Source organism: Myotis yumanensis, unplaced genomic scaffold (genome assembly GCF_028538775.1).
Source record: "Myotis yumanensis isolate MYYU_CA2020_CCGP unplaced genomic scaffold, mMyoYum1.0.hap1 SCAF_8, whole genome shotgun sequence".
In the NCBI taxonomy this organism is placed as follows: Eukaryota; Metazoa; Chordata; class Mammalia; order Chiroptera; family Vespertilionidae; genus Myotis; species Myotis yumanensis.
Genome location: NW_027223759.1, coordinates 25,888,535 through 26,032,713, shown reverse-complemented (window position 1 = coordinate 26,032,713; position 144,179 = coordinate 25,888,535). Strand labels below are relative to the sequence as shown.

The window sequence follows — 144,179 nt, the reverse complement described above, 5'->3', positions numbered from 1 at the left end:
TGTGAACCATTCGAACTGTAAACAACTACAATATGTCTTTGCATTTTCCTTGAAAGTAAAATCATGAAACAAAGAACAAAACTGCTTGTACCTATATAAGCAGAATCACTCTGTTTTTAAAGTTTTTGACTACATGTTATGGAAACATTTTCTTCTGAACACTGTAAATTAAAGCATTTTTTTTTCCAATAAGCATGGGTAAATACATTCACATCTTTATAAAACTAAAAATAGAAACTTTTAAATTGAATTTACTGGGATGACATTGGTTTGCAAAAACATACAGGTTTCAAGTGTACAGCTCAATAAGACATCATCTTTACACTGCATTGTGCACCCATCGCCCCAAGCAAAGTCTCTTTTCATCCTCATACCTCTCCCCTTTGCCCACCTCCACCTACTCCCCACCCCTCTGCTTAGGTCATTTATATTGTTTGACTAGATTTTTATTGTTTCAGCTTTTTCGTGGTCATTAAGGACTCAGCCTAGATTATAGAATGTTTAGAGAAATGCTATTTTCTCGTTTTAAATTAATATTTTAAGAATAATTTGTAATTAGAAAGTTGTATGCAATGTTTCAAACTTAAACATAGGCTCTTGGTTCTTGAGCCTGCTGGACTTCATAGTAGACCTACACTATTGGCTCTCCTGGACTCCAGCTTGCTGACCAGACCTTGGAACTTGTCAACCTCCATAATCACATAAGTCAGTTCCTTATTTTTTAGGTGATATATATATATATATATATATATATATATATATATATCCATCCATCCTTTTGGTGCTATTTAAAAAAACATAACTCTGACTAATACATACCAGATTCAAAGAAATATGATCCTAGAAAAGCTAAGAAACCCAAATCATGCTTTTTCCCAACTCTTAGAAGTGGCCTCTTCTGACAGAAAAGTGTACCAGGGCCAGGAAAATGATTTAGACACATACTCTAACACTTTTACTAGAAACATTACTGAGAAATCTACCCATACTAGTTTATTTTTATTTGTTTCACATATTCTTAGATGAACCTCAGATTTGTCGTATAAAATGACAGCTAGTGTTCCCTTCATCGGTGTACATGGAAAGATATGTATTGCATATAAAGGTTCGCTTATAAATAAACAGATTTGCTAGACCGTGAAAAGAGGCTGATTTTTTTAACATTTATCCTTCTAGCCATGGCAGATAACTGCAATCACAAGGGACAATACATGCATTTTTGCAGGTGACTTGTGGATGAACGTACCAGCCAAACAGCAGTTGGGGTAGATGTGTCAGGACTGAAAATTATCTTAGCTCAATTCAGTTGTAATTGACAAAGGACAATAAAATCTCAGAATTTATAGACCTTCCTAGCATTGGCGTGGGGGAACATAAGGGTATTATCAAAAGGAGTTTGTCTTATCACTCATGAGGAAAGTCAAAGACATATGAAAATATCTGGCACTTTTTTAAGGGGCGGGGATTAAAAACTGAACCTAAGCTTTCAGGTAAAAAAAGAACGATTTGGTGCTAAAAGGGATAAAGAGATCAAGGAAACATTTGCAGATAGTGAATACAAATGCAAATAAGTATACAGTGAAAATTTTAACATAGCAATACTTTCCTATGTGTGGCTTCATTTGACACGGACATGCCCATGAGGATATAGTCATGATCCTGTTTTACAAATAAGAAATGTGAGGGTTGGAGTTTCAGTCATTTTAGAATCCTAGACTCCAATTCTGGGCAACACACCACCTATCATTCACGTTTCAATTATTCGGTTTTTCCAGACCAGTCTTCTTTTTGGATTCATTACCTTCTATGCAGTTCCAAGACAATACTAATTGAGTTTTTCCCAATAGAAGTGCATTATTATGTAATGCAGCGGATAGACTTTTTTTCCTCCTTGTCCCTCTGAGATATCCATGGTCTATGAAAGATCCTTCTGGAGCCCAGTAGCTCAGGATGAGGGCTCTGTGAGATGAGGAAAGGAAAAAAGAGCCATCCCCACTTCTTTTTACAATCACTGCCTCATGTACCTTTGGCTGAAGCCACCTTGCACAGGACTGCTTGAAGAGCTAAGCCAAAGCTTACAAGCAAAATGAAAGATAGGCAGAACCATTTGGTAGAAAGGGCATTTTCCAAAAAAAATTGAATCTGCGGGCCTTAAAGTGAGACCCACACTCCACACAACCCCTAGCTCTCCTACACTTGGATCCCCAGACAACGGAGCTGCCTCTGTGGCCCCTGCAGACACTACATCTGTATCTCCTGCATCAGGTCTTTACTGCCAGGTCTCTGTACCTAATAGGGAGTGAAGGGAGATGGAAGTGGGAATAATCCAGGTGCCTTCATCTAGATTCTCAGATTTCTTAAGCCTCCCTATGGCTAAGATTTCATGTCTCACTTTTGTAGGCAGCAGTATTAGCCCCATGAGGAAGCATCTCGAGCTCTCAGAGGGTGTGTTGCATGGGTCTCCCTTGCTTCCTATCTCCTCTCTCTCCCCTTAACCCCTTCCCCTCTAATATCCCATTTTCATCTTTCCCAGGACCAGTCAGCCCTCTGTAATGAATTAACCAAGAAAATGTCACAGTCCCAGGCACCGAGTAACTGTGGTCATACTAATGAGAGTTAATATGAAAGAGTGTATACTGTGTTTCCAGCACTATGAGCTAAGTGCTTTAGTATTTTATACGATGCTCAAGGAACTTATTAAGCCAGTTTTACATAGGAAGAAGCTGAAGCTCCAGGCAGAGAATGGCATTCCCAGTACCACCAGGCTACGGGATTCCAATCCAGATCGCCTATCCTGGGCTGTCGAGCATACTAACTCTTCTGTTTTCTCTCCCAGCTGTCCAGCATATTCTGCTCTAAAGAGGAGAGAGCTGGTCTCTGCCTCAAGAAATGGACGCAAACAATTTACCAGACATAAGAGTTCAAAAATATGATTATAAAGATGCTCAAGAAACTTAGAGAGAACTTCAAGGTATAAGTCTGCCTAAGGGAGGGGAAGGACTGGGGCCTGGGGTGGAAGAGAGGGAAGTGGAAGTCTTGCTTCCAGGCTGCAACAGCCCCCACTTACTCTCTGCTACACCTTCTCTGCCGAGAGGCAAAACCAAATCCAACCACCAACACAAAGACTCATTTTCTTCTGAAACTTGGTCTGAGGTCCAGGAGAGATTCATATTCCTTCCATTAACATAACTTTGACTTTTTTTCTTCCAAATTCATATCTTGGTCTTTATTAGGCCAAAAAGCATTCATCCTGACTTTTCCCCAGATCACATCATGAAGCACCCATGTGAACCAGACAGTAAATAATACAAAGCCCATATCACCTTCCGCAAGAGAAGTGGGGAAGGGAAGGGAGAAGAAAGCAGGGAAGGACTCAATGTTTCCTTTCATAGCTTACATTTTGATTAAACTTTGATACTCTTTTAATATTATGTCTTAAAAACTTGACATAAAACTAGAAAAAAAAGATACCAAGAAATTGAATCCTGCAATTAATCCTAGGGATCCAAGAACACCCACAGGTCTCAAACCTGGCTTTATTCCTGTGCATCCAACAGGCTGGCTTTTTTTTTTTTTTTTCGTAAATATTTTTATTGATTTCAGAAAGGAAGGGAGAGGGAGAGAGAGATAAGAAACATCAACGATGAGAGAGAATCATTGATCAGCTGCCTCCTGCACACCCCCAACTGGGGATAGAGCCCGCAACCCAGGCATGTGCCCTTGACCGGAATCGAACCTGAGACCCTTTGGTCCGCAGCCCAACACTCTATCCACTGAGCCAAAACAGCTAGGGCCAGGCTGCCTTTTCTAATGGAGGAAGGGACTCTGTAGGTCACCAGAGAGAGGCCCACTAAGTGACCTGAGCCTCCTGTGACCTGAAAGTTATCCATGTGATGGTCATCACGGAGGCCTATAAAAGTTAAATCAATGACTAAGAAAAAATAAATAGGACATACATGAATTCGTACATTTGTAATGTATTCAGGGTTAAAATCCATTCAGAGCTAATTGCTAAGCAAATTAACAGAGTAACTGAATTGCCCAGAAATTGTTATTTAGTATGGGTAATGTAATGCGATGTGTTAAATACAAACTATGTTGACCCTAGAGGAGCTTTTATTTAAGAAGGGGGAGAAATCATGCCTAGAGACTTCATTTTTTAAGCCCTTCACCATCTGTTTGGGTGAAAGACTGTATAAATACCGGTAATCACCATTATCACTAATTGTCTGTCACTAGAAATCTTTTTCAGTTCACCATTAGCATTACATTTGAAGCAAGAAGCAGGCTTATTAAATCCTAGAATAGATTTTTATTCTCTATAGAGACATATGGTTTACAAAAATTTTTGATATTCTAATGTGGACTCTGAGTCCAAAATGTAGGATTCAAGTTAACTGTTGCTTTATGCATGGAACTAACTACCTGTCCAGCTCTCAGACTCAGAGGCTGCATAATCTGCGCTCAGTTTGGTTCTGGACTAGTTAGGTTCTAGTTGGTTATGAGGGAGACTCTGGTAACAGAGGAGTAACAGGTAAGTGCTAGAGAAGCCTGGCCCTGGTCTGGTTTGTTAGACCTTGCAATTCTAAGATTTGGTGATTCCAGTCCCTGAAAGAGAAAGGTAATATAGATTTACTGGATAGTGAATAAAAATTCATTTATCCTGCTCCATTCACACAAATGCTTAACCCAATTTCCAGCCCATAAAACTTAATAAATGTTAGTTTTTATTATGGTTGTTGTTTATAGTTGTAGTGGAACAGCTCTTGGATGCTTGGCTTGATTTTTTTAATTAAATGTTTTCTAGTGATCTACTTTATTCTTAAAAGTGGCAATATCAGGCCCTAGCTGGTTTGGCTCAGTGGATAGAGCGTCGGCCTGTGGACTGAAGGGTCCCAGGTTCAATTCTGGGCAAGGGCACATGCCTGGGTTGCGGGCTTGATCTCCAGTGGGGGGCATGCAGGAGGCAGCTGATCAATGATTCTCTCTCATTATTGATGTTTCTCTCTCTCTCTCCCTTCCACTCTGAAATCAATAAAAACATACTTTAAAAAAAAGTGGAGATATCAGGTAGTCTATCTTTTCTACTAGCTTGCAAAGTAAAGTCATATTTCAGTTGCTTTATATCTGAATGTTCCATTTCATGGTTTGACTTCTCTCGATAGACGCTAACCTATTACTAGACTCTGGAGCCTGGGAGCCAAAAATTATTTTCTAGAAAAACAGGACAGCTTTCTTCCACGATGTGTCCAGAGGGATGACAGACACCTTAGAAAGTTTAAATGCCTTAGTCTACTGCTTAATAGCCTTGACAATCTCAGTCTACTGCTTAACACCCCTGACAATCTGATATAATCTACTCACACATTAAAGCTGTCATAGATAATGTTTTTAGAGATGAGTCTTACCAAACTTCCTGAGAACTGGCACGGCGCGCCGCACCCCACTAGGGCTGCTAAAGGGATGGGTGTGGGTGACTTGTTTTTATCATGTATTCCCATTCCAGTTCATAGCTGAATGAATCATGACAGGTGCATAGTTGAGCAAAACTGGAACAATAAGATATTTTTCCCCTGGAAATCTGGAATTAACACACCGAGTCAACATTGAAAGCTATGTAAAAGCTCATCATAGGGTTTATTCTTGAGCTAGTACCATGTCAACCCAAAGCCATATTTGCACAATACAAAGTTATAAAGCATCAGAGACCAAGAGTAAGCAAAGAAAGTCAGTTTGTTTTATTTTTTTTTAAATATATTTTATTGATTTTTTACAGAGAGGAAGGGAGAGAGATAGAGAGTTAGAAACATCGATGAGAGAGAAACACCGATCAGCTGCCTCCTGCACATCTCCTACTGGGGATGTGCCCGCAACCCAGGTACATGCCCTTGACCGGAATTGAACCTGGGACCTTTCAGTCCGCAGGCCGACCCTCTATCCACTGAGCCAAACCGGTTTCGGCAAGTCAGTTTGTTTTAAACAGAAGAGAGCATGCTTGCAAAATTATGCAGAGAAGAATTATACAGCCATTGAAAGAAAAGCAACTGTGGTCCTTGGCAGCTCCCCAGTTTGCAGCTCCATTCCCAGCTGTAACTCATGTATATGAGAGCTCTATATCCTAAAAATAAACCTCCTTTTCAATTGGAATTAATTTGAGTGGGTTTCTGTCCCATACAGCCATTGAGTTTGTCTTTTTTTAAAAATACCCCCTTTGAGATGACAACTCTTCCATGATACTTTTCTGAATCACCCCAGCTGGAACAATTCTTGCCTTGCAATGCTACCTTGTCAAGAACTGCCTATTCTCGCCGAAACCGGTTTGGCTCAGTGGATAGAGCGTCGGCCTGCGGACTGAAGGGTCCCAGGTTCGATTCCGGTCAAGGGCATGTACCTGGGTTGCAGGCACGTCCCCAGTAGGAGATGTGCAGGAGGCAGCTGGTCGATGTTTCTCTCTCATCGATGTTTCTAACTCTCTATCTCTCTCCCTTCCTCTCTGCAAAAAATCAATAAAATATATTTAAAAAAAAAAAAAAAAAAGAACTGCCTATTCTCACTGCTGTCTAGTCACTGCACCCCTCCTAGAGGCTTAACCCCACTCCCTGAGCCTTGGATAGATTGTACTTTATCATTTGAGAAAATGGAGAAGCCCTAGTTTAATCACCTAGCGCTGCTCTGATAGGAGTTAAAACAGTCAGACTGTAGCTTGTTTCAGTGACCAAACTAGTTTTGATCATTTGGTATATGAGATCTTCCTAAATGGATTCTACCTTGCCCTGACCAGTTGTTTTCTGAAAGTCCAGTTCTAAGACAGGGGCTCTGCCAGACCTCCCTAACCTTAGGAACCTTTTGGTATTAGATCAGTGGTTCTCAACTGGGGACAATGTTGCTCCAGGGCACATTTGTCAAAGTCTGTTATCACAACCAGACAGGGGGAGTGGTGCTGCTGGCATCACTGGGTAAAGAACGGAGATGTTGCTCGAAAATGGGAATCATGCTGAAGTTGAGAAACCATGCTTTAAAGTACCAGGTAAGTGACATCAAACCAGTTACTTAACAACTCTGTGCCTCAGAATTTCCCTTCACAAAAGTACAGATATGCTTCTTGTCGGGTCATCTCAGTGCTTAATGCAGTGCCTTTAGAGCCTTTTAGTACTTTGTCATACTTATGTTCATACAGTGAAAAAAAAACTTATTAAATAATTGTGCCATTACCTAACTATTTCTCCTTTATTAGGTGTGTACTTCAAAGCTGGAAAAAATCTTGGCAGTGATGAATTCCATATTTGCTCATCAACTCTCTCAGGATTCTAAAGGCTTTGGTCCTATTCTCTTGATTTTTAAAAATAAGATGTTTCAATAAAAATTTTTATGGTGATAAAATACACACAATGTAAAATTTACCATCTCAACCACTTTTAAGTGTACAGTTTTTTTGGTATTAAGTGCATTCATATTATTGTGCAACTATCACCACCATCCATCTCCAAAACTCTTTTCATCTTGAAAAGTTAAAACTCTGTACCCATGAAATAATAACTCCCCATTTCCTCTTTCCTCTCACCCCTGACAATCACCATCTTACTTCTTGTCTTTATGAATTTGTCTCCTCTAGGTACTCATGTAAGTGGAACCATGGAGTATTTGTCTTTTTGTGTCTAGCTTATTATACCTAGTACTAGAGGCCCAGTGCATGAAATTTGTGCACGGGTAGGGCCCCTAGACCTGGCCAGCGATCAGGGCCCATCGGACCCTTCCTTGTCCCGGCTGCTGGCTGCTGGCTGCTGGCTGGAGCCTTCCTTCATTCTGTGCCACCCCCCTGGTGGTCAGCGCATATCAGAGTGAGCGGTCGAACTACCAGTCTGTTGAACTCCCTAGGAAACAATTTGCATATTAGCCTTTTACTATATAGGATAATATCCTCAAGGTTCACCCCTGTCGTAGCATGTATCCTCATCTTTTCAGGTGCTTATTGGTCAACTTGCATACCTTCTTTGGATAAATGACTATCCAAGTCCTTTGCCCATTTTTGAATTGGGTTTTTTGGTTTCTTGTTGTTGAGTTTTAGGAATTTTTACTGATTTTTATAGAGAGAGAAAAAGGGAGGGGGAGAAAGAGAGAGGGAGAAACATTAGTGTGAGAGAGAAACATCAATTGGGGATCAAACCCACAACTTAGGTTTGTGTCCTGATTGGGAATAAAACCTGCAACCTTTCGGTACATGGGACAATGCTTCAACCAACTGAGCCACCAGGCCAGGGCAGAATGACCTACCTTTTTAAGTCTGAATGATATTATACTGTATGTGTATATTCCATTTTGTTTACCCATTCAGCTGTTAGTAGACACTTGGATTGCTTCCACATTTTAGCTATTGTGATAATGCTGCTGAGAACATGGTTGTACAAATATCTCTTCAAGCTCCTGTATCAATTCTTTTGGGAATATACCCAGAAGTGGAATTGCAAGATCATACAGAAATTCTATTTTTAATTTTTTGAAGGAATTGCCATATTGTTGTCCATAGTGCTACACCAGTACACCAGTACACCAGTACAGCAATTTATATTCCCACCATCAGTGCCCAAGGGTTCCAATCTCTCCATGTCCTCACCAACATGATGGTTCTTTTTTGTAATAGCAATTCTAATGGGTGTGAGATAGTGTCTCATTTTAGTTTTGATTTGCATGTACCTGATGATTAGGGATGTTGAGCATCTTTTCATGTGCTTATTGGTCACTTGCATATCTTCTTTGGAGAAATGACTATCCCATCCTTTTCTGAATTGGGTTGTGTGGGTTTTTTGTCGTTGTGTTTTCTGAATGTTCTATGTACTTTGTATATTATTACCTTATCAGATATATGGTTTTCAATTATTTTCCCTCATTCTATTGATTGCCTTTTCACTGTTAAAAGTGTCTTTTGATGTACAAAAGTTTTTATTTTCATGATGTCTAATTTGCCTATTTTTTTATTGCTTGGTATCATATCCAAAAAATAATTGTCAAATCCAATGTTGTGAAGCTTTAGTCTATGTTTTCTTCTAAGAGTTTTTAGTTTTCCATATTTTCCTCTTGATTTGTTCTTAGAACTTTATTTTCCCATATAAAGTTTGCAGCCTAAACATGTCCTGGATAATATACACACAGGTGTATCACTCATCTGCAAAACCCAAAAGTAATTAGCTATTGTGCCTGTGCTTGTGTGTGTGTGCATGTGTGTGTGTGTACTCCCAGGTGCTCACATGTATGTGTCAGATTATCACTTGATGCAAGAAATTGAAAATTCATAGAATAGCAATAGATGAAAATATTGGATATTAAATAGGGTAGACTTATGGCTAAACAAATACATGCAAAAATGTATAGCTGTTCAAACAAAAGCAGGGGTTTGTTATTATAATTTTTTGCTTCTGTAACAATCAAAACAAATATTTCCAATTGATAACAGGCTCTCCTTGAAGTGATGATTCAAAGACCCATGCTGCTTCCTCCTTGTGCCATGTTTAACAGACTGTCCACTTCCACTGCATCAAGCTGATGTAAAGGGACAGGGAGTGGACAAGCCACACCAGCTTCTTAACCATCTTGGTTTAGAAGTGACATGCATAATGTCTACTCCCAAGCCTTTGGCAATACTTATTCACCTGGCCTTCCCTAGATGCAATGTAGCTGGGAAGGGAAGTCCCTGACAGCAAAGCTGCTTTCCAGTGACTGCTCCATCCCTGCACTGTTCAGTGTGGTAGCCACTAGTCACTGAGCCATTGGAATGTGATTCATCCAAATTAGGTTGTGCCATCAGAGGAAAATGTCCACCAGACTTCAATGATTTAACATGAAAATAACAATGTAAGTATATCATTAATAATCTTTATATTGATTTAAATGGCAATATTGTGGATATATTGAGTTAAATAAAATGTATTATTAATGTTGATTTCGCCTGTTTATACCGTGGCTACTAAAAAAGAATTCAAATTATATATGTGGCTTGCATTTTTTGGGGGGGCGGGGGATGGCACTGCTATGAAAATCACCCTTTTAGAGGGGGAAGGACACATATACCCTTTGTAATACTTATTATAATATTTTTTTAAAAAAGAAAAAAAAAAGAAAATCACCCTTTTATGTACACAGATTATCTCATAGAATCAAGATAAGGAATACATCTGGGCTACCATGGAATCAGAAGAAGGAATCAGAAACTCTCTGGAATCAAGATGTGTATTCTCACTTTTGCTTCCTCTTTCACTCTCTCTGGAGCTACATGATCACTGGTCTCTGTTTCTATACCTACTGGCTTTATTCTTCTTTCTCTGTCTCTGTGTATCTCTCTCTCCATCTTATTCATCCTGCTACAATCAGCTGTGGTCAGAAAAGTAGGGTCAAAAGCCTTGCTGTCCATTCACTAGAAGCAGAGGGAACAGCTTCTTAAGAAGAGGACACGGGAAGGTCAAACAAATTGACTGACATGTTAGTTCAGCATATAAAATGTGTAAATGTTATATGGGCTTGGCAGCTGTCAACATTCCCCAATTTTTACACTTAATAGACTATATTTGCTTTGAGGCCTTTTGTAAGAACTCTGTGTTGAATAGGTGACAAATTTAATCTGAGGGTATTACTATTTAACTCATGTCATCACTAAAGAAAACATGTAACTAATCTTTCTTGCTGAGGTTTGTACAAGTGCCCAGAAACAGTCAACTCCACTGGCATGACTTGAATTTCCAACAGTGCATCTTGGGCTCAATGCTTATTTATAAAACACCAGATTAAGGCCAAAAGACTGGGCTAATCAAATCATATGCAAAAATAATATGAGGTTTCAGAGCTAAAAAATTGGGAGCTATATCCCCCAAATACAACTCTTCTGTAGGGCTGGAACTTTTACATTTTAGTGCCATTCTCTGGAGTTTAAGAAATGTCGTAAACTTCTGTTAGTATGTGTGTGTGGGTGTGGGTGTATACTACATATTATATCATGTATATACCATCTATATATATAAAAGGCTAATATGCAAAGTGTCCCTGAGGGAGTTTGATCAGGAGACTGGGAGTTCTCTCTCTCACTATGATGTGTGCTGACCACCAGGGGCGGCGCAGAATGAAGGAAGGCCCCAGCCGGCAGCCAGCAGCTGGGGAAGGGAGGCCCTGGGGAAGGGAGGCCCCTGCCAGCAGCTGGAAGGCCACGATCAGCCCTGATCACCGGCCAGGCCTAGGGACCCTACCTATGCACGAATTTCATGCACCAGGCCTCTAGTATATTATAAATGGAATACATACATATACTCCGTATAGTATATGTATATACTATATATACACTATACATTATATATATACTATATGTTATTTGTAATACATATTTTGATGAATTAGCATAAAATCTATATAAAAGCCAAGCGACCAGAACTACCAGAATGACCGGAACGACCAGAAGCTATGATGCACACTGAGGCTGGCCAATCAACCCGATGGGGGCAGGGCCAGCTGGCCAATCTCCCACAGCCCCTCTTCCCAGCTGGCCGGCCTCGATCGGGGTGGGCCTGCTGGACCCCACCTGTGCACGAATTCGTACACCAGGCCTCTAGTAAGAATATAAATATGTAAATATTTTGATAACTTTTATATTGATTATATATTTAAATTGCAATAATGTGGGTATGTTTGGTCATATATCATATGTATGTGTGTGTGTGTATATATATCTCCTAGAGAGATTACCAGAGGCTTTTATATTTTCTTAGGAAGCATTTATATGTCAGATATTATCCTAAATTCATTATCACCATAAAAAAATTTAATCAGGAATGGATTTTTCAGATTATCTTTCACCTGACCCCCCCCCCAAAAAAAGAAAAAAAAGAAATGGAGCCCATAAAGAATATAATAGAGGGTAATAACTTCTGTTGAAAGATAAAATGTGGTTAGCTTCAAGTATGTCCAGGAAAGATGAACTGCAGTAGGCTCTTCAGAGGAGCACTGCACAGCCAGGTATGGTTGAGGACCCTGGGCATCAGAGAGGGAAGAGAAGAGAAAAGATGGTGCAAGAAGAGGGGCAGTGGTGTCACCAAATACACATTTGCCTGCTTTATCTTTCTGATGGAACTTGAGCTTTGATAATGATACTCTTTTTGCTAATCCAATTTCACAGCCCTGCTTTGAAGCTATGGACTTCAAAATTAGCAGGAGTCTCCCAAGTCTCTGAGGTTCCTTTGGACTCATCTCAGTATGTGGATGACCTTCCAGAAATGAGCTAACATTTCCTATGTCATTTTTAGGAAGCTGAGCAAGGCTGGCTGTAAGCTGAGCTGTTGGGGATGGATTCTTTGCCTTTCTCGCTCCTGCAAAGTCTGCTCAGATCCAGTGGGCACGTAGGTCTGCCAGGTGTTGGCCTCCACTCTGTCAGCACGCTGAGCTGGGCCTACCATCTCCCACTGAAATTATGACCTACCTCAGGAGAAGCCTAGCCATTTCCTGAGGGTAATTCTTTTACCTTTTCACTGAGTAGAAATGGGGTGATCATGCTTCTGACAGCTGTAATCTCCTCTCAGCTTGGAATCTAGACAAATGCCAGTGGGGACATTTGCCAGGGAGTGGGATGAAGTAATGCAAACATCTTAAGTATCTTCCACAACTTGTGGGTGGCTTTGAGGTCTATGCATACATCTTGATGAATCAATGGCCTTGTTATTTCTATAACAAATAATACATTCTTAACTCATGCTCTTTCTAGTGCATGTTCCTGAAATTATGCATACATCTTACACATGTTCATCACATTTCACTAGAACTAGATTTTTAACTCTATGAAGACAGGAACCACTTCTTCCTTATTGTCTTGTTTTACTTTGTATCCTTGGAGCTGAACAGTTATTGAATGATTGGACAAATGAGCAAATAATTTATTTACTCTCTTGGTTTTATGGTCCATCTTTGCTGTCGTCATTCTTTTATGGAAGAATAAGATCCATTTGGCTCAATGAGACCCAGATTCCATGTTTTCATTCTGAAATTCTACTTGAACATATTCTCCATTTTTCCTTAGAAAGCTTATACAATAAATATTTCAAGTGGTGCAAAAGCAAATCCTTAGCTTTCATTAGAAACTCTGGTTCTGCATTATAATCATAGATTTATAATGTTTAACTCAGATGTTTTTTAAAATAACATTAAAATATGTTCAATATTATTAATGAAAGTCAAACAGTTTGAAGTCAATGAGAAAGATTGTTATTAATAGATTAAAAAATGATCTGCTTTATTTAATAGGAGACAGCTATAGCAAGGAACCACTTACTAAAAATTATTTGCTAATAAGCAATTGGGCAAGAACACCTAGGAAACTTAGTTGTGGGGCACAAATAACCCTTCCCTCTAAAGCACCAACTCCTTTTTCCTACTTGCTATGTGAAAATAAATAATAATGGAGGTCACATAGAAATAAAATAGTATCAGCACCAAACTCTATGATGAGAAAAACCACTTTCACCTACATTATTACTTCATTTTATTCTAGAGCAATCTTCTCAGAAATAGAACCTACATTATAATCTGTTTTATTAATAAGAGAGTAACTTAAGACCCAGATGGTTGAAGTGTAGTTGAGGGAGAGTATCTCTGATAAAACTAGAGGGGTGGGGCTCACTAATTACGATGGACTGCTTACTTTACTGTGAAATCTGGAAACAGAATTTTGTATAGTGAGTCTTAGGCTACAGACTTGCAGTTGTAGCTAAAACTGTATTTTATGTCTGATTCCTACACATCCCTCAGATTTAAATTCAACTGTCTCTTCCTCTAGGAAGCCCTCTCTCTATGCACTAGGCCTGGTCAGGTCTCCCTAGTATATGCTCTCACAGCACCTGGTAGCTGTCAGACATGGCACTTGTCACAGTTGTCTCTTGCAAGCTTTTTTGGGAATGGCGTTATTTCATTACTATCTTGTCTGCTTGGTCAGAAAGCATGCTGATATCATGGTATTCCTGGAGCTTAGCACACAGTAAGCATTCAAAAAATACCATAGCATTAATGAGCAGAACAACACACAAATGTTGAATTTTTTAAAATGGAATTTAAAATCAAAGAAGGCATTCAAAAAAAAAGGTAAAAATAACAATTATTTTCCTTTTTACAGAGGATTTGGATTGATGTTTAGATTTCATAGGAACTTAGAAAAAATGTTTAAATTAAAATAAATGTAGCAGAGATTGACTTCAATTGGTTATTACCAAATCACATTATTTTTATAATTACATATAAGCACTAAAAGACTATTTAAAATACTTCTTAGCATCCATAAACCAGTAGTACTATTTGGACTTACTTTTTGAAAACTTGGTTTATTTTATGCTTTCTTTATAAAAGCATGTTAAGTGCTGAATTTCACTATTTTTTTCCTTCCTAGTAGCATGAGTATCCTATGTTTAAGATAAAAACATTTGATTCACTTTATTTATAGCAATATATTTTATTAAATTGAAGCTGAGAAAGAAAATGGTAAGGAAATATGAAGAAATAAAATAATGTCATTGTACATATGGATTAAATTTATAGGCAACTTGATCCTACTTTTTACTTTAAAAAGTTTTATAGGGCAGTAAGACATTCAAAAAATATTTTTTTACATTGACTAATAAAGAAAAGAGAGTTTACAGATTTTTTCAACTCTCCTTGATCCACAATAAAATTAAATACCATTTAATAGAATCTAAACGTAAGCTATGTAAATGTGGAAAAAGTAGCTAAGTGTAAATTTGTCTTATTAAAACTGTCAAAGTTTTAATATGGAATATTTTGGTTACCTTTCTTTCATTAAAATATGTGTTAAAAAATATAATTTTCTTATGTTTTTTCATATTCACATTTATACACATATATGTTGCATTAAGATATCTTAAGATTTAAATACATAAAAGGTGAACTAAATAAACAGCTACAAAAATAAAAAAAGACTTGGGGAGAAAATTCTTGAGACAATTTCATTAATATGAAGACTCAGGAAATATGCAAAAGTGAACAAAATCTTTAAATAAGAGATTCAGAGCAAGCCAAGAGTACTGTCTGGGAAGAATAAAAAGGAATGGAGGACAGGGAAGGTACTAGAGTAGGAAATAGGCAAATCCATACACCTCTAAAAGTTTCCATAAATATGAGTCTCTTCCCTGGCAAGCTGTAATTTTCTACTCATGTTGCTTAGCTTAATAGTAGAATTTTACCTTAGTCAAGGTTTAAACAGGCTTACTGAAATTCTTGAGTGTTTGTTTTGGTGAATTCCATAGTTACCATGATGCTGATTCCCAGGAGTCTGACATAAATGATACATAATGCTAGAAAATTAAGTTTAAAATACACTTTTATATTCTCATTCCCATAATAGAATAGAAAATTGAGTCTAATGCTGCTGTGTTACTGACACTTCAATAAGATTTAATTAGTTTCTCTGACAAAGCAGTAAATCTTTAAATTAAAGAGTTCAGAAGTGCTTAGCCCCATAAATCCTCTAAGGAAACTTAAATAGGAATAATAAGGTTTAAACACATCTTTCTTGATGCTTCCCATGAGGCAGCCAATGTTGGCCCTTGATAAATGGCAAGCATGAATATATCATTTCAGGCATTTAGTAAAATAAAATTTCATGGTGTTAAGGAATTAGAAGTCAACCCCCCGAATATCAAAAAGTCATAAAGACAAAATATCAATCAATCAGTAAATGTCATGTTCTTCTGTAACAAAAGCCAAAATTTACTAAGTGCTTAGGAAATGCTATGGTTTCTTTTAAGTGCTTTATGTAGATTGATTTTTTCTTTAATCCTTCTATCAACCCCATATGGTTGATGCTATTATTATTCCCATTTTACAGATGAGGGAAAAAGGGGCATAAATAGGTTGAGTGACTTCCTAAGAATATACAGCTAGAGGATGTCTAAAGCAAAGGCTGTGGGTGTGCCAACTTTATTCCCTTGGTCCTTATCAATGTAGTGCACACCTCACTTCCAACTGCCAGGGCTCACTGCCAGCCAAGTTTGTGATATATTCAGGACAGGCCAGAGCTAGAACCCTGACCACCTCTCAGAATCCCTCAATCAGGGATGGATGGGATTTGATGTGAAATACCCCAGGTACCTTATCCCTCAGATGGGATAACTCAGAGTGTTCTATATGGGCTACTAAGAGTTCCCAAGCTAGGACTAAACTTTTATTACTCACAGTCATAACTTACTTGAAAATTCATCATTTATTGGTTGCCTTTCCTTCCCTTTCTCATTTCCTCAATTCTTATCAGTGATTTTTGGAATCACCTCCCAAATAAACTGTTTTCACTCATATCCTTATCACAGAGTCTGTGTCTATGGGAACCTAAACTAAAAAGAGCCCTACACAGGATTAGAACCCAGACAATTTTGTTACAGAGTCTCAATGTTTAGTTACTACAATGTACTGCCCATTCTCCTCAAAAGCTGGCATGCATTTTGTAAAAATTGTCTCAAGACATGATAGAAGGAAGAATCTTTATATCCATTTTACACCCAACTTCTTCTCAAGAACTATGAAAGAGGTCTGAGATTTTACTCTCCTTGCCAGCAAGCAAATTAGCCTGCCACAGTTTGATGAAGGTGGGTAGAAGATAAGATTTCTGGGTCAGAGACAAGAGACTCTATTACACGCAGCAATAGACGTAGCTAAATAATCATCATTTGCACCAGTTTTCCAAGGCCCATTTCCTACAGGGCAACTCTGATGAGCCCATACAGATAACTGCACACACAGTGGACTGTGTTATGGGAGAGCAACCCTGAGGGTAGGGAACCCAAAGCTTTTATACTGGACAGTAAGCATGCCTGATCTTTGTGCCAGAGAGAGACACTATCTCTGTCTTTCATAGATGTTATCTATACAAAATTTTTTAAATAGTCTGTAATAAAAGTAATCAGTGCCTCACTTGAAAGGTGTGCAGAGATGCAAGAAACCCATGGAGAATTGTTTTTTGTGTTCTGAAATCAAGAAAGATGGTCATAGTCTCATTACACAATGGAAACATGGTTATGCCTTACAGAAAATAGTAAAAACAAATGACAAAATTTTAAAGACTGTTTATTGTATTGTTCTTAGTTTTTGTCTTTCTGTTTTCAAAGCGTCAATGCATTTTCCTTTGATGCCCACAGTAGTCCTGTCAGGGAAGTATATCATAGCTGATGAAAAAATAACTCAGAAAATAAGTGGGTGGAGCCAAAAGTTAAACCCAGGACTTCCAACTCCAAAGCTGCAAAACATTTGACTAATAGCCTTAGAGTAGATGACAACTGCATACAACTTAAAATTGAAAAGAGTTAGTGGATCTCTTCATTTCTTCAATGCTGCCACATTCCCATGTTAGAATAAGAAATGAGTTGGGGTGAAAGGAGAGATACAGTGGAAGAAAAGACACAAATATGTCCTTTTTAACTTTTTAATGCTCAACTTCCCTTTGTTCATGCTTTTCAAAGGTGGTTAGCATTGTGTAAATCAGTCATTGTTAAAATAAATTTTAAAAGTCTCAGAAAAGTCATGGGTTTGTAATTGAGCTGTGAAAAAGAATTCCAGAATTATCAGAATTATAGCATTTTCACTCAAATAGATGCAATAATATTTATTTCAGAATTTCATGCATTTTTCCCCACCAGGGAAATGTGCACATTTCCAGTGCATTCAAAAGCTCAACCTAATGTTACATGTTTGGATATACTGTTTATAGCATCAGGGTGCCATCATTTATGACATATATTACACCTGAAAAAAGTATATAGATCAAGTATAAATATCAAATTACTGTAAAGTGCATCATGGAAATTTTATACTTAAAGGAATCCTATAGTGAATCCATTTTGTAAAAACAACAACAACAACACTGTACTTAGAGAGACATCATGATTAGTGGTAAAAGCCTTGGACAAATAGTAGGAATTCTGGGATTCTAGTACTACTGATCCTTCTGTCATTTGTAATAAGGGGTGGGGAAATTGAACAAGATAATCGTAAATGTCTGTAATTCAGAGTTCCCTTTCCTAGAGTGCAGTGATTAAGTACGTTGGTTGTAGGTTCAGACAGAGGTGGTTTGACTCTCAGCTGTGCCACTTAGTGCAGCCTCCCCCTCCCACAAGTTATGTAACCTTCTTATCCATTTTCCTAGCCTATAAAATTAGGATAGTAATACATACTTCAACTAATACTTGTGAGCATTAAATTAGATGATGCTTATTAAGTATTTTGTACAGTCCCTGGCACATACATACTCAGCATTCAATAAATTTTAATCAATATCATCGTTAATTCTACATTTTCATGTATCAAGTTCACTTACTGTAAGACTTGCTATAATACTTGTACATCCTAGACTCTCCTTTTAAAGGAAGTCTCACTATCAGTAACTTAATCCATGCATTCATGGTTTGTCTAACATTTTATTGAAACATTTCAAACCTATTATTAAGTTGAAAGAACTATGCAGTGAATATCTATAGACTCACCACCTAGATCCTATAACTAACATTTCACTAGATTTGTGTTAGCACATATCTACTCATTTCTATATCCATCCAACAAGGTTTCCTTATCAATGGTTGAGCTAAAACTTAACATACAACAAAATTATGGTCTATTTTTATATTTGGGGGTGATTTAAATATTCCAAATTGACTCTTTTGTGGTGACTTGAATATTCAAAATCAAGTCACCAATTATATTTGCTGTAACCTCATAATGCATTGACATGCCTTTAAAATCCTGGTGTCAAAGGGCAATTCTACTTTATAGGTCAGCTAAAACATATCAGGTTTTTGATTGGTGGTTGTTTTATTTGGGCAGATGGAATTCAATCCTGGTGTCATACATACAAATCCATTTGTATATCCAAACTCACAAAATAATAAACTGTAACGAAAAGACGTTCCATCACACACAAAAGTTGTTACTAGGTGTGGTGATAGATGAAGTGAACAAAGCTGAGTTGTGGAACAGACATGTAGTAAATGTTAAATCCAGGGTAACCGTTCTTTCCTTTGCAAAACTGTAGCCAAGTAAGAATACTCAGAAGCTGTACTTTAGATGTTTTCTTCCTTTTGAGAAGTTAGTGAATGTACAAATAAGGTAATAAATTAAGAGTAGATCTGACCTTAAATATTAACTTCTATTTTGAAGGGAATTTTCCTTGTTACACCAGCTCTTTCAGTCTTTGGGGGTCTCCTTTCCTCCTGAACAACAAAGACTGGAGCTAAATGTCTGTAATTCAAGAGTTTGAAATTTTCCATAATGATGGATAAACATTTTTGCATCAATCAATTATGAACATTTCTGAGCTAAGCATCCCAATATAAGTGTCCACCTACCCACTCACTCCATTAATGAGGGTCTAAAATGAACCCAAGGTCATACTTCATTCTGGGGAGACATCTTGGTTAATTTCCATTGTAACTTGGAGAGGAAACAGCCAGGAAGTGAAGAAGCAAATCCCAAACACTGCCCCCCACCGCCCACCCCCCACCCCCCTTCCTCAGCAGCTAGGCCAGGAGAGGAGGAGCTCCCAGAGGGCCACATCAGCCTTGCCTGTGAATCTCAAGTTCATGGCTTCTTCCCCACATACTGGCTCAAGTAGGATACGTTTGAATCTCTTGGTCACATTATTTTCTATGTGATTTACATAGCTATGTTTATCTTGTTGGAAATCAAACAAAATGATAAAGAAGTTGCTCTTCCCTTTTTGAAGATCCTGCCCACCTGGGAAATTTGCTTGTTTCCTGGTACACTATGATGTAATAATGACCATCAAGGTGTTGGTGGCTTAATGTATTCTTCTTCTCACAACATTTAACTTCAGAAAGGATTTTAGACAGAGCCTGATGCTTTATTCAATAGTGAAACTGCTGGTTTGGGGTCTCAGAGTGGAATACTAGGAGGTTCAGAGAGACAATGCAGGGCCTCTCACACCATGATCCATATCTATCTATCTTGACCACCTAAGCAAATAGCTAGTTTGGTCCCTCTGTGTTTTGGGGCATTTGGTTTGCTTGTTTTGCTTTTAGAGTGGAGAGGTTGGCGAGAAAAAGGGGCCTCTTAATCACCTGTCAAACTGTTCTATGTGGGCAACCAACCACCTTGTTCTCATTTGCCTGTGGCTACTCATGTCTATAGATCAACATCAAAGCAGGGTGCAGAGAAAAAGGTTTCTCCAGTGCCTCTAAAAGTGTGTGCAGGTGTCTGTGTAAATATGCAAGCCCATGGTACCCTTTGGAAACAAGCTGTACCTTTCTGTGTGTCCCTGGATTTGCTGTGCTTCTATTTGATCTCCTATTCTGTGTTCCAGAGCTATCCTTTCAATGTAGTTGGTGCCTGAGATCATGCCCCATTCATTAGCCAAACACCCTCTTATTACATAACACACACACACGCATACACACACATGCACACACACACACATACAGATACACATTTCCCTTCATTCTCCCTCAAACTCTTTAATCCTCATATAAAATCTCTTCAGAGACAAATGTGCTCTGTATTAGTAGGTGGTGGTAGTTGACTCCCAAGATCTATTCTACCTGGATTAGTATAAACAATGCCCACTCCCCCTTGCCACTGAGTGGGTCAATAGAGACATGTAATCTAGTCTTGGCCAATGAGCCATGAGAGAGTCTCCTAGGACTATTTCAGGGGATAGTTTCCTAGCTCATAACACAGATCCACAAGAAAGAAACAGTGTGTCTCTCTTATTCCTCTTGTCTAGACTTTGTTGTGTCTGTAAGTGATGCCTAGAATGACGGTAGCCACCTTTCCACCAGCCAAGGCCATGGCCAAAAGAGTTGCCACAAAGCTGGGCGAGAAACCTGATGTTGCACACTGGAACCCATACTAACCCTAGACTTCTTGTTATGTGAGATAATATATTTAATTATTGCTCCTCCCAGTTTGAGTTGGGTTTGCTGTTACTTGCAGCAAAAAGTAATTTAGCTGATTCAGATGCATTATATTTACAAAAACCTTAATTGTTAAGTCATTCGATTTCACATATTTCTTTTTTTTAAATATATTTTTATTGATTCAGAGAGGAAGGGAGAGGAAGAGATAGAAACAGCAATGATGAGAGAGAATCATTGATTGGACACCCCCTACTGGGGACCAAGCCCACAACCAGACATATGCCCTTGACCAGAATTGAACCCGGGACCCTTCAGTCTGCAGGCCTACACTTTATCCACTGAGCCAAACCATCTAGGGCCAATTTCATGTATTTCTTGAGTTGCTCATATACTTGCCTGCCTTGATACAACCATATGAAAGTTGCTAATATCCTTTGAGTTCAAATTACATGCAAGCATTGATATAGAGGAGAGTCTGCTGCCTTGTTTTAAAAAGTGATGTTGCTTATATTCAATTAATTTGTACTTCTTCCCTATCCCTACCCGTGGTCACTTGTTATCATGTATCACTGGTTAATGTTAGGTGGCCATGTAAATTCACCAAAAACTAATGGTGAATGAGTTGATCAAACCAGACCCATATGGTTCATTTCTTTTGCTTCTAAAAGTCTGAACAAAATTATGGGAAGAACTGCCTTCTTATCAGTAGATACAAAAAATACTTCAGGTTATATAGCAGCATACGCTTAATCAAAATTGTAGGGATACATTTAATTTGCCATGCATTTAACATTGACAGTGAGACTCCTCATTTTTCTGTTATTGTAATGATGTTAGGTCCAGCTTTACTGTTTTCTTGTGCTGGACAAAAGTCACATGGTGGTGGGAAAGGAATGCAGGAGCACAAATGAGGAATTGGACCATATGTAATGTCCATATCCCCAGTTTATAAATTGTGTTTTGGAAAGAAAAAATACAGTATAAAATAATCAAGAGAAGTAACTGTTGGAATACAGTGCTTTGTGTGTTTATTTTTATTTTCTAAATATTTTTATTGATTTCAGAGAGGAAGAGAAAGATAGAAACATCAATGATGAAAGAGAATCATTGTTTGGCTGCCTCCTGCATGCCTCACACTGGGGAATCAAGCTGCAACTTAGGCATATGCCTTGACCAGGAATCGAACCGTGACCTCAGGTTGACGCTCAACAAATGAGCCATGCCAGCCAAGTTATGTGTCTATTTTTACAAGTCCATTGTTTAGCCTTAAAATAAGCATAATAGATTTAAGATGTTAATCCTAGAATTGTGGTAAAAGTGAATCTTAATCAACATACGAAGAGGGTGTCCTAATGATTTAAACCTTGGGGAAGATTTTGACCTGGTTTGAAAGACCAAGCAGAGTTCCCATCATTGTTACCTTTTGTCAGTTGTTTTTAGGAGCTTCGTTGCTCCTGGGTCTCCCTGGGAGGACAGGTCATTTGGGATCTTCCCCTATTGATGAGAGACAGCTAGTGAACAGGTCCAGAGAAGCAAAAGTTGCAAGGAAGATAAAAGATGCTTGGTAGGTGATGTGATTGAGAGGATGGAAGTATAGATACCAGATATAGATGACAGGGAGGCCACCACATAAAGGGTGATGGGACCAGGCATTGAGAAATAGATTGAGCAAATAGAATGATGTGGGGCTGCATGAATAAAAGTAAAAAATGGTATTAGAAATTAATCATAAAATAGTTGTTAATATTCCTAAAGTTTAAACTACATGCCAGGTGTGCTACATACCTTCCCTACATTGTTTCATTTAATTCTCACGCTGGCCTTGTGATGTTGGCAATATTATTAACCTAATTTTATCCATGAGAGTAAGGGGGGCTCACTTGACACATTACGGAACTCAGATAGGATCCAGGTTGTCTCATTTCAAAGTTAGCACCTTTAATCACGTGCTATATTGTTTCATAGTTTAAAATATTAGTGTACTGGTAAAGCACAGCTAGTTTATGATGGTTTTAATGCAAAGGAAAAAAATAAGGCCAAAGGGCCCTACATACTACCCAGAGGAATCCAATCCCATAGCTTCATAGCTTTGAGGGCAGTTGACATTTTTGATCAAGGAAACAGGTGCTCTACCCTTCAGGTATGGACAGCACTTGTCATACATGCCTTGGGCATCAGCCTCCATTTACCTCCAAAGCAGGGCACCTTCCTACAGTGCAAAGATTCTCTAACAATATGAGGGGGTTTTTAGAAAATATTGTATATCTTGCCTTTATCAGTCAAAAGACTTGTTTGCAAGCACTCTCCATAGATATTCCTTGTTTGCCTTTCTAGATCTAGTTTCCATCTTTCACTCTGCTCTGGGTCTTGGAAGGCTGACCTTGATGCGCTCCATCAATGGGCTCTTTTGTCTCTTGGTTTCCAGTTAGCTGGAAACTGTCCAACAACTGTCCCTGTGTCCATTGGGAGGCACCAACCAGAACAGAACCCTGAGGGTAGGAGGAGAGTGAAGCCAAGGTAAATTGGCCCCTGGTTGCCTCCATACTTAGCCATTAGCTTGGGTCCTCGCCTAAAACCCCAGCTTGTCAGAGAGCACTCTCCCAAAGCTACAGAAAGAATTCTCTATCCAGGTTCTGGTGGCCACTTCTCCTCTTGGCCCTTCTAGTTTAGAAGTGCTGCAAGGCTCCCTGCTATAGCTAGTCCTGAGATCCTTCCTTATTCCTGATCACACTCCCTAACTCTGCCCACTCTTCTGTAAATAGTCCCTGCACTAAAGTCGCCTCCAATTCCCAGTTTGACTGAGCCATCTGTTTCCTGTCAGGACCCTGACTGACATATGGCGGAAACAAACTTTGACTATTTTAAGCAAAAATGGAATTTGGGGAGGGCATGTTTGGAGTCACAGAAATGAGGGGAGGTGGGAGGACCAGGATTGGAGAACAAGCAGGAATCAAAGGACCACTGGAGAGTTGAAGAGCAGGAATGACAGCTATAGTCATTCAGTGGGAAGAGGCTAGACCCCCCACGGGCATTGCCTGCATGCTCACCAACTGTCCCTGTGTCCTTCAGTCACCTATTCGAGAGTTTCTAGGGGAGGATGCAATTGTCTGATTCTACATTATACATCCCCAAGCTGATCTGTAGAGTGGAGGGGAAAGATCAGGCTCCTTTGGCTATTGCGATAGGAAGTAGACACCACTGTCCACCAACACCAACGCATGGGAAAATCCTTTAAAATAAGAAATCAGGCTGTTAATAGGAGCACCCCTCCTCAAGGACAAATGTTGCTGTAATAATTAATGAAAGAATGTGAAGCTGCCTTCACAATCAAAGCATCTAATGCAACTTTTCTCAAAAGATGAAGGTTCATATAGAGATAGGCACTTCTCAACAAGGATTTCAGTAGCAGAGAGGTATCACGTTTAAAGATCTTAGAAATGAAAATTCTTTAAAAGGTTTTTTAACTGGGTTAGATATAAAGTTGGTTTCATCCCAACAAGGTGTCCATGTTGTCCCTTTCTTAAATCTGCATATCTAATGGGTCTTCTGCCCAATAACCAGCCACTCAAGACCTAGATTTTCAAACCAGTAACTACAAATAAAAATAAACTTATGTCTAGAAATCATTTATTATATTAATTTGGGGTTAGAAATTGCCCCCCCAGGTAATTTTTTTATTTGTTAGCCTCTTAAAGGTTATTTTGAATCTCTACCAGTAATCCTTTGCTTTGCTCAGATTTTTATTTTTGCTAGTTCAAGATACACTAAGAATACAGTTTTACAGTGAACTGAAGACAAATAGCTTGTTGAAGAAGTTTAAAGATAATGCTATTTTATTACATTTGTTGACTGTTGTATTTATAATTTACACAATTACTAAATCTATCATAAAATTTAGACTATTTACTGTTATAGGTCTTTGGAACCATGCTTTATCTCAACTCCAAAATTAACTTTCTTTTAAAGACAGAGCTGATAACTTATGTCAGCATGCACTTTCCTCGTCATGAATGAAAGCAACACATATTCGTAATTGTTCCCTGGAGATTTCTTGATACAGTTACTGTTATCAATAAAAGGAAATTCCTTTTCTTCAAAATAAAATTACATGGATGCAAAGCATACAGTTTTCAATTGAGGAGTTATGTTCTGTTAAATTAGGTTAGTTGGTTATATATATATTTTTTTTATTTCTAAAATATCAATTTATTGGAAAAATGGGGAATAAACAGAACACTGTCCAGGCCATAAAGAAAGTTTCCAGAGCTGACAGTGAGATGATTTTATTTAGCATGACAATGTGATGATAAATTGAGATGGGTTTTTATAACACACATTTAAAGATTTTTCTTTAATTTAAGATGTAACTTGTCTCATATGTTCTTATGTCTTATATGCTTCTTGTCTTGATGATATATGTAAGGAAAATAGTAAGTAGAAAAGGGGGATGGAGAAGACATACTTCAGTTTTCATACATGTAACTGTCTGTGGTTATGTTTCAATGGGATACTCTGCTAACACGTCATCTTATAAAGTGCATACAAAAGCTACTGCTCTAAATATGTACAAACCTAATGGCCTACAATACTTTTTAGTTGCCTGGTGGAGACAAGTAAGAATGCAGAAAATCTAGCCCTTTCATGGAAGTGGTAATATTATAAATCTTTCCTTCAAATTTGAAAAACATACATCTTTCCCTACCAAAGGTTTTGTCTATGCAAAACCATTGAAGAGGTCTTTGTAAGTGAATTGGTAGGAGTCAGTTGTTTTAATAACCAATATCAGCACAATCAAATCAGCAAGCAGATCTGATACAGTCATTAAAGTGGCTTGGTATCCTGGATACCTAGAAACTCATGGCCAAGAAGAGGCTATTCCTTTTCATTGGCTTCTCACAGTGCATAATGTCAAGTTCTACACTGAGATGTAGAACAGGGGCTGGCCCACTCGGGCTCCCAGCTTTGACTGTACAGCTCCATATGAATAAGTGGAAATAGGCCCACTGTTCTCCTGTGCCAGGACACTGTCTGCGTAAGTAGGAATACCAACCTGCAGGCATACAACATCTAGTGAGTTCTAATTCCAGCCCTGCTTTCTCTGCTAGATCAGGTGGCAGTTGGCAGAAAAACTAATATCCTGAAAGTTAATTTGCTAGTTGCAAGTCAGGGATATCATGGGGCATAGGAGAACAGTCTGCTACTGCTTCAGAGAGTTTCACATACAGTTTGAGGATGCTGGTTTCCTAGGAAGAAAAATAAATGCCTGATTTCCAGATTGCAGTGTTTAGGCAGCTGTTGTCAAATCCAACTTGGGCCTATGGTTTCCAAATTTCAAGGGGTGAAAAGAACTTTATGTTCTGTGATGGAAGGCCTCATCTGTCTTATTCATCTTGGTGCCTAATACATAGCAGCTATTAAATAAATACTTCTTGAATAAATGAAGAAATAAACGAACAAATAAATGAGCAGTAGATTTCTTAATGGCAATGGCAGACGATTTCATTTTAAAGAGTTTTTCTGGGTCTTTGTAGTTAAAAAACTACCGGAAGACATAGTTGATAGTGATTCTTTTAAATGCAGTCAAATTGTGCTTAAACAAAACCAACATATGAAAATCTGTGTGCACAAAACAAATAAATTAAAAGGTGATTATATGCATCACAATTACATGGAAATATGCCTTAATGTAGAGGTTTACTAAATGTTGGCCCCTGATGGTTCAAAGTGAAATGAGAAATATCAGCTTTGTACTATTCTGCATAGGCTAAATTTAAGAAACTGTACTTTATTCAAAAATTGACATCCCCCAATTTATGTGGTTAAAATACTATATATATATATATATATATATATATATATATGCAAATCAACTGACCTGCCAAACAGCAGAACGACCATCTGGACAACCTTCCGGACGACCACTCTATGACATGCACTGGTGCCAGGCCAACCAAGGTGGGTGTGATGCAATTGGTCGGGAGGCCCCGCCATCACCCCATGATTGCCCCATAAAGGAGGCCCAGGCCACCCTCTGTGGGGCGATCGATGCGGGGGCTCCACGATCGATCACCCCAAAGAGGGAGGCCCAGGCCACGGGCCAGAGGGTTGATCAATTCGGGGGGGCCTCCACGATCGCCCAAGGAGGGAGGCCCAGGCCACCCTCTGCCTGGCAATGGATCGCTGCCGGAAGCCGGTCCATCCTTGCTGCTTGACACAGTCGCTGCAGGGAAGAAACATCTGCACAGCATATGTTTCAAGGGACCTGGCGTATATGGCATACTGTTCTTAATATGTTTGCTCCCCTTCTTGGCGCTATGTGTTTTAACCAAGGTCACCTCTCCGAGAAAGGTTGTTTCCCCAGGTAGGGATTTTTCCCTGAAGTTAGGGAGGGAATAAAACCCCTTAACTAAATGCCAGGCTGGTAGTTAATCACTTTAACTATGAACAATCACGCTTAAGCTACATAATCTTTACTCCCTGGAATGGAGATAAGAAACGCCCTAACCTTTGGAATAGAAATTGATAGGATTAAAATCAACTGGTATAAATACAGATGTAACACGACAATAAAACACAGAACCTGGCTACAGAACCTGGCGGGAGAACCTTACTTTGCTGATCAACTGAACGCAGCCTCCGTGTCCTTCATTCTTCGCCGAATCCGTCCACACCTTTGGGAACCCCTGGACCTGCTGGGGCTGGACCTCAACAGATCGCGGAGCCCCGGTTGGGTGGGCAGGCCTCCCTCTGCGGGGCGATTGATCTGGGGGCCCTGCGATCAATCGCCCCACAGAGGGAGGCCCAGGTCACCAGCCAGCGGTGCTGTGGCGGGTGTGTGGGACTGGCCAGTGATCACTCCACAGAATGAGGCCCAGGCCAGCTAAGTGATCACATCCCACGCCTGTCGCCCTCAGAGAGAGGCAACAGGTGTGGAGGGTGTAGGAGGGCAGCATCTCACAGATGATAAGCAGTGGCAGTGGCGGGGGTGGGGCCATCTGCCGGCAGCCAGGGGAATGAAAGCCCCAATAGGCCCTGATCGCCAGCCAGGCCTAGGGGCCCTACCCAAGGATTCCCAGATTGCGAGAGGGCACAGGCCGGGCTGAGGGACACTGCCCCCACCCGTGCACGAATTTAGTGCACCAGGCCTCTAGTACACACACACACACACACACACACACACACACACACACAATATAAACCTATTTTATGCTAGTTATTCCTTTTTAAAAATATATATCTTTTATTTATTTTTTACAGAGAGGAAGGGAGAGGGATAGAGAGTTAGAAACATCGATGAGAGAGAAACATTGATCAGCTGCCTCCTGCACACCCCCTACTGGGGATGTGCCCACAACCAAGGTACATGCCCTTGACCTGAATTGAACCTGGGACCCTTCAGTCTGCAGGCTGACGCTCTATCCACTGAGCCAAACCGGTTAGGGCTAGTTATTCCTTTTTAACGCCCTTACTTGCCAAAATAAAGTTGGAGAAATCTATATTGGTTCCCCAGGTTTTTAAAAATGCTTTATTGTTTTGTGAAATCCAAGTGTTGAAGACTGGCACAGTTTAAAATAAAATTCATTTTATAAAAGCATACAAGTATTTTTTTTAGAAACTTACATATTGAATAAAGGAAGACAGTATAATCTTGACTTTAATTATCCATGATAATAATAGCCAACACATAAGCCAGCCTGTGTAGCTCATTTGATTGAGCATTGTCACATGCACCAGGAGGTTGTGGGTTCGATTCCTGGTCACGTTGCCCGAGTTATGGGCTCAATCCCCAGTAAGGGGCATGCAGGAGGCAGTCAATTGATGTTTCTCTCTCACCCTTCTCCCTTCCTCTCTCTGAAATCAATAAAATCATATTTTTAAAAAATAGCCAACAGGTGTTGAGTGGCTATTCTGTGTTGAGCACTGCTCTCTGGCTTTTTGAAATGTATGAAATCATTTAAATTTCATAGCAGCCCAAGAAGAAAGCTTTATTATCCCCATTTTACAGATGAAGCACTCCAGGCACAAACAATCAAGTCCTTGCCCCAAAAGACACATAATAAAGCAGTAGAGCTAGGAATCAAACTCATGGCTCCACAACATATATTCTTATATTAAAGAAACTGGGCCATTTGACAGTACAATCAATAAAAAACATTGGTTTATATAGTCCAATGATCATACAAATGAATGTTCAACCACCATGCAGATTATAAACTCTTAACCAAGACTCATATTATCTTATATTTAAATCAGAGCCCCTCCCAATCTTACCTTATCAATCTAGTTCGTGATGACCTATTTTTAGCTTCAGTGTTTACACAGGCATAGCTTCAAGCAACATCCTCATTTCTTAAGCTCATGTTTTGATTAGCTAATAACGAAAAACAAAACAAGAAAATACATTTTCAAATGGGGCATTTCAACCAAGTAAGGGATGAAAGCATACGTTCAAATTTAGTCATCAAGATTAAGTTGATTTAGGGCAAATTCAACTTTATAGTAAACAAATAGAAAAGTACATTTCAGTTTACCTATTTAAAATATATATATATATATATATATATATATATATATATACACATACCCCAGCTTCCAAATGCTAATTCTAAGTATTAAAAGCCCAGATCCCAAATATTGATACCCATTCCAACGGTAGGCTCTTACTTAAAATGAAAAGATCACACACTTTAGTGGGAACTCCTATTTGTTTGCAGCATCAGAAATCCAAATATAATATCATTTGGGCTCAAGAGGCAAATTAGACAGTAAAATTCAAGACTGTTGAATCAAACTAGACCTTTTGACTACAATTGCGGGGGGCGGGGGGGGGGAATCCAAATTTGCAGCAAATTGAATCAAAGACAATAATTTTGTCTTTTCAAAACTTTCAATACTCTTGGTAGTGGTAAAAATGATTGTTAGGTTAAATATAGGTTTCTGTCATCCTATCTCCTATTCAACACCATTTACCAAAATATTGCACTACATTAAAGGAGCTGACATTTTATGGTAAGAAAAATAAATTTTAAGACTAAGAAGTCCTGGTTCTCTCAGAGAATATCAGGGATTCAGGAGGCCCTGGAGCTTCTGCAGTTTAAGGAAATTTTGTGGATTAGTCTCTCCACCCCTCAGTCCTGGAGTTGGGGTGTGCACATCCAATCTGAATATCTTGTTAAGCATACAGGACCCTAACTTCTGACCCTTCAGGTGACTCCTGCACAAACTCTTAACTTTCTGGCTTCTGCTCAAGAACCCATCCCTAGTCCACATGCCCTAGAAAAACATAGGAACCAGTTCTAGGACGTAGCTATCCACCTTGCACCCACGCTCCTCCCAGAGACTATCCTCCCGCCCTAACCCGGGCCACAGCCCCCGCCCTAAGCCAGCCCAGCAGGACCCAGCCCACTACGGTCAACTGAGGCTCTCCAAACTTCCTCCGCCCACTAGGTCCACGTGACCAGGAGCCCTCCACGCTCCACCAATCAGCAACTACCTCCGCCCAGAACCGGGCTCCGACGCTCCCCTATCGAAAAAACAACTTACTCCTCTCGCACTCAGCCCCGCCCCTTTCCCACCTCCTCGCCCCGCTGGTCCCGCCCACTTCCCCAACCCCCGGCTCCCCTCCTCCCGTGGCCCCCCGCCCCCGGGCTTCGCCCCGCCTCGCCCGGGATCGCGCGCGCTAGCCCTCTTCTCGCGAGATCTGAGCGTCCCTCCGCGGCGGCCGTCCGCCTCCTTCTGTCCTCCCACCTCCCTCCCCCCAATCTCTCCACTCTCCGGCTCTCCTCCCTCCCTCCTCCCCCCTCCACCCTCTGGGCCGGATCTCGTCTCGCTGAGGCGGAGGAGGAGAAGGAGGAGGACGTTCGGCTTGCGCAGTGAGATGTTTGTCCGTCGCCGCCGCCGCCGCCATCGCGGAGGAGCGCGATAAAGGGAGCTGAGCCGGGCGTGAGGGGGACCCCGCGGAGCAGCCGCGTCAGCGCAGCCCCCCAGCTGAGCCCCAGCCGCCGGAGCCCGAGTCGCCGCCGCCCCCGCCGCGGCCGCCCAGGGGCCGGCCAGCTCCCCAGCCCAGCCCGGGGGCCGCGCCGCCGCCCCCAGCGTCGCCCCTCGCCTGCCCGCCCGCCTTAAATGTGACACCGGCGCCTCGGAGTGCGACCCACAGCCGCCGCCGGGGAGGGGACGAGCACCATGTCGAATCTGAGCAAAGGCACGGGCAGCCGGAAGGACACCAAGATGCGGATCCGGGCCTTTCCGGTGAGTCTCTACTGGGCACCCGGGACCCCTGGGCCGGGGGCCGGGCCGAGAGCCGCACGCGAGGCCCGGGCTGAACTCCCCCCAACAGGCCGCAGGCCCGGCCTCCCCTCCCCCACGCCGCCGGCCGCGGGGCGCGAGCCTTCCCGGCAACGGGGCTGCGCGGGGCCCCGGCACTGGCACTGCCGCCCTCCCGGGCCGTTCCCCGCGCCCGGCGCCCGGTCCGGCGACGCGCCCCCACCCGTAGCGGCGCCTCCAGCCGCCCCGCGGGCGTCGGCTGTGGTCGGGGCCCCTTTGCCGGTCCCAGCACCTCCCCACATCATTGGGGTGTAGGCCCAACAGCTAGTTCTCCTCTCCCCGCTCGGTTCCCGGGACCCACACACCCACGGGGATGGGGACTGTCCAAGTCCTCCTTGTACGGGGCCTGTGTGTAACTTTTCACGTGTGGTTTCACAAAACAACCGGCAGTCTCAGTGACGGCCAGCCAAATCTTGAGGAGGATGAAGGGGACTGTCCGCTCTCTCCCCCTCCTCAGGAAGCGTTATGCCATCAAACTATCCTCAACGCAGTGACAGTGGTTCCACGGAATGCTCAATAGAAACATAGTAGTAATATCAGATGTATTTGTAGCATCTTCGATCCACAGGCTTTCAAAGCACTTGACAAACTCTCTTGTGCAGAAATTGCCCCCCCCCCCCCCCCCCCCCCCCCACACACACACACACACAGGAGGGTCAGGAGAAGCGAGCGGGAACAAATTGGGCAGTTGGTTCTGTATTTCTCAGACCTGGAAGCCCCAAAAGAATGAATAACCATCACCCTGGGTTGCTTTACTCTATAGGTGTTAGTGACTGCAAATGTATTCTGTTTAGAAACTTTTTAGTATTACTTTGAATCTTAGGCTTGCGGTGTTGAGTATACAGTGTTTAACTTTGGATGTCATATCTGATTCCGAGAGTCGGTGGCAAGCCTTTAAACTGGACTGGCGTAAGAGAAACTGGACACACTTGCTCATGTCGCTACAGTAACACCTCTCTGTCAAGAAAGACTAGTAATTGCTCTTTCTCAAAGACTAGAGAACGATCTTGCTTTTCCTTTCATAGAATCATAGACACATAATCCTGTGAGGAGGAAAAGGGAGGAGGTGTGTACTCACTTGTTAAAGCATGATTTTTCTAAAGTGTAGTTTGCAGTGAGGAAAGACTTTATTAATAATATAGTTGTCGGATTTAAGTAAGAAATTCGCCCAAGGAACTTGACCTTTCTGAATTCTTAAAATTTGAAACAATATACCTGATGCAGACTATGAAAGTGTAATAACATAAACAGTGATGTCGATGTGTAGAGACTTCCTGCTTTATGTAAACAAGGTGGGATATACGCAGGAGAATTAAATGTTTTGAAGGGATTTTGTAATTTTGAAGTTTTTTTCTAAGTAAATGTGAGAAACTACAAAGTAAGAAATGCCGACAAAAGAGCACTAATGAAGTTCACTAGCATGTTTTCCCATGCAAGGGAACAGTGTTATGAATTTGTGGGTAATGTTAGTTTTCCTGCTGAATCAGTTCTGACCTTTTTAGCAGAATTTAGAATTATTTAGTTTTTTAAATAAGTTTATGCAACAAGTTTTCTAGGAAAAGTTTGCTATTCTTGGAGTGTGAGTTCTATTTCAGATTATTACTAAAATGTGGAATAGCTCACATTTGACATCTACTTATGCTAATGTTCTGATTAGCTGGTTCTACCTTTATCTATGTATTTTCAACTCAGTATCTTAGCTTGTTCCTACCTGTTCTCCCATTCCTTCGTTCATTCAACAAGTACTGAGTACCATGTGCCAGGCACTGTTTTAGGGAATAATTTTAAGTAGCATATGGTTATGAGCTAATTTGGACCCTTTCTGTCTCAGCTTGTTGCCCTCTAAGTTTTTCTAAAATCCTTTAATGAAGTTTGTGACTAGTGTTTGATATTCAGTAGTTAATATCTGCTAATTTTTAAAAGTATATTTTATTATTTTATAATTAGTAACATCATACATAGTTGCCAGTGAAAAGAGCAATTATAGTTTTTTGATATATAAATTTTTAAGTCATAGGTCCTTGAGCCTTCAATAAGGAGAGAGATATGCCTCAGTGGTATGGTATTTCACATTGGTAAATGAGTATTTAGAGACCTTCAAATTTTTTCTTTTATTTCAGATTAGTGATCTTTTGCTTAACTGTAGTCTGCATAAATTGGTAGTCAGAAGTAGAAAATACATAGTGTTCCATAAAGAAAAAATATTGCTTATGTGTGTACATATGTACATACAAATACTGTATTTTACCATTTGGATATATAGTTACTATAATTTAAGGGAAATTATAGTTTAACCAAAGGTCTGAAGTGCTCATTTCAGATTCCATTTTATAAAATTGATGTGCAAAACATATAAAAATGTTTGGGGATTGTTTTGTTTGTATTGCAGAATAGAGTGATAAGTGAACTTACATTTTATAGTCATGTAAGCCTATTCCAGACACAATCCCATCAGTAGAATCAGCTATTATTAGTGTTGTGAGTGCATATTTTTAAGTGTATTTTCATCATTGTTCACAAGAATAGAAGTTACACCATACCAGTTTTAGGCACAATTTACATTTTAAGTAGACCTTTGCATAAGATTTCAAGAGAAATTGGTTCTTTTTAAGGTGGAAAACAATAAGCAACTTTCTGTCTTTATACATTGTTGATGGAGGAAAAGTTCCAGTTTTTAAGCTTTTCTGCAGTGTACAAAGTACATACATCATTTAACATCTTTCTGGTTTTTGGGTACCCAAAGTAACAGCAAGGGCCACAAAACTATTTTAAGGAAGGAGGCTATAAGTTGCCAAACTCCTGAAAACGAAGTGGATTTGGACCAGAGAATGCTGCCCCAAGGAGTTTCTACTCTTCTTCCCTTGATGTTGCCATGTGTCTCAACCCTGAGCTTTTGTTCCACTATGTAGGATTAGTTACTGTCAGATGAACCTTTTGTCCTTATCTCTGAAAAGCCATTCCTCACCATCTGTACTGTCCAGGGTTTTGTCCACATGAGCTTGGAAAGATTGATTGGATTGAAGGGGATATATTTGAATGGAAGTGCTAGCCTCTCTTCTGATTTGCCTTAATTGGCTTAGCCTTCAGAGTTAAGACACATTTTGAAAGTGATTGCCTTTAGAATATGATCTGGAAATGGGTTCAGTTACTAGTTTATAAAGCATGCTAATCATGATAAAGAATCTCTAATTGTGATGTCCACTCCATAATTCTAGATGAGATTACCAGAGCTCTACCTGTGTGTCGGACAGGGAATGATGTGGAGGTTACCATTAGATGGAACCCATAAAGTGACTGACATTAGTAAGAGATTAAGTTTTAAAATTATTTTTTATGTATTTAAGGTCACAAGAACTTAACGACTAATGGGTACTGTTAATGTTTTTGTTTTTCCAGCTACATATTTGCCAGATTTGGGGAAACAGCTTTGATCTTGATAATAGGTTTCTCTTCTTTAGGGAAAGTAATTGTTGCTTGTAACTACCAGGACATACATACAGGAAAGCTGAATAATAGTCTTGCAAGTTACACAGGGTAGGGAATTAATTGTATGTTTGTTTTTCATTCTTTAGTATCTTCTTATAGAGAAATCCTGGAGTAAGGTGTAGGATATTTATTAAAGTGTTGCTTATACTTAGACTGATTCTTCCTTTTTAGTTGTTTTAGGACAGCCCGCTATGTTGTAGCTGTTAGAAGTTGAAAAATAAAAGCATAAAATAGGTACCTATAACATGTTTATTTTGCATTATCTTCCTAGATGGCAGTTCAGAGGAACCTGGAAAATCATTAGTACCAATATTAAATTTGAAACTATTTTTGGTAGTATAGAATGTAATGTGAGAATTTGGTCTTTTAAATAACACATAAATCACAAGGTTGATTCATTCAAACAAAATAGAGAAAGCTTTATTTGTTTGCACATCATTTATTCATTAAATTGAAAAACAGCATTTCTCTAATTTAAGAAGACTATATAATTAGGACTAGAAAAAATAGTATGCCTTTCCTTTGTATTATAAATTGGGAGACCTTAGAGGTAATTTTTGCTGTTATTTTCATTCAGGATCATCTTGATATTTACAATTTTGTTAGATTTTTATAAAGGTTTCGGGACAATTTATAGTTTTAAATATTGCAACTTCGAGAATAATTCTTGTTTATCCATTGTAAAGTCAACAGAAAAGTAAAGGTGTTATTAGTAAGAATAAGTCACTGGGATGAAATATGAGTTACAGTTAGTGTCTATCAGTATATTGTGAAAACTGTTCAATCATCTGTCAAAGCAAAGAATTCTTTTTAGTAGCTTTTCTAATTATAAAAGATGTATATTCATAATAGAAAACCTAATAAATATCTAAATTTATAAATAAGGATATAAAAATTACCTGTAACCCTACCACTTGGAAATAAACAGGACAGTAATATTTTGATGTGTTTTCTTTTAATCTGGCATACACGTGTGAGCACACAGTAAAAGTGAGGTACAATATCATTTTATATACTGCCTTTAAAAAATATAGTATCTTACTGTACATATAGTTTCATGTTAAATATATTGAACACATAATTTTTGATGGCTGTGTAATACTCTATAGTACCTTCATTTGCTTAATCATTTCTTTTGCCAAGTATTTTGATTAATTCTAGTGAACCCACATTTTCTCTATTATAAATAATGCAGTTCTGACAGCACAAAAATATTTGAGTTCATTTATAATTATTGAAGTACTGGGCTAACCATCATTGATACCTATTACCAAATTGGTAGTTATAATGGCTAACATTTTGTGAATGTTATCATGTGCCATGCACTGTTCTCTGTGCTTTGCATATATAAGCTCATTTAAAATGCACAACTCTATAGAATACTACTATTCTCATTTGTTATGTTTATGAGGGCTTGAGAGGTTAAGTAATTTGCTTAAAGTCCCTATACTGGTAAGTGGCAGAACTGGGATTCTAACCCAGCCGGTTTGACTCTAAAGTGAGGCTCTTAAGAATTAATTATACCTCTCAAGGTTGTGTCATTTTAACTTCTCTGTATTAGTGTCTTAGTCAACATATATCTTTAATGTCATAGGTTAAAAAAAAAATAGTACTTTAATTTGCATTTCATCAACTACTTGTAAGAATAAAACTGTGGATAGTTTGTAGGGAATTTTCACTTAGTTTTACATTAGAATAGTCAACATATGTATTAGGAATATGCCTAAAAAGTAAAGAGACTGAGCATATGAGTGAGGGCTCTGGGCTGCCAGGGTTTGAATGTCAGCTTCACTTCTTCCTAGCTGTGTTATTTTTAACAAGTTATTTAACCACTTCTAGCCTTCTGTAACATGCAAATACTAGTAGTACCTACCTTACAGGGTTGTTGTGAGTAAAGAAAATAAAGCATTAGAACAGCACCTATTGCTATATCAACATGTAGCCATGATTAGGCCACAATGTAAATACTAAAATTGATAATATTTTTGCAAGTGATTATATGGGGATACTATACACTTATTTTAGTGATGCTGTCATTTTTTGGTACAGTTTCTAGAGCTTACATTTTGAAAAACCTACAGAGTCGATTTGTGAATGACACTAAGAAAATTAGTCTCAAAGGATATAGGTTTGGTACCACTGGGACACTTCAAAAGAATGAATGCTACGGGCCCTTGAGGGATAGATTCAAAAGAGAAGTTCCAATAATGAGTCTCAGATAATTATTGGAGTTGGAGTAAGTATGTAACTTTATTGAAGGAGTAAACATTCATTTAGTATGTATATCCTAATATGTACATTAACTTTTAATCTAAAAATACACTTTTTCTTATTTCCTTCCCATTTTCTTCCCTTTCTCCACCCTTTTTTGGTTTCATTTATGAACCAGGTTGTGATCCCTGCCCAAAGCTTGTATCAGACACCCTTTTGAACCACAGAGCACTTAGCATAGTGTTCGAAACACTGTAGGTGGTTATTGAATGATTGATTAAATGAGAAACTAGTCATTTAAACCAAACTATAGTAATTGGTTAATTTGGTAAGTCGATGGAAGTAGTACTCTGAAATGTTTGAACTCTGCAACTGTAAGTGAAGTCTTAAGATATAAGTAAGTCTTTAATGATCCTATGGCACTTTCCTCAAACAGGTAGTCAGCCTAATCTCCTGAAATGATAATGACTTGAAAGTAAAGGTAGTATGATGCACTGACAATAACCTTGGATTAAGTGTGAGAAGAAGACTCTCTCTGGTCCAGTTTTTTCTGTTTACTAGCTCCCTCCACCTTGACTTCTTCCTCCCAATCTGTCCACCTGTACATTCTGATCCACTACTTCACTCCTCTATATCTTCAGCCCGTTCTTAGGATTCTTAGCCTTTTCCTCTGAGATCTGGCTTTGCCCTGAGGTTACGGGTTTACCTTCTTGAATTGAGGTGTCTGTTTTTTTATAATTCTTGAATCACTGGGTCTGGGTGCCATTTATTGCCACTTCCATCATCCTCTTTTGTGGCTCAGGCCCTTGTTAACTATTCTTTTGAGTGCTTCTTATGACCATGTCCTGACTTCTTACCTGTGCTCACCCAGTCATTGAAGACTTTAATACCTTCTTCACAGACATGCTCTAGTTTAAATCTTAACTTGATCCAGTGCATGTGGGCATAGTCATTCATTTATAAAATACATTTATTGTGTGGTCCCACTAGGAGTCAGGCACTAGGTATAAAATAATAATCAAACAGACCTGGCCTTTTCTGTATTTGTGATCTGCACCCTGTCTTATTGCTTGTCATTCTACTTTAGAAATCTTAAACTCCAATGTTGCATACTATCCTAGCTCCTCCATTTATTAGATGTAGAACTTGAGCAAATCACCAAACCTCTGCTAGTTTCTTCTTCTGTTAAAAGGCAAAACAATAGTACCTACCTTGCAAGGTTGTTGTAAGAATAGAGTGAATTCATGTAAAGCTCTTACAGTAGTGCCTGACACATAGTAAGCATTATAAAAAAAATGCATGCTATGATTATTATTCAGTTATTCTACATGCTTGCTTCCTTCTCACATTAATGTCCTCTTGGACCTCAGGAAGATTCCTTTCGTTCTCCCAAGCTGTGGTGATACCTGTTACTAGTTGCCCTTTCTGTCCTGCTACTCCTCAGAGCAAGGCCAGGAATATCAGCAAAAAGCATCTTGGATCATTCCACCTGTTTGCTTTTACTGCTTATAGTTTTTAGGCTATTTTGCACTCCTGGGGAAAATTGCAAGACCCATTGGTTCGATTCCCAGTCAGGCCATATGCCCAGGTTGCAGGCTCAATCCCCAGTATAGTGGGTGTGCAGGGGGGCAGCCGAACAATGATTCTCTGTCATCATTGATGTTTCTCTCTCTCTCTCCCCCTCTCCCTTCTTCTCTGAAATCAGTAGAAATATATTTTTTAAAAATTCTCTTAACTCTCTTCTTCAAAAAATTTAACTACTGCTTCACTGTGAAAACTAATGTTAACTTGTGTTAAGTTCTTTCAACTTTCTTCCCTTTCAGTTATATTCTTTATCCTGTCTCTTGACTCATTCTCAACTCCTCTCAGATCTCAGAGAAGGAAGATGTTTCTTTTCTTGCTTTCCCAATCCTGGTGACTACCATACTATCTTCTTCATAGCCAAGAGCCTTCAAATACTCTGTGTGTCATTTATTGGAACACAATTTTCTTTGTCATTGCAGCACAATGGTATCCCAGCAATGCCAGTTTGTTTTCTCATCTTTAAGATGGGTACTGTAGCAATCTTTCTCACAGATTAATTGTGAGGATTAGAATAATGCCAGAAAGTGCTTTCTAATGGTGGCATCACTAAGACATTTAAAATAATTTTTCTAATCATAAAGTCAGAATTTTCAACTAAAAGTAATGTGTTTCATGTGGGACAGTTAATTTCAAACTCTTATGTGGTCTCTAGGATCCAGGGAGAGTGAAGTATCTTCAGAAATCTCCCTCTCTGGTAATTTAGAGCATTTACTATGTTGCCATAAGTATAAATTGTTTAACTATTGCTTTAAAATAACCAGTCATTAATCCAGACTTTTTAAAATTGAGGAGAGTCCTACTTGCCTAAATTGACAAAGTTAATAGGAAATTAAGAACAGAGCCTCTAATCCCCTAATCCAGAGCTTTTACTATTAGAAAGCATTACTTCTTTTTCTTAAGTTAGTTTTAAAGTTGAAAATGTAATTGAGTAAAATTTATTAATTTGACTTCCATTCATTTAGTACTTGGAATCATTGAGAAAGGAATGTTGCCAAATTTACTCTTTAAATAAAGTTGTACTGCTAAGCAAAAGAATAAAGACTTCAAAGGGATATCTTTACCTACTTTAAGAAAATACAATAAATATTCTTTAGAGATACAGTACTTCTCTAAAAGCAAGCCATCCTTGCTAAGAGGAATACTTTACCATACTGATTGTAAGTCATTCTTACCTAAAGCGGCCCTTAACTGAGCAACACCTAGCCCAGTGATGGCGAACCTTTTGAGCTCGGCGTGTCAGCATTTTGAAAAACCCTAACTTAACTCTGGTGCCGTGTCACATATAGAAATTTTTTGATATTTGCAACCATAGTAAAACAAGGATTTATATTTTCGATATTTATTTTTTATATTTAAATGCCATTTAACAAAGAAAAATCAACCAAAAAAATGAGTTTGCGTGTCACCTCTGACACACATGTCATAGGTTCGCCATCACTGAGTCCTAGCCTCTTCTATTTGCCCTGTCCTCTTGAAAGTAATCATGAAAAATTCTTTTTCCTTTCCAATTTATTAATAGTATGAGAAGTTTCTTTATAAGATTAGTAACTACAATTTGTTGAATGTCTACCTTGTATTAGGCTCTGTTTTAAGTGCTTTGAACTATAATTACCTCAAATCCTCACAACAATCTTTAGATGTTATTACTTCTGTTTTAAATTTATCTGGGGCTCAGAGACACAGTGAAATACATTTACATCTATGAAAGGGCAGAGCTGTGATTCGGATCCCAGGCATGTCTGACTCAAAAATTCATGTTCTTTCCACTACACCATACTGCCTAATTATATTCTGTTAAGAATTTGCTAGATTCTGAAAAAAAATTTTTTTTCTTAATAGGAATGTATTAGAAAAATAATTCTAAGGTTTTCATTTAAATTACTACCCAGGGGCAGATTTGGGGTGTCCTGCAGCTTATACAATTCACTATTCGTTATGAAAATAAATCAAAATTAAGTTCTGGCCATTGGAAGTTTTTGTTTGTTTGTTTTGTTTTTGTTTTTGCAAGTCTAGGCCTCACTAGATTCAAGGTAAATGCATTACTCATAAGAGTTAATGTTATAAAAACTGAATCAATAAAAGTATATGTTTAGTAAAATTTGAGTACATAAATTGCTTAAATGGGCCCTAGTGTGTATTGACTTTAGTCAAGGTAATAACCTATCAGAAAGACACATTACTTGTCATATTTATCAGTTAACACTTTTCTTTTGGGCTGATAGCACACATTTCTTAACTTACTCTTTTCAGTTAATAGGAATTTATCTTGGTAAGTATATGTTCAGAATAAAAGTGATTTTTTAAAATTATTAATGTGTAAATATTTTAATATAATCTTTAATTTAGTCTTTGAGAATATACTAAGAAGTTGATTGAGCAGTAAAATGAATTTTGAAGCATACAGATCAGCTATTTTAAAATATTTCACTTTTCCTCATAGTATATGCAAATGAGACAGAAAGAGGTATATTTTTGGATGAACTCTAATCACTAGTCAAATAAAGTGACTTATTTGCTGCTATTTGTATTCATATTTTAGTTTTCAAAAGCTATAAGGCACTTTAGAGAAAATCTGTTCTAATCTCATTTATTAGATGACGAAACAAGGACCAGAGAGAATGTTATGAAAGAACCATGACTTAGAAACCTGATTTCTAATTGAGAGCTTTTATTTTCTAGACCAAACAAAAATAAGTATTTGGCTGTAATGACTTACTATTAACACTAGAGGCCTAGTGCACGAGATTCGTCCACTGGAATGGAGGGGTCCCTCAGCCCAGCCTGTGCCCTCTCGCAGTCTGGGACCCCTTGGGGGATGTCTGCCTGCCGGCTTAGGCCCTATCACCCCGGGAATCGGGCCTAAGCTGGCCGGCAGACATCCCTTTTGCAGTCTAGGGCTCTCACATTCCGGGACCCTTTGCTCCTTACCGGCTTCCTGCAGCAGAGGCAGGAGAGGCTCCCACCACCGCTTCTGCACTCTCCAACCGTGAGCCCAGCTTCTGGCTGAGCGGTGCTTCCCCTGTGGAAACACACTGACCATCAGGGGGCAACTCCTGCTTTAGTGTCTGCCCCCTGGTGGTCAGTGCAATTCATAGCAACCGGGTTGTTCTGCCGTTCAGTCAGTTTGCATATTATTAGGGTTTTATTATATAGGATTAGCATATTCAATTATAAAATGATCTATACTAATAAAAGGGTAATTAGACTGGGAGACCTTCTGGACGTCCTTCTGGACAAAGCCATGGTGGTGGGGCCGAGGCAGAGGTGGTTAGGGGCGATCAGGCCAGGAGGGGAGGGCAGTTGGGGGTGATCAGGCCAGCAGGGGGGGCAGTTGGGGGTGAGCAGGCCGGTGGGGGTGGCCAGTTGAGGGGGAGCAGGCCAGCAGGAGGGGCAGTTGAGGGTGAACAGGCTGGCAAGGGGGGGCAGTTGGGGGCGAGAAGGCTGGCAGGCAGAGTGGTTAGGGGCAATCAGGCAGGCAGGCAGGTGAGCAGTTAGGAGCCAGCATTCCCGGATTGTGAGAGGGATGTCCGGTTTAGGCCCAATTGGGCCTAACCATGGGATTGGGCCTAAACCGGCAGTCGGACATCCCCCGAGGGGTCCCAGATTGCAGAGCGTACAGGCCAGGCTGAGGGACACACCCCCCCCCCCCCATGAATTTCGTGCACCGGGCCACTAGTTTCTTAATATTGAGCACCCAGGTGATTTGAGTTGACATGGTTTAAGGGAAACTTACACTTAGCCCAGAACACTTGGATTTCTTCATTGTTCTAACTCAGGGGTCCTCAAACTTTTTAAACAGGGGGCCAGTTCACTGTCCCTCAGACCGTTGGAGGGCCGGACTATAGTTTAAAAAAAAACTATGGCCGAACCGGTTTGGCTCAGTGGATAGAGCGCCGGCCTGCGGACTGAAGGGTCCCGGGTTCGATTCCGGTCAAGGGCATGTACCTTGGTTGCGGATGCATCCCCGGTGGGGGGCGTGCAGGAGGCAGCTGATGGATCTTTCTCTCTCATCAATGTTTCTAACTCTCTATCCCTCTCCCTTCCTCTCTGTGAAAAACCAATAAAATATATTTTTAAAAAAAACAAACAAAAAAAAACTATGAACAAATTCCTATGCACACTGCACATATCTTATTTTGAAGTAAAAAAACAAAACGGGAACAAATACAATATTTGTATTTGCATGTGGCCCAAGGGCCGTAGTTTGAGGACCCCTGTTCTAACTAGCTGTGTGATCTTGGATAAGCCTCTTAGCCACAGTTCCCTCAATTATAAAATGAAGAGATTTTAACTTGGGGTTTAAGCTCATTCCAACTCTAAAAATTTTAGCAAAGGCATTGTATATATACACTAGAGGCCCAGTGCACGAATTTGTGCACAGGTGGGGTCTGGCCAGGCCTGTTGGGAGGAGGAGATGGCAGGAGGTTGGCCAGGCCGGCTGGGGGGAGGAGCCGCAGGCGATTGGCTGGCTGGCCCCACCCCCGATTGGGGTTGGGGGACTGATCTGTGGAGGGACCTGGCAGGGGCTGCAAGGAGGTTGGCTGGCCAGCCCCGCCCCCTATTTGGGTGCAGGGTGCAATCAGGGGCGGGGCTGGCCGGGGGAGGGGCTGTGGGCCGATTGTGGTGGGACTGGCTGGGGGCGAGGGTGGGGTGGGGTTTGGCCAGTGGCCCTGCCCTTAATCAGGGTGGGAGAGTCTGATCAGGGGTGGGTTAGCCGGGCGCACTGGCCGTGGGAGGTTAGCTGGCTGGTCCCACCCCCTGATCAGCCAGTTTGCTGGCCACAGTGGGCGTCATAGCGACCAGTCATTAGGGTCATTACGGCGTTATGGTCTCTGGCTTTTTATATATAGAGAAGATAAATCTATGAAATGATGCTGGTATGGTCCATGGCCTAAAACATTTGCTGTGATGTTGCAAAAGTCATCTACCTTTGCAGCCTTAGAATTTCCTGAAGGAATAAGAATGGTGTATTTCAGTGATGATGGTTAAATCTTAATATGAAGCAGTGGGAAAGTTAGCTATGTTCTACATCTTTCTGTGTGAGTTGGTAGTTTTAGAGAAATTTTGAGCAGATTTGATAGCAGATTTTAGTAATAATTTTATATGATAGGCTTTTTGCTGTGATACCACATTTGGTTACAAGTTTAGGTTCATTCAATTAAAAGACAAAACTAATTGTGGCACTTTATACTATTTCACAGGTTTTTATCTCTTCCTATGGGTTGTATGTAGCTGATTCCAGTGTATACTAATTTGTTATTGCCTTACATTTTATAGAGCTTTTACACATTATCATAGTTTTAGAAAAACTAATTTACCCATAAAAAAAAAGCAACTTAGGGGCCCTATCAGGGTCCCTCAGTTGGTTACAGTGTCTTTACAATAAGCCAAGGTGGGGGGTTCAATTTCCAGTCAGAGCACATACAAGAAACAACCACTGAATTCATAAATAAGGGTAACATAAATCAATGTTTCTCTTTCTGTCTCCCTTCCTCTCTCTAAAATCAAACAATAAATTTAAAAAAAAAAACAGTGACTAAAGCTAAAGAGAAGCCAGTATTGTCACTTCTGATTAAAATCAATAATTTTAAATTATAGATAGAAATATGGAACTCAGACATGCGTTTAGATATAAAGTATTTTTCCCTGTAATGTTACTGCTTCTTTCAAATTTCATCCCAAACATGAGTCCTGCTTTTCTATTCTGTTTTCCAGATCAATGTTTAAAGAGCAATTTTATAAACAGGATCCTTAGTAGTGTTTCATATTTAATAGTATATGGGAAAATGCAGCAAATGTTTTTATCACTTTAAAGTGTTGATCTTACAGATGTAGTAACTTTTATTGTCTTAATATAGAGGATCTCTAATTAAAATGTTTGAAGAGTTTTAATCAAGGTGAATATGATTTATTCTCTGGGTAAAATGTATTTCAGGGTGCCAAGTAACAATTCTAACACCAATATAGGATAGTGACATACTGCTTGTCTCATTGAAAATACTTAGGAGTGCATCTTACTTATTGTGGTCATCATGAGACTTAAATGTTACACATACATTTTTTCATAAATGTAAAAGTCATTCACAGAGAGACATTTGAACTCTTAAATCAGGTGTGATTTAAATGGATTTTAATAGGTTAATCTGGAAACTTGATTTGTGTCTTTGGAAAAGAATGTCCAAAATTTTCAAATTGATTTTTGAACAGCTTACTCATGTGAGATCTGAAATGTAGATTGTAATTGAACTTTCTGTTGGTGATTTAGCTTTCTCATCACATTACTGTTCTATAATTTAATGATATTGGAGGCCAACTGAGTGTAGATGAGACTTAGTTTATGATTTCACAGAATTGTACCAGGCTACGGTGCTTTACCAATTGACAATATTTTTCTCTCTTTCCTTGACAACAGTTATTACTTTTGGCAGCCCAGTTCCACTCCCCTCAGGTCTCTACTGGAATCAAAGAGAAACCAGTTAATCAAACATCAGTAGTGTTAACTTCAGGTTTTAAGTCATTAAGACTCTATGTGTCTCTTCTGTGTAGTAAAGAAACATATTTATCGAGCAAGTGTTGTGTGCCAAATGCTTTCACAGACTTATTTAATTGCCACACAATACAGTGTCTTCTCCCATTTCCCCCTCCCCAAGCAGATGAAAATGCAGTTTGGAAAGTTAAATGACTTGTCCAAAGTCTGAATGTTTCCCACTGGGCTTTTTCCTCAAAGCTTGGGTCTTTGGCTATATTTTTGCTGGTTGAGTTTGCTTAAAGATTAACTGATGGATAAATAGGATTGTTGCAGATGTCATAAATCATTACGTAGTTCTTTGTCATCAAATATGATTAATCATCATTAACAATAACTAGACTGCATTTAAATCATTTTTGACTGTTATCTAGGCATTGTGCTATGTATTATAAAGGATACAATAAAATAAAGGAGGAGAGACTTTATAGTACTCTGAGATGCTTAAAATCTGAGAGGGAGCTTCCTTTCATAATTGATGGCTTAGTTGTGTCTGACTAGAACATTGCCATTCCTCAGATATTTTTACCAAAGCAACTTTTTTGAGGCTGAAGCTTAAAATTAAGATCAAGCATTTTTCCTTCTTTATTTTTTTCTAGCTGTGTCATTCTGAATTGCTTGGAATTTCAAATTTTCACCCTTTCCCCACCCACCCTGTTCTAAATTTCTTGTAGAAAATTATTCATAGGGGACTAAAGACTTCTTGTCCTTTGTATATAGTGAATGTGAAGAATATAGTTCTCTTCATTTTAGTTCTAATTGTCTCATATTATAGTTCTCTCCAACTCTTAGTAGTTACCTGACTGTCAAGATGTGTAAGTATATAATAGACTTACATCCTTTCAAATTCAGACCTTTAGAAAGTTAATGTTTTTGTATCATTTGAAGTAATGTAGATGAAAAGTCAGATGTTTGTGAAAGAAAATAAAGACTGTTAGCATTGTGTTATTGGTACTTCCTAATGAGGGAATTTCAATTTTGAATTGGGGAAAGGTAAAGGGGAAAAGGTCACTTTTAAAAGTTAAAGTCTTGATTTGATTTTTAAAAGTTTTACTAAACCTTAAGAATTTAAGAATACGTAATTATATCTTCCCTTTAAAAAAGAGCTTTTGTTTTTTTTCCCTGCCAAATGAATTTACTTTGCTGGCTGATCACTTCGTACTTGAGCTGCTTGGGGGTAGATATTGTATACACTTAACAATTAGCAAATATTAAATATTTGTGTATATGTGGGTGCATTTTATTTTATCATTTGTTTTGCTGAAGTATTGTTACCAAGTCCCTCTTGAGTATATTTGCAGTTACTGCAACCTAAGTAAATCAGTTTCATCAAATGGAATTAAAATTGTACTCACATAAATATTTAAGATAAGGATGTTAAAACTTTTTTTTAATATACATAAAACTAGAGCCTTTAAATTTTGTGACAGCTAATGTTGCTTGCTGTATCAAGGATGGGTGAGGGAGAAATTAAAAGTTCATTATTAGTGTAATCATTTTGCTACTATTGTTGACATGTTCACTTGACTCCAAGACCAAAGCATGTAAATGTAGGAATTTGCACTTTAAGCTAGTTTTCTTTAGTATATTGTTTTTGGACTTGTTTAATTTTAGGAAAGATTAGAGCTTATGGATCTTCTCCTTAATGGCCTTTTCCATTCAGTAGTTTCCTCCCAGTTAACACTTATTAATAAAAGTCATGACTAAGTAGCCATGTGAAGTATTTAGTTAGGTGAATGAAAAATCCAAAAATATTAATATTTGAAATTTGAGTTTGTTGCTGCACGTTATTGTACTTAATATCTATTTGAAAAAGACATTAGATTGCTTAAACATTACTTTCATTGCTGTAGATAAGGACATTAAAATATTCTTCCATGTTGTGTTTAGTAATTCAAATGTTCATGTTTTAAAAATTGCATTGGTGTAACATAAGGTAAAATGATACTCATTCACCAAACACTTGTTTATAGCCTTCTAAGTTGCATTGAAGAAAAACATACAATCCCTTAAGTATCTCAGTCTAGTAAAAAAAAAACAAAAAAAAACAACAACATATTATAAAGCATTATGAAAATGTAATGATAGATATAACCCAAATATTATGAAACAGCTGAGAAGGAGTCATGCGCTTTGCTTGAAGTCAGAGAAGGATCCCTGGAGAATATGACACCTGAGTTGTATTCAGGGGCTATGTGAAGAATCAGATAAAGAAGATGCAGAAGAAGACATGGGAAAGTGAATGGAGAGGAGTGACAGTGGTCCGGATTTACTATTGGTTTAATTTTGTTAGGGAATAAATGTAAAATAGGTAGTGGTGAGTGAAAAATGAAGTTAACCCTTTGCGGTCCAATGTTATTTTTGGAATTCAAACAGTCTGGTCCAAATTAATTGACGGGATTGAATGTTGAACTTTTTAATGTTCTTATTGCTTGACGTTGGACCTGCTCCTAGCACCTGGTCTGTCGAGTCAGCCTTGCGGTTGGGCTGAAAAGGGTTTAAATAGGCATAGACTTTGACTTCATTTTTGCTGGTTGAGGTTGCTTACACTAGATCTTAAAGAGTTGTTATGTTCCCTTTTAAAATACACCCCCACAGGCCTGTCATTAATGAGAGCTGGATTTTGAACAGGGCATGATGCTCATATGTCTATTTTGATGGTGATTTTGAGGAAGATAGAGTCCAAGAGGATATTAGCATTCATGATGGTTAGAAGGCTCTTGCAGTGATCTAGATCAGCGGTTCTCAACCTGTGGGTCGCGATCCCTTTGGGGGTCGAATGACCCTTTCACAGGGGTCGCCTAAGACCATCGGAAAACACATATATAATTACATATTGTTTTTGTGATTAATCACTATGCTTTAATTATGTTCAATTTGTAACAATGAAAATACATCCTGCATATCAGATATTTACATTACGATTCATAACAGTAGCAAAATTACAGTTATGAAGTAGCAACAAAAATAATTTTTTGGTTGGGGGTCACCACAACATGAGGAACTGTATTAAAGGGTCGCGGCATTAGTAAGGTTGAGAACCACTGATCTAGATGAAAGTTTTAAGGCAATAATATTCAGGATGAAAGAATGGGGGCATATTTGTCCTAATGTTAGCAGCACTTGGTGAATGGATGAGAAGGGTTTGAGAGAGAGGAAAAAAGATAAGATAATGGTATGCTTCTATCTTGTTGTAACTAGGTGATTAAGTTGCCACTACTGAGTCTGAGAATACAGGAGGAAGATTTGAGTGGGCGTGATGAGTGAGTTTACTAGGGGTTTTGTCTGGAGCCTTTGATTGGAGACATCCAGCAGATAGTTGAATAAAATAGGCTTCAGGGACAATATCTGGGCTCCAAAATAGATTTAGGAGCAATTAAAATATAAAGCAATAATTTAACTTCTTTGAGATATGGGCCAAACTTCTTGGGAAATCTGAGTTAGGGATCCACCACCCAGAAAAGAAGTGTGCACACATTCTGTTTGCAAAATTTTGTATACAGTTCTAGGAGTCTTCAGAATCCCTTGTCATTTTAGTCTTGTGCATTTTAGAACCCTAGATGTGTGGGTAGTAGTTATAACCATGAATTAAAATCCTTAGGGTCCCAGTGTAGAGCGAAAAGAGCCCAGGACAGAACTTTCTCGGGATTAAAATGATTTAAATGGCACTGACAAACAGAAGACATGAAATAGGGGAATACTGTTCCTGAAAGAAGGCTACATTATATTGACTTGCATTTATTTAGCATAATTACACTCTTTTTTTAAAAATCCTCACCCAAGGATATGTTTTTATTGATTTTTTTTTTAGGGGTGGGGGGAGGCAGATAAAAAGAGAGAGATAGAATAAGAAACAGAAACATCAATTGGTTGCCTCCAGCACTCGCCTTAATTGAACCTGCAACCTTTTGGTGTACGGGATGACACTCCAAGCATCTGAGCCACCCAGCCAGGGCAGCATAGTTGTACTCTAAAGGTACTTTTGTTTTTGTTCATATCTGTTTATTTGCTAAGTTTGAAAAGCTATATATTTTTTCTGACATTTGATGCCCATATATGAGAATTCAAGAGATTCTATCATTGGGTACTTGTTAGTCAACATGAGAAGAATTATACTGTGTCCTGGACTGGCCTAAATTCTGACATTCTTATTAGGACTGTCTTCATGATAGTCCTTTGAGATAGATGCTGTTATTAAACCCACTTTGCACATGAGGAAATAAAGGCTTAGAGGAGTTAATTTGCTTAAGGCCACATGGCTTGTGAATTTAAAACAGCCATGACACAAATCCAGGCCATTCAGACAGCAAAACTTATGTTCTCTACTAGTATACCATTCTGTGGTTACCAGGATAATCAGTGACTGGCACTGTGATATTATTACTTTACCATGTTAGCACAGTGAAATGTGAGGTGAGCCTAAGAGTATGAACTAGATTTGGGGCTGTATGAGTTTTAATCCTAGCTCTGTGATTTGGATAAATCATTTAATCTCTTTTCCTTTGTTTGAAAATTTTTATGCCTGAGCAATCACCAGAAGAAATGTCCTGTTGCTCCACCTGTGCTCTATAAGGCATGAATACTAAGGAAAATACTACTACAGTCTTGGATTATAAAACAGCTTTTACTTATATGAGAAATGATTTTAGTGTAATGTAAGAGTACTTGTACAATATTTAAAGCCCGTAGGTTTATATTTTAAAAATTCTTTAGTCTCCAATAGAATATTTAGTAATTCATGCTGGGTAGAGACATTTTTGTACATTTTCTAGCTTTTATGGAATCTTATGTTGTAGAGCTTGAAAGATCATTTGAAGTTTTGCTCAACTATTGGCAGTATACTGGAGTTTATAGTTAATACACAGCTCTTTCTTTGAAATCATTCTGAATATTCATTCTGCTTCAGGTGTTTATTACTTAACAAGAGGCCCAGTGCACGAAATTCATGCACTGAGATGGGTAGGGGGGTGTCCCTCAGCCCAGCCTGCACCCTCTCCAATCTGGGACATCCCTCTCCCAATCCGGGACTGCTGGCTCCCAACTGCTTGACTGCCTGCCTGCCTGATTGCCCCTAACTGCTTCTGCCTGCCAGCCTGATCACCCCCTAAGCACTCCCGCCTGCCAGCCTGATCTATGCCTAACTGCTCCCCTGCCAGCCCGATCGCCCCCAACTGCCCTCCCCTGCCAGCCTGGTCGCCTTATACTGCTCTCCCCTGCCGGCTTGGTTGCCCCTAACTGCCCTCCCCTGCTGGCCTGGTCACCCCTAACTGTCCTCCCCTGCTGGCCTGGTCGCCCCTAACTGCCCTCATCTGCTAGCCAGGTCCCCCCCAACTGCCCTCCCCTGCTGGCCTGGTCTCCCCTAACTGCCCTCCCCTGGTGGCCATCTTGTGCCCACATGGGGCGGCCATCTTGTGTGAGGGTCTGATGGTCAATTTGCATATTCGTTATTATATAGGATTATTATATAAGATTTTAAGGGAAGGTGTCTTAATCTGCTTTATTGTAATATCTGCATATGCTGTCAGCAAACAAAACCACGTCCCACATACTGTAGTCCTCTTATATGGGATGAATTCCAATATCTCGAGTGGTGCCTGAAATTGCAGTGGTACCAACAATAATAAATTAGAATAGTTATAAAAATATAATGTAATAAAAGTTATGTGAATGTGGTCATTTGTTTGAGGGGATTTCTTGCTAAAGTCTTCATATAGACTCAATGCTTTCTTGCTGCTATCATTTAGGACATGTTTTTTGTTCATGTCTTCTACCCACAGGTGTAATGCCTGTTTGTCTTCACTAAGCACTTATGCATTGTGGCTGTAACTGCTGTGGTTTGAAGTGTGATAGCTAAACTAGCACAGATTTCTTTTTCCTTCCTCACAATGTCATTAATAGAAGAGTCATTCTTGTTGTCTATCTTCACAACCTCCCAGCATGTGATTTTTTTTTTTTTTTTTTGTATTAAGTTGAGAACTTCAAGCTTTTCACTTACAGGAAGCACTTTTTGCTTCTTTTTGACATACCCAATTGCCACGATCACTATTCTTGCGCTTTGGGGCCACTATTAAATAAAATAATGGTTACTTGAACCACAAGCACTGTGAAGCAGCGATGGTTGATCTAATAACCAAGATAGCTGCCAAGTGGACAAAGGGATGATTCCTGTCCTGGCTGCACACAGCAGGATGGTGCCAGATTTCATCATACTATTCAGATGGGTTGTAATTTTAAAATCATGAATTACTTATTTCTGAAATTTTTCATTTAGTATTTTCAGATCATGGTTGACCGTGGGTAACTGAAACCACAGAAGGCAAAATTGTGGATAAGGGGGACTACTGTACATGGACTATTAAAGTTATTATCACATGGGCTTGTATCATTTATTTGTGAAAAGTTTAAATACTACATCTTATTTATATTTTATATGTATCAGGATATCTAACCAAAAAAATAGTAGTTTAGGTGTAGGGGTAAATTCAATTAAAGCCATTTCAGAAAAGTCAATAGACCTGGGATTTGAATATTTAAATACTTTTTAAAAAAAAAATATTTTATTGACTTTTTTACAGAGAGGAAGGGAGAGGGATAGAGAGTTAGAAACATCGATGAGAGAGAAACATCGATCAGCTGCCTCCTACACACTCCTACTGGGTATGTACCTGCAACCAAGGTACATGCCCTTGACTGGAATCGAACCTGGGACCCTTGAGTCCACAGGCCGACACTCTATCCAGTGATCCAAACCTGAGCCAAACCGGTCAGGGAGGGATTTGCATATTTAAATAAAGGAAAGGCATTATTCTCCTAAAGGGTTCCTTTTTAAGCTCTCCAGAAGAGTTTAGAATAATAAGACTCAGTTTGAATCATCATCTTAAGAATCCTCTTCATTGATAGTTGAGCTGGTATTTTATTGGTAGAATGACTGAAAGAACTGTTTTGCCTACCTACTCCTTTCTCTTTGACATTCATACCCATTAGAAGAGGCTTGGAGAGGATTTATTTTAAACTGCTTTATTGAGGTATGATTGACATACAAAAAACTGTACATATTTAATGTATGCAACTTGATGAGTTTGGAGGTAAGTATTCACCTGTGAAACCATCACCAAAATAAATACAGTAAGCATATAGTTCATATAGTTGGTGTGTTGTTGTTGTTTTTTCCTGCCCTCTTTGGAGGAAATTCTAGCTCAGTAATTTCTGTTTGTTTCAGGTCAGAAGTATGTGTGAAGCTGATAAGTAATTGTTGCAGGATTTCCCAGATTGTGAATACAGAACTTGTAAAGTTCATGTGGCACAAAAAGGGCTCCTTACCCAAAGATTAGCAGGAAATCATTCAGTCAACAAGTATACTAGTAAGAGCTTAAATGTCAGGTCTGATTTTAGTGGCTGAGAGATTCAGCAGTGAAAAATATCCCTGCCTTCATAGAGCTGACATTGGCTGGGAGGAGGGCGGCCAAGAAAAATCAGGAATGTGGGGTTGGAACTTGAGGGTCACTAGTAGGAGGCTGCTGCTATTTAAAAAGAGTGGGCAGTTAAAGCTTCGTTTTAAGGTGACACTTGAGCAGGATTTTGAGGTTGATACATGAATGAGCCATGAAAGTATTTAGGGGAAGAACATTTCAGAGAGAGTAGCAGCTAGATACCTTGAAGTGAACTTGTTTGACGTATACAGGGAATAGCAAGGAAGCTGGTGTGGCTGGAGCAGAGCGAGCAAGAAGGGAGGACTAGCTCATGTCAGAGATTAGCAGATTCGAATAAGGCTTTGTAGCATAGAATTGGAACTTCCAACTCCAAGCAAAATGAGATGAGTTACATGGTTTGATTTTATGTTTTCAGAAGGTCAGTCTCGTTGCTCTGTGATTATAGGCCAAGAGCAGAAGCCGAGACCAGTTAGGAGACTGTTGAAATAAACTGAGAGATGATGGTTTGGACTAGGCAAGTAGTAATGGAAGTGGTTAGGAGGGCTTAGATTCTGGATATATTTTGAAGGTAGAGACAATAGAATTTCCAGTTGGATTAAAAGTGAGGTAAGGGTGTAATGAGGATTACAAACTTTTTGGCAATTGTAAGGATGGATTGGACATTTGCTCATTTGGAGAAGACTGCATGAGAAGCAGATTTAGGGGGAAAGATTAGGGTTTCTGTTTTAGACTTGCTAGTAGACATTCAAGTAGAAACATTGAGTAGGAAGCTGAAAATATGACCGATATTAGGGGAGAGGGCCAAACAGGATATATAAATTTTGAGGTTAACTTAAGCCATAAGAATAGATGAAATCAACTTCACCTTTTAAAAACAGCGTGGATGAACAAAAAGGCTTAGAACTTGAGCCTTAGGGTTGGCAGTTGTGATGAAGAACTGGTAAGCAGACTGACAAATACAAACCAGTAGAGTAGAAAGATGGTATAGCTTGGAAGGCAAGTGAGAAATCTGTTTCAAGTAGGAATGATCAGCTCTTTGAATTGCTGCTAGATAGGTCAAGTAAGATAAGAACTGAGACTTTGACCATTAAATTTAGCAATGTGGAAGACCCTTGGTGACCTCTTCAAGAGTAATTTCAGTGAAATGGTAGAAAATCGGAATCCTTACTAGAGGGGCTTCAAGATATAGTGGGGAAAATAGGACTTAGATACAATCAACATAGAGTTGTTCTCCTTCCCTGCCTTGTGATTTTGCTGTAAATGGAAAAGAGAGAAATTAGGTGGTGCTGGAGAAATATGTGGGGTTGTGAGGATTTGTTTGTTTGTTTTTAGGATGGGAAACTGATAATTTTGAATGCAGATGGAAATTATGTAGCAAAGAAGAGAAAACATTTGATAATGCTAGGAAGGAGGATTGCTAAAGGGGGTCCTTGAATAGATGAGTTGTTATGGAACTAGAGCAGTACTTGTTAAACTTCCTTCTGTGTGTGAATCACCTGGGGTTAAAATGCAAGTTATGGTTCTCTAGGTCTGGTTTGGGGTTCTGAAATTCTCCATTTATAACAGGTTCCTAGAATTTGCCTGTGTTTTTTGTCCCTGTGCTATAATTTGAGTATAAGAACTGGACACTAATTTGCTAGTAGCACAAGAACTAACAAATTATATTGGTATGCAGTCAACTAGATTAGTGGATATGGTGAATTTGTAGTTCCTTTCAGGTTCCTGTTTTCTCAAAACAGGAAGCAAGTCATTATCCAAAAAGTCATCTAGGATATTTGGGTCAGTAGATTAGAGAAAAGTAGGATTGTGGGGTTAAACTAAGGGCCCATTTGTGATTAGTGGTCATGAATTTAAACTGAGATGAATTGAATATGAGCATACGTTTTATTCTTCATTTACTTTCAACTACATGGGTGCAGTGTAGGCAGGCAGTTGAGTCTTATAATGGTGTGTTTTTGGAGGGAGGTAGAGAGGGACAAGTGACTTAAAACAAATGTTACATAAAAGGTAGTTACAAATGATGGACCATGAAATCTAATCTGGGAAAGAAAGAAAATTAGAATATGCTAAGTTAAACAGAAAATGTGGGCTTTATTTTTGTTTTCTGTTTGTTTTGTTTTTAAATGCAGGTCTTTCCTCAATCTTTAATTTGTCAAAGAGCTCTGTAAATCTACAGGAGAGGAAATCTCTGAGCTTGTGTTTTACTAAATAAACTTAGGGGAAAGATGTTTCACACTTTCTGCTAAAGCAAGTATTAATAACAGAGATTGTGATTTTAAATGGAGGGGTTCTGCTGCAGATAAGGGAGGGAGGTCTTAAAGGATTTTTTAAAAATGGTTTCTATCAACTCTGAAAACGGTAAATTTATTTTATTTCTATTAAAACAGATTGTTAACATCCTTATAAGTCATACAGCTTTATCATCATAGCCGTATAATGAAATATTTACTGTATGGATAAATACAAATTTTCAACCATTGGTTTTTGTTTTTGTTTTTGTCTCTTTTTCTCTCTTGGATATTACAGATGACCATGGATGAAAAATATGTAAACAGCATTTGGGACCTTCTGAAAAATGCAATTCAAGAAATCCAGCGTAAGAATAACAGTGGTCTTAGTTTTGAGGAGCTCTATAGAAATGCATATACAATGGTTTTGCATAAACATGGAGAAAAGCTCTACACTGGACTAAGAGAAGTTGTTACCGAACATCTCATAAATAAGGTATCCAACTTTAAAGGACTGTTACTAATTATACTGAATCTAGGAAATCTTTATACCATATTTTACTATGACTAGAAGTATTGTTTTTAAAGGCTCTAGGAAGCCTATAGAAATAACCAGTTATAATGGCTATATTACAAAACCTTACTCAAAACTTACAATCAGCTAAATCAGAATTGTAGATAATTGAGGGAAGATGAAATTTGTGTTCTATGAGCAATATTCTCTATAATCATAGTTAAGGAAGCAAACTTGCAGTAATTTACAAATGCTTATTTATTAATATGTTAATTATAGAGCATCATTTTTTCCTTAAAATGCATAATCAACCAAAATTAGCTTTCTCCACTTTCTCTGCATAGTTGAAAATATTAAAACTACATTGTTATATTGTCTAAGACTTTTTACCATTTGAAACTGACTTTTTTTTATTTTAACTGAGTTTTACTTTAGAAATATGAATTTAAAAAAAATAGTGTTGGGCTGTTAACATTATCAAATGGTTCTTTGGTTCCAAAAAGATGTATTTGTTTTTTTTAGAACATATGTTTTTATAAAGCAAACTCTTCCACTGCAAGTATGTCTGGCTTTAAGATTGTCAGATAAGATGTAAATACCACAGATAAATAAAAACTCAAAAGCTTTTGTGTGGTATTAGGGTATTCATTTTTAAAATTTTATTTTTGAGAAAATGGAAGTTGTACCAGTAGTACAATGATCTCATTGTAGATTCACCTGTTATTAATATTTTGCCACATTTTTGCCAATCCATTTATTGATACATGTTATTATCCAAATTACTGATATTATTGCTGAACAATTAAAGAATACATTTTAGATTTATTTACTCTCAAATATTTGAGAATATTTATCCTAAGAACAAGGAAATTCTCTTAGTTAACCAAAGAACAATGTTCCAAATCAGGCAGTTTAACATTAATATAATACTTTTATTTGAAACAGTCCACATATAAATTCACCCTTGCCCTGTGTAGCAGTGATACCCTTTATTGCAGTTTTCTGATCCAGAATCCAATCCAGGATCACATACACAATTTCTCAGCCTTTCTTTGTCTTTCAACACATTGACATTTTTGAAGACTATAGGTCAGTTGTTTTGTAGATTGTCCCTCAGTTTTTGGTTTGTCTGATTGTTTCCTCATGACTAGTTTCAGGTTATGCATTTTTGGCAGGAATAATACATAAGTGATGTTGTGTCCTCAGTGCATCACATCAGGAGGCACATGATGTCAGTTTATCCCATTATTGGTGATGTTAACTTTGATCACTTGGTGTCCGCCAGATTTCTCCACTGTAAAGGTACCTTTTTCCCTTTGTAATTCATAAGTAATTTGTTCAGATATATTTTGAGACTGTATAAATATCCTGTTCCCCAAGAAACTTTCATGTGATTGTTTAGCATCCATTGATGATTCTTGCATGAATCATTATTACTCTAGTGGTTACAAAATAGTCACTTTTTATTTCTATTATTCCTTTTGCAAGTCCTTTCTCTTAAGTGGGATTACATGAGCAGTAGCTAGTATCTCATAAAGCAGGTAATATGTTCTTCATGCAATTCAATGGGGGTTTTTTTGTTAAGTGACTGCTAGGAAAATACGGTGGATGCAAAGGGATACATGATACTAACGCTTCATAGGTTTGTTTTTACTCTGATGTGAGAGATGATACACACATAAGATAACAGTGTGAGGCATTATATAATTAAGTGGTAAATAAGTTACCCTGGGCTGTAAGGTTTCACGAGAAGGATCAAATTGAAGTGAGCCATGATAAATTTGAGATATAAGTGAACTATGTGGAAGGCATTCCAGAGATTGCAGGTATAACGTGATTATATAGACATGTTTACTTAGGTGGTAACTAGAGTTTGAGGTATATAATAATTTATGGGAATTAGTGGATTATGGTACTGCAAAAATGGTTTGGGAACCAACTGGAGAAAAACTTGAATGCCAAGTTAAGGGATTTGAACTTAACAGTGGAGGTTTATTGGATGTTTTTAAGTAGATAATAATGTGACATTTGAGGAAGATTAAAGTGGAATTTATATAATGTAGAATTGGGAGGTTGTTTGCTGGAAGCAGGAGAAAACCCGGGAAAATCTGAGTAAAGCATTAGGCTAAAAATGAATGGATAATGTCAAATTCTAAAGTAAGACTAGCTGGTATTTGGTTATTGGGAGAATTATGGTGCCACTAATTGAAATATTGTGAAATAATAGTGGAAAACTGATTTGGAATGAGTAGAGGAAATGACAAATTTTGTTTTAGATTATATTGGAAATTTTTATAGTTGGCAAGCACCTTAGAAATTATTTTACATTTGAGGATAATTGTGAGATCGTAATAAAATTCTCAAGTAAAAATATCATGCTTGGAGATACAGGTTTAGAGCTTGGGTAGGAGCTCAAAACTGAAGATCAAGATTTGGCATTTGGTAGCACATCTTGAGGAATAAGTGTTGGAAATCACAGAGAACAAAAATCCCAGAGCCAAGGAATGAGTCTTCAAGAGCAAACTGTGGTTAGATAAGTATGAGAAAATAAGACTAATATAAGGCGCTTGATATCAAACAAAAAAAGAAAAATAGAGTGGAAGAGTTTTGCTTTAAGCTCTTGAAGGGAGAGAAGATTAGAGCAACTGAGTTCTTGGATGTGGAGAGAGTTGGGAACAATGGGGAAGTAAAGGTAGAAGAGAGGGGCATGTTCTCATTTGCCAGAGTTCTATAGAGAATGATGATAACACAATTGATTCTTAACTTCTATATGTGCCAGGTCCAGTTCTAATGCTTTTTACAAGTATTAATTTGGTTAATGGTCACAATCCAATGAGCTAGATAGTACTATTATACCTATTTTGCAAGTTAGGAAACTGAGGCACAGAGATTGGTGATTTGTCCAGATGCATGTAGCTAGTATATGGCCGAGATGAAACATTCAGTCATTGTGGTTTCAGGCCGAGTCCTTGACTTCTCTGTAGATTGGCTCCTGAGGTATACATAGTTAATGGATCAAGATGTAATAAATATGCTAACCTTGAGGCTGCATGAGGGGCTTCACGTAAATTGGCTCAATGTTTGTAAAACTATAGTTCTTTAAATTCTAGGTCTTAGTTTATATAATTAAAATAAAGGAACTGTCAGTAATATCTCTGAGATTCTTTAGTTCTAAAAATATTTAAGCCATACATCTGAAAATGAGGTGAAGAGTCTTGGTCTAGCCCTTGTGGAGAATATAGGGAGGAATTGTCAAGTGAGGAAAAAACTCAGTAGAAAATAGATCGAATGTGTGATCATCATTATTATTATCATCATCATATTATTTTAAGCAGTGCTTTGCAGCTTGGGCACAGAAACAGAAAAATCATCTGTAGTTAATGTGCTATGATTGAGAATTGGCTTATCCAAAAAGTGAGGAGAGAAGGCCAGAATGGGAGGTCAGTATTTAAATGATTAATTTTTTGACTCTCCACATGGTTAGGTAGAAATTGAAGTCATGTGAACACATAATTCCATGGTAACTGCAGGAGCTTTAGCATTTTTCAGTTGTTTAAAGTGATCCTATATTAAGGTTAACTGTCATTTTAAAATACAGGCAGTTTCCCAATATATTCCAGAGAACATGTATTCAAGTTGATTGTGCTAAAGAAATTAAAATATATTTGCTAAATTCTTAATTTCTTTTACACAGGTATTAATGATAGAGCACCAGCATCTGAAAATATTCTTTAATATTTTTTTTCACAAGCCCTCATTTGACCAGCTTAAACCATCAATTTCTGACTAAGAAATGTACCAGTTTCAGCATAGCTAATTCTTTATTTCAATTGACTAACTTTTTGAAACTCTGTTAGTATCTGTGCTTACATTTTTGTGTTTTCCGTTTATCTTTTTTGATTTAACTGTAAATACTACTGTATGGAGACACCAAAAGAAGTCTGTTAACTGACAGGCAGGGTCATCATATAGTAATCCAAAATGTTTGTCTCCTGATATAGGAAATCTTACACTTGTTCTACCAGATGGGACTTTTAGAAATGCTTGCTTCCAAGTAAATGTGTATAAGAGTAGTTCGCATGAAAATCAGTATCAGCAGTCTCATCATTGCACCTTCTGACTAGAAGATGAAGGAATGATTTAGGGTTCTGTGGTGTCAGTGTAACTATCTTCAATCTTACCAAATATATCCCTTTGTGTTTTGAAAGCATTATTACATGATCTGTTCATCAGCTTTTTGTTCTCTATGCTTTTAGCAGTTAGCTGAACTGCCTAACGTGTGTGTGTGTGTGTGTGTGTGTGTGTGTGTGTGTGTGTGTAGTTTTGCTTTTTTGTGTGTTTTTTTTTTAAGCAAAACGAACCTTTGCTTAAAGGTTCTTTTGAAGTGAACCTTTTAGTGTTTTGGTGGTACGGCCTACATAGCCCAGAACCTATCTTTTCACGTTGAAAAATGCAGTGGAAATACAATTTTTACATGGAATCAGGGATGGTTTATTGTAGTTTATTGGTACCCTGATTTCAAGATGAGAATAATGAACATTTTGAAGAACATTTTTGATAAAGCAGAATGGTATAAACTACCAGAGGGCATATGAAGGGAGAACACTTCTTTGAGATGAAATTATCTGATTGACTTTGGAAATGAGTTCACAAAATTGAAGCAGGCATGGAAAAGCTAAATGCTAATTTCTCTTTCTTGGTAGTATTTTCTTTCTAACTCTACCGGAATGTTCCTTTTGAGGAAGCTGAGACTCAAAGGAATTCAGTGAATTTCTGAAGACCACAAAGTGAAACGGAGGGTGTGATGTGGCCTTTGTGTCTCGCCATAAGAAAAATCTTGTCTTATTTTAGTATATATGAAACCTTTTCAGAATTCACAGTGTTTATTTTTCTTTAACTCTTTTCTAAATAAAATAGCTTTAAAAGCATGGTTATATTGGAGAAAAAATGTTCTGCTACTTTCCAGTTTTAAGAATTTTTAAATTATAGATCATTTTGTCAAATCAAATGTGTTCTTGTAAGACTTAACACCGAATTCAATATTCAAAGGTATTTATTTGACAGGCTCTGACTTAGGTGTAGGAAATATATTGGTAAATAGAATGCATCTGATCCCTGCACTCATGGAACAGATAAACAAGTGTTTAGTTACAAAATATAATGGAGAAAACAGCATACAGAGTGTTAAAGAAAAATGATGAGGGCAACTACATAGACCAAGAAAGGGAGGAAGTGGTGATGTTTAAACTGGGACTTGAAGAATGAAAAAGGTGCTCAGGAGACAAGTGGGTTGAAGAGCATTCCAGGCACAAGGAATGCCTATGAAAATTTTTTTCTTTCCTGTAAAGGACCAGATAGTCAATATTTTCAGCTTTCAGAACCTTCTTTGTCAGGGCTCCTTGACTCTCCTGTTATAGCACAATGACAGCAATAGACCATATACTAGTATAATGAGTGGCAGGGCAGTATTCTAAGAAAACTTTCTTTTAGAAGGATAGCAGGCTATCATATGCCCATTTCTGGACTAGAGAAAATGGGGGTGGGGGATGGGAAGCCAGTTGTGAATGGCAAATTAAGAATTAGTAGTGAGGCAGAATGGAGTTGGAGAAAGAAACGTAAGTCAGATCATGGCAGGCCTTGAAGCCTGGGTATAAGAGCTTCATACTTAATTATATGTACAAGAGGAAGTCATGAAAGGATTTTAAGCAAGACAGTGACATGATCTGATGTAGGTTTTTAAAACTTTAACTCTGGTTGCTGTGAGAGCTCAAAGTTGGAAGTGAGGGGAACAGAGTAATAGCTTCAGGTGATAGTGGGGATAAAGAAAAGTTTTCCATTTCAAGAAAAATTTCTGATGTAGAAATATTGTTGCCTGCGGGTTGATTATCCCAGATGATTTATAGTTTTCGAGTTCTTGGACAATTCAGTGATTTGGGGTAAAACAAAAAGATGCTTCATTTGGACAGATTACTTTTTTAAAAATATATTTTATTGATTTTTTACAGAGAGGAAGGGAGAGGGATAGAGAATTAGAAACATCGATGAGAGAGAAACATCAGTCAGCTGCTTCCTGCACGCCCCATACTGGGGATGTGCCCGCAACCAAGGTACATGCCCTTGACCGGAATCAAACCTGGGACCCTTGAGTCCGCAGGCCGATGCTCTATCCACTAAGCCAAGCCAGTTAGGGCTGGACAGATTACTTTTAAGATGCCAAAGAAAGCAAATCTAGTTCTCTGAGAAGTTTGGACTGGAAATGTAAATTTGGGAATTATGAGCATATAAATGATATGTAAAGCCCTGGAAGTGGATGAAATCACACAGAAAGAAGAAATGAGGGATGCAGGTAGAACTCTGATGAATTTAAACATTTCAGATAGTTTGAGGATTGTGGCGGAGACTGAAAAATGGCCAGAGTGTTTAGTGTTACTTATGATTCAGTGCTGACCTTAAATTATAAAATAATTTAATTTCAACATTTGTTGATTTGAGTTGTGGTTTTCTGTGTATGTGTGCTTTATGTTAAAAGATAGTTTTAAATTAAAAAATAGGGATACTCAGTTCTTTTACTTGTGGGCAGGGTTAGGTAAGGATTGAATTATTTTTTAAAGTTTTCTACAGATTTATTGAAGTATAATCTAAAATTGTAAAATATTTGAAGTGCTTTGTTTTGGATGGATTATCTCCTTTTAGAAGATTTCTATTTGAGGTTTAAACTTGACAGTCTCTAAGCTCATAGTACATTAAACTAGAACTTGCTGTTTTTTCTTTTACTCACTGTTGAGCATTCCATGTTGAATATTCTATATATATAAAAAGCCAGCGACCGAAACGCTGGAACGACCAGTCACTATGACGCCCACTGTGGCCAGTGAACCGACTGGATTGGGGGTGGGGCTGGCCGGCCAACCACCCGAGGCCCCTCCCCCCACCCGGCCCCACCCCAATCAGGGGCAGGGCCGGCTGGCCAACAGCCTGTGGCCCCTCCCCCCAGCCAGCCTCACCCCCAATAGACCCCCACCACCCTGATTGACCTGCAGCCCCTCCCCTAAGCCATCTCCACCCCTGATTGGCCCCACCCACACCAATCAGGGGTGGGGCTGGCTGGCCAACCTCCCACGGCCCCTCCCCCATCCACTGACCCTGATAGGCCCCCTCACCCCATGTGGGGGCAGGACCAGCCGGCCCACTGCCCACAGCCCCTCCCCATTGCCAGCTCTACCCCCAACTAGCCCCCCACCCCAATAAGGGGCGGGGACCACTGGCCAATCACCTGTGGCCCCTCCCCCCAGGCTGCCCAGCCCTGATTGGGGTGGGCTGGCTGTCCAACCTCCCGCTGTCTCCTCCTCCTGACAGGCCTAGCCCCATCCGTGCAGGAAGTTGTGCACTGGGCCTCTAGTAAGAAATAATTTAGAAGCAGCTGCAGTAGAAAAGTACTGGATAAGAAGTAGGAAGAGCTGGACTTAGAGCTAATTTTGCTACCAACAGTCTTGAACAAATTACTAGATTTTTCTGAAATTGGGGTTGGTTTTGTTAGCCTGAATGAGTCCTAAAATTATATGAGTGCATCTTGACAGTTTGGGGTTATTGAGACTTAAGAGGATCATAGTTTTTGCGGTTTACCATTGTTCATTCCTGTGCCATAATATGTGTAGAATAAAAACATTTATATTCTTAATTGTTTCTTACAGTCAGGTATAAAATTTGTTTTAACATGTCAAGAATGCTTAACAGGTTTCTTAGATTTGCTTTATGCTTCATTTTTCATTCTCTTTCAAATTATTACTCTATAGTAATAGTAATAATTTAATAATATGGCAGCCTCACAAATGAGCTTATAAAAGTGAATTCTTATACTTTGAAGGTTTGTTTTCCTCTTAGAAAAGCAGCTGAACAAAAAAAGATGTTGATTTTTTTAACTCAAGTAGAAATAGTTCTTTATTGCTAAAAAGAACATTATTTCAGTGGCTGTCAAGATCTTTCTATCCATATATCCTATTTTTCAAATAATATCTTACTTTAATTGGATGGGGAAGAAGGCAAAATAAGAGCTTCATCCTCTTCACTTTTCATTCATTCAGAAAACTGCCTGTTGAGGACCTACTCATGCCAGGCACTGTTCTTATAAGTATTTGCAATGTATCAAAGATCCCTCCTCTTGCAGAACTTGTTTTGGACTTAGTACTTGAATCTGTGTCTTATAATCCTGCTCAATTCGAAGCTCTTAGGTAGGTAGGAAAATTGAAGCCTCAAGAGGGAATAGTTTCAATTTTTAAGTGACTTTCTTTTTGGATTTTGTTTTGTAAATTGAAGTCTTTGTAGAATAACACCCTACTACTAATTATTTGTACAGAGGGCCTCATTTGCTGAAAATGACGTTTCTATGTAAACTATTGTTTTAATATATTAATTTGTCTCCCCAGTTTTAGAGGGAAAATAAATATAGCCAGAGTTGTAGAAATTATGTTTATTTGTAGGTAAATTAAGATGTTTATATGATGGTACTCATTGCATATGGAAATTAAGTTGGTAATTTTATGATAGGCTCTAGACCAGTGATGGCGAACCTTTTGAGCTCGGCGTGTCAGCATTTTGAAAAACCCTAACTTAACTCTGGTGCCGTGTCACATATAGAAATTTTTTGATATTTGCAACCATAATAAAACAAAGATTTATATTTTTGATATTTATTTTATATATTTAAATGCCATTTAACAAAGAAAAATCAACCAAAAAAATGAGTTTGCGTGTCACCTCTGACACGCGTGTCATAGGTTCGCCATCACTGCTCTAGACTATTGTGTAGGCCAATTAATCAGACTCAGCTTCTATAATAAAGGTTTTTAGTGCTTTTCTTCCCTTTCTAGGTAAATGTGAATGAATGCAGAGAGATTTTTAATGGCATTTATGTATAAACTGTTATAAATATAATGGTTGCAGTGAATTATGAAGAATGTTGATAAAAGCACTAGAAAATAAGATTTTTATTAGCAGATTCAGAGGCCCACAAATACTCTCCTGTTTTCAGCCACCAAAATATAATTAAGATATCATACTTGTCATCAGAAAGCTCCCAGTTTTAGTGAGGTAATCAGATTTGAAGGGAAATTGTTGTGCCTGAGGAATGAGGAGCAGGGTTGAAAGAAAAGGTCGTCAGTTTTAAAGGATTGTTAGACTCACCCCATGAATAAACAAAGGCCAAAGATAGTCTCAGTAGGAAAAATGGCATGAGTAGCAAAGATATGTAGGTATGAGCCTTGGTCAGGTAGATCAGTGTAGACCAGTGATTTTCAACCAGTGTGCCACAAGAATTTTTAAAACATGCAGTACCTGACCTCTTTTCCCTTAGATTGTCAGATTAAAAAATGACAGCAGCCAACATAATAGCCATTCAGTATGAATGCCCTGTCTTGAACCATAAATACGTAGGTCATATAAGAGTTGTACCTTATTGGTCACGTCGCATAATAAGGTTGTATCTGATTGGTTAGTTATTGGTAGCAGAAATCCTTATATACAAGTATTCCCCTGATTTTTTTTTAAGTCACTTTGGAGCACAAAGAGTAGGTAATTTTTTTTTTTTTTCATGGCAAATCAATCAAAATTATACCTTTTTTGGTCACATTGGTAAAAAAATATACATTTTTTGGTATGCCACAGAATTTTAAGAATTAGTTTATGTGTGCCATGAGATGACAAAGGTTAAAAATTACTAGTGTAGATGAAATATAAAGGATTTCAAGTGCATTTGTCGGAAATAAGAATGAGAGTTACTTGGACAAAGTTTTGAAAACATTGTAGGGGGTTTGGCTTTTATTTTGTGGGTGGTAGCAGCCAGAGACTGGGGAAGATGGGAATAAAGGTTCAGTAGGAGTGTCGTTTTCAATGCTTTATTGTGACTTACCTTTCAATCTGCCATCTTCACTTCTCTTTTTTTCTCACTTAAAGTTTCCCAAAGAAACTGAGAACCCATCATGTTGAATATTAGAGTTGCTTAAGGTGATGATAGGAGTCAAACAGAAGAGGAAGGTGTACTATGTGAGCTAGGTATACAGAATCTTAATGAATAAGATACGGAAAAGTTACTTGAATATGTATAGGATATTCTCAAAAGAGAAAGAAATTGGGGAAAGGGTAGGAATATGGATTATTAGAGAGTTAGAAAGATAGCAATCTTGTGATATGAGGGACACAGGAAGTTGAGTAGCATCTATTTTGAAAGGATTAATAGAGAAAAGATGCTTGAGGAGAGCCATGTTTAAAGTGTTATTTAGCCAAGTTCACCTATGTTAAACTTCAATTCTTTCCGATTACATTGTTGAGTAGACTAAAAGACTTGAGGACAGGTACGTCTATCTTGTTTTCTGTTGTATTCTCTAGTGACATTCTTTTAATATTTATTAAATAAGTGTATGAACAAGCTAGGACCTGTTTCATTCATCTTTGTGTTTCCTGCTCCTTAATATAGTTGACACTCAATAATTGTCTGTTGAAATGAATCTTTAAGAATGTTTCTAGCCCTAACCGGTTTGGCTCAGTGGGTAGAGCGTCGGCCTGCGGACTCAAGGGTCCCAGGTTCGATTCCGGTCAAGGGCATGTACCTTGGTTGCGGGCACATCCCCAGTAGGGGGCGTGCAGGAGGCAGCTGATTGATGTTTCTCTCTCATCGATGTTTCTGGCTCTTTATCCCTCTCCCTTCCTCTCTGTAAAAAAAATCAATAAAATATATATATTTTTAAAAAGAATGTTTGTGGCATTCAAATGGAAACCATCATGGTTTATATTCCTGAACTGTCCAGATGTGTTGTCTGGTGGCTACCTACCCAAATTAATTGCTGAATCTAACCATTGTTTATGCAGAATGTGTTTCACCATTAAAAAGCACAGTATAATTTTGGGGCTGTATACCTCTGGTTTTTTGAGACTGGAGTTTTTCAGTCTGCTGGGCACCAGATCCTGTGATCTTGTAGAACTGTAGTTTTTTTTCCATGGTACCCAAGAGAATAAAAAGACTAATTGCCATATTGCCATACTTTGTATGTGTTTTACTACTTATTCTGTCAGTGTCCCCATTGTTTAACTAGAGTACTGATGCTATAATGGCTTTCAATGTATCTCTTATTGTCTTAACCATTGGAAATAGAGTACTGTACAAATGATAACTTATATTGCTACTGTGGTATACTACTTTTTTCTTTTTGTTTCCCTTTTAAACCAGTAGGTAAAAAACTTTCATTTTTTTAATGGCATTACCTTGTACTCATAGAAAAATCCTGATTTTTCTGAGGTTTGTTATTTTTTTTAAAGTTTAAGTATTCGAACTAAGAATGTATTTTTTAAAACAATACCAAATTTAGATGATTATTTGATTGAACATGTAGCAAATTTTCTTTATGAAAGTGTGTTGTCCTAATTCTCACTGTGTGCCCCTCCTTTGAAACTCCTGACTTCTCTATTGCTAGTCATTGTTTTCTGCTTTGTATTGAGGTCATATGAATGCTACTATTAGGCTCCTCTTTTCTCCCTTCCCCCATAGAGATTATAAAAGTTGCTGAATGCATTTTGTATCCCCCGTAGTGCCCCAAAGCATCCTGCTTTGCTTGTTGGAAGTAATCATTAAATATTTCAGTTGTTAGTTTGGGGAAAGATTTTATGTATTGCTTTGAATTAAGAGCTTCACTTTGGATACTTAAAACAGAGTGGGGAATATTGCCATGAGGATTGAATTTTTTTTTTTTTGAAATTTGTGAAATGCTTAAACTGATATTACTAACTATACATACATTAGTAAATTACTTAGAGAACAATCTTCGTACAGCATCAAGAAAAAAAGTTTTCCCTGCAGTGGCTAGTTTGTTTTGCTGATGCTGTTATGATTCCTCGGATCAAGATTGCCACCTTTATTCTAATTGTTTAGAATAATCCTGTCAGTCTAGAAAAAAAATCAAGAGGGCATCAGAAATCACTTGTCATTGGTGAATTCTTAGAAAGTTAACTCAGCAGAAGCTTGTTTTGAAATACAGAAATTTTAAGGTATATATACTATGAGATAGCAACATCTATTCACCAAACTTACATTAAATATACAAATGGTAGGAGATTGGCTACGTTACAAGAATTCCTTCTAGTTATGGAGAAATAGCTGTTGTATTGAAGAAAGGAAAGCAAGAATCAAGTGGCAATTGAGAGTTTAGAAAATACTATATAAAATACGTGAACATATGTATTTTATGTCACTTGTTTCTCAAATTTTAAGGCACTTATGAACTTTGTGTTAATCTTGTTAAAATGTAGGTTCTGATTGTGCATTTCTAACCTCCCAGATGATGATGATGATGATCTTGACCGTGATACTGGCTCTTAGGAACATGCTTTGTATAACAAGATTCAAATACGTATATGAATATACTAGAGGCCTGGTGCATGAATTTGTGCACCAGTGGGGTCCCTGGGCCTGGCCTGCAGGATAGGGCCAAAACTGGCTCTCTGACATCCCCCGAGGGGGCCCAGATTGTGAGAGGGTGCAGGCCAGGCTGAGGGACTCCACTGGTGCATGATCAGGGCCGGGGAGAGACATAGGAGGTTGGCCAGCCGGGGCGGGACCTCGGGAGGGCTCCAGGGTGTGTCTGGCCTGTCTCGCCCAGTCCCGATCGGCCAGACCCCACCAGCAAGCTAACCTACTGGTTGGAGCGTCTGCTCCCTGGTGATCAGTGCACATCATAGCTACTGGTCGACGGGTTGACTGTCTGCTCCCTGGTTGTTAGTGCACATCATAACTAGCAGTTGAGTAGCCTTAGCATATCATTAGCATATTATACTTTGATTGGTTGAACGGCCGACTGGTTGACCAGACACTTAGCATATTAGGCTTTTATTACATAGGATTATGAATATGTAATACAAGAAATAATAGTAGAAAATGCTTGTATGGCATTTACTGTAGGCTAGGCACAATTCTAAGCATTTTGTGTATGTTAACTCATTTTATCCGTACAACACCTCCTTGTTGTAGGTGTGGTGCTGCTATTGCTATTTTATAAAAACTGATACACAAAGTAATTAAGTTCTCCAGGGCACACATCTGCTGTTGGGTCTGTGATTTGAATCAGGCTGAGAGGCTTTTCAGCATCTGTACTTCTGTGCTGCCACTATTCACTGTATATGGCTAATCTTTGAGATCAGGAATTCTTGGGGTAAGACAAAGAGCTGTAGAGCTCTTTTCAAACCGTTTCTGTTGGATTAGGAAAATGTCTTTTATATTCCACTAGAGGCCCAATGCATGAAATTCTCGCACGGATGCTGTCCCTAGGCCTGGCCAGTGATCAAAACGTGAGCGTCTGGTGTGGAAGGGCAGGTCCCAGCTGACCTCTGGGCCCTGGGCAGCACCTGGGGCCCGGGGTCCCCACGTGCCCCCCTCCATCTGAGTCATGATGCCCGAGTCCCCATGCTGAGATGCTGTGAGTGCTGCCAGTGGCGCCACACGGAAGCCGGGCAGGCAGTGCACTCTCTCCCAGCTGGCCTCACAGACCGGCTCCTGCGCGAACCCATGGGGAGGCCAACTGGCCCCTACAGTCCCAGCGGCTGTGGCCCGGCTCAGCCGGAAGATGCACAGGTGTGGGGTGGGCTCCTCGCGGGCACCTGGCACCTGAGCGCAGAGGCTTCACCAGCGTGCCAGCCCTGGTGTCCCAGGGGACGGTAGTAAGGGGAGTGAGAATGAGCTCGGTGGACACCCTACATTCTCACCGCACCTTCGTCCCCATCACCCCTGCCTCCACGTAGCCGGCAAGAGGTCGCAGTGTGCAGTCGACACCTGCCATGTTCTGCGCCGCTCCCTGGTGGTCAGTGCACATCATAGCAAGCAGTCGAACTCCCAGTCGAGGGGACAATTTGCATATTAGGCTTTTATTATATAGGAGGATTACTTACTTTCCATTGAGATTCACTTCTGTACTAAGCTACTTTTGATAGGTTTATATCACATTAGTAGGATGAAGTGAAAAATTCTTGAGATCTGCAAGAATAATTCTTTAATGACATTTCTTGGAAAAATAGGATTTATGTAACTGGTAAAGTTTATAAAGTGACAAGCCCTAGATCACATATGTAGGACTCTGTAAAAATTCAAGTGTTATAAGTGGGAACTTAAGTCCTTTTTAAAATTATGGTAAATGTTGCATATTTATGTACATATTCACGTGAAACAAGCAATGTGTTTCAGAATTTAGACCCAGAAAGGTACATAACAGACATTCAGTGGCTCCCAGTTATTTTAAAAGAGTAGAAAACAAATCTGACTTTTAAAATCACACAAAACCAATAGAAATCATGTTTAATCAGAGGAAATGGAGTCTGCCCTGCATTGATACTAAAGCATCGTAGTGGAGCTTGATGTGATGTTGATCTAATCAATAGGTAAGAGGAGCTACAGACCAGATAGGTTAAGTAACTAGTTAGTAGTTGCCCTGGGCAGGTGCTTGCAAATACGAATTTAATTGTTTTAGCTCCTGGGTGAATGTTAAAATACTACAGGTTCCTAGGAGGTCATACCTGTTAAAATTATAGTATCTCTGTGATACTTTTTAATGCTCTTTGTATAAGTAGCATGTACTCCTGTTGTTCATGCCCCATTTTATGTTTTTAATACATAATGTCTATTTATTTTTTTTGCATGTATTTTAATTGCTTTCAGTGAGGAAGGGAGAGGGAGGGAGAGACAGAAACATCATCGATTGGCTGCCTCCGCCCATACTGGTGATCCAGCCCACAACCCAGTCACAACCCTGACTGGGAATCAACCAGTCAACCATTACCTTCTGGTTCATAGGTCTATCCTCAACCACTAAGCCATGCTGGCTGGGCCATGATATTTATTTTAATGCAAAATAATGCTAGCCCTAGCCGGTTTGGCTCAGTGCATAGAGCAGTGATGGCGAACCTATGACACGCGTGTCAGAGGTGACACTCGAACTCATTTTTTTGGTTGATTTTTCTTTGTTAAATGGTATTTAAATATATAAAATAAATATCAAAAATATAAGTCTTTGTTTTACTATGGTTGCAAATATTGAAAAATTTCTATATGTGACACGGCACCAGAGTTAAGTTAGGGTTTTTCAAAATGCTGACACGCTGAGCTCACAAGGTTCGCCATCACTGGCATAGAGCATGGGTCTGTGGACCCAGGGGTCCCAGGTTCGATTCCAGTGAAGGGCATGAGCCTCTGTTGCAGGCTTATCCCCAGCCCTGCCCTGGTCAGTACATGTGCAGGAGGCAACCAATTGATGTGTTTCTCACACATCGATGTTTCTTTGTCTTTCTCTCTCTCTTCCATCCTCTCTAAAAATCAATGAAAAAATATCCTCGGGTGAGGATTAAAAAAATAAACACAACAACAAAATAATGCTACATACAAATTTCTGTACTTCTGAGATTTAATTAATATTTGAATTAAATATTGTCTTGAGTTTTGAGACTTAGAGAAGAACGTTCTTAACTTTCAGTAATCTCTACCCTCATTTATTATTTGGCTCAGTTATAATTTTAGTGAACTTTAGAACTAAAATCTTTATAATTAGTTTTAGCTGATGAATTTTTTTTGTTACCTAGACATTCTATGAGATTGGTTACCTAGGATTTTGCCTTAGGCATTGAAATTTCCAGGGTGAAAAGTTTAAAGTAATGGTTAAAAAATAATTTTGCATGTGTTATTTCAGAGGGTGGGGGTACTGTGCAGATTATTAATGTTCTTCAGCTCTCCACAGCCAAGAGCTGCTGGCCCAGGGTCAGCCTCCTTATCAATCCATGAAGATACTTGGATGTGAAAACTCAAGGGCAAGTTCATGCCTGCTGGCCTTTCCTATCATCCTCCTTTTCATCCTCCTTTTCATCCTCCTCTTCCCTTGGCCAGTAATTTGATTTGAAAATGTGTTTTTTGCAACTTAGGCATTAATTTATCAGTGAACATGTTTTATTACAACATCAAAAAAATAAAGGATTTCTTTTGACTTAGTAATTCCACTTTAATGTTTGCTAAGGATGTAAAAAAAAACAAAACAGGAAAAACTATATTCACAGTAATGAAGAATGTAATATACCAATTTTGAATTATTACATGGTCATTCATAAAAACAATTCAGAATTCTTTCATTGTCATTCAAGTTGCTTTTATGAGTAAAGATTGTTATTTGTTTATGGTATAGTAATAAAATAGGACCCAACTTGGGAATCATAATTGCAAGTTTAAAAAAATCAGTATACAATAAAATTAGCCTTTTATTTTCATGTATATTTCTATGAATTTTATCCAATGTGTAGAATAATGGAACACCTATCACAATCAATATAGAACATTCCGTCACACCAGAAAACTCCGTGTTTTCCCTTTATAGTCACACCTTTCTTCAACCCCTGGTACTTGGCAACCACTGATCTATTCTCTGTCATTATAATTTTGTTTTCTCATATAGTTTGTAACCTCTTGAGACTAACTTCTCATTCAGCATAATTATTTTGAGATAGAGCCAAGCTATTTTATGTATCAATAGTTCTTTTTTTTCTGAGTAATATTTTATTGTATGAATGTGCCATAGTGTACTTATCCACTTACCTACTTGTTGAAAAGCATTTGTATTGTGAACAGAGTTTTGTGATTTTTGAATAGTGCTGCTTGGAATGTTCATGTACAGGTTTGTGTGAATATAAGTTTTCATTTCTCTAGGGTAAATACCTAGGAATGGGCTTGCTGGGTCATATGGTAAACAATTTAACTTCATAAAATACTGCCAAACTCTTTTCCATTGGGGCTGTACCATTTTGCGTTCCCTTCTCTGGTAATGTATGAAAGTTCTAGTTACTGGGAATCTTCCTCAGCACTTGGCATTGTCAGTGTATTTTGTGTTAGCCATTCTAATGGGTGTGTGGTGGCATTTCATTATGTTTTATTTTTTTAACTCTCACCCAAGGATATGTTTTTTAAATTGATTTTTAGAGAGAGCGGAAAGAAGGGAGGGAGAGAGAGAGATAGAAACATCTATGTGAGCGAAACATCTATGGTTGCCTCACGTACATGCCTGGACCAATCAGGAATTGAACACCCAACCTTTTTTTGTACTGGACAACAATGCTCCAACCAACTGAGCCACCAGAACAGGGCTCATTATGGTTTTAATTTTCTTAATGGTTAATGTTGTTGAGTATCTTTTCATGTGCAAAATTGCCTTTATATATGTTTGGTGAAGTGTCTCTTCAATTATTTTGCCCATTTTTTAATTGTTTGGGTTTTTTACTTGTAAGGTTTTTTAAAATATATATATTCTGGATACAAGTCATTTGATATTTTCTCCCAGTCTAGAGCTTATCTTTTTATTGTTTTAACTCTATCTGCAGAACAAGCATTAATTTTACTGGAACACAATTATTTATTTGTTTTATAGATCATGCTTTTGGTGTTATGTAGGAAGTTGCTTTAAATTTCAGATAACATTTTTTTCTTGTGTTTCTTTCTAATAGACCTTTTTCTTTGAATTATTGTGGTGCTTTGGAAATGATATGCTATAAGTAGAGGATTCCTAAAGCAGAGGTTACTGTTGAATGTTGACTGATGGCTTAAAAAAATCAGGACTCAGAATTACATCAATATTATTATTCTAACTATATAAAAATATGTTCATGTTGAAGAAATTCTGCAAAGGAATAGAACAGAAATGGCTGGTGTGGTTCTTTTAAAGTCAGTGGTTTGCAAATCCTGACTGTTATGAGTAGCTTTTTTTTTTTTAATTGACTTTATTTTGTAGAGCAGTTTGAGAGACACAGAAAAATTGAGCAGAAGGTACAGAGATTTTTCATGTACTTCCTGCCTCCACACACGCATATAGTCTCTCCTACTTTCTGCATCTCACCCCGGAGTAGTACATTTGTTACAGTGGGTGAACCTACATTGACATATTATTGTCACCCAGTTTATAGTTTACATTGGGGATTACTCTTGGTGTACATTGTCTAGGTTTTAACAAATGAATAATGAAATGTATTCTCTGTCATAGTACCAAACAGAATAGCCTCACTGCCTTTTTATCTTTCCCTCCACCCTAACCCCTGGTAACAGGTGATTTTACAGTCTTCTTAGTTTTACCTTTTCCAGAATGTCATATAGTAGTTGGAATCATATGGTATGTAGCAGGGGTGGGCAAACTTTTTGACTCGAGGGCCACAATGGGTTCTTAAACTGGACCAGAGGACCGGAACAAAAGCATGGATGGAGTGTTTGTGTGAACTAATATAAATTCAAAGTAAACATCATTACATAAAAGGGTACGGTCTTTTTTTTTTTTTTTTTTAGCTTTATTCATTTCAAATGGGCCGTAGTTTGCCCACGGCTGCTATGTAGTCTTTTTAGATTGTCTTCTTTCATTCGGTAATATGCACTTAATGTTCCTTCATGTCTTTTCATTGCTTGATAGCTCATTTCTTTTTAGTGCTAAATAATATTCTGTCTGGATGTATCTATTCATCTACTGAAGGATATCTTGTCCAAGTTTTGGCAATTATGAATAAAGTTGCTATAAACATCTGTGTGTGGGGTTTTGTGTGGATATAAGTTGTCAACTCCTTTGGTATTTATACCAAGGAGTATAATTGCTGGATCATTATAGTAAAAATATGCCATTTTGCATTTCCCCCAGCAGTGAATGAGAATGCCTGTTAATGTACATCCTCACCAGCATTTGGTGTTGTTACTGTTTGGGATTTTGGCCATCTTAATTGATATGTAGTGGTATCCCAATATTGTTTTTATTTGCATTTCCTTAATGATCAGTTATCACAAATCTTTTCATATGCTTATTTGTCATCTGTATTTTTTGGTGAAGTGTCAGGTCTTTTGCCAATTTTTTAAATTGGGTCATTTGTTTTCTGTTGTTGAGTTTTATGAATTCTTTGTATATAGTAAGTCTTCACTTAACATCGTCGATAGGTTCTGTGACTTTAAGTGAAATGACATAAAATGAAGCCAATTGTACCAGAGGCTAAGAACACAAGGTTGAACAGTCCTTTATCAGATATGTCTTTTGCAAATATTTTCTCCCAGTCTGTGTTTTGTCTTTTCTATCTCTTTTATCAAAATCTATTGCTATTCAGATGATTCTAATTATTCACCAGGTTTGTGATCTGTTTTGAACTATTATCTGTGCATTGCTTTATCCTTTCAAAGCTAAGTACCATGCGCAGCCAGTTTTCAATGGCTCATTTTATCCTGTCACAGCTGACCCTATACTTTTATCACCTTTCCATGGCTTTGTTACTTGTTCTTGCTTATCTCACCCTTCAAATTCCAACTCTTCAACTGAGTAACCTTCTTAGAGGTCTTCTTAAGTAATACTACCCGTCATACTTGTCAGCAGGCCCTTTTGATCCTAGGATCACCTCTATAGCAGGGTTCCTTCCCATTTGCCTTTTCTGGTGCAGAAATTAATGGTTGTATTGAGTGTGAGACTAACAGTGTTACACACACATACACAGCCCCCACTTTCTCTTTTTCAAAATGTCTGTATTGTTACATTAATACTTTGTAAAATGAGGCTTTTTCCATTTAGTGTATATTTTTCATTTATATGCCATCTTTTTGTTTAAAAAGCCTGTTTTAATTTTCATAAAGGTTGTATTTTCATCTGATTCCTACCACTTTATGATATATATTTGAAAAAATATCCATTCACTTTTGATGTATCAGAGTAGAAAGATATTTTTGGGGGTAGTATTAAAGAAATAATTTTTTGCTTATAGAGTGATTTGAATAATTAAGAGATGATTACAACAAGTATATATAAGACATTTACTTTGTCTTAGGTATGTGTGTATATGCATAGTCATTCAAAAATAAATTTAACAAAATTAGCTCTTAATAGCTTTTTTTGCTAAGTAATATGCACTTATTGATTTGTGAAGATAATTTTTGAAGTGTAATGCAAATAAAGTTTTATTTATGACACATTGTGCTAGTTGATCATATTATTTTGTTGAAAGTCAGGTTTAAGTATAAATATTATATAGATGCTTGTTGATATATTTTATTTTAAAGAGTATTAGTGATTTTGAAAAACATGGTTTATTTTATAACTGTTTAATTGGTCACTTTTTCATTCATCTAAACACATTTTTGTATGAATGAAATATACCAAGCACATTTTTGTGTCCCCAAATCAGGGTGACTTTAATGTAGGTAACACATAACTTGATTTTTATAACAAAGGGGTATACAGAGTTTACTTAAGTCCTTAAGAATAATTAATTGTTAGATATTCTTGGTGTTTGGAATATACCATTTTATTTTTGTTACATTGTGCAATTTCTCTAGTATTTTCATGATTTTAATTTAATTGACACTCAGAATTTAGTGTTTCAGTGAAAGAATATGAAGTGTGGCGAAGAATTTATATATAGCTACATTTTCAACTTGCTGTGTTGATGGTTGTTTTTTTTTTTTAGTCTTAGCTACCTTGGAAATTTGTATCTGACAATTGGTAGAAATAAATGATTTATTTTATCTACTTTGCATAATAGTATTTGTTAAACACAGTGTTTTCAACTAACCGACATGGATATTTATCACTTTTGATATAGTCAGCATATTTATGGAATAATTTCTGGGTGATATATTTTGAAGTCCAAAAGCTTCAAAATGCATCTTGTGTACAAGACAAAATTCAGTTGTGAACAAAAGATTAAATATATAATAAAATTCTAAGTTATGTAGTATAAGCTAATGGTTTTTATACTACATGTTTAGTAGACTAGACATATTGTCCCATCACTAATATCTCTTGAAGACCTCTTTTCCTCTAATATAAGAAAAAATAAATTAGATAGTTTTTTCCTATTTGAGCTTATTCTCCTATGTGTTGGGATTAGTGCGTTATGTGTATTTTCTTTCAATGTTTGGTACTTCCAATCACTTTTTAAACTAGTTATAATACTCAATGATCTTTTTAATTTCTTTTGTTTAGAACTTAGGTTCATAGATATCTATATATTTTAATACATATATTTGTTTCTCAAAAATCACCATGACTTCAGATTCTCCCAACCTGAAAAATTGTTTACTACTGTAGATTGTCTATAGTAAAGGATGTTTGGAGATAAAGCTGTCTATTAGGTTGGAGTATTGACAGTTGAGCTAGACCATGGAGGATTAGTTGGATTTGAATAACTGGAGAGTTTGGTAGTGTAGTACAACAAAAGAGTTATAGAAACCTAGAAGACAAGCACACTTCTTCATGATAAAGCTAGAACCAGAATCTAGATTCTGTTTCCTAGTTAAATAGTCTTTCCATTGGACTGATAGCATAGCAGGAAGTAGTAGTGGTCAGTAACCTCTTATTAGAGAAGGTGGCAGTATGCTTGTGGATTATGTGAAGGAAGTCTTGAAATCTGCGTAGTATTATCAGGATTGCATTAGGAAAACATTTCAGACTCAGGGAACTTATGTGCAAAGGCAGATAGATACACTGAAAGAGCTTACCATGTTGGAAGTGGATCATGGTATTGGTGGGTGGGGATAAAATAAAATATTTTACATATGCCAGGCACTATTGTAGGTGTAGGAGATATACATGGAAAAGACAGAATCCCTGATGCTATGGAGCTTACATTTTGGTGTGAGAAACAAGAAACTAGTAATACAGTACCTAGTGATGAGTTCTGTGAGGAAAAATAAACTGTAGGGTTAAGGAGTAAAGGTAGAGATTGTTGTTTGAAGTAGGGTGGTCAGGGAAAAACTGGAGGTAGGACTTGAGGGAAAAAAAGTGAGGGAGTGAGCTGTGAATCAAGGCAAAAGAAATGGCAGAACACATTTTCTGTATGCAGCTCCATTGTAGCTAGAGTGCTTAATGAGTGCCAGACACTGTTCTAAGTATGTTACAAGTGTTAATTTAATCCTTTCAATAATCCTGCAAAATCGACACTATTTCACATATAAGGAAACTGAAGCATAGAGATTAAGTAATGTATCCAAAGTCATACAGCTAGTCAGGGAGCTGGGATTCTAGCCTAGGTAATTTGACTCAAGAATCAGTGGTCTCACTATTTCTTCAAAAATGGGGGAGGAAAGGTAAAATTGGAGCAATAGCCCCGGGGCCAGTTCTACAGATAGAGCCTTTTAGTTCCATTTAAGTATTTAGGATTTTTCTTTTCTTTCTTTTTTTTTACTGTGATGTTAAAAAATGCCCAAGAGATTGCTTTTTGATTCTGAAGATCAAGGGAAAGGGCTTGGACTATACAAAACACATTTGTTAGTCATCTGTACATAACATATTCTAGTTTAAAATGTTTCTACTGGTCTATAACATTTTTTAATTTAAAATTGAAGAGTCCACTTTATTATTTTATTGAACAGAAATAAGTGCATGTTACATATGAGTGCGTGCACATATGTGTATGTATTAACAAACTGTAATGAACTCTTCTGTTAATAGGTGCGAGAGGATGTACTTAATTCATTGAATAACAACTTTCTTCAAACGCTAAATCAAGCTTGGAATGATCATCAGACAGCTATGGTGATGATTAGAGATATACTAATGTATATGGTAAGTAGAGCTTTTTTTATTGTTTTCCCTTTAAGAAGTTAGGCATTTCAAAACAATGTTTTCTTTGTTACATGTAGTTGAATAGTATATGTCAGTGTGGAAGGTGCTTTAAAAAAAAATAAACAATATTGCCCTAGCAAGGGTCATGTTAGTTTATATAGTGTTTTATATACTTTATGATTAGAATGAAAAACTGGAAGGGAAAGATGTAATTTTTTTCTGAATATCTAGCATTTTTGCTTTAGAATGGGAAATACCAAAAAGCTTTATTAGCGTCTCTTTTGACTAAAGGTGGTTGAATGACAACATGATAAATGAAAGGTGAATATTCTGTTACAAATTTATAATGTCTTCATATCTTTACTGACAGGGGATGTCATTAATAGAAATACTTTTGTGATAATTATACTCTAATAGCTGCCATCTATCTTTCTTAATGGTAAATGCTTTCAGTATTTGTATTCTTCAGATATATATTCTATTTTTCACCTATTACTGTTTTTTGTTTCTATCAGTCAAGAAAAATATCTTTTCAGCAGGACAGTTTGGAAAACATTGATGAGCGAAGGTGTTTAATTGCTTTCAAGGAGATTAAACTAACAGGTTTTTTTTTAACTTTAGTATGATGATAGAATGAAACAAAATTGATTAAGCTGCTTAATTATTCTGTCACTGCAAAATTACCAAGTCTGATAACATCTTGTTGCCTCAGTGTTCACGTTTTGGAAATTGGAAAGAATGATTTTCTTCTAAGCATTTACTCTTTGCTTTTCAAATTTTTATTTTGTTTTCTTTAGTTGTAATACAATGGTGAAAGCTTACCTAGTTTCTTTCACTTGATAGAATAAAGTAATGTTTGGAAATAATTTTCAATGAGAGCAAACAGCTAAAAAGTTTTTTGTTCTGCTAATTAATTCAGTCAGGCCTATTACTCGTGGTTTTGTAGACCTAGTGACAAGGGGGTAGTGATAGGATACTTCATTTTTCAGGGGTTTGATAAAAGGTGTAACACATTGTTTAGTCTTTCTGAGCCTTATTTTCACTTTCTTCAGGATATAGATTCATGTGTTGACATTTGAGGCAATGATTAGCATAAGAAAATATATCATGTCTGGGATATAAATGTGAAATAAGTTTATTGCTGTTCTCTTAAAGTTCTGGATTTGGTGAGTCTTTAAATTCTAACACTGTCTAACACTAACACTAAGAAAACCACTTGTAATTTCATGGCCCATTATTCTGATTCAGAAGTATTTTTAAAATTATACAACACTCAATCTTACATCAGGTTATTTTTAAAATTTGTTTTATTTCAATTCTTTTTTTCTCATGAAATCTCAAACCTTGAATGCTAGCTGTTATGTGAACATTGATTGTCAAATTCATTCCTCAGCTTCCTCATTTATAAAATGAAAATAATATGGTACCAACTTGGTAGGGATAGTCATGAGGCTTAAAGGGGCCATTCATATAAAGCACTAGCAAGGCCCCGGACTATAATGTGCTCAGTAAAAATTAACTAGTATTAATATTTCTCATCCCTTCAACCTTTCAACAAACGCATCTGGTAGTGCTAAAACTATGGATAAACCCAGCCACTTAAATCTTTCTTGGGCTTTTCCTGGAGGAAATCCCACACAGGGTAGGTGAGTGCCACTTTGTACATAGTCACAAACCTCCAGTCAGCCCTCCACACTACCCAGCAGACTCTCTCTAGTCAGCTCATTCCACCACTTTGAAATAGTTCTCTTCAAACCTCCAGCTTTCCTACTGGTCACTTCGCTGTTAACAAGGGCCTTCTACCTCTCAGAGAAAAAAGAAAGCATAAGGTAGAAACTGTCATGCCACTGAATCTACAGTTTCACCTGTATTTTCTCCCCTTTTGTGTTTTTCGTTTTCCTTCCTGTTTTAATGGAGGGTAGTGTCTCTCTGGCAGAGGCCAGTCTTCCACCTGTGTTAAAGCTCACATCTCTTCCTACCTTGTGAAAAACCTGAAGTATCTTCAGGTTCTGCCTTTTTACTCGATCTTACTTATCAGCTTAAATATGTTTGGGCCATTCACTTCCTCAAAATCTTCTGAGTTTTCTTTCGGACCTCTGCATTTCCATTCACAACTAAAATGTCTTATAAGAACTGTTGACACTTGTTCTTTCCCTTTTCTCATCTTTCATTTGCTTTGAATATGTTCCAGTTAAGCTTCTGTCTAAACTATTCAAATTTTCATTCTCTTTATTTTGCATTTTTATCTGAACAATTCTGTTCGGTCTTGCCCTTATCAAGATCACCATATCTGCGTATCTATGAAGGCAAAGATCGCTGCTAGTTCTCATGCTCCTGGATATCTTTCAGCAATATTTGGCACATTTGACCAGTCTTTTCTCCTAACATGTTGGGTTCTTAATTACTGTGACAAAGCACTCACTCCCTTTGTATGCTCCTACCTTTCTGACTTTTCCTTCTCAGCCACTACTCCGTCTCCTCTGCCTCTTAGATAAAGGCATTCTTGAAGCTTCTTCCTAGTTTTCCTTCTCCTGGTACACCTAACTTTATTTGGTGCCTCTGTGCAGATGATTCCCAAATTAGGTCTCCAGCCTCAGTCTCTGAGATTCATATTCATAGTCATTTGTCTAGTTGATGGCTCCCTTCATTGTCTGAGAGGTATTTCAAACTTGGCATTTCCAAGTGAGCTCCTTATCAGTGTCATTTTATTCATTTATGCCAGAGACCTGGGACTTATTATTGTCAGTTTCTTCTCCCTCTCTTTCTTCATCATATATTTCTAGAATCTGCAGTTCTGTTTTTAGATCTCCCCAAGACCAGAGCACCTTCATTTCTCTCCATTGTATAACTAGTCTTACAACATTCATTGTGCTCCTCTCTATTCTCTTTTCAATATTGCTCCTAGGGTTACTATTTTCAAGCATGTGATCATGTTGCTTCCCTGCTGAGATTCTTCTCTCTCATCTTGGAATCATCACACATGTCTTTTGTCTGGAAATGTTTCTAGAATGTTTCCTCTCTATGTGATTTGCTCTTACTTATCCTTTAGAACTTAGCTTCTAAAGGCAATAGAGTTTATAATCTCTGTTTTACTTAAATTAGTTATTTTTAATTCATTTTTTCCTTAAAGAACAATTAAGATGTTAAACTTTTAAGATTGGTTTAGCATTGCTCAATTTTCAGTTTTAATTGTTTAAAAGATTAATGATTGGGGAAATTTTTAAAATATTTTATAGAAAAAGTTTGTTGCAATACAGGTTATTTAATTATTATAATCCATGACTAGTGTTTTTTTTGCCATTAAAACATTGTACAAGCCCTAACCGGTTTGGCTCAGTGGATAGAGTGTCAGCCTGCGGACTGAAAGGTCCCAGGTTCGATTCCGGTCAAGGGCATGTACCTAGGTTGCGGGCACATCCCCAGTAGGGGGTGTGCAGGAGGCAGCTGATCGATGTTTCTCTCTCATCAATGTTTCTAACTCTCTATCCCTCTCCCTTCCTCTCTGTAAAAAATCAATAAAATATATTTTTAAAAAGCATTGAACAATATTAGGTTTAGAAACTTGACCCAACTGAAATTATCAATGTTATTCTGTAGATAACTGAGTTATTAGAATTAATGTAAAAGGAAAGAGGAAAATATTTTCTGTCATACATAGGATGACAGAAAATTAATAATGAGTTTTCTGCCTAAAACTATGGTGAATTTCCAAAGGTCTTTTTATGTTTTTACTCAAATTTGTCTATATTTCCAGTCATTTTTACAAACTGCAAAGATATGCTAGTATTGCTGATTAGTCTTAAAGATAAAAGGCTATACATTCAAAATCATGGGGGCAGGGGGTGGGGGGGAGTTAACCCGGGAAAGGAGGATCAGTGCTTCTTTGAGGTATTTGGAAAGTCATTAAGGATGGGTAAAGAGGTGAGGTAGAAAGTAGCAACAACTTTGTGGAGAGGACCTGAGAAAGTCTCTACTGATGCTTTTCCTAGTAAATAGAAAGGGGACCATTAGTTTAGAACAGTGATTTCCAATCGGTGTGCTGCTAGAAGTTTTAAAACATGCAATACCTGACTATTACTCAGGGGCAGAGATCTCTTAGATTATCAGATAACAAAATGACAACAGCCAACACAACAATAGCCATCAGGTGTGAATGAATCAAAATTATATCTATTTTTTTTGTCAGATTGGCAAAATATATAATTGATATTTGGGTGTCCTGCAAAATCTTAGTAATTAGTTTACATATGCCATGAGATGAAAAGGGTTGAAAATTGCTGGTTTAGGGTGACAGGCATGTAAGGTGTTGAGGAATGTGGAAAACTGAATAATGGTCCTGCCCCCATCCCCTTAATATATCCATGACTAATCCCTGGAACCTAAAGATTGTTCCCTTAAAAGGCAAAGGGCACTTTGGCAGGTGTGATTAGGTTAAGGATCTTGAGGTGAGATTATCCTAGGTTGTCCTGCTGGGCCTAAAGGGATCATGGGGTTCTTATCAGAGTGGGTGGCAGGAGGGTCAGAGACAAAGGAGAAGGCAGTGTGCTGACAGAGGCAGAGATGGGATTGATAAGCTTTGGAGTTGGAGGAGGGCCACAGCCAAGGAATGCATGTGGCCACTAGAAGCTGAAAAAGGCAAGAAAGTGGATTCCCCCCTCAGAGCCTAAAAAAGGAACAGGCCCTGAAGACACCTTCACTTGTAGTCCAGTGAAACTGATTTTAGTTTAGAAATGTCTACACTAATAAAAGAGAAAGATGCAAATTGACAGTTCCTTCGTGACACCCACCAGCCAACCGGGCGTGAGTATGCAGATTAACCCAACAAAGCTGGCGGATTAATTTGCATGCACAGGCATGGAGCAACTGGGGTGGGGCAGGACATTTGCGTCGTCGCCATGGTGACGATGCAGGCCTTCCACACCGCCCCAGCCACTCCAGGCCTCTGGGCATCATGGGAAGGCAGAAAGGCGGCTCCGGGCTGGAGCAAAGGCAGAATGGCGGCTCCAGCCAGAGCAAAGGCAGTGCTGGCAGCCAGAGGAAGGAAGGCCCATTCTTGCACGAATCTTCGTGCATCGAGCCTCTAGTCTATGTATAGAAAGGCTAATATACTAAGTGTCTAACCCTCCCACCAGTCACTATGACGCACACTGACCAATAGGGAACAGATGCTCAACACAGAGAAATGGCACCGCAGACCTGGTGCCCACAAAGCAACACTCAGCTTCCCCCAAGTGGGACATAGGCCCCACCACCACCCCAGAGCAACACCCCACCAAATCCCAACCAACACTGCCAAAACCCCCTAGTAAAAAATGTGGCCCCCAGCCCAGCCTGGAAACAGTGGCTGTGGGTGCCAGCTTCCTCTCCCTAGAGACTAGCCTCCTGCAGTTTCTTCAGCCCAGGAACTTGACTTACTTTATAGCCAGGTGCAAACATTTTACACTGTAACCAAATGTCTGTGAAGCATTTTCCCATGCCTCATCTCATTTGATCCTCACAGAAGTCCCGGGGGGGTTGATAGGAGACTCGGTGGAATCCTATTTTCTTTTCATTAGCCGGAAAATGGAGATTTAGAAAGTTTAGAAACTTGACCCAACTGAAAAGAAATAAGAAATGGTGGACCTTGAAAATGACTTCAGGTTTTCTCACTGCGCAGAATATAGTCAAACACTGATTGCAGTTAAATACTTTACCCTTTGTTCACCCTGCGTGATCTACAGTAACAATCTGCTTTGTGTTGATATTTACTGCTGTGTTGCTGACAGTTACGTGAAAGAGAAGTTGGGGTGCTTCACTGGACTGGAAAAAGTTTAGCTACATTAGAAAGCAGATCTAATTAAGCAAGTTTATTCTATATCTATTAAAGGGTAAGTTGACTCACGCATGCGTGATACATATAACTCTCTTGCTGGTGCTAATCGCACTCATGTGTTTTGATCTGTCATTATCAGTTGTGAATTTGCTTGACACTTCTCTTATAGAGAAAGGGCAAATAGCGATATTAAAATATTTCTTCTAATTAATTTCCTTTCAATGTGCACAAATTTGTGCACCGGGCCTCTAGTAAGAGAATATATAAGCTACTTAATTTGTAGTAATTTGTTCAGCAACAGTAGGAAACTAATATAAGGGAAAAGTTTGGAATAACTCCTTTGCTGAGTCAGCTATCTGTAAATAAATGGATCATTAGGTGAGTTGGCACACATTTTGTATAGTGGAGGCAATCAGCAGAGTTTGTACTTTTTCCAAGGGGTTCTTAGCAGTCACAGAGAAGAATGTTCAAAATAAGGAAAGTCACTAATAGAATTTGCCTTATTGGGTATAGGGGAGATTTCTAAGATCATTAGAAGCATTAATGACATGGTTGATCGTGGACTGTTTTAATAAGTAGGCAAGTGAATCATAAGGTTCCGAGAAATAGAAGTATTAGTTATTAGGGATCAGTAGATCCAAAGATCCAGTGAGAGCGAGGAGCAGTGTAACAAAGTAGGGAAAGGTGGGAGGAAAAAGCTCTTCAGTGCCAGAAATGTTTGATGCTTTCTCATGATAGGTTTAGGATTTGCCTATATCAGTATGGGGCGGGGGGGTGAAGGGAGGGACAGGCAGGAAATCCTGGTAAGATGGGAGATGAAAATTAAGCCATCTATCTGTAAGGAGTGTTCCAGATTAAACATTATTATGAATGTTACAGTTACCAAAGGTAATAGATGGCAAGGATTAGAGTTGTGAAAAATAATGTGAGAAACAAATATTATTTGCTGAAGTTAACAAGTATTTTTTGTGTCCTTGGAGGTCAAATGGGATGGGAACATAGAGATAGTGGAATTTGTGAGTCTGTTTTTTTCTAAAGATTTTGGTGCTTTGGGGTCCAAAAAAACATTTATAGATTACACATTTAGAGCAGTTTGAAAGTAGTTATATTCTAGGAGAACACAGATAGGTTGCTTAAGAATCTTCTCAGCACTTACTCTCTTTCAAAATGATATCTTAGAAGGACGTGGATTCAATGGCTTTGGGGCTATTAAGCTTCACACTTGTTCAGAATTTTTACTGACTGCTTTTGCAAGAGGAGTCTGTTCAAGACAGGCTTTCCCCATGTGCTCTAGTTTGTGACTGATGATATAATACCTTGGCATCTTTTTATGGTTAGATCAAAAGCCAAGCACTAACCCTTTATGAAAAATAAAACCAGGGCATCGTCATAAATACTTTAAAGGTTAAGCGTGTTGTACTTGAAAATTGGGAATTTTTCATTGCCTTCCATCTCAGTAGTTTCTGTTTCAAACAAATTAATGGAACCACGAACACCTTAAATATGACCTGTAAGCTGTTTTTCTGTTTGTGCAATGATGGTATAGCAAGCAGTCCATGACATTGAGTTTAGGGAGGCAGATATATATTCAACATGAAGTAGGTCCTATGGTACAGTCAGAAATAGAGCACATATTTGTTAATGTAATAAAGGAAGTGGAATTTTTATACATAAAGCAGATGCCCCCAATACTATATATACAGGAAATTTGGAGTAGTGAGAAAAATACTTAATGAGATATTCAGCTTTAATTCCTACTTTGTCACTAATTTGCTTAAGTCATTTAACCTCTTGAGGTAAGACTCTGTTTCCTCATCTATAAGGAAAATAAATTACATTTACTGGGTAAGAGCTCTGATTCTTATCTTTTGGGGGGTTAGACACCCCTTGAAGAATGTTCAAAATTCATGGGCCCTTTCCTAGAAGACGTGTGTGTGCATGCACACACCACACAGCATATCCTTTTATATATGCATTTTCAAGGGATTAATGGGTTGTTTCCCTGAAGCCTATCTATGGGATATGATGGGAAGATGTGCTGATTAGATCATTTTAAGTTTTAGAGCTCTTTCTGCTCTGAAGTTTTTATACCATTTTAAAACAAAGTGAATAGCTACACATGATGTCTAGCTCATGGTAATGAAGGAAAAACCGAAGTTGTGGGTAGATTAGTATTAATGGTAGTGTCTTCAACAACTCTTAAGGTGTGTTGATAGAGCCTTGGTTGCCTATGAGTTTACCCAGTACTCTTCCATGTAATAGCAGATAGCATTTTCACAGCTCTTAGTTGTGCCAGGCACTATTTTAAGCACCTTGAGTATATTAACTTATATCAATTTATGTTTCTACAATATTTTTATTGTAGTTTGGGAAAGCAATAAAATTTCTATTTATTTGAAAAAGTAAAAATACAAATCAACAAATATCATTTACTACATGACTATATCTCTGTCAGAATGTTTTAAATACCTGAACTTCCAGGTGAGTATCATATTCTCCATTTTGCAAATGAATAAACTGAAGTTAGATTAACCTGCCAAGAGCACACCGTTACTAACATTACTGAAGTAGTGAAGTCTTTTTTTATTCCAAAGCTCATGGTCTTCACCTCATTGCAGAAGAATTATCTATAATAATAAAAGCGTAATATGCTAATTAGACCAGACAGCCAAATGACCTTCCAGACGTCATTCCAGACGTCCTTCCGGATGAAGCCGCTGCGGCAGGGGCTGAGGCAGGGGCGGTTAGGGGCGATCAGGCAGGCAGAGTGTTTAGGGGCAACCAGGCAGGCAGGCGAGTGGTTAGGGGTGATCAGGCAGGCAGGCAGAGGGGTTAGGGGCGATCAGGCAGGCAGGCAGGCAGGCAGGCAGAGTGATTAGGGGCGATCAGGCAGGTAGGCAGAGTTGTTAGGGGTGATCAGGCTGGCAGGAAGGTGAGCAGTTAGAAGCCAACGGTCCCGGATTGGGAGGGGGAAGTCCTGGATTGTAAGAGGGTACAGGCCTGGCTGAGGGATCTCCCTCAGCCCCCTCCTGTGCACGAATTTTGTGCACTGGGCCTCTACTGTATATGTATAATTTTGTATAAGCTAGAGGCCCCATGCACGAAATTCATGCAAGAGTAGGCCTTCCTTTCCCCGGCTGCAGGCACCAGCTTCCCTCTGGCACCCGGGACCCAGGCTTCCCTCGCAGCCTCAGCTTCATCTGGTAGGACGTCTGGCTAATTAGCATATTACACTTTTATTATTATAATTTCTGCTTAAAAGAATTTATAATTTACTGAATTGAGCTAACATTCATTCACCTTTGTATTTATGAGGATAAATTCATTCATTCAGCAAGTATACATCAAGTGTGTATTATGTATCAAGCCCTGTACTAAAAACCTGTGTTTCCTTTTTCCTGGTTCTTCGTCATTGGGAAATTTTTATGATATGGAAAACTGGGCAGATAACCCTAGTTTCCCAAGCCTAATTTAAGAACAGTGACTCCCTCTCTGATTTAAGCCAACAATTTTCAGTCTCATGGCACTCATTAACTAATTACTAAAATTCTAGAGCTCATCAAAAAATATATATATTGCCAATCTGACAAAAAAAATAGATACAATTTTGATTCATTCACACCAGATGGCTATTGTTGTGTTGACTGTTGTCATATTTTTACACTTGATCTTAGCTAAAAGGCCAAGAAGCAATGTTGTCATTTTCTTATATGACAGTCTGAGGGGAAAGAAGTCATTGCCCCTGACTAAAATAGTCAGGCATTGCATATTTTAAAAATGCTTGGGACACTGGTTGAAAATCACTTATGTAAGCTATCAAAGAACATTGGAAATCCTTTGTATTCTATATTTCTTATTTTTAAATTTTGAATCTAATATTAAAATCCTCATTGAGAAATTGACTTTTTAAGATTTAGATTCCTAATTGTCATTAGAAGTTATTTAAAAACATTATCATCATAATACGTAGAAACTCACCAAAAAATCAGATACCCTAGCAGTTCATCTATCCACTTGGTGGTACACTAGCCCTACACTAATTTGAAACTGTTCTTCTAATTTTTGAAAACATTTTTGTTGTTATAGATTATAAAAAGTACATAAATCATTTTTGCCCATTTATTTTTAATGTGAGTTTCCTGGAGGGTTTTGGAAGTTCATTATATATTTTAGATCAGTGATTCTCAACCTTCCTAATGCTGCGACCCATTTAATACAGTTCCTCATGTTGTGGTGACCCCCAATTTCATTGTTACAAATTGAACATAATTAAAGCATAGTGATTAATCACAAAAACAATATGTAATTATATATGTGTTTTCCGATGGTCTCAGGCGGCCCCTGTGAAAGGGTGGTTCGAACCCCAAAGGGGTCACGACCCACAGGTTGAGAACCGCTGTTCTAGATAGATGTTCTTTGTCAGATATATGTATGTGAACTATTGTCTTTCATTCTGGGATTGCATTTCTCTTAATGGTATTTTTGAAGAAAAGTTTTAAATTTCAGTTAATTCCAGTTTTTGTCTGCAATTGTTAGATAGTGTTGCATACATATCAGTTTGGTCAAATTTATTAACTATGTTCAAATCTTTCACACTAGTTTTTATTGTCTGCTTGTTTTATCAGCTATTAAGAAATGTGAATATCTTTAGATTTGTAATATTTATTATAAATTTTGATTTGTTTAGTTCTTTTAGTTTATATATTTGGAGGTTTTGTTACAAAATGAATATAAATATAGGATCATTTTATCTTTCTGTTGAATTTTTATGAAATATTCTATATCTCTAGTAATGATTCTTGCCTTAAAGTCTACTTTGTATTGTATTATTTTATGAGCTTTCTTTGATAAATGCTTGCATGGAGAATTTCTTAACATCTTTTTCTTTCCACCTTTCTGTGTCCTTATATTTCACTTGCAAGCACCACATAGTAATATTATGCCTTTTAAACCCATCTGATAATCTTTGTTTTTAAATTGAAGCATATAGTTCATTTACATTAATGTAATTATTGATATCTTTGGATTTAAATTTGCCATCCCACTATAGGTGCATCAAATATGTTTTATTGCCCCATTCTCCTTTCCCATTAGCTGTTAATTATGTAGTCTTTTAAAATTATTTTAGTGGTTATCTTAGTGATTACAGCACAGATCCTTGACTTATAATTTTCTTTATATTAGTTATGTTTTGTTTTCAACTACTTCCTCATTGTATGAGTCTTAGAATACTTCTGACTTCTTGGGGTGTTTTCAGACATTTGACCTTGGGGTATTTTATTTTGGTGGGAGAACAAACCTGGTACTTTTACCAACACTATATGAAGAATGTGGAGACTATCTTTCTTAAAGGGAAATAAAATTTTCTTTGGGCTAGCAGGTACAGTATGGGCAGATCACTATGAGTTTGTTGAAGCTGGCTTTTAGGCTATGTTAAGATTGGTCTATTTTTAGTTTGCCTCTATTTCCAGGGCATATGTCTGCTCACTGGGAATAGCCCTTCTGGGGTCTCAGGTGAAAGCCAGAGGTGTTTATCAGTTTGCTCTCTACATAACTGTGCCTTGAATTCCAACTTTTGTCTTTTCACCACTGCAAGTAGGCCAACAGTCTCTGTTCAGCTCTTTTGCCTTCCAGTGCTGCTCTTTGGTGTTTTGGTGTCTCATCCATGTGTAGGTAATATGTCAGTGAACACCTTAATGAAAATTATTTGCCGAGTTTCTGGTTCTTACTTGGATTTCTCTCTTCTGCAGCCTTTGAACCCCTCATGAGTTCTAGCTGCTTGATAGCCAGCCCACCTGTGACTTTCTGCTTGTTGTCCTATTTCCAGTCCTCCAGATAAAACAAATGGCCCAAGGGAATGAGTAAAGGTGATGTGGGGCTCCTCTCAGTATACTTGCCTTCTCTCCAGAATCTAGACCCCACAATTCCAGGTTGTCTTTGTTGTTCTTCGGTGCTTTTAAATTGTTAGCTTTTAAAAAATTATTGTATAATAAACAACAAAATTGTTATCTTAACTATTTTTAAGTGTATAGTTCATAGATCTTAAATGTATTCATACTGTCATGCAACTGTCACCTCTACCCACCTCCAGAACTTTGATCATGCAAAACTAATACTCTGTACCCATTAAATAACAACTCCCCATTCACCCTTCATTTCAGTGCCTGGTCACCACCATTGTACTTCCTGTCTCTATAAATCTGACCACTCTAGATGTCATATAAATGGAATTAGAGTACTTGACCTTTTGTTAACAAAGTTCATTTCTGTTATAGCATGTGTTGGAATTCCCTTCCTTTTTAAGGATGAATAATAATTCTGTTGAATGTATATAATACACTTTGTTTATCCATTCATTTATAACTGGACACTTAGGTAGTTTTTACCCTTTGTTTATTTTGAGTAATGCTACTGTGAATACAGGTCTGCAAATATTTATTTAAGACTGCTCAGGAGCTTCAATTTATTCATATCCTTCCCCAGTAGTTGTTATTTTTTGTAGTTTTGGTTTTGTTTTATTTTGTTTTTTGATAACAGCCATCTTGATGTGTGTGAGGTGGTAGCTTTTTATTTTCATCCAGCTTTTATAGTTGTTCTTGGCAGAGGACTTGGTCTTATTAAAGTTTAGAAGTGGAATGTGTGGACTGGCATCTAGAGTAGATGTTACTTCACAGATGGGAAGCTGACACAGATGCTTAAGGTCAAATCTAGTAAACGGCAGAGATAGGATTGACTGGCTCTTTTTTTTTTTTTTAATGTATTTTATTGATTTTTTTTTTTTACAGAGAGGAAGGGAGAGAGATAGAGAGTTAGAAACATCGATGAGAGAAACATCGATCAGCTGCTTCCTCCACACTCCCTACTGGGTATATGCCCGCAACCAAGGTACATGCCCTTGTCCGGAATCGAACCTGGGACCCTTGAGTCTGCCGGCTGATGCTCTATCCATTGAGCCATACCGGTTAGGGCTTAAATCTATGCTCTTAACCACTGAATTAGAACACTTCTGTAATACAGGTCTTCTTTCCTATACTTGTTATAATCTCACTAGGGGCCCAGTCCACGAATTCGTACACCTTCAAAGGAACTGTGGGGCATGAGGCTGCGGTGGGCACTGGGGTGGGTCTCGGCCCATGCTCCGTGCCCCCACCTGACCCCTCCCTCCGTGGCCCCCCATCCCCGCCTGCCGGCAGCCACACTCCTCCCGCTGCAGCTCCCATGCACTCACGGCGCATGGTGCTTTCGCAGGTGCGAGAGGTAGCTGCTGGCCCCAGTTGCCCCTTAGCAGGAGGAGGTGGAGAAACCCTGAGGGGCAATCGAGGCTGGTGCCGAGTGCCGGCAGCAGGTGCGAGTGGTGACTCCAGTGCCAGGAGCATGTACGAGGGCCAGTCAGGACCATGGCGCATGTGAGCAAAGAATTTTCAGTAACCACCAGAGGCTCACCCCAATGACAGCAACCAGCGCCCCACCTTGGTCTGGCGCCCCCTCTCACCTGCTCCACCATCCCGCTGTAGCCAACGCCCGCCATGTTCTGTGTGTGCCCCCTGGTGGTCAGCACACATCATAGCGACCAGTTGTTTTGTTCGGTTTTTCAGTTCCACCGTTTGGTCTATTTGCATATTAGGGAGATATATATATATATATATATATATATATATATATATATATATATATATCCAAGACCTTGAGAGTGATTACTCTTATGGTTCTGTTTCCTGTTGTTTTTGTGTTTTTTTCCTACCATCAGATTATTAAATTGTGGAGTATGGAACAGTGCTTTTATGATTTGGTGCGATTTATACAGCTTTAGAGAGATATGACAAATTTTGATTTGTCAAACATTCTAGGATAGTTCTTAAAATGAATAAAAATTGTTTTTAAATAGGACTTTTTATAACTACACTAGTGGCCCGGTGCACAAAATTCATGCACATTAAAAGGGAATTAGAGGAAATATTTTAATATTGCTATTTGCCCTTTCTCTATAATAGAAGTGTCAGAGATAAAAGAAAATCAGTAAAATGTATATGAAAATCTCCCTCCTGTCAGAGTCTGGGGCATGCTGCAGGGCCCAGAGTTAAGTCCCCACCCACCTGTGCATGCCTCGAAATCGCGCGAGACCCAGACCCGGCCGGCCCCACCCCCATCAAGCCCCGCAGGGTGAGGGGCCACAGCCTTGGGTCCCCCGGCGCTGGGGTGGGGGGAGGGGGGCGCAGCCTCAGGTACCCAGCCCCTGCGTGAGGGAGTGATGACAATTTGCATATTAGCTCTTTATTATATAAGATTTTTTTTAAACTTTCACAGGCCTGAGAGATTTGGGGCCCTTTTACAGTGATGGAAACTTGCAGCTTTAGTTGTAGAGCTGTTTTCCAGCCAGGTTTTTAACACCATATTCTCTGCTTTTTCATTCACTGTAGTAAAATTCAACCTAGAAATGTTGCTATTTCTCTATAATTTACTGTTTCATATCTTACTGATGCCCTTTCAACAATGTAGTGAACCACTAGCATTGGGAAAATATTTGGACAGTTCTTTAAATTTTGAGCTAATTAGACTTATTTCTACTGCAAAATTATATTATAGGTTTTTGTGTGGTTGTTTTTTAAAATTCTTTTTCATATTCATTGTGTTAAGGTTTCTTAAGTCATGTTTAGAAAGGGAACTCTGTTTGAAAACTCTTAAATGTATTACTTGTTGATAGAAGATTGCGTAGTGATTATGCTTGGGAAAGCAGGTTCAAAAATGTCCTAACAGACAGACAGTAGCCACTTGCTACAGAAAATTATTTGCTTATTCTTTTAAATAAATCTGATTTTTCAGGGTTTATCTCTAGTGTATGAACAGGATAAATGTTTAATATTTATAGAGATTTTTCACGCTGCTTACATTTCTCTTTTCCTATCCTCTTTTTAAAAAATAAATGAAAACTTAAGAGTTTGATTAACCTACTCTACAGTTTGCTTGATGAACCACCTTTCAGAGCTATTTGCTACAATTTTAACAGTGCTCTTTGTCTAAATCAGTGGTTCCCAACCTTGGCTGCACATTAGAATCACCTGGGAATCTTTTTAAAATCCTGATTTCTGGGCCTCATCCTCCGGAAATTCTGTTTCTTTGTTACTAATGTTGTGGCCCCATCCCATAACAAAGAAACAGAATTTCTGGAGGATAAGGCCCAGAAATCATTATTTTTAAAAGATTCCCAGGTGATTCTTATGTGCATCCAAGGTTGAGAACCACTGGTCTAAATAAATAGCTACCAGTGACCACAGTGGGACCAGGCAGGGAAATGTAGATGAATGCATACTAATTTGTAACTCCCTTGGTTCATTAGTGGTGTTATTGAAAGTACTGAACTACTTGTATTTGAAGCAAAAATTTTATGAAGAGCTCCCGTAAACTTTATAATTAAGACAATGGACTATTGTACTTATATTTGTAGTACAAACTTTCAGAATTGAATGTGACCCACAGGTTAGTTTTAGAATTTGCTTCCCAAATACCTATTTAATTTAGCAAGAAAACATTGTTCAATGAAACACGAGATATGAGCAATACTGTGAAAGAGCTTATAATTTGTTTCTTTTCGTGTGTATACCATTGCGCACTGCGCCTACTATCCATTTATCCGACTTTGCTTTTCTGTGACAATGACTGTTGATTAAAAATATTTGCTAAACCATTCTTGCAGGTAAAATAAATTAATTGGTAAGAGTTAAGTTACTTTTTGAACTTCATAACAAATTTTCTTGTTTTATTTTTATTTGTATTTAATACCATCCCCTAAGTAATGAAGCTGTTTATAGGGCTGATCAGGAGGTTGGTCACAGGTGGGCTGGCTATCAAGCATTTCTTGACTTTGCACAGATTTATCTTTCGTAAAATTTATATTTTTACATAGCACATCTTGACGCTTCTAAGAATACTATTGCATGCTGACTTTGATCTGTCAGGTGTCTTGATGGATTAGGTATCTTGGTGAAGCATTAGTTAAGGGGAAAAGGCAAATATTTTCCAAGATGGTAGTAGTAGTAATATCTGTGGCCTTGTACGGCCCAGCATCTTGTAGGCTGATGTCCTCTGTCGACTGAGAAAAGAGCCCTAGTTCAGGTAGCTATTTGCCAAAGGAGTTTTACCTGGACATCAGCTGATTTCGGTCCCTTTTCTTGTAGCAGAGGAAGAAAGACTGCAGCTCTCCACCTCAGCTCCTAGAGACCTACTTATCCTAGTTTATGCTTTTAAAGTGGTACTTTTTTAAAAATCTAGCTTTTATAGTTCTTCTTGGCAGGGAAGTTTATCTTATAAAAGCTATTCTATAAAAAAAAGCTATTCTATTAAGAATAAAAGTGTAAATAAGTGAAATAACTTTGTGAGGTTAATGTTGCATTACAGATAAGTACTTCTAAGTTGGTTTATCAAGCAAACTGCAGAGATGAAATCAGATGCAAAAGCAGTCTGACTTTTTCCCAGCTCTGTGAAAACAGGAACAATGGAGTGGTCCTGTCATTGATTACTCTTTCTCATCACCACCACCCCCAGCACTGCCCCACCTGCACTGGTCCACCTAGCTTCTGAAGGTTCTTGCCCATTTCAGGTTAGCAACTCCTGAGAGATAACCATAAATTTAGAAATTTAAAATGTAGCTTATCTCTGTGGTGATGAAACTCGCATATCTTTATTCAGTCTGGTGTTTGACCCAGACATTGGGCTTTCAAACATGTTTTTCAGAATACTTTATATTTAAAATGCCTGCATTTTGACTTAAAAAGACAAATAGAAGCAGCCACCAACTTTTTTTGCTGAGCTCTCTTCAATAGATAAATGACAAATGTTGGATTCATACAGACTACATTTTGGCTAAAAAGCCTGAGATTAAAATATTTTTAGGTTATTATTTAATATTTTTTCTCTTGGGATGATTTTATTTTATCTGTACTTTGAGATTGTATTGTAACAAAGAGAGGTTCCTATTAGAATCTGTTATGAAAATGCTATTGTGTATCCACAGGCTGAATTCCTTCTGATAATGCTAATAATCAATCAACATATTTAACATGTTCATTTAGCAAATATTTTCACATATATCAACTTTATTGTGAATATGTGCATGCATATATGTTTAACATGCACACATAAATGGTGGGTGTGTCATGTATAGCTTTTATTTTGCTTGATGGTAATTAATCATACATACCAGACATCTACACTAATAAAAGAGAAACATGGTAATTAGCGTACGACCGCTACCCTTCCCATTGGCTAATCAGCATATCCTTATGCAAATTAACTGTCAGCCAAGATGGCGGCAGGCAGCCATTCACTGAAGCGAACAGGGAGGCTTGCTTGCTCCAGTGACGGCGGACTCCAACGTTCCCCGGCTGACTTGCCGGCCTCTCAGCTGCAACTCTAAGCAACTATGTACTATGTTGCAAATAAGAAGCTAAACAAAACCCCAGAAACCGGCTTTCAGTCAGCCGGGCTTCCGCCAGCCGGACCACAACATTGTATCGATGTTTTCAGCAGCGAGGCCTCAGAGCTAAAGCTGGCCCAGAATAAAAAAAAAAAAAAAAGGAGCGGTTGGGAGCTTTAGTCACCCGCCAACCTGAAAACGGCCCTCAGCCCCTCAGCCAGACTGGCCAGGCACCCCAGTGGGGACCCCCACCCTGATCAAGGACACCCTTCAGGACAAACCAGCCGGCCCCCACCCGTGCACCAGGCCTCTATTCTATATAGTAAAAGGGTAATATGCCTCCTGGCACTGGGATCAGCGGAGCAGCGAGGCTCCCGGCACCGGCACTGGGATCAGCGTGACGGGGGAGCTCCTCAACCCCCTGATCACCCTGCGACTCTGTGTGTGACAGGGGGCGGGGCCACAACCTCCCTATCTGCCCTGCTCTGTTCGTGACAGGGGAAGGCGCCCCAACCCCCTGATCAGCCCTGCTCTGTGCCTGATAGGGGGGAGCTCCCCAATCCCCTGATTGCCCTGCGGCTCTGTTTGACAGGGTGCGGTGCAGCAACCCCCTGATCAGCCCTGCTCTGTGTGTGACAGGGTGCGGCGCCCCAACCCCCCCCCCCCCCCCACGGGCCCTGCTCTGTGTGTGACAGGGTAGAGCCATAACCTCCCCATTGGCCCTGCCCTGAGTGTGACAGGGTGCAGCGCCCCAACCCCCTGATCCCCCTTGCTCTGTGTGTGACAGGGGGCGGTGCCCCAACCCCCCTATTGGCCCTACTCTGTGAGTGACAGGGGGGAGCTCCTCAACCCCCTGATGGGCCCTGCTCTGTGTGTGACGGTACGGAGCCCCAACCCCCCTGATGGGCCCTGCTCTGTGAGTGACAGGGGGCAGCGCCCCAACCCCCTGATCGGCCCTGCTCTGTGAGTGACAGGGGGCAGCGCCCCAACCCCCTGATTGGCCCTGCTCTGTGAGTGACAGGGGGCAGCGCCCCAACCTCCTGATCGGCCCTGCTCTGTGCGTGACAGGGGGTGGCGCCGCAACCTCCCTATCGACCCTGCCTTGAGTGTGACAGGGGGCGGTGCCCCAACCCCCCAATCGGCCCTACCCTGAGCGTGACTGAGGGTGGCATCGTAACCTCCCGATCCGCCCTGCTCTGTGCATGACGGGGCGGTGCCCCAACTCCCCAATCGGCCCTGCTCTGAGCCTGACCAGGGGCTGCACCTAGGGATTGGGCCTGCCCTCTGCCACCCAGGAGCAGGCCTAAGCCAGCAGGTTGTTATCTCCCGAGGGGTCCCAGACTGCGAGAGGGCACAGGCCGGGCTGGCGGACCCTCCTTTCCCCCTCCCCCGAGTGCACAAATTTTTGTGCACTGGGCCTCTAGTTTAATATAAATGTGTATTTAGTATTACTAATTTAAATAGCCACACTCAATTTTGTGGGGTTTCCCTTCTACATTTTATTATCTCTCTGGTACCCATTAAATTTCAGGGTTAGTATTATATGTCACTTATGTATAATCATTATATACACCTTGATAGTCTCCAGTTAAAAGGTGTAGCTTTTATCCTACATCATCTGTATCTCCCTTATCCACAATCAACTTCCATGGAGTTAAATGTTCTAAGCTTTGCTCAAACACTTTAACCATCATATAGTCGTTAATGGTAGAGCGTGAGATCATATGAAGAATTCCTAACTCCACATCTAGTATTTTCATATTCAGAAATTTATAATAATTGATATTTTCACTTTAGGAAAAATAGGCACTTTTCATATGACTCAATACTTCCACTCCTAGAAATCTATCCAAGAAAAATGAAAGCATATGTCCACAAAAAGGTTGTACCTAAATGTTCATAGCAACATTACTCATAGTAGACAAAAACTGGAAACAGCTCAAAATATCCTTTAGCTGATGTGAATGAATAAACTAAATGTGGTATATTCATACAATGGATACTATTCAGCACTAACAAGGAATGAAATACTGAAACATGTTACAACCTTAGCAACTTTATGCTTAGTGAAAAATCAGACACCAAAGATCACATATTATATGATTTTAATTACATAAAATGTCTAGGAAAGGAAATTTATAGAAAGAGAGAGCAGGGGTACTGGAAGTGGGGATTGACTGCAAATGGCTTGAAAGGTTTTTGGGAGGAGGGGGTGATAGAAATAGTGTAGGACTAGATTGTGGCAGTGGTTACATAGCTATAAAAATTAACTGAATTATTGAGCTGTAGTCTTAAAATGAGTGAATTTTATAGCATATGAAATATACTGCAATAAAACCCAAAAGGGATATTTTTTTTAAAAATCACTCTAGCTATCTTAATTTACTCTGAAGATTGCAGTATATGTGCCTTTTAATCTCACCTAATTTTTTTTACATTTCTCTTAGCCTAAATTAAGATTAATACTTAGTAATATGTTAAACTTACTAATATCATATATATACATATACTGAGTGGCCAGATTATTATGACCACCTGACGTTTGTAGGCAAATTAGCTATAATTTCGCGCTGAAGTTGCTAGAGGGCCAGACCATTATAAATAGGGAAGCAGTAGAAGTGATTTTTTTCTGAAGATATGGGTAAACAACATGATTTAACAGCCTTTGAACGTGGGATGGACAAACACACACACACACACACACACACACACACACACACTCTGAGTGGCCAGATTATTATGACCACCCCATCAGTACTTCGTTGGGCCACCTTTTGTCTTTAACACTTGGAGTGGGGGAAACGAGTTAAGTCGGCTCGCGTGAATTGCGCGTACTCCGCGGGAGCCGTCTTAACTCGGTTCATATAGATTTGCGGTGGAGTGCGGGAAACGTGTAAACTCGGGCCGATTGTAACTGCGTATTACCAAATATTTGTTTGTTTGCCGTTCACAAAGATACCTACCTGCGTATGCAAACCGTTTCATACCCATTGGGGTAATAGGTATCATAAAAATCCCTGATTTTGCGCGGGAAACCTAAATAATTGCCCGCGCCATCTTATATTTTGGCGGGAAATTCACCCCACACCGGAGTGTTAATACTGCGGTGATTCTTCTTGGCATTGACTCCATGAGATGTTGAAAGGTGATGTGAGGAATCTGACCCCATGCCTGATGAATAGCACTGTCCAGTTCTATGAGATTTGATGGTTGTGGAACCAGCTGCCTGATGGCTCTTTTAACTTCGTCCCACAAATGCTCAATTGGATTGAGATCTGGTGATTGTGGGGGCCACCTAAGCAAGGTAAAGTCTCCCTCATGTTCTTGAAACCACTCCTGCACAATACAAGCACCATGGCATGGCGCATTGTCTTGTTGGAAGAAGCCATCTCCATTGGGATACGTCATCAGCATGATAGGATGAACTTGATCAGCAACGATATTTAGGTATGTTGTGCTGTTCAGAATTGTCCCACACGAATTAAAAGGCCCAAATCATGCCAGGAAAACATGCCCCAAACCATAACACTGTCCCCACCAGCTTGAAGGGTTGTACTCATTCATGTGGGGTGCATGCTTTCATGCTATTTGTGCCAAATTCTCACTCTGCCATCTGCATGATGCAACTGGAAACGTGATTCATCGGACCACATGACTTATTTCCAATGCTCGACTGTCCAATCCTTGTGTTCCTGTGCGAATTGGAGACGTTTTATCTTGGTAACTGCAGACAGCAAAGGTGTTCGAACAGCCTTCGGCTTCCATATCCCATACGATGCAGTCTACAGCTAATTTGCCTACAAACGTCAGGTGGTCATAATAATCTGGCCACTCAGTGTATATGCATACAAATTCTTTGGGTGATCTCTTCCCACCCATCCCCACCTCCACCTTCCCTCTGATATTTCACAGTCTGTTCCATGCTTCTATGTCTGGATTTATTTTGTTCATTAGATTCCACATATGAGTGAGATCATGTGATACTTGTCTTTCTCTGACTGGCTTATTTCGCTTAGCATAATACTCTCCAGGTCCCTCCATGCACAGTTACTATTCTTAAGAAAATCCACGTTTATTGATTTGTGAATATTGTACCAACCTTTCATCCCTAGAATAAATCCCACTTGGTTAATGGCGTATGATCTTTTTAATATATTTCTGGATCAAATTTGCTAATATTTTGTTGAGGATTTTAGCATCTGTGTTCATCAGGGATACTGGCCTGTAGTTTTCTTTTCTTTGTAGTGTCTTTATCTGGTTTTGAAAATAGGATAATGCTGGCTTCGTAGAAAGAGCGTAGAAAGAGCTGGAAGTGTTCCTTCCTTTTTGGATTTTTTGGAATAGTTTAAGGAGGATAGGTGTTAGTTCTTCTTTGAATGTTTGGTAAAACTCCCCTGTGAAGCTGTCGGGAACAGGGCTTTTGTTTGCTGGGATACTTTTTATTATTATTATTATTATTATTATTACTGATTCAGTTTTATCAGTACTTACCAGCCTATTCAGGTTTTCTGATTCTTCCTGGTTGAGTTTTGGAAGATTGTATTTTCCTAGGAATTTGTCCATTTCATCCACATTGTCCAGCTTGTTGGCATGTAGTTGTTCATAGTATCTTCTTATAATCCTTTGTATATCTGAGGTGTTGGTTGTTACTTTGCCGGTTTCGTTTCTGATTTTATTTATTTCGGTCCTCTCTCTTTGTTTCTTAATGAGTCTGGCTAATGGATCATCAAACTTGTTTATCTTTTCAAAGAACCAGCTCTTGGTTTCATTGATTTTTTTGTTATTGTTTTTTTAGCCTCTACATCATTTATTTCTTCTTTATTATTTCCTTTCTTCTACTTACTCTGGGTTATAGGGTTAAATAGTTTATTATTAATTTTTCTTGTTTTTTGGGGTAGGCCTATAGTGCTATGAACTTCCCTCTTAGGACTGCTTTTGCTGTGTCCCATGTATTTTGGGTTGGTGTGTATTCATTTTCATTTGTTTCCAGAAAGGTTTTGATTTCTTTCTTGATCTCATTGGAAAACCATTCATTGTTTTTAATAACATGTTACCATGCGTTTGAATGTTTTTGAATGTTTTTACTATAGTTGATTTCTAATTTTATTCCATTGTGATCCGAGAAGATGCTTGATATGATTTCAATCTTCTTGCATGTCCTGACATGTGATCTATCTTTGAGAATGACCCATGTACACTTGAAAAGAATGTATATTCTGCAGCTTTCGGGTGAAATGTTCTATAAATGTCAGTTAAATCCATCTGATCCAGTGTGTCCTTTAGAGTCATTGTTTCCTTCTTAATTTTCGTCTGGAAGATCTATCCAGTGAAGTTAGTGACTGTACTATGACTAAATTGCTGTCAATCTCTCCTTAAAGTTCTCTAGAAGTTATATATATTTAAGTGCTCCATTGTTGGGTGCATATATGCTTCCCAGGGTTATATCATATCCTCTTGTTGGATTGACCCTTTTAGTATTATGTAGTGATCTTTATTGTCTCTTGTGATGGCCTTCATTTTGAAGTCTGTTTTGTCAGATATGAATATTGCTAACCCAGCTTGTTTGTCATTTCCATTTGCATGGAAAATTTTTTCCATCCCTTCACTCTCTTCCTTTGTGAGTCTTTTGTTCTGAGGTGGGTCTCTTGTAGACAGCATGTAATTTGTTCATGTTTTTGTATCCATTCAACCACCCTGTGTCTTTTGATTGGAGCATTTACATTTAAGATTATTATTGACAGGTACTTATTTATCATCATTTTTATTATTTATGTCTATTTCTCTATTCTCATTTCAGCAGTTTCTTTAGCATTTCTTACAGTACTGGTTTGGTGGTGATAAACTCATTTTGCCTTTTTATGTCTGGGAAGCTCTTTATTTCACCATCTATTTTGAATGATAGCCTTGCTGGATATAGAAATCTTGGTTTCAGATTCTTGCTTTTTATTACCTTGAATACTTCATGCCATTCCCTTTCTGGCAGTTACTGATGAGAAATTAGCTGACAGTCTTATGGGAGCTCCTTTGTAACAAATTGCTTTTCTCTTGCTGCCTTGAAGATGATCTCTTTATCTTTAATTTTTGGCATTTTAATTATGATGTGGCTGGGTGTTTGCCTGTTTGGCTTCTTGTTTGGGAATCTTTGGGTCTCCTGAACTTGTGTGACTTTTTGCTTCATTAGGTTAGATTTGTGCCAGTTTTTAAGGACAACTTGTTTTATACTGAAACGTGAGGCAAACCTGGATAACAGGAGGGAAGTTGGACTTGAAGGACATGAGTGTAAAGAGTAGCTTCAGTGCATAAGAAACAGTGAGAGCTATAAAATAGCAGGAAGGATGTGTTCAGAGGGAATTTTGGAATTTAAGATCTTGAGGATAGTGTGAAACCTGAGAACTTGTCGGAGAAGTTATCAATGAAAATTTCAAACTCACTGAAGTTGATTTCAGGACTTAAAAAAAATGTGAGCACCACAGATGCTAATAAAAGAGCAGTTTTCCTTTTATCCATTAGGTATGTACCATTATGTAAGATACATAAAAGAAGATTGGAGGAATGATATATGAAGAGAGTGGTACTCATAGAGAATTTAGTAAAAATTGGTTGGAAGGTTAATCAATATCATTGTAGGTGCATTGCTAATATGTTAGAACTTTTGTTCATGTTCAGCTTGTAGCTTTGATGTTGCTTGTAATGACAATGTTTCTTTTAAAAGAAAGGATACAAATTATTCTTACCTGTTTGTTGTACAGCTTCTAAAATTTATTAAATCTAAGTAATGTAGTACTTTAATAAATAAAAACGGTCTAAAATGTAAAAAAAAAAAACACACACACACACACACAAAAAAACAGAACAAAACATACCACACATGTTAAAAGATCCATATGAAGTGGTTCTTAACTGTTTTTGGATTACAGATGCTTTTAAGAACCTGGTGAAAGCTCTGAGCTTTGTTTCCAAAGTACTTATATATGAACAAACACAATAATAATAATTTTATAATTTTAGGAAGTTCACAGACCCACTAAAGCCCAGAGAAATCGTGTTTAAGAACAGAAGAGAATTCTATTACTAATTCCTTTGTGAATTAAAAACAGTAGTTGTTTCTATGTATTTTGATGTAATACTGAATTTCAAAGAATGCCCAAAATTAGACTTTCATAGCCAATAGTTCTGGGTTACTTGTGCACTATAGCAGGCAGTCGCCAACTGGTGGTCCGTGGACCACTGATGGTCCGTGAGGTCCAAAAGGTTGGGGACCACTGCTCTATAGTGAGATACCTGTAATCAATGTTGGTAAGAACTTGAACATAATAAGATGATTACTAGTAAGTAATCTGTTTAAAATGATAGTAACTGGAGGTGTTTTAATTATGTAATATTTAATGCTGCTCTGTTATAAGCCTAGAGCCTTTTAATATTTACCAATAAGCAATCAATTTAAACCATTTGGATCTGTATTTCATTCAGCTCACAATTTTCATTCATAGAATATGATCTTCAAGTAGAGTATTTAATAAAGTAAGAACCATGTTTGAGCATGGTATGGCTTTGGGGAGAAAGAAAGATCTGATTACCTTTCTCCTCTGCTTTCTGCTTACTTGCCCCTCCCGGTGTGTGCTAGCTTTTTTCTCCCCTTTTATTTTAGGGTAAATGGGCATCGTTTGTTTCAGTAACAATTGTAAATTGAAAAATCTTTTATATAACTTAGGAGGTAGTAGAATATTCCGTGTTGCTTAAGATAGCTTGAAGTGTTTTTCACCTGCCAAATTGACTACTTTTGGAATTTTATTTCCTTTACTATTGTAGCTTACAGTGATTATTATGTCTGTAAGAGATCTACTCATGTTTTATGATTTTATTTTCACTGCAGGACCGTGTATATGTACAACAAAATAATGTGGAGAATGTCTACAATTTGGGATTAATTATTTTTCGAGATCAAGTTGTACGATATGGCTGTATTAGGGATCATCTACGACAAACATTATTGGATATGATTGCAAGAGAGCGGAAAGGAGAAGTTGTAGACCGGTATTAATCATCTTTTAACTCATTAGATTTTGGTTTTTAGCAGTTATACCCTGAGAACCAATTTATTGTCAAAATTTTATTAAAATGAAAGTTTGATTTTCTAGCACATTATGAAAATTCTCAAAAGCTTATATCACAGTTAACAAAGTTACATAGATGTTAACTTAAAAACACACTTCTATTTTTAGAAGAGACCATTTTAACCTTTAATTTGGTATACTTTTTTTAAAGCAGTTCAGCCATAAGTCTTCCCATTTGATTTTCGTTGTTGTTTTGTTTACATTTCACTGAAAATATTTTATTGGCGTTTTGGATAGAAACGGGAATTTATTTGTGAGGAAGTGTGATTCCGGTCATACTTTTGCTGTAACCAGTACATGGCCTCCTTCTTGCTGACTCTGTGTTGAGCCCCAGTGCAACCTGAACTACATTTCTTGTCTGCAATGCTGAAACCTCGCCTACCCAGCACATAGAATTCCAGGCTGTAGATATCAGTGCTTGGGTCATTTATGATCCCCAGATCGATGTGTTCCTGGATCCCCAAATCAAATTTTCCAATATCTGAGGAGTTATTTTGTAATTCGTACTCTCTCACCTTTAGACCTTTCTACAAGAGTTCTTCTGCCTTGTCCCCACAGGGTATACAGTGGACGGCAATTTTTTCCTTTGATTTTTCATGTATTTTTTATTCTTGCATTTTGTTCTTTTTCTGGCTGGGTGATAACATTTTTTTTTCCTTTGTCTTTTTCTTTAAGGGCTTTTGGCTAGCCTTTCTTGTTAACATATTTAAAGAAAAATGTTGAACATAGTCTAAACCAGCTAAGAAATATTACTGTACTATTCTCATATTCCTTCTAATGATTACAGTGACACCAGCTCAAGTGGCTTGAAACATGCAAGACTGCTTTCTCTGCTTCTCTATTCAAAGCAGCTAATAGAATCCTTACGCGAGGATATTTTTCCATTGATATTTAGGGAGAGTGGAAAAGAGAGAAACATCGATGTGAGAGAAACAAATCAATTGGTTGCCTCCTGCTCGAGCCCTAACTAGGGCCAGGGAGGAGCCTGCAACCCAGGTAAATGCCCTTGACCAGAATCGAACCTGGGACCCTTTGGTCCGCAGGCCAACACTCTATCCACTGAGTCAAATCAACTAGGGCTGTAAAGTTTTTTATTTCCACATCGGTGCCTGGTCAGGATTGCCCAAAAGTCATTTGGTACAAAAATTTACAAGTCGAGCAATGCAGCCTCCTTTCATCCTCCCTTCTTCATGATATAATAGCTTTTTTATTTTGTGTTTTTAAATACATAGGACTATTTAGACATGATATCTTAAGCATATTTCTTTCAACTGTTTAAGTTATCGCATGAGAACAACTTGAGATAAATACCTGTTCAGTCAAGGTACTGCTTTCCAATGAAAATTACTTTAAAACCTCATGTTGCAAAGAAGCTGCTTCTGGGAGATTGGTCACTGTTTTAAAAAAAATATTCTAAACTTTTTAGCTATTTCTGTTGTATTTTTTGTATGTGTCTTTGATGTAATTTGATTTTCAAGTGGTTGTAACTTCTTTTGACAGAGGCGCAATAAGAAATGCGTGCCAGATGTTAATGATTTTAGGTCTTGAAGGACGATCAGTCTATGAAGAAGATTTTGAGGCTCCTTTTTTGGAAATGTCTGCAGAATTTTTTCAGGTAAAAAATTATGTATCAGTGAAGATATATAAATAAGTGCTCTTTTAACACTTGGAGTGCAGGTGAATTTCCCGCCAAAATATAAGATGGCTCTGTCTTTTGGTTTTGTTCCATCCACCAAAAGGGTGGATTACAAACAAATATTTGGTAATACGCAGTTACAATCGGCCCGAGTTTACACGTTTCCCGCACTCCACCGCAAATCTATATGAACCGAGTTAAAGACGGCTCCCGCGGAGTACGCGCAATTCACGCGAGTCGACTTAACTCGTTTCCCGCACTCCAAGTGTTAAGATGTTCTTAAAGTTATTAAATGTGGTTACTAATTTGAATATTTTTTACCTTTTTTTACTGAGGCTCTTATGTTGTAAATTATTTACCCACAAGTTACTATGCAGTGTATAACCAGTGAAGTTTCACTATACAGGCTTTTGATAATATAAGTAACTAGTAAAATAAATGTAGGAAAGTACATGATTCCATAGTGCATATATGTCTTCAAGACTGTTGATTGGAAAACTATAGGTCAGTAAATACAATTGATACACATTTGCAGCATTATATACAACCCAAAACCAACTAAATTGCTGAAAGCAAAGCTAAACTACTACTAATTTATAATGAAACTAGAAGCCTAGCGCACGAAATTCGTGCGCAGTTATGGTCCCTAGTCCTGGCCTGCAATCAGGGCCATCTTCCCCAGCTGCCCAAAGTCGGCCCTGCTCCCCGCCACCACCCACCCCCGGTTCCCCATTCACCATCAGGCGATCAGAGCCTGATAGCCAGGGGGAGAGGGACCGAGAGGTCGGCCATTCTGCCTACTCCCCGCCCCGCCCCCTGCCACCACTCACCCCAGCTCCCCGTTTGCCATTGGGTGATTGGAGTCTGTTGGCCAGGGAAACGGACCAAGAGGTGGTCAGTGTGCCTCATAGTGACTGGTCCAGTGGTCCTTCTGGTTGTTCTGCCATTAGGGTCAATTTGCATATTACCCTTTTATTATATAGGATGATAATAATAATAACTGAGTACCATGACAGATAGAAGACAGTATTTATAAGGTAATGATGATAGCCAGGGATTATTAAGATGATCTCACCAAGATTTTTGTTTGGTGTGTTAATGTATGTTCTTAGAAATTTGATTATTTTCAAGGACTAAGAATACTTTTTGTTAAGATAGTAGGAAGTGTTATTAAATTTATCTATAGTTCATATCAACATGTCTTTTATTATGTAATTCTTAGATATATTCATTAATCCTACTTTCAAATAAGTTTAAATCATTTGGGTTAACATTTATAATTTAGTGGAACCTCTATAAGGTTGGTGTTAGCAGTCAAGATTGATAGTTATTTAAAAGCTCCATTTCTCCAACTTCAGTATATATACTCCTTTGAACCTGAGAGTCAGGGTGGCAGGAGGACTTTAGTAATTAACAGTATGCCAGCAAAACTATATGATAAACATGATGATTCCTTCTAGGCATAACTTTAAATTAAAACAGATCAAAGAAGAATTTGCCACTCTCACTTTGAGTCAGATACTTTATTCTGGCATATGTTTACTTTTGCTGCTATTTGGAGTACATTGGCAGTATTTGAAAAACACTGCTCAAGGATAATGTATTAATTTAGTTTTATGTAAATAGTGCTTTAAAGTATATAACACAGACTGTATGATCATGTGTAATACACTATATAAAGTGTTAATAGTGCTTATTATATTTAGTTTGATTTTTTATACACACTATAGAAATATAGTTAAAAGCAGAAACACATTTTGCTTCTGTGTTTTTAAAGAATCATGCTTCCTATTTGCAGATGGAAAGCCAGAAATTTTTAGCAGAAAACAGTGCTTCAGTATATATAAAGAAAGTAGAAGCTAGAATTAATGAAGAAATAGAACGGGTGATGCACTGCCTTGATAAATCAACTGAAGAGCCAATTGTAAAGGTGGTGGAGAGGGAACTTATTTCCAAGCACATGAAAACTATAGTAGAAATGGAGAATTCTGGGCTAGTACATATGTTGAAAAATGGAAAGACAGAAGGTAAGTCTTAGCAGTTGGAAAAATCCTTATAGTTCTACCAAGTTCTCAGTATTTTTAAATTTTTCTCTCATTAAGATAATGAATGTCAGTTTTTAAGAAGTGGTTTATATCACTAATTTAGTTGTTACTTTGGTAAGATTTAATGGTAAAGCTTTGCATTTATTACTGAGGATTTTAGATGTTTCTAGCGAAGTGACTTTTTTCTATCTTTCATCTTAAGTCTCCTCACTTTGTGTTTTTCTTTACCCAAAAGATAAATGTAATACTGGTGAGGACAACAAGCTCCTCATCTATTCCTGTACTTTGGTGTTATATACTAGAGGGCTTGGACTCTATTCCCAAATACTGTCCTGTAGTTTTTGTGATTCTTTTAAAATCTGAAGTTCCAATCTTAAAATTTTTGTAGGCTTTCCTATGGGAGTTAGTTGTGATAAAGTTTCCAAAAATGCAAAAATGGGTCTCTTTCCTGTTGGTGTATTTAAATAAATTAGTTCATTGGTTTTGGGGGGACTCTGAAGTTATAGACTAAAAAAGGAAAAGGGAGAATTGCATAAAAGTAAAAATAGAAATTTTGAGAACTGTAGCATTTACTCATTTTGGCTATTTACCTTTATTTTTTTGAAAACAGTATTTTGTGACAACTGTAGCATTTCCTTGTGTAGGCTATTTACCTTCATTTTCCTGAAAACAGTATTTTGTGACAAGTACCCAAGAAATAAGGAATCAGTTATGTTGTCCTCACTCTTAATTTTTGAAGTTTTGCTTTAAAACTCTGACTTTATAAATAAATCACTGACATGATATTGAAAAATAAATCTGGTACTTACTCTTCTTTTCTTCTGCTTCTTAGATGAAGTTTTGGCAATGTTTTAGCCACATACTCCTTATAGATGAAATACATATTGCCTATTTGGGGTAATGACCTGTAGATGAAATACATATTGCCTTTTTGGGGTAATGAGCTATAGATGAAATACATATTGCTATTTGGGGTAATGACCTAGGTAGGGAATGAAAAGAAGAATTTTTATGTGAAAAATTTTAAAGAAAGGAGGATATAAGAAAATGGAAAAGAAACATGATGAGAGGTTGTTCCATGCCTCCTTCAATGGAATCCTTGCTTTGTGTTTTGAAATGGTTATATTTGTAAACGTGTAATAAGTTTCTGAAAAGTTTTATATAACTTTGTAGATTTTATTAAAGCCAAAAAAGTTGCATTTTAAAAAACCCTCTGGTAAACATTTTTCTAAAAGCAACAGAACAAAAATCATTTTCTGTATGTTTGTCATGTTTTCTAAAATAAGCTACTCCTGCATGTCTCAGGTCTAAGTAGGGTTAGCAAACTTTCTTCTATAGGAGCAGGCAGTAAATATTTTAGGTGTGTGGGCCATACAGTAAACTACTCATCTTTACTGCATATTGAGAAAGTAGGCATAGACAGTATTACAAAAGAATAAGCTTGACTGTTTCTGTAAAACTTCATTTGATTTATTTTTATATGCTGTACAAAAAGACAATGGGCTGTATTTGTATTTGGTCTATGGACTACAGTTTGATGACTCCTGATGTAAATGGTCCCTGGCAGAGTTGGACTTTATGAAAAACATTTTCCCTATTTAAATAAAATTAGAATCCAAAAATTTTCTAATGTGCTGTTTAGCCATTGAATTAATTCTTTCTTCTCTACCTTGAGAGGCTGGGAGGGGGGAGATTAAATGGGTTGAAGATTAGGGGCTATGAAATGTTTGATGGAGAGATTTTTAGTCATGCCTGAATTATAGTATCTCTATAACCTGGAGACTTTAGTTAAAAGCATTAATTATGCCTGACACATGGCAAGTGCTTAAGTACACGAATGAAGAAATACCACAATAGCTACTTACCATATATAAGCAACTATCTGTGATTCTAAATTAAATTGTAAAAATCTGGTTTCAATTTTCCTGACTTCCCACTAGAAACCTAATTGTGCAATATCTTAATTTTTGCTAGGCTCTGCTCGTGATCATTTTGTCGAGAATAGGTCAGGGTCACGGCTTTACCATTATGAAGCCAAATGTCTCATAAATCAGAAAGTGAAAAATAGTTTTCCCACCATAAGTGGAGGATGAAAAGGATTGACTGATTATCAGATGCAGATAGTGCTGTGAAGTTAAGTTCAAATGGCATCTCATTTTGATATTTAATTTTGAATGCCAAGTATTTTTCATTTTCTCATTTACATCCTCTACTATACCATATATTTATATACAGTGAAAGACAATGAAATGTATTAATTTACATACAGTTAACTATATAGCATATAATTAAGTAAAACTGTGACAGCATAGGAACAAAACAGATAAGTTGGGAACCGTTGTGTTAGAAATATCTGATATGCCAAATTTACTGTAGTATATATCCATACTGTTGAATTTGTAATGCCTATTTTCAACATGAGAAATTTGGTTGTATGCTAAATGAGAAAAACTGTAAGCTTTGTTCAGCGTAGGTTACTTAGGTTTATATTATTGATAAAAACTTATTTTTAAATAAAATTTGTTTTTGCAAGTCACTGAAACAAATTTTAGAAGCCCTTTTTATAAAATTTGCTTGTAAGTATTTTAAAAATACATACAACTTTAGTTTTAGGATCTAAATTTCTCTTGTAAATATAGACCAGCCTAGGTAAATTATTATGGTCTGTTTGCCAAATATAGCCCACCACCAGTTTGGTGGGGGAAAATTTTTTTAAAAGAATATGTTTCATTACACAGAACATTATATACATTTTAGATTTAAAAACTAAGGTTTTATTGAAACATAGTTATGCCCATTTATTGCCTATGGCTTCTTTCTTGCACAGTGGCAAAATTGAATAGCAACAGAAACCATATGTGGCTCACAATCTAAAATATTTACTATTTGGCACTTGACAGAAAAAATATTCTCAGTGTCTAATCTAGAAACTGCTTGTTTTAACTCCATTTTCAAAAGTTCTTGATTATAAAACTTTTTTTGTATTGTTGTAAAGTTCTAATACGATAGTCTCCCTATAAGTTCTTATTTCAAAGAAACATTAGATATTTGGAAAAGCAGTATTTCAACTCTACATTTTAATCCGTGAAAATGATATAAAAAATGGACAGTCTAAAGTTTTTATTCTGAGATAAACCAATTTTTAAAATATAGATACTGGCTTTAAGACATCACCTGGGAAATATTAGAGATTGCTCTGAGGAAAATATTAAAGAATTGGAATTTATGCTGTAAATTTCATGTAAACTTTACCATGGTATGAAATGAAATAAATTCTAGTATATTTGTTTTCATGGTTATTGTTTGAACTTTTAAAATAGACATGCTTAAAAATATCCATAAGACTTTAATGAGTTTAAAAAATTTTTTATTGACTACAAATTACACCATAATGAAAGTTATCCTTATACAGTTTATAGTAATACTAGGTTCTAAATTAGAATTACTTAGGATAAGTTATACAGAAACTAAAAATTGTAGTTTTCATTTTTGTGGCTTTGTTATACAGTTTGGGCATCTTCTCTTCCATGTAAACTAAAATTGCTGAGACATTATATTGATGCTTTCAGAGTGTCTCATCTGAATCAGTATCATAAATTGCAATAATAACCATTAACTGGCCTGTTTATTCCTTTTTTCTGTTTTGCTTGAGGGAGTGGTAGTAGTTTTTCATGTCAACAAATGATTGCAATCGAGAAATAAGTTTAAGTATTACAAATCAGCATGAACAGAGATTCACACTTTTTCTTAATCTTAATGTAGCCGATTTGTGTTTGCTTTCTGATTACAGACCTTGCTTGCATGTACAAGTTATTTAGTCGTGTGCCAAATGGTTTGAAAACAATGTGTGAGTGTATGAGTTCCTATTTGAGAGAGCAGGGTAAAGCCCTTGTTTCTGAGGAAGGCGAAGGAAAGAATCCCGTTGACTATATCCAGGTAGGTAAATACAGAAGATTCTAAGTTTATGATAAACTACTATTGACAGGTACTAAAAAGGTCACTTATTATGACATGTAGTATGTATTTTTTACTTAATTGTCCCTGTGGTAAATTAGTATATATAATTATCCTAAATATTTTGGAGTTTTGCAAAGTATGTATATATTAGGAAGCCAGACTCAGCTACTTTTCATTTATTCTGTCTGGTAAAGACCTTATTTAAATAGTCGTAAGAATGAAAGTTATTCCTTTCTACTTTTTTATATGCTTAAGTGCTCATATTTTAGTGTATTAAAAAAATGTGTTAAATACTTTTGTTTCAAAATGTTTTGCTTTCAAGCAATAGTAAGAGCAAAAAATTTTGTTCCAAATTTTCCTGTTTTAATATAAATAAAAGGCTTTCATGGTACATTTTTTTAGCTATTTTTCTCGGGCTTGCCCACTTAATAAAGACAGGATGGGGAGAAACAAGTAAGGAGGTTCTTTGGTTCATCTTAAGTGCAGTAATACATAAATGAATGATAAAATACTTCTTTATCACTGACATTTTAATACAGGCTTAGATACAGGCTTGAAAATAATATAGAATCTCTAAGTTTAACACTGAATGCACACATTTATATTACCAGCAAAGTTAAAAGAAACGTACATGTTTGCATGCATATTGTTTCTAGAGACATTATTATAATGTATCTTAACTTCCTTTTTTATTTGGAAGGGCTTATTGGATCTGAAGAGTAGGTTTGATCGCTTCCTGCAGGAATCATTTAATAATGACCGACTCTTTAAACAAACTATTGCGGGTGACTTTGAGTATTTTCTCAACCTCAACTCCAGGTCCCCTGAATACCTCTCATTATTTATTGATGATAAGTTGAAAAAGGGAGTTAAAGGGGTAAGTATAGTGTATTTGAAAATACATTTAAATTTTACTTATAGATATAAAATTGTATATAAGCTTGGGAAATCAAATACAAAATTAGGGAATTTTTAAATATAAAAATAAGCATGTGCTGTGCTTAAATGTAAAAGGATTGTTTATGGTATCGAAATGGCCAGAGGTACTTTGACATTTCACTTAACCTATAAAAACAAACAACTACACAGCCATAGCATAGGATATTGTTGCTCTCATCTGGTTCTTGGGGTTATGTATCAGATAATACTTGGGTGCCAGGAATTTGAAGGCATAGACTAGAATAACGGAAAATAGTTTGAAAGCATATATTGAAGCTCAGTTTCAAGTTTTTATTGTATACCTGGGATCTTGGAAGCTCACAATTAGCATAGAAAATTAAATTAAGAGTATTGTGATTACACATAAATTGCTCTTTTTTACTCTACCTTGGAATTTGTGAGACAAAAGGGAAAAGCAACGAATGACCTCACAGGTTTTACAGGCTCCTCTAGCAGAAACAAACAAAAGATTAAGACACAGAATAAAAGAAAGACACATTTGTTTATTCTTTCATAATTTTTAGTATAAGCTTAATACAACCTGCCACAGTATCACCTTTTCCTATTTAAAAGATAAGGGCGATGGGGCCTTATTACTCTTTAAATCAGCGGTCACCAACTGGTGGTCTGCGGACCACTGGGGGTTCAAGAGGTCCAAAAGGTTAGCGACCACTGCTTTAAATTATAGCAAATTATTATCCTTCTGTTTGCACAATTTAGATTTTGACTGATCTTATATGAAAATATCTGTCTTTTGGCTATGTAAGTTTCTGCCTACATATTATGCAAAGGCATTGTAAGATACTCATTTTTGCATTTACAATTTTATTTCATCTGTTCTTCATCATCCTTTAATCCAGCCATGTATCATTTCAGTAGTAGCCCTCTAGGGCTAACCTTTCGGACCTCGCAGACCAGTGGTTGGCGACCACTTCTCTAGGGAATGGAACTCCATGTCAATGCCTGATTGATGCTGTACTAGAATAGGATGTCAGAGTTGTGGTGTGCTCCCTTATGAAGTAGGAGGCACCTTCTCTTAAGGCATCGGTTCTCAGCCTGTGGGTCGCGACCCCTTTGGCGGTCGAACGACCCTTTCACAGGGGTCGCCTAAGACCATCCTGCATATCAGATATTTACATTACGATTCATAATAGTAGCAACATTACAGTTATGAAGTAGCAACAAAAATAATTTCATGGTTGGGTCACAACATGAGGAACTGTATTTAAAGGACCAGAGGTTGAGAACCACTGTCTTAAGGAGATCCCTCCTTCTGACATAGTGCAACCAAATATTTATGTTTGTTGTGACAGTATTGTTTTTAAACTGTTGAACTGTGGTGCTGTTTTTGTACAACTAAAATTTTGAAATTATTAAGTACTCTTTTAATTGATTTTGCAGCTAACAGAACAAGAAGTAGAAACAATATTGGATAAGGCAATGGTCCTATTTAGGTTTATGCAAGAAAAAGATGTATTTGAACGTTATTATAAACAACACTTGGCAAGAAGACTTCTCACAAATAAAAGTGTTTCTGATGACTCTGAAAAAAATATGATATCTAAGTTAAAGGTAAGATGTATATAAGATGGAATGGAGTGTACCTAACTAATGTTTGTCACATGATTGAACAGCAACATTTGATTGTAAATATTTAACTGATTTAAAATACTATTTTTATAAACTTATAAAGCTGTACTTACATTTATTCAAGTTCTCAGATATTAGAAGTTTGCTGGAATTTCTCTTAGCATGGCAGTACATTCATGGCAATCTGGGAAGGATTAGTACAAGGGAAACAATAAAGGCAATATTACTATATAGTTCTGTCACAAAGGTACAAAGGTGTGGTCCATAGACCACCTGTACACATATCACATGAGGTGCTTGTGAACATGAGTTCTGGGCCCCTGCCTTCAGTGAGGTTATTGGAATATCCTAAAGAGATTTGGAATCTGCATTTTAAACACTAAAATTTGGTACCTGTACTCTTAAAGCAACTATAGGAAAAATTTAGAAATGATGACTGTAACATGGAATTGTTTATTTATATGTATGTTTTCTCATAGAAAAAAAACATCATTTATTTGTTGTTTTCTTACACAGACTGAGTGTGGATGTCAATTCACATCAAAACTGGAAGGAATGTTTAGGGATATGAGCATCTCAAATACAACTATGGATGAATTCAGGCAACATCTACAGGCAACTGGGGTAAATTGTTCTATTTCTATTTCTGTATGTTTTATGTAAAATCTTACGTAATGGACATTTTCATCTATATATCAAATAACTGGACTGCTGTTGTCATTTTTTAAAATGTCCATTAGTGTCTGTGAGTGCTTTAAAAAATTATTTTCCCCCATATAACCTCTTTTTCTAACTATTGATGTTAAATTATTTGTTTTTTATTCTTCTAAAACAGTTTATCCTCCTCACTTAAAGGGATGTGCAGAAAATTTAATAAATAGAATGATTCTGCTGTTAAATTCTTATAGACTGTGAAAAGAATATTGGGCTTATGCAAGCTTTCTGAAGTATATAATTCTCTTCCTTTCACTTTACCCCAGGATTGTGCTGTCTTTGTTACCTCCTATTTAATTGATATTAAATGGATCTGACATCCTCAGGATTGGTGGGGCTGGGCTGAGTATAAAAACACAGGCACTAGTATGTTCTAAGTGTAGTTTTGTATTGTGACTCCAGAAGGCAGTGAGCTGCAACTTCTATGGCTTTGGAGTCCAGTGGGGTTTTGTAAGGATTTAATTGGGTTCGGAATTTTACTTCTTTCTTTTTTTTACCTGTTTTACAACTTTACCTTAAGTTTAGAGAACTCCACAGTTTTTCTTTAAAAGTTTTCTCTCTCAAGTGACTGTACATATTACTTTGTAATTAAGACATACCACAACCATTTTTTAAAATAGTAGGTCTTTCCTTTAGTATTTAAATATTAGGTTACCACTTCTATGGTCCCACAGTCTCATAACAAACAAAATATGTGATAATAGCTAATTCTGTAGAAAAGGGCAAGTACATATCAAGGCATTCTCACCCACTTAACTGTCCGTGCCAAGCATTTTTCTAGGCACTGGGTGTACAGCAGAGAATGGAATAGGTAAAATTCCCTGCCAGTGTGGAGCTTATATTCTAATCTGGGAGACAGATGATAAACAAGATGAGTAAACACATAGCACCTGAGCTGGCAATAGAATATACAAAGGAAATCTGTAATAGGGAAGGGTGGTCAGACAAGGCCTCTTTTAAAAAATTAGATTTTAAGAAAAGACTTGAAGGTAAAGTCTTTGTTGGGTATGTGGGAGAAAAGGTTTACAAAAAAAAAAAGACTTACTGTTTTGGGTGTATTGAACCAAGTTGTGAGCTCAACACCCTAATCCACCCAACTTGCAAAGTACCAGCAGTTCTCAGCCCTCCTCCATTCATCATCTAAGAGTCTCTGCTGTGATCCTCTCCTATGCATCATCTAGGACAGTGATGGTGAACCTTTTGAGCTCGGTGTGTCAGCATTTTGAAACACCCTAACTTAACTCTGGTGCCGTGTCACATATAGAAATTTTTTGATATTTGCAACCATAGTAAAACAAAGATTTGTATTTTTGATATTTATTTTATATATTTAAATGCCATTTAACAAAGAAAAATCAACCAAAAAAATGAGTTCGCATGTCACCTCTGACATGCGTCTCATAGGTTCACCATCACTGATCTAGGATTTCTATCTAGTTTTAGTTTCTTTAAAATGGAGTGATCATTTAGTAGGTATTTGTGAAGAAATCTGAGTGTAATATTTCAAGATATTTTTTATAAGCTTATCTCTTCCTTTTAGAAATCTGTCACTAAATCACTCAGGTTAGATAAAAATACAATGATTTAGAATAAGCTGTGAATATCTATCTATATAAAAGCCTAAGCGATCGTCGCAACCAAAACAACCAAACGGACGACCAAGCAGGCTGCTTGGGGTGACCATGCCGGGGGGGGGGGGGGGGGGGGGGGGGAAGGGCAGTTGGGGGCGATCAGGCCAGCAGACAGAGGTGGTTAGGGGTGATCAAACTGGCGGGGGGGGGGGAATTAGGGGCTATCAGGCAGGCAGGCAGGTGAGTGGTTAGGAGCCAGCGGTCCAGGATTGTGAGAGGGATGTCCGACTGCCGGTTTAGGCCCAACATCCCCCAAGGGGTCCCGGATTGGAGAGGGTGCAGCCTGGGCTGAGGGAACCCACCCCCACCCTCCCACCCCCCCCGCACGAATTTCGTGCACCGGGCCTCTAGTCAATAATAAAGATACTATTTTACATTTAAGAATCTTTATATGCTTTATTTTTGTTTTCTTAAATTTGTTTAACAAGAAGAAAATATCTAATGTGACAGAGATAGTAGTCATTCGTATTCAAATATTCATAGAGCATCTACTATGTAGAACAGGATTTAGTATCGTATGCAAAGTTTGTTAGAATGTGAACTACATGAAAAAACATGTTGATCAATATACTTCAAATGTAGATGCAATAGGAGTATTTTATTTGTGAGTTAATATGGTAAAAATACTAAAATCTGAGATGAGAGCTAGTATCCTAAATTTTTCTTTAAAATGACACAGATATGACACTTAACATTTTATATAAAAAAGCTGCAGGGCCAAAGTTTGCATGTCTCAATGACACCACTAACCCTTTGTTCACCTGCTAACAACTGTCCTTTGGCCAGTGTTTTAAAGTCAACATCTTAAGCAATATATATAAATCTTCACCAGGAGAGTTAAAATTTGAAAAACACGGGTGGGCCTAACCTTTAAGAAGATAATGTTTTATTTGCTCAATATCGGATATGGAACTAACTACTTTGATAACTGACACAGTGTCTATATGGAACAGATAACAAATCCTAGTTAATTGTTGGGGAACATCTCTTTCTCCTTTACACAGGTATCATTAGGTGGTGTTGATCTCACAGTCCGGGTGCTCACAACAGGATATTGGCCCACTCAGTCAGCCACACCAAAGTGCAACATCCCACCAGCACCAAGACATGCTTTTGAGATATTCAGGAGGTAAATGTAGATCAAACTTTGTATTTCTAAGAACAAATAACTATCCAAAGTTGAAATAAATTTGAGCATTTGTAGTGTCCCTGATTGAGGATAAATATACATACAGTAGGTCCTCGGGTTACATCGGAGAACCGTTCCTATGGCGTGACATAACATGGTTTTTGCCGTAAGTCGGAACTCACCTACATAAGCACCTACGTCACTCACGTGGAGCACATACACAGCAGTAATGAAGTGAAACAGTAAAAAAAATTTAAAAGAAAGATAACAATTCCTGATCTTTACTTGTGGAAAATAAATAATAAAAATCATAAAGCACATATGTACATATGTCGAAATGATGGAACTTTTTTTTTTATATAAATACTATAAATGGGAGATGGCGCTGTAACCACGAAATGACGTACGTCGAGTCTGACATAACCCGAGGACTGTACTCCATTTTTTACCTGATGTTCTAAAGGAGAATTATCCTATATGCTTTTTATATGCATTGCATAAACTCTTTTCAGAGGAATCTTTTATTGATGTCCTTCAGCATTAGTGCATGCTATCTTTTTAACTCTGCCTTACATAAGGGTTATCCTATCTATATATATAGAAGGCTAATATGGTAAGTGCCCGTCCGGGTAATGACGTCACATAGCAATGTCCGGCTTCCTCTCCTAGCAATTAGCCTCCTTGCAGTTTCTTCAGCCCAGGAACACTAATTCCTTTATAGCCAGGTGGAAACGTTTTACACTGTAACCAAATGTCTGAAGTGTTTTCCCATGCCTCATTTCATTTGATCCTCACAGAAGTCCTGGAGTAGGTAGGTAGGAGACTCAGTGGAATCCTGTTTTATTTTCATTAGCCGGAAAACGGAGATTTAGAAAGTTTAGAAACTTGACCAGACTGAAAAGAAGTAAGAAATGGTGGACCTTGAAAATGACTTCAGGTTTTCTCACTGAGCAGAATATAGTCAAACACTGCTGCAGTTAAATATTTTACCCTTTGTTCTCCCAGCATGATATACAATAATCTGCTTTGTGTTGATATTTACTTCTGTGTTGCTGACAATTACCTGAAAGAGAAGTTGGGGTGCTTTACTGGGCTGGAAAAAGTTTAGCTACATCAGAAAGCAGGTCTAATTAAGCAAGTTTATTCTGTATCTGTAAAGGCTAAGTGGACTCGAGCATGCGAGATACATATAAATCTCTTGCTGGTGCTAATTGCATGCATGTGTTTTGATCTGAATTTGGTTGACACTTCTATTATAGAAAAAGGCTGAATAGCGATACTAAAATATTTCTTCTAATTAAATTTCTTTAAATGTGCACGAATTTGTGCACTGGGCCACTAGTAGTTTATAATTTCAAATGTGTAAATTGTATGATTCTCTAAAACCTCGTTTGATTTGCTGAAGGTTTTACTTAGCGAAACACAGTGGTCGGCAGCTCACACTCCAGCATCACATGGGTTCTGCAGATCTCAATGCCACCTTTTATGGACCAGTCAAAAAGGTAAATATTAAGTAACTTAAAATTAGTCTATAGAACTGATTTGTGATTTTTGTTGACTTGGGTCAATTATTTCTATTTCCTTGTTTCAAATATTAAAAAGGTGGGAACTTTGCTTTATTTACCTCTGTTCCCTCAGTTGCTAAATAACTTCATTTGACAATATGAAGATTATACCAGTAGTCTTCCTTATGGAGTGAATAATAATAATTACACATTTTTTATAAGATTAGACTTGAGACCATATTGCATAAAATAATAAGATGTAAGTTGATTTGAGGGCATACAAAGCTATGACTCCCCTTTCCAAATTCTTGGTCTCCTATAATCCTTATTAATTTTCAGCAATCAAAACTGGAAACATTAACACTTGAGATTTGTGAGATGTACAAAATGTTACTAAAGTGATTATTTTAAAGTGAGCACCATGCTAGTGAATTGCCTTCATTTTTAAAAAGTAATCACTTCTTTATATCTAAGATTGTGAGGTTTAGAGTACTTTTATTGCTTGCTATAACTTTAGTCAGGGTCATTTTCCTTAAAAATAGAAAAGTAGTAACAAGCTTCCAGCAAAACATAAAAGATAATACCTAAGTTGTCATCCAGGCAGCAAATGACTGTTTTATTCTATATTGTAATTAGAATTTTAGTAGTTTTATATGTTATTAAAATGGCTCTGTGTATTCTAATTTGTATATTTAATTGAAATGGGAAATATTCCTTGTAATTCATTTAGTTGAATAATGTTGGAAACTTTTGTATACAGGGTGAGGGGACAGTAGGTTTATAGCTGTTCATATGGAAAAATAATACAATAATTAATAAATAATGCAAGAATAAACTCTGTTTCTCCTACTCACAATTGTATACCTACTTTTGATCCACCCCATATTTAAGTGTAAGTGGGAAGGTCAAGGATACTAAAGAACTCAGCTTTTAATTATTGTTTGTTTTGATTTTAAAGGAGAGGATTTTTTCCTAAACAGTTATTTTATCTTTTGAAGTTTTATAAAACAAACCAGTAGGTTTTTTAAACAAAATTTATATGTCAGTTATTGAAGACTTAAATTTCTACTTTGTACTTAAATCAGCTGTAAGGATGGCAAAGGATTCCCCCATATCCTAGCTATCATTTGATATCTTGCTATCACCAGACCGCACAAAAAGAAACCTAACCCTACTACTTTTGGTAGTGGTATAAAGGAGTAATGTCATATAAGTCCATTATTATTCTATTGTGTACTGTTAAAATAATTTTAGTTGTAAAATTAAATTGTTCACACACACACAAAACGAAAACCTTAAATGAAGATTTGGTATATGTGTACATACACACATACACGTTTTTAAATAACATTTTCTTTTTAATGTAGTTTTGTAAAAGAGGGGCTTGTCATTACAGGGGTTATTTCTCACATATACTGTTAAAGTTACCAGGATGTGATAATGTCTTCGTTATGTTTTTTAAAAAATGAAACAGGAAGATGGATCTGAAGTTGGTGTTGGAGGGGCACAAGTCACTGGCTCTAATACACGGAAGCACATACTGCAAGTCTCCACTTTCCAGATGACCATACTAATGCTCTTTAATAATAGAGAAAAATATACATTTGAGGTATGGGTTTGTTATATAAATTTGAACCAATTGTTTTAGTTCTAATTTTCACATGTTACTTGAATCTTTCTTATATGAATAACCTTTAGAGTTATTATTTGATGATGAATATTACTATTTTAGTAACCTTTGTGAACATCATACACTTGTTGGGTCACATTTCATTTGGCTTTTTGAAATAAACTTTATTGAAGTATAAGTTTTATGTAATAAACATACCTCATATATGTGCACAATTTGATGAGTTTTAACAGGTGTACATACCTATGTAACTGCCATCACAATCTATAGAATACTATCCCCAAAGTGTTTATATTCCTTTGCAGTCAATTCCCTCCCACTGTCCCCCATACCCAGGCGGCCAGTGATCTGCTTTCTATCACCATAGACTAGTTTTGCCTCTCTAGCATTTCCCATAAATGGAATCATACAATATGAATTGCTTTTGTGGCGCTTCTTTTACATAGCACAGTGTTTTTTAAGAATAATCCATATTGTTGCATGTGTGGTTTTAGTAGTTTATTCCTTTTTAAGAAACTGCCAAACTATGTCCCAAATTGATTGTACCGTTTTACATTCCTGCCATCAGTGGAGAGTTCCAGTTGCCCTACATACTCTCCCAAATGTAGTATTATCAGTCTTTTTAATATTCGCCATTTTAACTGATGTATATTTTATTGTGGGTTTAACTTTGTCTTTCCTTGATGTTGAGCATCTTTTGTGTGTTCATATGTCACTGTGTCTTGTTGGTGAGGTGTTCATATATTTATTGAGATTTTTAAAGCTCTTTATAAATTCTGTATACCAGTCCTTTGTCAGATCTATGTCCTATGAATATTTTCTCAGTCTTTCACTTGCCTTTTCAGTTTCCTAGTGGTATGGGGTTTTTTTGTTGTTGTTTTTTTTTAATATTGTTGCACTATTATAGATGTCCCCCTCTTCCCTCCCCCCCTTTGCCCCACTCTATCCAGAGCCTCTCCCCCCCCGACCCCCCAGGCCTTCACTATATTATCTTCTGTGTCCGTGGACTATGCAATATGCAGTGAATCAAAGTGGTATAGCCTAGTGTGCAGACTTGTTGCATCATACATCCCTCTAGTTGTGTAGGGTAGGGACTAAATCGTATCCATGTACAATTCTCTTACTTTACCACTGACAAAAGATTATAATGAATTTAAAAATTATACAGTTGAGCCCTGGCCAGGCACCGAGAGGACATAGGTTCAATTCCAGTTCAGAGCACTTGCTCGGGATGCAGGCTCAATCCCTAGTAGGGGGTATGCAGGAGGCAGCTGATACTTGTTTCTCTCATCGATATTTCTTCCTCTCTCGTCCTCTCTCTTTTGCTCTAAAAAAATAAAACATATTTTTAAAAATTATACAGTTGACCCTTAAACAAGGTAGAGCAGTGATGGCGAACCTTTTGAGCTCGGTGTGTCAGCATTTTGAAACACCCTAACTTAACTCTGGTGCCGTGTCACATATAGAAATTTTTTGATATTTGCAACCATAGTAAAACAAAGATTTGTATTTTTGATATTTATTTTATATATTTAAATGCCATTTAACAAAGAAAAATCAGCCAAAGAAATGAGTTCGCGTGTCATAGGTTCTCCATCACTAAGGTAGAGCTTAGGAGTCCGACACCTGTCCACCTCCAGTTGAAAATCCACCCCTAATTTGACTCTATAGTAGTTGCCCCTTCACATTCCCAGATTCAACAATTGTAAAACTGTTGTTGAAAATGCAAAACTACTGTTTTCCATCCCAGGTTGTTTGAATGCATTGATGTGAAAACAGCAGATGGGAAGAGTCGGCTGTATTTATTGACAAACATCCACAGTGTACCCATGGCAGTTAAAACTCATGCATTCATGGCAACTATACATTTTTTTCCTGAACTGCTTTTATTATATTTTATTTATCTCATAACATCTAGCAACATTTATCACCTGCACTTCATAACGGTTTATTGCTTTTCATATTTAGTATTAATTACCAGGTACTTAATTTTTTTAATTTGGTCATACAGACAGTGGATATGGTCAACTTGGAATATAAATTTTGATTGTCTGATAGAAGGCCTTAGTTCAAGCTTACTTCGCTTCTCTCTACAAAAGAAGTTACTAAGCAAAGGAATCATGTTAATAAACTTGGAAGGAAGATTGTAGAGTATTTCTAAAAGTAGCAGTTATATGTTGGTTAACACTTTATTTTTACCTAACTATTAAAGCAGGTTCCTAATATTCTCTGCTGGATATTTTTAGATTGGGCCTTATATCTCCTAAAATAAAAAAGTACATGTATTTTTTTATTTTGTAATTTGAATCAAGGTTTTCTCTGTTTTTTGTTGTTTTTTCCAAATTAGTGAGATTTTGGCCCAGTATCATAATGGGGAATTCTTGGTTGTAAAATATTACTTTAGTAATATTACCTCTCTAACCACTGCTTGATCAATTTTACTTACTAGTTAATCTGCTTTAACCTGTCAAAAAGTCTGTTTATAATTATATCAATCTGATAAAATTTCAGGAAATTCAACAAGAAACGGATATCCCTGAAAGGGAACTTGTTAGAGCCCTGCAGTCCCTCGCCTGTGGTAAACCAACACAACGAGTTCTCACAAAAGAACCCAAGTCAAAGGAAATAGAAAATGGTCACATATTCACAGTTAATGATCAGTTCACATCCAAACTACACAGAGTCAAGATTCAAACAGGTATTATATTGTTTCTCTTAAAACATTGTATTTTTTTTTCTCTAAAAATTCTTATCTGTAGATTTTTAGCTTTTAAAAAAGCAAGTCTTCTCTGGTGCTGCATGACACGTAGGCTTAATTAAAGCCGCTTTTATCACTCTGTGTTCCTGTCACAATGCAGTTGAATCCAAGTACAGTAAACTTTTTTAAAAGTAATTCATAGTGGTGAATTTGATACTTGCATAGGTTTTTGATGCAGGAATTACAGTTGTTTTTTTATTTATTTATTTTAAAATTTAAGTTCTTTAATGTATTACATAAGTCTCCTTTTCCCCCCATTGACCTCTCCCCAGCCGACTCCAATCCCCAGCACATGCCCTCACATCCCCCGTCTGTGTTCATTGGTTATGCTCATATGCATGCATACAAGTCCTTTGGTTGATCTCTTACCCCTAACCCCCTGCCTTTCCTCATAGGTTGGACAGTCTATTCAATGCCTCTTATGACACTGGTTCTCTCCCTGTTGATCCGTTTATGTTGTTCATTATGTTCCACAAATAAGTGAGATCATGTGATATTTATCTGTCTCTGACTGGCTTATTTCGCTTAGCACAGTGGTTCTCAACCTTCTGGCCCTTTAAATACAGTTCCTCATGTTGTGACCCAACCATAAAATTATTTTCGTTGCTACTTCATAACTGTAATGTTGCTACTTTTATGGATCGTAATGTAAATATCTGGTATGCAGGATGGTCTTAGGCGACCCCTGTGAAAGGGTCGTTCGACCGCCAAAGGGGTCGCGACCCACAGGTTGAGAACCGCTGGCTTAGCATAATGCTCTCCAGTTCTATCCATGCTTTTGCAAATGGTAAGAATTCCTTTTTTACAGCAGCATAGTATTCCATTGTGTAGATATACCACAGTTTTCTAATCCACTTATCTGCTAATGAGCACTTAGGCTGTTTCCAAATCTTAGCTGTTGTAAATTGTGCTGCTATGAACATAGGGTGCATATATCCTTTCTGATTGGTGTTTCAATTTTCTTGGGATATATTCCTAGAAGTGGGATTACTGGGTCAAATGGAAGTTCCATTTTTAATCTTTTGGGGAAACGCCATACTGTTTTCCATAGTGGCTGTACCAGTCTGCATTCCCACCAGCAGTGCAAGAGGGTTCCTTTTTCTCCTCATCTTCTCCAGCACTTGTCATTTGTTAATTTGTTGATGATAGTCATTCTGACAGGTGTGAGATGGTACCTCGTTGTTTTGATTTGCATCTCTCAGATGATTAGTGACTTTGAACATGTTTTCATATGTCTCTTGGTCTTCTACATGTCCTCTTTCGAAAGGTGTCTATTTAGGTCCTTTGCCCATTTTTTGATTGGATTGTTTATCTTCCTTTTGTTAAGTTGTAGGAGTTCCCTATAAATTATGGAGATTAAACCCTTATCGGAGATAACATTGGCAAATATGTTCTCCCATGCAATGGTCTTTCTTGTTGTTTTGTTGATGGTTTCTTTGGCTGTGCAGAAGCTTTTTATTTGGATGTAGTCCCATTTGTTTATTTCTCCTTAGTTTCCATTGCCCCAGGAGCTGTATCAGTAAAGATATTGCTACGACAGATGTCTGCTATTTTGCTGCCGATGGTTTCTTCTAAAATTTTTATGGTTTCCCATCTTACGTTTAAGTCCTTTATCCATTTTGAGTTTATTTTTGTGTATGGTCTAAGTTGGTGGCGTAGTTTCATTTTTTTTTTTTTTTTTTTTTTTTTGCATGTATCCGTCCAATTTTCCCAAAACCATTTATTGAAGAGACTCTTATCTCCATTGTATGTTCTTGCCTCCTTTGTCAAATATTAATTGAGCATAATGGCTTGGGTCTATCTCTGGGTTCTCTGTTATGTTCCATTGGTCTATATGTCTGTTCTTGTGCCAGTACCAGGCAGTTTTGAGAATAGTGGCTTTGTAATATAGCTTGGTGTTTGGTATAGTGATCCCTCCAACTTTGTTCTTCTTTTTCAAGATTGCTGCAGCTATTTGGGGTCTTTTTTTGTTCCAGATAAATTTTTGGATAGTTTGTTCTAGATCTTTGAAGTATGCCATTGGTATTTTAACAGGGATTGCATTGAATCTATAGATTGCTTTGGGTAGGATGGACTTTTTAATGATGTTGATTCTACCAATCCATGAACATGGAATATTCTTCCATTTGTTTATCTTTCTCTATCTCTTTTTTCAGAATTCTGTAATTTTCTGAGTACAGGTTCTTTACCTCCTTGGTTAAATTTATTCCTACATGCCTTAATTTTTGTTTTGCAGTGGTAAATGGGATTGTTTTTTTAGTTTCTCTTTCTGTGAGTTCATTATTGGTGTATAAAAAAGCCATAGATTTCTGGGTGTTAATTTTGTATTCTGCTACATTGCTGGAATTCATTTATTAAGTCTAGTGTTTTATGATGGAGTTTTTAGGGTTTTCTAAGTACAATATCATGTCATCTGCGAATAATGACAATTTTACTACTTCTTTTCCAATTTGGATGCCTTTTATTTCTTCTTCTTGTCTGATCACTATGGCTAGCACTTCCAGTACTATGTCAAACAAGAGTGGTGAAAGTGGGCATCCCTGTCTCATTCTTGTTCTTAGGGAAAATGGTTTTAGCTTTTGCCCATTGAGGATGATGTTTGCTGTAGGTTTGTCATATAAGGCTTTTATTATGTGGAGGTATGATCCCTCTATTCCCACTTTGCTGAGCGTTTTTATCAGGAAAGGGTGTTGGATTTTGTCAAATGCCTTTTCTGCATCAATTGATATGATTATGTGACTTTTGTCTTTCAATTTGTTTATGTGATGTATCACATTTATTGATTTGTGGATATTGTACCAGCCTTGCATACCTGGGATATATCCCACTTGGTCATGGTGTATGATCTTTCTAATGTAATGCTGGATCCGATTTGCTAGGATTAACAATGGTTGGGTTACCAAAGAGATCAAAGAAGAAATTAAAAACATCCTGGAAACAAATGACAACACAACAATCCAAACCTATGGGACACAGTGAAAGCAGTCCTAAGAGTTACAGGCCTACCTTAGAAAACAAGAAAAAAAAAAAATGGTAATAAATGATCTAACTCTGCAGCTTAAAGAATTAGAAAGAGAGCAACAAGAAAAGCCCAGAATGAACAGAAGGAAAGAGATAATAAAGATCAGAGCAGAAATAAATGACAGAGACCAAAAAAACAATACCAAAGATCACTGAAACCAAGAGCTGGTTCTTTGAAATGATAAACAAGATTGATGAACCTCTAGCCAGGCTCACCAAGAAGCAAAGAGAGAGGACCCAAATAAACAAAATCAGAAATGAGAGAGGCGAAATAACAACAGACCCTACAGAAATGCAAAGGATTGCAAAAAAATACTATAAACAACTCTATTCCGACAAACTTGACAACCTAGAGGAAATGGACATGTTCCTAGAAAAATACGACCTTCCAAAACTCAAGAAGAATCAAAAAATCTCAACAGGCCGATAAGTAAGGAGGAAATTGAAGCAGTCATCAAAAAACTTCCAGCAAACAAAAGCCTGGGGCCAGATGGCTTCACAGGGGAGTTGAGCCAAACATTCAGAGAACTAAAACCTGTCCTTCTCAGGCTATTCCAAAAAATTCAAGAGGAAGGCACACTTCCTAGTTCTTTCTATGAAGCCAGCTTTACCCTAATCCCCAAACCAGATAAAGACACTACAAAGAAAGAGAATTACAGGCCAATATCCCTGAGGAATTACAATTTTTATGAACATATTACTACTTATAAAGTTATTCTTTTTAAGTGGGTAAATAATATTCAGTGGATGTCTGTTTTTAAAACTGACTTACAGATTTCTCAATTGAGTTACCTATCTGAAATTTGATCTTTAGATGAAGCTGTTTATATTTTGATGAATATTTTTAAGTTTGAAACCCTTAAAATTCATATTCTCATTCTAACTTAAAAACATAGAAATGGCTGTTGTGAGCACTTTTTAGTACAGCTTTATTTTTAAGAACATTCTATTTCTTGTATATTTAGCATACTGTAAAATGTGTGTTTTCAATGCATTTAAAGGAAAAAAAAGGCACTCCACCTTTGTTGATATTTAAACTCTAATGTAGTTTTCTACTTGGTCTTAAAACTAGTATCAGGAAGTGTTTCAGTATTAATTTATTTATTACAACTAATATATCTTGTGGTAAAACTGTTTTTAAAGTAAGAGAAAATTTTTAAATAGTTCTTTTACTTTAAAAAATTGTGTTTACATTATATGTTAATAAAATATAGTCTTTTTAAAATTATTTTAATGCTAAATATACATTGATTTCCAGAATATGTTGATTCAAGAACTTTATATACACACTTTTGTTTTCCTTTTTGACCCTGATAGGATCCATATGCTTGGTGAAGCAGGGTGGTGGGTCTTTGTCAGAGTCTTGACTACTTTGTCCCATAGTTGAAAACCATATCGTTGTATCTTCTTCACCAAAATTGATCCCATATCTTTGGGACACAATTGTAGATTAAAAATAAAACAACTCTGCCAGTGAGTCCTGTAATAAAATGTCTTTTTTCTTCAAAGTGCAAAACATGTGAATTTATAATTTTGGACAGATATGGATTTCAGGTTTCAGGACTTATTTGTATCCTAGATTTGGAAGAAAATGTATGGTGATATATAATAGATCTGAATTACTTAGCCTCACACTGCTTTACCCTAAATAATAACTATCTTTGCAATCACAGGTTTTATCATGCCCAGCAATTACGTTGTCAGATAGCATTGTTATTTTTAAAAGTCTTCACTTCATGGATATTTAATTTTTGGTGGTGTTTGTGTGTGTAGTGTTTTAGATCTGATTAAAATGGGAATGGAATGTAGTTATTTATATACTAGAGGCCTGGTGCACAAATTCGTGCATTGGTGGGGTCCCTCTGCCTGGCTGGCAATTGGGCCAATCAGGGCCAGCCAGCCGCGGGAGGGACCGCGGGAGGTTGGCTATGGAAGCGCACTGACCACCAGGGGGCAGCTCCTACATTGAGCATCTGTCCCCTGGTGGTCAGTGCATCATCATAGTAATTGGTTGCTTAGGCTTTTATACACACACACACACACACACACACACACGCATATATACACATACATGATGAAAAATTTGACTAGGTGATTTCTTAAAGTTCTTGCTGGTATTTTGTGTATGTTAAAATTTTCTCTCTGGTTATAAATACTGTGACCATAGGTTTTCTTAAGTTGTCAAATACCCATTTGCCCTTTGGAGAAAGTACTGAGGATAAAAATCAAATATTTGGACACTGTAACCATACCTATTTATGCTGCTCTTTACTGTAGTAGGTAATAGAAGTTCAAGCAAAGGAGTTAAAAGTATTACCTAATGCAACCTTTGAAAAGAACTAGGTTCTTTGTAATTTACAGCAGTTTCTGTAGTTAAGAGTCTTTCCATCACCACTGCTCAACCTTCTTCCTCTGTTCCCCTTCCATACATCTGCGTACATAGGTACCCACTTACATAAGCAAACACCTCTGTTGTGCTCTTAAGTACAGAGTACTGTGCTAGGCTCTAGGAGTGAGTGCCTGCCCTCATGTTTTCTAAAAATCATAATTCATTGTGTTTCATCACAACTTTCACATGTATTTTGGGGTGCATCTATTAAGGTGATCAAATCCAGATGAACCAAATGGATTGTTTAAAATAATATTTCTTTTTCCCTCCAACTTGTTATTTTAAATACTCCCAAATCTACAGAAAAGGTGAAAAGCACAATCATGGACATGGGTATGGCCATCACATATATTTCCAAGTCATTAAAAATTTGCCACATTTGCTCAGGCGCCCTTCCCTTCTCCCTCCATATAGGTATGTATTTGCTAGTTTTTAAATGAATTTGCAAACATATCACTTCCCTCCACATACTTCAGCATACATATACGTCCTTAAAATAAGATCGTTCCCCCATAATTGTAATCCTATATCACACCCAAGAAAATTATATGTCTCAATTGAATTTAATTCTATTGAAAGCAATCCCTATCTTTTTTAAGTGACATGGACTTTTTTGAGGAAAAGCATTCATCTAATTTAATTCTTTTTCATTAAGACTGATGATCTTTAACTTGGAAAGACACTGAAAGCAGAATTCTCAGCCAAGGGATTCTGGTTAGAAACAGCTAGAAACTTAGAAATATATGTGATGGCCATACCAGAATGATCTGAATTGTGTGTCTGCTGTCTCATGGGAGTGCCCCTGCCTAAGTCAGCAGTATCCCTTACAGTTCTTTGTAATTTTCCAATTTCTACCACCACAAACTTCACATCTATCTCCTATTGAACACCAATAACCCAAAATTTAGTTAATCATTTTTCTTTCTCTGTTACTTCAAAGAGAGCAAAGTTGTAGGAGAAAGGAACTTCTATATTTAATCCCTTAGCAATTGCCTTGAAGTCTGTAGAGCGGGGGTCCTCAAACTACGGCCCATGGGCTACATGTGGCCCACCGAAAACATTTATCTGGCCCGCCGGGTGTTTTTGCCGCCGCTGTGTGCATAGGAATTTGTTCATAGTTTTTTTTTAAACTATAGTCCGGCCCTCCAACGGTCTGAGGGACAGTGAACTGGCCCCCTGTTTAAAAAGTTTGAGGACCCCTGCTATAGAGAATAACAGAGTAAGATTTCTCCTGAAGATTGGAATATAGTATGCCTAGTGACAGTGAGATTGTAAAAGAAAAAATTTAATAAGATACATGACAAATTGTTAGATAATTGGTGAGAAGTGTAAATAATTGTTAAAGAGTTTCTTTAGTTGGCATTCTTTCCTCCTCTTTAAGCGTTAGAGATTACAGCCATAGTTTGAGTTGGTAAGCCATCAGGTATTCTCTTACCTGAGATACTTTTAGTGAGGGTTAGCTTGGAGTTGAAGTGGTAGTAGTTGACCTGTGGAAGTTACAAACAATGAAAATGACTGATAAGTTAACTGCTAAAGATAACCACCTATCATTTTTCTTTCAGGGAAGGAATCATATTCTATAAAAATAAAATTGGTTTTCTTATCTCTATATAAATAAATTCCTAATATTTAAAACAAATAATTTAGGATTGTAGGATTTTTATATCACTACTTGTTATTTAAGTATTTATTAATCACTGAATTGGGCACTTTGGGGATGTTTACTAGAAATGATGAGTATATGTGTATAGTCAGGTTGAAATTTCAGTCAAACCTTGATTATCCAATTTCTCCCATCTCGAACAATTTGGTTCTGGATGAAGTTCTCAGAAAAAATGTCTTGGTTGTCAACCAACACTTCACTTTTCACTCTGACATCCCTTTTATGCTGATACCTCAGCATGACTAAAAGCGGCTCTCAGACAACAAACAAAAGAAAAAATGCTTTTGTTGCTGGCAAAATCCACATCGATGATTACCACAATTTTAAAATGTAAATAGGCCATCAAGAGTGTTAATGTACTAAGGGTATGAAAGTGCTCACAAAACAACAGTCACAGGCAATTGAATAGGTAGAAAAACTGCTGTTGATTGGACAAAAAGCAGCTGGTGATAGAAATTTCGAGGCAGTGATAAATGAAAAATTGGTTTCAGGCTAGTGGGGAGTGGTTCAATAAATTTAAGAAAAGTGTTTATAAATTAAACAGTACATTAGACATGTACTGTATGAAAGGTTTAAATGGAATCATCTGGGGGTCTGGAATGAATTCAATTTACATTTCTAATGGGAAAAAATGATTCGGTTTTCTAACAAATCACTTCTTGCACAGCCTTCTTGAAACGAATTAAGTTCTAGAAACAAGGTTTCGCTGTAGTTTTTCTCAGGGAATGTTACTAATTTATATTATTTGTTTATAAACCACATTTTTTCATTACATTTGAAATTACACGATAATCACATAAATGTCTTTATTTCTCTTTTAGTTGCTGCCAAACAAGGTGAATCTGACCCAGAAAGGAAAGAAACAAGGCAGAAAGTAGATGACGACAGGAAACATGAGATAGAAGCTGCTATAGTGCGGATAATGAAGTCTAGAAAGAAGATGCAGCACAATGTGTTAGTAGCAGAGGTGAGGACACTGATGCTGGATTAGTGTAGAACAGCAAAACAACATGAACAGTTGAAATTTAGGAAAGTACTATATTCAACTGATTTAAAATAGAATTTTCAAGTTAGGAAACTATAATCAGGTAATACTATTAAAAGCATGGCACATTTGATATTTAATCACAGCCATACATTGAAATATGTGCACACTTCAAGAACTAATATTTGTTATGAAAATCATAGAATGTTGTCACATGAAAACAAAAAAATTTCACTACTATTCAATACTTCTGTATAAAACAAACTACCTTTATTTCTAAAATTAATCAGTTACCATTTATTGAATGTTCACATGTTACAAATTTCAAAAGTGGAAAAATCAAATCAAACACTTACAGCATATTGGCACTTAGGTGACTGGTTAGTTTTCCCAGGCATTTTCATTGGACTGCTAAGAGTGGGTATTTGATGGCAGTGCCTTGAGAAGTAAAATGAAGGTGCAACCATAAGAGAGTGACTTGGCTTTTGAGATGTTTGCTCATAGGAAAGGTCAAAGAGCAATGTTAAAGGTTGAGTGTTGAGGGTTTCTGGGTTTCATTTTTCTAGATGGGAAGATACTGAGCATGTTTATATAAGGATAAAAATTTTCAAAAGGAATGCTTAAAAACAAAAGGAGAAAAATGAAACGAGGGGATAATTGGAGTACCAAAGTCAAAGGAAAGGGGAGAGGATTGTGCAGAGCACAGGTGGGTGGTAGTTGTGTTAAGAGGAATGTTGAATATTCCTCTTCCTCAGCATACAGGGTGCAGGGGTGTGTTAGTAAAGAAAGGACTCAAGTATGGCTAAACATATATGTGTAAGGTGGGAGTTTGAGGAATTTCAAACTAAAATGGTCTTTTTTCCCTACATAAAACAGGATGTGAGGTTATTGTCCTTAGAAACTTGCTGAACTTGAATACTATAAATTAGTGTTATCAGTCTGTTTCAGAGATTGGCAGACTGTGTGTGTATGTGTGTTTAATAATCAGTTGTAGCATGAAAATGGCCACAGATAACAAGTGAGTGTGTTGTAGTAAGAATTAACAAAATAGGCAGTTGGCTGTATTAGGCCTGCAGGCTGCAGTTTGCTGCCTCCTGGTCTCTACACAAGGTATTATAAATTACAATTGTACTCAGCAGGGAGCTAAGAAGTAGATTTTGCATGATGTAGTAAATGTTGAAATGGTGTTTATAGACTAGAACCAAAGGAATCAGAGTTGAGGATACTGTTGAGTGTTGAAATGATCTTATGTGCAATCTAAACCCCCATCAGGAATGAGGTAAGTTCAAAAGAAGTTATTAAAGTAGATTGTCTGATTGCTTAGAAGAAAGGGTCATAGGATTAGAGATCTCAGGTGGGTCGAGAACAAGTTTGTTGATACTGGAATAAAAATACTAGAAAGATGATAGATTTTAGGTGGAGAGTGAGATGCTGAAGTTTCAGACTTCAAAGGATTATCAATTCGCTGTGGCCTTGGGAAATGAGCTGATCCAGCAGGAGTAAAAAAAAAAAAGCTGGCTTATGGATGAATGCTCTGCAAGAGAGGCCAGTGGATTCCTGGGGAAAGCATGGACTTGGAGCAGAGCGGTGTGGGTTCTCTTCTCTAACTACTGGCTCAGTTTACTACTTGTTGATGTCAGCTTTCCTCTGTGGCTTATTTTCTTCACTTGAAAAAATTAGACAACCTACTTTATAGGGCTAAGAGCATTACAATTAGAATATATACAAAATGCCTGATAGTGCACAGTCAAGACTTTGGCTGCTGCTATAGTTACTGTTATATTATAACTGGTGTCACAATACTTAGAATCCTGACATCAGTTGGAGAAAATAATGGCAACAGTAGCTCTTGGCATTATTCTAAAGCATCACCTCTGTTAACATTTAATATACACAGCAACGTCATGAGGTTATGTCCCAAAGCTAGTAAATCAGAGAGCTGGGATTTACGTCCAGGCAGTTTGGGTCTAGAGTTTGTGCTCTTAGACACATGCTACCCAAATTCTGTGAATTGGGAGGATATTCCAGAAGTAAAAATGGTTAAGTATTAGTATACATCATACTATAATATATTCCATTAATTCTAACCTACTATAGTATTTACATTCTGATGTGAGGAGGTAATCAGATTACTAAAGTTTGATCTGAGTCTTAAAGTGACACATCAGTTTTATTCAAAATTAAGAATTTTTGTGTTAATATGGAAATGTTATGCTTTTTAAATTTTCTGGTGAGAAATCGTTGTTTTACCTTTCGTTTTAGGTAACTCAGCAGTTGAAGGCTCGATTCTTACCAAGTCCAGTTGTTATTAAGAAGCGTATTGAAGGACTTATTGAGAGAGAATACTTGGCACGAACACCTGAGGATCGCAAAGTATACACATATGTAGCATAAAATGCGTTCAAAAATTTGATTTATTCTTGGACTGTATTCTTCGCATGGACTGGGAAGTTCTTTTAAATCATTAAATATTAAGACGACCATCTCTTCTATTAAATTACAGTACATGTTCTAGACCATTCAGATCAAGCCTTTACTCCTTTGAGAGTTTTCAACATCAATTGATTGAGCTTCAGGCTTTACAACGTTTATCCCTGTAGAGATCATCTTTACAGTTCCTCGGGAAAATGTGAATGTGCTGCGTTTTGTTTTCAATACTGTATGAAAACAGGAAAAAATAAAACAAAATTTAGAAAATACAAGCTCATTAAAATAAAATTGTTGGATTTCATTTCCCCAGGTCTTTCAGTGTTGATGTAAATGTGTTTTTGTAGTGTTGCTTAGCACTTTGGCATTGTATAAGTTGGGTAACAAAAATGGTAAAGGAAATGACCCGATTCCCAATTATCTTGCTATGCTTAAGGCATTTCTTTAGCTAGTCTTGTTTAATTTAAAGGTTTGATAAATATACAACGACCCAAGCATACAATTTGAGCATGCTTTATTCTACTACCACTTGCACTTATAATCTTATAGCCTTATGACCAGGAACCTTTGTTTTGGGCTCAATACACACCTTGATTTGGTTTTTCCCTATTGTAATTTGAGATTTCCCAAATTAAGTCTTATAATGATTAGGTTTTGTTCTGCATTATCTCTAGAGAAAAAGAATATTTTAGTATGTATAAATTATTGTACAATTTTTTGCTGTTGTACTCACTGCTGATAGTGGATTGTATAGGGCAGTGTTTTTATTTCATTTATTGTTGACAAAAATAAATGAATTTAGCATACACATACCCACTAATTCAAGTATGTTAGAGCACAACATTGGCAGCTGGTTGTATTTAAGTCAGCCCCTCTGAAAAGCACATATAGTCTACACTTTGTTTATAAAATATCGTAGGTTCCCCCCTCTTAAATATATATATTTTGGTGAAGCTGAGGTGCATGTTAATTTTCTGTTTCGAAATGCATTCTAAAGATGCAATAAATATGATTACCTTGATATTTTTAACAAGATCTTCAGTTCTTGCAGCTAACTGTGTTTTGGAAAGTGATTAAGCAATATTTTTCAAACCTGATGATTCTTGGATATTTAGCTATTGTCCTCCAAAGAGTCATCGATTCATGTTTTTAAAGATGTGCTTTGTGCTGAAGATTCGTGTCGGTTATCCTGTGCTTCCAACTTCCACCAATGTTTTTTACCTGATGGATCTGCCAAGAATTATAGTTTGCTTTATTTTTAATAACTTCAGAGTATTTTTATCTTCCATTTAATTTTGTCTCATTTTGTTTTAATAAGACATTGTTTCAGATATGTAATTGGGGCAAACCACTATAGATTCTATTGGATAGAAAAATGAAATGTTACTAATAATTTAAAATAACCGACCCTTCATTGACTACCAGTACTGTTGGTACATTTATTAGAATGTATGTCTCAGAAGATGGTTTCTGTTTAAATTTATGGTCAAGTTACAACTGAATTCTAATATGGATTAAAAACTCCACATAAATCTTTTTCCCCCATGCGTCTTGGGTTATAATTTTCCTTGTAGACTTGCAGATAAGCTCTTACTGCATTTAATTTTGCCTTCATTTGTATTCTAGAATTATAAACCTTATGCTCTTAGTCTCTACATTTCCCACTTTACCATGATGCAATTAAGATACAAATGAAAACTATCATGAACATTATTCTCAGGATACTTTCACCATACTTGAGCGATGGTAGGTCAGGAGTAACATAGAAAGCTGAAGGATTTCGCTTCTGATTCTTTACATAATTGGAATTTCTGTAACAGAAATATATAGGAAGATACTAGTATTTAAGGTTTCAGAATATTGCTCTCAATTCCCAATCAAGTGATATGTAACACCTTGGGGATTATTAGAATAACTCATTGCCAGGTTAATAAATATGAAGCTTGTAAAAACTTTATTTGAAATTGAAATGAGACATTAAAAGAAAAATTTAAGCACTAGTTTAAAGTATTAAAAGTTGTAAAGTTAAATTTATGTCATTATCTCAAGTGTGGACATACCAGTGAAATCTAGAATTTAGAGACATGTCCATTGGGAGGCACAGGTTTGATATTTACGCTTCTAAATGTTTTATATTGCAACACATTTCTGAATTGCAGTTGAGTTGAATGGTGGAGAATGCAACCATTTGTACTCAGTTGCATTTCAGTCAGTTGCAGTTTAGTTGAATGATCGGAGAATGATGCTGCATTGAAAAACAAAATTGAATCACCTAACATGCTTGTGTGTTTTAGGTCCTGAGTATTATGTAAGCTCATAATAATGCATTTTGATGTTGCTTTCTTTTCAGCAAGAAGTCATTCATGTTCTTTTTCTCAGTTTTTCTTAATGTCTTAATTTCAGAGACTAATGCATACTAACCATTTATTTAATCCTGTTGATGTGAATAAATTTTGGTGACTTATACTTGAAGAATTTTAAGGAGGGTGGATATGTAGTTTTCCAACTGCAAAATGATGTAATCTTTGTTCACTTGTTTAATTGTAATTCTCTGATATCCTCAAATCCAGGACAGTGTTTACTTTGAATTGTTATATAGTTATATTATTTAAAGATTGAAAATTCATTGCAGTTAGGGAACAGCCTCACAAATAAAATGTGGTTGTCATTGCAAGGATTCTTTATGTCAATGAATTTTAAAAGGGGATGGGGAAGGATGCGTTAGAATCACCTGTGCCGCATTGTAAACAGACATGTTCCATTCCCAAACCCCTAAGATGCTGATATGCCTTCTCAGTACGAACTCTTCTTATGGTAAAGCACTGTTGATCTGTTCCCCCAGTAACTTAATGAAACTATCAAATTTCAATACTCAGATGAGAAAGTACAGTCCAAGTAATACCTAAAATTGTATGTAAGAATTCTTGCAATGTGGGGATAATTGTAATTGCTAACTCTCAAAATTCTTTCTGCAGTTGCAATACTTAAATTCCTCAGCACAATGTCTGGCATGTGGTGGGTGTAGGCGCTCAGTAAATCTCAGATGAATGTGCCTAATGATCACTAAATGTCTTGAAAGAAAGTCCTAAAAGAATCAAATGATAAAATCTGTACTGCATTTTTGGGAGTATGACTAATATTTGATTGCATAAGGATTATATTTTTATAAATGGAAATTATTTCATGTTTGGTTTTCAACTAACTAAAAAGTTGAAAATGTAAAGCAACCGCTGGCTTCTTCCAGATGGTATTAAATGCTGATTTTAAAGCTGTTTGAGTTATAACATCTTATGAAAGAAAATATTCAGACTTAGTGATAGAAAAACTCATTCAAGATGCCTCTCATAGTTACTGGGGTCCAGGAATTTGGGCCCAATTCTGTCTGATTTTGAAAATTGTGCTTTTAATGAGTGTTAATGTGTCCCCAGTTTTGGCAGACTCTGATCAGAACTATCAATTGAATTTGGATCTGAAAGTAAATTTTCTTGGTGAGTATTTTGGTGAAAGCTTGTTTTGATCAATTAGAAAATATACCCTGGAGGATTTGATATTGTGGAACTTTTATAGATCCTAACCAAAAGAAAATTTTTGTGATATTGTCTGTGCATATTGGTGTATACAGTATGTAGGAATTTTGTTTATAGAACTGATGTTAGATATCAATATCTGTAGAATGAATTTTAACACATTTCCTATATGATGCTGTTCTCTGTATTAAAAGGTATCCACTAGAATGATTTTTTTAATGAAATAGAATTGTAAGTCGGAAGAGACAGAAAACGTACCACAAGGGACATGGCATCAGGTGGGTGAGGACAAAATCTGTGTTCTGTTCCAGTGCAGCCTTAGCAATAGGCAACCAGTATGTATGAGTATAATGTAGAGAGGTTCTGCCCAAAACCTATGCAACGTCTACATCTGAATGGAAGAGGAGGAAAGAAGGGAATGCCCTTTCAATCTAAAGTTTGCCTGCAAAGCAATTTTGCAATACTAAGGAAAGCATTCTTAACTATTTTTTGACCAAAATTAGTATTATCCAAATTTCCAATAAGGCATTCATATTCACCAAACTGACTTGAACTGATTAAAAATAATGCAATCCATTCTCAAAGAAGCGAAGGGTTGTACTCATGAAGGTCGTACAAGAATGTGCTACAGACTAAACTATTCCAAAAGAGGAGTGGCAAGTGCTTTGGTGTTTTAAAACCAGAATTTCCTAGGGAGGCTTCAAAACAAACCTGATGCCTCTTGTAGATTTGATTTTGTAGGGCTGAGGCGATCTTTGTGCAGTTGCATTTGGGAACCGTTGCTTTAGATTATAAGTTATAATAAAGCATATAAACTCCCAATTTTACTAATTAGATGAGAACATTCATCTTATGTGGTGGAAATTGTGAGATCTTTAACATCTTCCATGCACTTACTATGCCTCAGCTGGTTAAGGCAACAGTTAGTCAAGTCGAGATTTAATTAAAAGTGGGGCATTAACTTCATGCTACTCATGGTCACAGATCACAGTGACAATCACAACCAACCAATTGTCGGTGATCCTAATTGGGGGAGAATCCGTAATAGTGTCCTCAGAGTCAAAGGGCAGCCTGTGGTCTTACCGTTTTCATTAGGCACTTCTACTGGGAAAAATAGAATTTAGAAACTAACTATTCACAGCTCAGGGACCTCTGACTGGTTTGTATGAATTTAGCTAACAACTAAAAGTGATTCTAAGGAAGACGAGTGTCTGAACAGCGTGGGACTATTTTTTCCCCCCTTTAGAACTTTTGGTTGTGAAGCTAAATTTAGTGAGATCTGGGTGACAAAAGTTAGTCTATGCTGCCAACTCTGCCAGGTAAACGGTAATTGTAGTGTGGACTATGAGTGTAACCTAACAGGAGTGAAGTGTTTCCAGTGGAGTTCAGTCTTCGGTGTCATGATCACTTAATCTGACAAATGATTCGCTTAAGACCATGATACAACTCCCTAATACTCAAACCTGACTTTTATTATTCAGTAATAGGCTTTCATAGAAACACCCGTATTCTCTACCAGTAATTAAGCAAAATACATGCTTTTAATTTTATTCTCTTGAAAATGAAATTGAGAGTCATAAAAATAGTTCCTCCAAATTGGTGCATAGATTAAGATCTAAGTGTACAAGGAAACCCTTGGCTCCTCAACAAGAGAACTAATTCTCAAGGTTGGTGAAGCAGGGTGAAGGTTAGCTCAAAGAGGTGCACTTTGGAGATTTCTCAGTAATTATTGCTCTTCTCACAATCCTGGCCACAGTGACTGCTGCTTCAACCCAAGTGTGGATGCACAGCCCATTAATGTTTACTTTTCTTTATAACTTTTGCTTCTCCACAGGCCCAGCTATGAATCCAGTGGTAAGTCTGAGTGACAAAGGCCATGACTGCTTCTGAGGGAGACGTTTCCCTCAATAGCTTCCAGAAGATTTGGAGCTTGGATTTACCAAAGGAGCAGCAGACAGCATGCTTTCATTGTACCAGCGTTTAGCATGATATCTGTTAGCAAGTTCTCCAATCGAACTTCATTCCATCTTATTAATGGCAGCATTCATTTATGAGACAATGTAGGGCCCACCCTTCTGTATAGCTAATAGCCCTGAGCTGTTGATTAGCCTTATCACATCATGCTCATCAACTGAACTTACTGTCTAAAAACTGATTTATACACTAAACCAGTTCATACTGTTCTTCCCTCTCCTTTGAACTAGTGTAATGTAACTTCTTGAACTATGATGCTTAATTTGTTATGAACTTCCTGCAGTCCTTGCTTAAATGTTCCATTTTTTCCTGCTTAATTTTTTGCAACCACTATGACCAAAAAGTGAGTTATTAAAGGTTCCATAAGTCACAATGTTGAAATCACTTGTGTGTACATTTTGCACATATAATTATGTGTATACATGTGTGTGTGTGCAAATTTGCATAAGCATGATGAGTGACATTAGTTCTTAAAAGTGGATAGATTGGTAATTTCTGCAATATATTACATATATAGTTTAAGTGGCACATCACAGTAATAAAATAAGTTTAAACCTGTTTTATTTCACTACATTCACTAAGAGATAGTGTTTTATTAGATATCAGTAAAATTCTGATGGGCAAAAATGTACACATACATGCAAGCCTACATAGATGGAGCTCTAGGAAATGTGTTGACTGAGACAAAGTTGTATTTATAAATTAATTTCCCATGGTTATGTGTGTTATCAGATATGTAAGTAATTCCTTTGGTAAAAAATACTAGAAATGCATAAACATAACGATGTCTACATATGGTATACAAAAATGTTACATTTATTTTAAACAGCCAAATATTTTTATGACATTTTTCATAATTTATGATGTCATTTTTCTGCAGTTGTGTTTACACATGTTGGTACCTTTTAGAAAAGAGGTTAGTGGATATGTCACCCAATATGTCTCTGAGACCGGCTGGATGCAAGGCAGTTGTTCAAGTTCCTTCTGTGCCTCCCAGTCCAGCAGAGCGATGCCTCTCCTCAGTGAGCTTGCCGCTAACAGCCTCCTTTCTTCTCTGCTAGAGATGGAAACAAAGTAACTGCAGGGCACAATCACTAGAAGGAAGGGAGGAATGAAGGGCCTAGCTTTGTGAAAGTTTGTTGTACAATTCTATAATACATCATTTGTACACTGTATTGTGTGTTCACCACCCAAGATGTCTCCTTCCATCACAATTTATCCCCTCTTTACCCTCTTCTACCCCCCGTACCCCTATTTCCATCTGGTAATCACCATACTGTTGTATGTGTCAGAGTTTTTTGTTTTTGTTTCTTAATCCCTTTTTACCCAGCCTCCCAACCCCCTTCCCCCTCTGACAGCTGTCAGTCTGTTTTCTGTATGTGCCTGTTTCTATTTTGTTAGTTTATTTTGTTCATTAGATTCCACATCTAAGTGAGATCATATGGTATTTGTTTTTCTTTACTGACTTATTTCACTTAGCATAATACTCATTAGTCACAAAAGGTAAGCTTTCCTTTTTTTTTCTTTTACTGCTGAATAGTATTCCATTATGTAAATGTGCCACAGCTTTTTTTATCCATTCATCTACTGTTGGGCACTTGGGCAGCTTCCAAATCTTGGCTATTGTAAATAATGCTGCAATGAACATAGGGGTGCATATATTCTTTCCAATTAGTGTTTTGGATTTCTTCAGATATATTCCCAGAAGTGGAATCATTGGTTCATAAGGCAGTTCCTTTTTTAATTTTTTGCTTTCCACCATGGCTGCACCAATTCCCATTCCCATCAACATTGTAGGAATCTATACTAATAAAAGAGTAATAAGCTAATTAGACCAGGCATCTGCTGGACATCTTTCGGACATCCTTCGGGACAAAGGCACAGTGGCAGGGGCCCAAGGCAGAGGCAGTTACGGGCGATCAGGCCAGGAGGGGAGAGCAGTTAGGGGGCAATCAGGCTGGCAGACAGGCGGTTAGGAGTGATCAGGTCAGCAGGCAGAGGTGGTTAGGCGCAATCAGGCCAGCAGGCAGAGGTCGTTAGGGGCAATCAGGCAGGCAGGCAGGCAAGCAGTTAGGAGCCAGCAGTCCGGATTGTGAGAGAGATGTCTGACTGCGGTTTAGGCCTAATCATGCAGGGATCAGGCCTAAACAGGCAGTCAGATATCCCCCTAGGGGTCCTGGTTTGGAGAGGGTGCTGGCTGGGCTGAGAGACCCCCCGCCCTGCATGAATTTTGTGCACCGGGCCTCTAGTCTTTAAATAAGATTCCCAGGTGAGAGGCTCTGCTTTTAAAACAATTCTCAACTCTTTTACAACCCACTTCCTGGGTGGTGGGAAAACTTAAATTTTGGTTCAATTTAAGACTTCAATTTGGTTTAAAACAATTACTTATACAAGGCTATAAGTAATTGGGCTCAGTTTATGGGGGGCTAACTGCAGTCTTGTGGTTCCTAATCCCCTTGTTCCTTTCTAACATGATATCTGGAACTCAGGGTGGGGCCAACAGGGCATAGGTAGTGCCTGATTTCAAGTTGATCCTTGGATGTCACTTGAATCTGCTGAGAGGTGGTGGGTCTCAACCTATTCTGGGCATCTTGCCAGTGTCTGCCTCTGGCCTCTGGAGGTGATGACTTCATAGTTGATTCTTCCCAGGCTTTGTCTGAGCCTAGCTGCCCCTCCCTCTTGCCTCATCCTCCTCCCTTTGATTTTCACTAAAGCTGAGACCTTCACCAACATATTGGTGAATTGTGGAGCTAAAGCTCCATCCCAGCTTTAGCTCCACAATCCACCCAGAGCCTTTGCCCATCCCTGCCTGTCAGCTCAGCATCCTCCACCCTCTGCATTTGAACAAGATAGATTGGGCCTCAGACTGACATCCACCCGCTGCACACCTACACTGCCCTCCCTCGTTACACCTGCACCTCAGGCTCCTTCCACAGTCCCAATGGGAATAGAGGCCTCAGCAGCAGCACAAGTTTCCCTCACCAAGCCAAGGCTCCCAGAGAAATGGACACCCGGTGACTTCCTCCTACCCCAGTGATGGTGAACCTTTTGAGCTCAGCATGTCAGCATTTTAAAAAACCCTAACTTAACTCTGGTGCCGTGTCACATATAGAAATTTTTTGATATTTGCAACCATAGTAAAACAAAGATTTATATTTTTGATATTTATTTTATATATTTAAATGCCATTTAACAAAGAAAAATCAACCAAAAAAATGAGTTTGCGTGTCACCTCTGACACGCGTGTCATAGGTTCGCCATCACTGTCCTACCCTGTTAGTTTCCCCTGGCCTCTTCATCTTGTCCTTCCAACCATCCCCCAGGACCAGAATGGACAAACTCCTCCTACTCCCTCGGGTTAATATCTTCCCCATTCTTGATTCCACCTTGGCTAAACCCTATGACAGACATTATTTTTTATGAACTTTGGGAGCATTACTGCTTTTTTTTTTTTTTTTTTTTTGCCTAGCATTTGATATATTAAGTAGAAGCGAAGGAATTTAGACATTTGTTTTCAACTGACTTTCAAACATATTTGCCTATTGTCTTCCTGAAAAATGCCATTTAAATGTCAGAAGCTGAAAACTCTTTGTTAATCATTTCTTTTTCTATAAATGAATTTTAATAATTCTCATTTTCCAACATCTCTTGATAGCAGATGAACACCTTGGACTCATATTTGGAAAGGCAAAAGAGAAAACAGAAACTTTATGGTTATGTCGTTTTCACAAGGTAGTTAGGAAGTTTACAGGTGGTAGAAATAATTTTTAATATAGGAGTGGCATAATATGAAAAAAATTAGTAAAATTTTTAGTTTACTCTCACTATTGGTCAATAAAACAAGATAAAATATTAATAAGTAAAAAGATTTTTTAAATCCCTTTTGGAAACTTAAGACTGCTTATAAATAACTCCTGTCCCAAAGGAAATCAAAACTGAAATTACAAGTTCCTTAGAATTGAATGACAATGGGAGTATTAGATATCAATAACTATGGAATCTGGCCACAGTCATATGCTAAGGGAAATTCAGGATTCAATATTTTATTAATAAAAGACTAAGCATTGAATTCAAACACATAGTAAAAATTACCACAAAACAAATCAAAAGATCATTTTTAAAAAATTAATTGATAAGCAAAAGAACATAGAAATCATGGATCAAACCAAGAGTTTGACCTTGGGAAGGAAGAATGATTAATCACAGATACATTTTTAGCAAAACAAACTGGTTCTCAAGTTCATCTGAAAGAATAAATAGAGACCATTAAAGATATCAGATTGGACACTCTTATTTAACCTCCACTTACTCCTGAAATCCTACGAAAATGAAAGTAAGCGTGTTTTTTTTATAGTTTGGTTTTGCATAAATCCTCAAGGCCCTAGAGGGCAGGAGAACGTTAGGATCTGCAGACCAAATGGGTACTGACTCCTGACAGCAGGTCCTAGAAGGCTGAGCCCTAGCCAGGCCATGGGGAAGAGGCATCCTTCACAGAAGAGAAGCTGCAGATTTTCTCCAATGACACAATAACAGAAACATGGTGCGAAAATAGAGGGAATGATGGTGGGGACTGGAAATTTGTGACTGAACTTGGTAGATAATAGAAGCCACTGATATTTCAAAGGGAGACATCAGACAGATGCTGGAAAATGAATTAGATAATTTTAAATCAGAAAAAAAGATTAAATGCCCTTTGACAATTAAAATTAATTAAAATGTTCTTAGTAGAAATGTAACTTGGGGTTTTCCAAAGAATTTGAACAAAGAATTTGGTCTAGAATGCTACTGCCCTTCTACTCTTACACAATTCACTCTTACTCTCTTCAATTGTGCTCTTTAGTCAAAAGCATAGCATTTTGAGATTAGTTTCTGAGTTTACGTTTTTAAAACTTTAAGATGACTGCATTAAAAAGCACAGAAAAAATAAAAATTTGTATCACATTTAATATTTTAACTCAATAATGTTTCAAATAATATCTAGAACAATGTTGTTTTGTTTTGTTTTACCTTAAAACACAGAAATAATATATGAATGCACTTGAGAATATTTTCCCTGCATTGGGCTTTGTCAACAAATGTGTCACTTTAATTTACAAATGTAGCCCATTATAGAATGATTACCACATTTTTAGAAAGTAAGAGTGAATCATGGAAAGAAGCTTTGGGTGTGACCTCAGGACAGACAGACAGGCTTGCTTAACCTTTTTGTGTGTGACGTAGTCTGAAAGGTCAGGCCAAGTTGATTGGCCCAATCAAACACCCACTCTAGGTTGTACCTGTGTGTGTTTTACCAACTTTAAAAACAAAACATTGGGTTTATATGCCTTGGCTGGAGCCTGCATTCTCCAGTTTTATCCTGGTTGGCACCATGATCTGTTGTCATATACAGCATTCAGACACATTTATGTAACCTGTCTGGCCTCTGAAGGCATTTGAGTCTGTGACTCATGGAATAAGATCTATTTCAACTCCAAAAATTGTAATAAATAGGCACTTGCTGAATCCACCAGGGGTCAGCACACCAAGCATTACCACTCTGATAGCAATATAAGT

General features: G+C 37.6%; 1 protein-coding gene across 3 annotated transcripts; it reads left to right on the top strand.

Annotated features, from left to right (window-relative positions):
• The first annotated feature begins 30,682 nt into the window (after nt 1–30,682).
• Nucleotides 30,683–134,146, top strand: CUL3 (cullin 3). 3 transcript variants are annotated; one of them, XM_070422245.1, is made up of 16 exons: nt 30,683–31,136; nt 54,975–55,172; nt 77,657–77,770; nt 102,866–103,026; nt 104,607–104,721; nt 106,541–106,769; nt 110,578–110,723; nt 111,445–111,621; nt 113,085–113,255; nt 113,790–113,897; nt 116,623–116,747; nt 118,153–118,249; nt 119,727–119,861; nt 122,394–122,580; nt 130,535–130,680; nt 132,961–134,146. In XM_070422245.1, exons 1-16 carry the CDS (start codon nt 31,071–31,073, stop codon nt 133,090–133,092), a joined length of 2,307 nt encoding a protein of 768 aa, XP_070278346.1. In that variant the 5' UTR covers nt 30,683–31,070; the 3' UTR covers nt 133,093–134,146. The 3 variants fall into 3 exon arrangements, with proteins under 3 accessions (XP_070278346.1, XP_070278347.1, XP_070278348.1); XM_070422246.1 differs by lacking the exon at nt 54,975–55,172 and having other exon boundaries at nt 30,684–31,136; XM_070422247.1 differs by lacking the exons at nt 30,683–31,136; nt 54,975–55,172 and adding an exon at nt 56,430–56,492.
• Nucleotides 134,147–144,179: the final 10,033 nt, after the last annotated feature.

Coding starts and splice junctions, on each gene's coding strand:
- CUL3 (XM_070422245.1), top strand. CDS start 31,071: ATGTCGAATCTGAGCAAAGGCACGGGCAGCCGGAAGGACACCAAGATG. Junction 55,173..77,656: donor CCGAACATCTCATAAATAAG/GTATCCAACTTT, acceptor TTCTGTTAATAG/GTGCGAGAGGATGTACTTAA. Junction 130,681..132,960: donor ACAATGTGTTAGTAGCAGAG/GTGAGGACACTG, acceptor CTTTCGTTTTAG/GTAACTCAGCAGTTGAAGGC.